This window comes from Lissotriton vulgaris, unplaced genomic scaffold (assembly GCF_964263255.1).
Source record: "Lissotriton vulgaris unplaced genomic scaffold, aLisVul1.2 SCAFFOLD_1348, whole genome shotgun sequence".
Classification (NCBI taxonomy): domain Eukaryota; kingdom Metazoa; phylum Chordata; class Amphibia; order Caudata; family Salamandridae; genus Lissotriton; species Lissotriton vulgaris.
The window spans coordinates 103,186-247,364 of record NW_028242968.1 but is presented as its reverse complement, the minus strand read 5'-3'; the positions used below and the strand labels follow the sequence as shown (position 1 = coordinate 247,364).

The window sequence follows — 144,179 nt, the reverse complement described above, 5'->3', positions numbered from 1 at the left end:
CCTAATATTTTCCTTCCTGTCTGTGGTTTTCTACTCGCCCACTCGCCCAACCGAATAGCCTAAATTATTTCAATTGTCAAGAAAGGGGGAAGATGTCCATTAGTGCTTAATTTAAGCTGGTGGTTGGATTCTGCCAACCCCAGGAAAGATCTTACAGTTCTGTTCTCTGGCGTGGGTGCTTTTACAATACTTTTTGTCAAATCCAAATTTGGGCTTACTCCTTCTCCTGAAATATTATGTCCAAATAATTCTCTGAGGTTACTCAAAATTTGCATTTCTCTTTCTTTATTACTAATCCAACTCTCAGTAACCGGTCCACAAACCTCCTGCAAGTGTTTATCATGTTCCTGTTAGTCCATGCTTCCTGTCTGCCTTTTTTTACTCGACTCCCCCTACCCAATAGCCTGAATTGTTTCAATTGTCAAGAAAGGGGTAATATGTCCATTATTGTTTAATTTAAGCTGGTGCGTATAGGATGGGGAGGAGGGGCATCAGCACTATCTTTTAGGAGACCAATGTAAGCTTCTGACCAAGCACTCACCTGAATACCAGGGGCCTCATTTATGAAAAGTGACGCATCGTTGCGTGAAAACAGCGTTGCGTCACTTTTCACTACACTCTCCCTGCGACACTAATGATGCGTCATATTTACAGTATGACTTATCATGTCGCAAGGAGTTACAGATACGTCAGTATTTCTGACGTATCTGCAAGTCCCATATTGTTAGTGCCTGCGTCAGTCTTACGCCTGCCATGAAGCAGGCGTAAGATTTTAACGCATTAGCGGACAAGAAATGGCGCCGTGAAATCTCACATCTTTGCGCAGGTATAATGTGGCACAGGGGTTTGCAAAGTGACGCATCTACCTAGATGCGTCACTTTGTAAATATGGCGCAACAAGGTGCATTTTTTACGTCTCTGGTGCGTCACAAAAATGCCGCACCGGGGGCGTAAAAGTGATGCACAGCCCCATAAATGAGGCCCCAGGAGTGTCTGCAGGGGCGATGCTGTATCTCCAATCCTTTCGGAACACCTCTCAGAATTGCTGATGTAACAGGAGGGCTGGCAGGTGTCCCGAAGGGGGAGGGGAATGGACAGAGAAAGAAACAAGAGAAGTTGACTCCGCACAGCTCCTTCACCTGGACCAGCCTTGGTTTGATTGGAACTTGTGGAAAGGTTAAATCCTAATTCCTATTAGGTAAACAAAAGAATTAAATAAATACAACTATTCTGACTCATTCGTATAATCTCTTTTTGCGAAAACTACACTTAAGAGTACACTTAAGAATAACTTATTTCTTTAAAACACGTACCCAAATAACTTTCTGTAGAGTGTAAGATCAGTCTTAGGGTTGCTTTTAGTCATAAAACACTGCGTAAAAAACTAGAACAGATTTAGCCCAAACACAACATAGAAAGAATTCTTGCATAATATATCATGTCATCAATTCTGGGGCTTACCGTTAATAGGATTTTCCTGTTGAAATATAATGTAACAACCCAGAAGGTGTTGATGCTTCACTCACTTTAGGATTAAACAGTGTCTAACAAAAATGAAGAAAGAATTACCGACTGGATTTTATCTCTGGTATCCGGAAGTATCCGGTCTTTCTGTCTTTACAACCTATGGGCCCGATTCACAGAATGAACTTAAGACTCAATCCTAAACTTACTACTATTTTGGCATTCACATAATGCACTTACTACTTTTGGCATTCACATAATGCACTTACTACTTTTGGTATTCACAGAAGTTAGGATTGTGTCTTAAGTTTGCCTTCAGACAAACTTAAGACAGACTTAAGACAAACTTAAGACAGACTTAAGACAGACTTAAGACAAAATCCTAACTTAAGTCTGTCTTAAGTCTGTCTTAAGTTTGTCTTAAGGCAAACTTAAGACAAAGTCCTAACTTCTGTGAATACCAAAAGTAGTAAGTTTAGGATTGAGTCTTAAGTTCATTCTGTGAATCGGGCCCAATGTCACTCAGCTGTTGTTGTAGAGTTGAACATGTTCAGAGAAAGTCTTGGCAGGGTTTGTTCACAAGTTGGAGCCGGCTCGGAGCTTTCACTTGAAGAATCCTAAGAAGAACCGCTGCACGCACGAAGGAGCACTCAGGATCGGTACAAAAAGCCAAGCGTCATGTGGAGAAGGGTGTGTTTATTTATATGGACAGCGAGGATCAAGGCATTGCCATGTTTCTGGAAATAGTATGCATAGCGTAATCTGAGCTGTTCTGTGTGCACGAAGACAATCAGCCTCCCGCTTTCAAGATGCGCAACATTGTTCCCATAAACAAAACCCCAGCAAAAAGAACGTGACGGTGACTCGATTCCCATAGGAGACCAAAACTGCATTGGTACATAACAAACATTGGTAACTCCAAGCCCCGAATGAAACCAAACCTAGCACATGCATAATAACAATTAATCAAAGAGCAGAGCAGTAACAGGGAAAAACAAGGAAACATGATTAAGGGCCATACCAAAAGGGTGACGACAGACCAGACAACCCTGGTTAGTGGCGGGACGATTCCTGACAACCGAGGCTTATTTTTGCTCATCAGACTTTGACTCATAACAAGAGAGTGAAAAATGCATGAGGGGGGAGAAGGAAGAAGAAAACAACGGAAAAAATTGACAAAGGGAGGATGCAGGAGCTCTCCAAGAGTGAGATAAAGGAGCAGAGAGTGTCCATTGATGGCTTAAAGAGCCACGAGGTGGAATCAGGACTACGCAGCCTTGGTATTTCGCACCACGACATTCAATACTCCGGCTGTGGGCTCTGAGCACTACTTTGGGCCCCCAACTTATTCTTTTACAAATTAAGGACTGAATGTTAAGTACAACACAGGACAGCAGAACCCTGGAGATACAGTGACTCAGTTCTTCTTGAACACCTGCACCTCACGTCTGCTGGGGGTGTGGGGCAGAAATGAGGGACATTATTAGGACAGTATTGAGGCGCCCACTGCTCCAGTGGTCACAATATAGGACTCTGTGGTACCAACAGTTCTTGCCTTTGCGTGGTCCTTGCTGCCAGGGATGGGGAACCGAAAAGCAGCCCTGGCAAAAATGTTCAAACCAGCCCGCTCCCTTGACCTCCTTGTCCGATCCCTCCATCCATTCATCCTTCCTTCCATCCATCCTTCCATCCATCCATCGCTCCCCCTCTCTCCTCCCTCTCTGATCACTTTCTCTCCAGCTCCCCCTTGTGGGAGTTGCTTGTTCCTTTCTCATATTAAATATATTATGAACTGAGTTTACTCTAACCTAAAACTGTGTTTACAGCATCCTCCATCTTGCACCGATGTGACTGTCTCAAGCTATTGACGTACAATGTATCAACTAGCATGCTCAAATTAACTGTGAGAAGGACTGAAATCCAATGTAATAGTACCATGAGAGAATGCCGGAATGTGTTTTGTAGTAAAATGTTTCTTCTCGCCCTTTCCCTGCTGATGCTTATCCTGAGAAACATGCACTTGTGTAGAATTGCATGAAAGTCTGTGGGCCTGATTTAGATCTCAGCGGACGGTTTACTCTGGCACAGCGGTGATGGATATCCCGTCCACTGAAATATAAATCCCATAGGATGTAACAGGATCTATATTTCGGTGGATGGGATATCCGCCACTGTTGTAATGGAGTAACCCATCCGCTGAGATCTAAATCAGCCCATTTGTCTAAAGTCCTATAAAAGGATCTGTGTTTAACTGCACCCAAAACTCCTGATTCCTCTCCGTTCGAAGGCGAATCTGTGCCGGATCTCACATAGAACTGTACTGAGTTCTTTCTACTTATGATTGGTATCCTTTGCCGCTGTTCAGATTTCATGTAATTGCCTAGTAATTATTCACATAACATGTCAATCTACAACCTTTGTCCGTCTTTCGTATAATAATGTTGCAGACTTGATTACTGAGCTTAATGATAATTGTATGTGTGATGGGTATAGTCGGGGAGCACCACAGTCCGTATCGGGGCTTCACTGCTCTCGGTGAAGCCATTGGCGTGTCTTGTGTATGATCATTTAGGATGAGCTTGCACACCGACACATCTGGTAGTAGAGGTGGTGGTTCTGAATGGATCTGACCAGAAATTAGCAAACTATTTGGCAAAACAACTGAGTACTGCACCTTCATTGTCCAGACTGCTTTCCCTAGATCTAATTTGACCCAGTCCCAACCCACCCTTGGTTCTGGAAGACGAGGTTGCTGAAGAAGAACAACATGAATATCAATAGGGATTGCAGCCGTGTAAAAAGTAAGTTTTGGAGCAGCACATGTTGGAAGTCTTGGAAGGCTTGTTGTGGCAGAATGCCATGGCCAGATTTTGAGAGTAAGTATTATGTGGGAGAAATAGTGACTGTGTTCTTGATGATGATCTTTGATTTTTTTAAATTGACAAAGGATTGTGGCCACCTCGAAATTCCTTCAAGATGGCTTGTTTCTTGGGTTGGATGCCCTGGACAAAACCCTCATAACATGCCAGTTCTGTATAATTACTAGAAAGACACATCACCACCATTGCAGGTCTGAATGTTCTACCTATCAGATGCAATATACTCAATGCTAGATACAGAATTTCATGGGATTCTGGTCAGACCGTCCTTGTGTTGATTCAGAAATATTTGCAGTTCCCTTTAGTGTGCCGGGTCTGAGCCATCTTTGCTCTGCTACTTTCATTACTAGATGACATGTTTGGAGCCTGGGGCATTCCAGCAGTATTAAAAATGGACAACAGATCACCATTCTGAGGAGATGAGTGCCTCGATCCATGGAATATGTTGTATTAAGGCATCAAAAAATTGCATCCCTCAGGCCACAAGCCAATGGCCTGAACTATTTATGTCGCTTATCAAGAAGGCTGTAAAGCAAGTCAAGATAGTCCACTAGTCATTCAGACAAACCTTTTATCAAGTGGTCAGAGACAGGGCATGGAGCTCCATGGAGAAGTCCCCAACAGAATAAATGTTCGGAAGAAAGAACCAGACTTACCTGCCTCAGGTGGAAAATGATCCCCCTGTGGAAGCATCACAGCATCTGACCGAGAAGCCGATGCTAAGATGTAGAAATTCATTGACAATAAACGTCATCGACCATTCACTTATGGCTCATGGGACTAGAACTGGCAAGACAGTGAGAGAAACGAGAACAGATGTGGTCGTGGAGTGCTTTGCATGCATTCTCTTACTCTAGCATTCTCTTTTCCTTCTCCTTTTTTCTTTTCTTTTTCCTCTCTGTGTTTTTTTTACTTGCCACACCTTCAACCCCAATGGCCTGAGTTTTTTCATTTGTCAAGCAAACCATATTTTTAGGTCAAGGGACATATTCCACTCTAAAGTTGAATTCTGTCAGCCCTGCGATCCATCGTTTAATGCGAGGCGATACATTCTCCACTTCCCTGCATGAAAAGATTTGGCATAACAGCAGATGATGTGATCTAATCTTAATATGTATGCCCCACAAGTAAAACTTAAAATAACGACATAGAAGAGGGAGTATTTGATGCCCAACTCTCGCTTAACCACTAGAGACGAGCCCCTCTGCCTTGGCACACCGCACCGTAGTCAGGGAAGAAAATGACTATGGCGTTATCCACTTCCACCTCCCCCAGCTTGCATAATTTCCTCAAGACAGTGACACGATCCCTGAGAGAGGCAGAAAAGAACGGGTCTAAGACCTGTCCCTAGCAGCAGACGGCTCTTTTGACATTCACTGGGCCCGCTTCACAACAAAGAATGGGGAGAGTGCACCTGCTGGCAGTAGATCAGGCAACCATGTCTCAATATCTGCCACTGAATCTGCCCCATCTCTTCCCTCGGGCAGACCCTGCACCCTCTTGTTGTTACACTGGGAGCATCCCTGTCCATCCTCTGCTATTCTTTCCAGTGACTTCACATGTGTCATTAGTTGCTGCACCTCAAACGCTGCACTCAGGATAATTGGGGGGATTTGGCCCATTTTTGCTCAATGTTGTGTACCTTGTCAGTCAGCTTGTGATGATCTGCGGGCTCCAGGGTGAAGTCGACTGTGATTTTATCTATGTGGTCCTCAAAGGAAGTGCACATTTGTTTGAGGGAGGTAGACGCCGCAACTACAAAGTCTAGTTTGGAGTCCAGGGTGTCCTCTGTCACCGGCCCTGCCGGACAGCGAACCCCAGCCCCTCAGTTCACCGACATGGAGGAGGGGCCAAATGTGAAGCCGTCCCATCTGCAAGCGGGACATCTTTGCGCTAGATGCCCAGGCACTCTGTATGACATGCAGTGCTTTGCAGTGTGGCTAGCCGGCCCCTCTCCTCCAGTCAGGTGTATGCTAGCCAGGAATCTTCATTCGGGCAGCACCTTTGGAAATCTCCGCACACCTAAGAGGGCAAGGAAAGGCAGCACCACCCAGACGCCTCCTCCGAGCTAACAGTGGCAACCAGATTTCATGTTCCCAAGTACTCCTGTGAATGAGGGCAGATCAGACAGTACGCCCAAGGGCCGTGCCTGAATAACCCTCTGCCCCTGGTATCTGCCACCACAAACGTCCAATATCAGCGATTAGAGCCAGTCAGTGGAGCTCCCCACCAGTCTTGTGTAGTGTCATTGATGATTTTGGTCCGTCACAGTGCAGGAATTGCTCAGGGCACAGTGTGCGCTACCCACAGGCATTAGGCCTGGACCCGAGTCGACCAACGGGCCTCCTACGTTCCCCAACCCACCTTCTCCTCACCTGGACATGGACACCAAGGATCAATCTGCGGGCGCTCTCATAAACTGTGACTCAGCCGGCAGGAGCCTCAGCCAGGATGGATTTCCCAATCCTGGGTACATCAGTCGCCACTAGGTCGGCTGCGAAACCTTCCAATGCAGGTGATGCAACAGGGTCCCCTTAGGCGTGAAGTTGCGGCGCTCCCACCACACAAGTTCAGCACAGCTCAGGAGCCTCACTCTCCACAGCGTCCGGCCAGCACAACATCATCCGGCCTGTGATGCAGAGAGGCGCAGGCCCCCATTGGCATTCTCCTTGGGGCACCAGAGTGTAGTAGTGGCGTGTTTTGATGTGCATGGGCGCTCTACCGATCATAGATCCAAGGGGTGTCACCCTGTCTTCTCACACAGGTCAGCAATATGTCTCCATCCTACCTGCCAGACTAGGCCACCAGGTAAGGGCGATCGCTGACACCTCAATGTCTACTGCCATGGCCCACAAACTAGCGCCCAATGTGGACCGCCTCCACCGTCAGGCTGCAGAAACTCCACAGCACCAGCACCTCCCACTCTGGGTCTCAGATGCAGGCACAGCAGGGTCTCCGGGCCCCGGCGACTGTCTGCTCTTCCAGGAATCGGCCACCATGGTGTTGCAGAGATGGCGCTATGAAAAGTGTTGTATCGCTGTTTTTTTCCCAGAGATGCACCAATTTTTATATATGAGGTCTTGGGTCTGCATTTCTGCTTCCCTCAGGACTCTGGCTGGGCATCCTTGCTGTTTGGGAGGTTGGGGGTCATTGACCTGTGCTGTACTTGGCCCTGGCTGCTCAGTTTTGCATTCCATGTCTTTTTTCTTCTTTTTCATTAGAGGTGGACTTCTAGGCTATTTGTGCCTCTAGAGGCTGAAAAGTGATGTTGGGCTGACTAATGTGAATTTGTTTCCAACTAATTGGCCTTTTGTCACTTTTATCTCACTAACGTCAAATGTTTTATTGCCTGCACGCTAGTGTAGTGACGTACTGTAAATATGTAGCTTACATGGCTGTGAATTTCGGCAATACTCAGCGGTAAAGAAATTGCTGCTAAGCAATGTTACATTTGTTTAGCCGCAATTCTTGTACATATACCCCCTAGTATCTTATGATATAGGAGCTAGTGGTACCACCTGGCTGTTTTTTTCCTAGCACAACAGCAGCTTAATGTCCCAATCAGCACAATATGTAGGAAAATTAACTAATTCCAGTATTATTTGCTCTTATCATTGCAGAATTTAAATATAAAATATAAGCAGACAGAATTTTTAAAACGTGTTTTAGAGCTGCCTCGATTGCTTTGAATGTTAATTAAAGTAAACAAAGACTAGAAAGCTGTGTTAAACACTTACTATTTTATACAAACCCCTTTTTAAGTATCTTGTCAGGTGCGTCTACAAAATCTTAAACAAGAACAAATTGCCTATGTTTTTCTCTGGAAAAGTGAGCACCCCCAATAAGAGCTTCTGTGGATGAGCCTAACATTACCTCCGCTGTCCTTCAGACCCGGCACCACTGATTCATCATCATTATGGCATCCTCTCAGTAGGAAATCTCTGGGTGGGTCGAATGTGATTGTTCTGTCTTCTGAATATATTGTGGCTACAATATTTTTCTTTCTCTGTTTTCTAAGTGGACCTTTTTTAGAGGGAGGTGGTCTACAAAGTATAGATGTCAACAAACCAAGTTCAGGCAGGAGAATCTACATTTGTAAAGCCAAAAATGTCTTTCTTTTTAGATGTCTCTATACATTCTGATAGACCTGATTCTGGTGAAAGACTCCTATTTTTTTAATACAAAAATGGCTTTAGCTGTCTACTGCCTAAAATTGCCTCAATTGTTTCAACAGACGTCAGTGGAGAAAATACATTCTCCTCATAATTTCAGAAAAAAACTCTCAGTTTGGCCTTTAAAAATGTTACATAAAAATATTTTCAGACAAAGGTGAGATTTTGAGAATAAAAATGCAGAAATATATTTTCCTCATTGAATTATAAGGAGGCTGAGACAATTTAAGGCGGGACACACCTACATTAAAGGCATTTTTGGCTTAAAGAATAAGGAGTCCCCCGTTTGAATTGGGTGTGTTGGCATGTATATGTCTTCTGCCTGAAATTGCCTCTGCTTAAATAGAAGTCAATGAAGAAAATGCATTCCCCCCAATTTTTTTCTCGAAGTCTCCCACTTCCCTGTGCTAAAATGTTTGGCTTATGTGTCAAAGGAAAAGGTCTCTGGTATCACAGAGAGGCAGACAGAGTCTTCTGCCTTAGTATTTTAAGAGGCAATTATGCCCTTTAACCCCTAAAGTAAAACCTAATATTGTCTCAACTCTCACAGTGTTGTTTGAGGGTACACCGCCAGATTAAATAGAAAGAATGCCCCACAGAAACAGGATCATTTGAAAAAAAGTCAGTTTTGGTGTAGCAGCCTTTCATCATTGTTTGCACATTGCATGGCCTATTATTCCCAGTCTGAAACAATAAAGTATACATTAGTAGTAGCCTTTGCCTACATTTTCATATATTTCATTAAATACATTTCCCCAATGTCATCACTTTGTAAAGAAACTCGCATTTATAAGGCCCTGTCCTTTGAGTGTGTCTGAAATACGTTCATGTATGTCAGTAACATCTATAGTTTTTCCAGGTGTGAATTATTTTTACTCTGGGAGGCTAAGATTCTGTCAATGTCCACCAGAGAGCGCTCCTCCCCTGCTGATGTAATTCACTGAGCACTTTGTATAGAAGGGTTTCCTCTTTTGGGTCAGCGGTGGCAAAGACAGCCTCTTCCCTGCAGACAGAGTCTTCATCTTCCCCTTGTGTCAAACTTTCTAGTTGACTTGGGTGACCAGGGGTCCTGCTTTCCAGAAAAGGTCGACTGTAAGTAAGAGAAGGCACATTTTTATGTTTTCCAAGGTAGTTTGAGCTAGCAGCTCTTAAAAGAAAGCAATTGGCACAAACAAGATTAGGTTTAAAATGTGCATTTCATTTATTCCCTCAGTTCCTCCTCTGTTTTTTGGGTTGTTATGCCAGCGTAAAATTGTAATTGTAATTGTCATTGTATTTATATAGTGCTTACTACTCAGACGAGGCGTTGCAGCGCTTTCGAATAAGTAGCATGCTACTCCGAACCCAAAAAGGATCACTGGTTAGCTAATTTAGGGAAATATGAAATTTATTGAGCGGTGGACATGTGAGTTTGTTAAATGGGTTGAAAAAGATAGTGGAAATATAGAAGAGGGAGGGGTTTTCATTTATGTAGCGTTTGATACCCCTGATGAGGCATCAAAGCACTTTTTGAGGAGTAGCATGCTACTGTAGAACCAAAACAGGATTAGTGGTGAATTAGTATAGGGAAATATGAAATTAATCTGAGCAGTGGAGATTTGCGCCTGTTAGTTGGATTGTAAAGGATAGTGAAGCAGGTAGGGTGGAAGAGTCAGCGGGAAGGGTTTGGAAATACTTGTTTGGGAGATCTAAATAGCAAAAGAGGTATGAGATAATGTAAGGGAGGGATAGAGGAAGAAACAGTCTAAAAAGGGTTATTTTGGGAAATCGTAGTAGTAAGGATATAATGAGAGAGGTATAGGGTGAGAAATAGGGTAGTGCATTGGAGACAGTAGTAGAGTGAGGTTTGACATGAGATGATGCTGAATTAGGGGTAAAGTAATAAATATAAAGATACATTAGTACATGACTGTATATATGTATAAGTAAGGTAATATATCTAGACTTAACTTACATATTTGTTTTTGCATATATGCAGCCCGTCCCGACGTTGTCTGGTAGCAATTAGGCTTCAGGGCCCCCGCCCACCCCGACGTTGTCCGTGGGTCCCCTGGAGCCTTCCTCCATATATTGCAGTATTATACCTCTATTTTTACTTTGTACGCTTTTGTAACCTGCACACGTAACTTTTTCCTCCTGTAATGCACCGTTTGGCTCACTTTTTTAATGCTCTGTTTGCTTCCTCTTGCTACCTGCACATGTCACTTTTTCCTCCTATACCTCTATGTTTACTTCCTATGCTTTTGTAACCTGGACACGTAACTTTTTCCTCCTGTAATGCACCGTTTGGCTCACTTTTGTAATGCTCCATTTGCTTCCTCTTGCTCATGATGTACGCTTTTGTAACCTGCACACGTAACTTTTTCCTCCTGTAATGCACCGTTTGGCTCACTTTTGTAATTCTCCGTTTGCTTCCTCTAGCTCACGATTTAAATTTTTGCTTCATTTTTCCACCGCTCCACCGCTCACCGCTCGTAAATAAATAAATAAATAACCTACCTCATCCGCCGCCCACCATTCCTCCCCGCCTGTCCGCCGCTCCTCACCGCCTGTCCGCCGCTCCTCACCGCCTGTCCGCCGCTCCTCACCGCTCCTCCCCGCGCCATGTCCGTCGGTCCTCCTCGCGCTCCTGGATGCCGCTCCTCCCCGCGCTCCTCATGTCGGGCACGCACGTCGCGGCTGGCGCTTCTTCCAAGGGACTACTTTTTTTCGGTAAATGTTTTAAATAACGTATTTTTATTAAGTTTATATAGCCTATGTCCATCTGGACACCCTGACGATTACAACAATGTATCGGGTGTGTGGATTAGCGCTGTGGTTCCCGAGTTTACCCGCCGCAAAGGTTCAAAGTTCTTCCTTTATAATAGTAGTATATATATATATATATATATATATATATGTATATATATATATATATATATATATATATCTCTGCCACTCCACTCCACAAGCAGGATGCAGGCGCTCTCTCCTCACAAAAAGAAACATGGTGCACAGACCCAGGTAAGTTTAAAAGTTTGTTGGTTTATTGAGCTGTTACTCGGTCGGCCATTACGCGTTTCGGTACTGACGTACCTTGATCACATGTCCATATATATATATATTTTTTGTGCAACAGACTGTACAGATTCAGAAGGGATGCATTAGCCCATTCAGGGTGCAAATCTGATAAAGTATAACTGCCTATATGTGTTAACAATGTGAAAAGTATAACGTGAGTGAGACAGAACACCCATATCACAATAGGCAGGGTATACCTGTGTTTGACGAAAATGAATCATGCATGCACTTTGGAAAAATTTATCTCATTGCTTACCTAATGTTTTTAAATTTGCACTGAGCACTTTATGTCATTAAAACGCCATGAAATGTTTACATTTTTGCGATATTTGCACATTACAAGATGGCTGCCAAGATTTGTATTCCGAAAATGGTAAACCGTCATTGATGTTCATGACGAGTCGGCTTTAAATGGCGTTTGGCATTGTAACACGGGTGAACACTGACGAAGCCTTTTGGCGAAACGCGTCTGTCGTGGGGGTAGGGGCTTGAATTAAATCATTTTGGAAATCGATGGTATGGTGTGCTGGTCTTCTGTCTAGCCTGACTGGAGTGGACTGTTTTGTGAACATATATATATATATATTCACTGAAAAAACCATAGGTTATAGACCATATATAGTTAGGAATTAGCATTTACAAAACCTTGAAAATTCACTGAAAAAACCATAGGTTATAGACCATATATAGTTAGGAATTCGCATTTACAAAACCTTATTTTACTCACACAAAACCATTGAAATTCCATATATAGTTAGTTGCACTAACTATATATCGCGCACCCGCAATCCACTGCTGATGATGTCACATATTACATCATTCATGACATGGTCAGTGACATCACTGATGACATTACTGATGACATCTCAAATGACATCACTGATGACATCTCAAATGACATCACTGATGACATCACTGATGACATCTCATTTGACATTACTGATCACATCATTGATGATACGATGAACCTCTTCAGACTCTAATATAACCTTAGATACAATCAGTGTAAACAGACACTCACAGACTGTCACTCATCCATGGAGTTACTCACACACCTAGTCTGTCATGCAAAGAATCAATCACACCTCCATTTCCTCAACTATACAGTTATACAAACTTTACTTATTCAAACATATACTAACACATATTTACTCTCTTATACAATCCCTGATACAAGTTCACAATGATCCATACAGCCACTCACACATTCACTGGCTCTTATGCACAGTTATTTATATATGTCAACTCTCACATGTACTGTGTTTTACATATGCACTTACTTTGACATGTAGCACTGAGATATCCATTCACTCACCAATACACTCATGCACACAGTCAACCGCCCATACAGCTGTTTCCACATGCACTTTTGAAACCATACATCTAGTGAATCAACTGCTCACACATCTATGCACAGAGTCATATACCTCCCAGCCACCCACACACACACTCAGTCTCCCATACAAATACTTGGGCAACCAATCAATAACCCATATAGTTACTCACATAGCTACTTATCAACACATGCAACAGTTTACAGAACAACAGACATAATGATGCACAAATTAAGACAGTTTAGTCACTAACCCATGCACTCAGTGAGACACATTTAATCACTCACTCATACAGTCAGTCATGCACCTACTAAATCCTTCATCCAGACACATATACATCCACTCATTCTTCAATATGTAAGACATATTTTAACTTTACAGAAACATACAGTCACTGGATGTTGTCATCAGTGATGTCATCAGTGATGTCATTTGAGATGTCATCAGTGATGTCATCAGTGATGTCACTGACCATGTCATGAATGATGTAATATGTGACATCATCAGCAGTGGATTGCGGGTGCGCGATATATAGTTAGTGCAACTAACTATATATGGAATTTCAATGGTTTTGTGTGAGTAAAATAAGGTTTTGTAAATGCGAATTCCTAACTATATATGGTCTATAACCTATGGTTTTTTCAGTGAATTTTCAAGGTTTTGTAAATGCTAATTCCTAACTATATATGGTCTATAACCTATGGTTTTTTCAGTGAATTTTCAAGGTTTTGTAAATGCTAATTCCTAACTATATATGGTCTATAACCTATGGTTTTTTCAGTGAATATATATATATATACATACATATATAAACATATATCATCTGTATATCTATATAAATACAAACATAAATGCATGCATACATATACTTATATGCATACAGATGCATGTTATTTACATGAAAGTTGAAAAAACACTAATAAAAGCAAAGCTAAAAAGCCACCTCATTACAAACAGAATGGCTTTAACTTAAACGAGGGCGAGATCTATTGCATTTTCAATGCTTGTTTACTTTGGTTCCATCAAGAAGCCATTCAGATGTGTCACACATTTGCCATAAATTCTGAATGTTAGCACTCTAGTTGCACATTAGATCACTGTAGTAAAGCTACTGCTCACCAGGGACGTCTGCTGCTGGTATTCAAAGTGCATGTTTCAGTCTGCATGTCAGAATTTTTTTAATGAAATAGAAGAGGATTTGAGAAGTCACTCAAAATGATCCCTAATTTTTCTTTCTGAAGCACTAATAATACTTTCTATGGCAAAACTAACCCCCTCATGTTGTTCCTTTTTAAATTGAGTGTTTTCAGACTTACCACTTCATTCCAATCAAGATGGCTTCTGGTGTGCCATACTTTTGTCATAAGTAAGACTGTTAGCGCTCTAGTTGTTCTTTAGAACACTCTGGGACATTCTGTCATTGGGCTATACTTGGGGTACATCTGGGTGATATTTGGGCTACATTTAGGCTCTTTTGTCTCTGGTGGCTGTTAGACCTGACATCATTGGCTTGAGTCTCTCCTCCATTTTTTCTGTTTGCCTCTACCGTTTTACGATGTTTTGCTGGTATATGCTTTGGGCGCCGTGTCACTGCTGATCAGTGCCATAGCGCAAGTGCTCCCTATGTTAAATTGATGTATCTATTGTATCCATGTTTGGCTTATTTGGTTTACTGTCAGTCCCTAGTCTAGTGCACCAGGAGTGCCGGGGCTTGTACATACAAATGCCGCTCGTGGGCTTGCAGCACGTGTTGTGCCACCCACAGGAGCGGCCTCGTAAAAGAATGTCTACGGGTCGGTCATTGCGAGACCCACGTGCAGTCTTGTACTGTCACGCAGGCTGCGCAAGTATACCTACTTGCCAGCCCCTCCAACCTTCCCTTAACTTCATGTTAGTCACCCCTATGGTAGGCCCGCGGGCAGGGTGCATTGTAAGTGTAAGGTAGGACACGCCTGACCAAGTTGGCATGTCCTGATAGTGAAGTACCGCCATCTTTATGCTTCACTATTGCGAGGTAGCCTGCTCTCCATTGCTTAGAATGGGCCGCCGGGATTATTAATGTTATGATCCTAGCTGGCTCGGAGAGCACGGTGCAATGTCGAGTTTGGTGTCCCTGAACTCGGGGTTTAATTACGCATCCGTTGGTGTGGATGGTTTTTGGACTCTGGGTTTGAAAATAGCACTTTTAGAAAGTGTCTATTTTCTTGTCTAACCATATCTGGTTTCTGCTGGTCTTGCGTGTGTGTGACAGGAGCTGGGTGGCTCCACAGGTCTGGATGAGTCAGTGTGGGATGAGTGGGACATTTACGTTGAGAGTAGGGGGAGAGTAGTTGTTGATAGCCTGCCTTGCCTGATACAATGCTGGCTCCACCTCCTGCTAAGCGACTGATGGCTCTGTGCCTGCCATGGCCGATCCTAGCCCCACCTCCTGCCAGGAGGCCGATAGCTCTGCTCCTGCCAGTGTCAATGCTGGCTCCACCTCCTGCTGGGCGTCTGAGGACCCAGCCCTGCTCAATGAATAGGCCAGGTGCTACTGCCTGGCTCCACCCACCACAGACCCAGGATGTTGGGAAATCCCTGGCATAGACAAAGGGATCAAAGACGAAAAGGGGTATAAGAGAAGGACCCCTGAACTAGGAAATCAGATCACTTCTGACAAGGAACCCTGTAACCAAGGACAAGAGGCCTGCTGATCTAAGGACTGCCTACCCCTTCTGCCAAGTGTGCTGTTGTTGGGGGAATCCTGCAGTGCTTCGTTATTTTTGCCAAGGAACCAGGAGAGAGGAACTGTGTGTGTACTCTCACGCTTGCTAAGAAAATCTCCAAGGACTGGAAGAGTGCCAGTCTCCTGCTGAAGTCACAGGGCTAAAAGACTTCATCTGCTAAAAGTGCTATTGGCTGGAAGTGTGAATCCAGCACCTCTGAAAGAACCAGCAATCACGACGACCGGACGCTGGGCCCGACCAACGCCAGCAGCACGCCAGTGAGTGGGAGTACGGCTCTAGCTCCAGAGGACCTCGTGTCTGCACCGCTGCTGATCGCATCACCTGTGTGCCCCTTCGACGCCGTGAGCGCTGCTCACTCTGTGCAACTGCATCATCGACGACGCCTGCTGAGGCCTGATCAACACCGAAGAAGCGACGCCGGATTGCTCGACGCCGTGGATCATCGTGTGCTTCGTTTTCCTAAGGTACTGTGTTGTTGGGGGGTCCGTGTGACTCCGGGCTCGACGTAGCGCTCCTCGCGGTCGACGCCGAACCTTTGGATTATCGTTGCCTTGACGTCGTGTAGCTCCCGTGTGGGTTACCCTGTTGCTAAGAACTGTGTTTCCAAGAAGAAGATTTGCTTGATACTAAAGACTTTTGTGCTAAAGAAGAAACTACCTTTGAACTATCCTTTTTCCTTCCCAAGGTATTTATTCCGATTGTGTACAGTTTTGTCGTTATTTGGTCTTGTGCTAAGCCTTATATAAAAATACTTATTTTTATAATACTACTGTGTCGTGTCCATTTGTAGTGTATTCACTGTATTACTGTATGTGGTCATAATTGCTTAACGCACAGCCTCTGAGATAAGCCTGTTCTGCTCTGCCAAGCTACCAAGGGGGTGAGCAGGGGTTATCGAAGGGTGTGATCCCCTTGCCCTGACTAGAAAAGGAGTGTCCCTATTTGTCAGAAGTACATACCTCTGCCAACTAGAGACAACCGGTTCTAACAGTGGCCATCTTGGGAGACTGTATGTCAGAATTTTTTAATGAAATTGAAGAGGGTTTGAGAAGTCACTCAAAATGTGCCCTAATTTTTCTTTCTGCAGCACTAATCATAATTCATATGGCAAAATATACCCCCTCATTTTGTTCCTTTTTAAATTAAATGTTTTAAGAGTTACCACTTTATTCCAATCAAGATGGCTTCAGGTGTGCCATACCTTTGTAATAAGTAGGACTGTTAGCGCTCTAGTTGTTCTTTAGAACACTCTGGGACATTCTGTCATTGGGCTATACTTGGGCTACATCTGGGTGATATTTGGGCTACATTTGGGCTCTTTTGTCTCTGGTGGCCATTTTGGGAGACTGCATGTCAGAATTCTTTAATGAAATAGAAGAGGATTTGAAAAGTCACTCAAAATGTGCCCTAATTTTTCTTTCTGCAGCACTAATAATACCTTCTATTGCATAATATACCCCCTCATTTTGTTCCTTTTTAAATTAAATGTTTTAAGAGTTACCACTTTATTCCCATCACGATGGCTCCAGGTGTGCTATACCTTTGTAATAAGTAGGACTGTTAACGCTCTAGTTGTTCTTTAGAACACTCTGGGACATTCTGTCATTGGGCTATACTTGGGCTACATCTGGGTGATATTTGGGCTACATTTGGGCTCTTTTGTCTCTGGTGGCCATTTTGGGAGACTGCATGTCAGAATGTTTTAATGAAATAGAAAAGGATTTGAGAAGTCACTCAAAATGTGCCCTAATTTTTCATTCTGCAGCACTAATCATACTTTCTATGGCAAAATATACCCCCTCATGTTGTTTCTTTTTAAATTAAATGTTTTAAGAGTTACCACTTTATTCCAATCAAGATGGCTTCAGGTGTGCCATACCTTTGTAATAAGTAGGACTGTTAGCGCTCTAGTTGTTCTTTAGAACACTCTAGGAGGCTGCAGTAGAACACAAAGGAATCAACTGACAGTCTCTGTCCTTGTTGGATGTACATGTTTTACTGAGAATGTCACACTTCATTTTCACATGACTGAGAAAGATAATGTGAATTTACAGAAAATATGCTTTCAGTTTAGCTTATAGATCCCCTTCCAAACCACTGTGGGAAAATCATGAGATATTAGTTTTCTTTCAAACAATATTCATGATATCACAGCAGAAGGTTTTTTCACATGGTAAAATCACCTTAGAACCCACCACAATTCCTAAAACGAGTATGATACCATCAACAAATGATTTATAATGTAACTAAAGTCCTAAAACCCTCTATTAACTACAATGCTTTTTAATGAGGTGCTATCATGTATATTGGTCCCAAGATCGCTGCCAACACTTCTTGGATGAAGTGCTGACAGCCAATCAGATCAGATGTGTGGTTAGGCTCCGCCCAGATATATATCTTTTTTTGAACCTAAATTACTCAAAATCCACTGGAGCACATATATTGAGACCTAGCAAAGGCACATCGGGCTAACAGTCCCTACAATTTTGCCAAGTTTCGTGCAAACCCATTCAGCCGTTCGAGCTAAAAGTGAGGCCAACCGCCCTCTGGAAATTAACATGGGAAAAATGTGTTTTGGGACCCCCCTTTTTTCTCGGCCCCCCCTTGATGAAACCCTCCCAAATTGTCAGGGGCTGCTCAGAAACAAAATGTTCCATTTTCCTGAAAATTTCAGCCAATTCCGTCCACAAACGCCAAAGTTATTAGACATAGAATTTTCAAAAATCCCATAGAGAAAAAATCCTAACTATATATATATATATATATATATATATATATATATATATATATATATATATATATATATATATATATATATATATATATATATATATATATATATATATATATATATATATATATATATATATATGTGTGAGTGTGTATATATATATATATATATATATATATATATATATATATATATATATATATATATATATATATATATATATCCATACTCAGTCACCTCCTCTCAGAAACAACGAGGGACTCAGCGGGCAGTATTCAGATAGGTTTATTCAGAATTCTTGTGGCATTTCGGGAATTCGTCCCTCAGCAGAAGCCTTTGCTCCCTGTGCTGGCGCCTGTTACAGTCCCTCTTTAAATGCGAAATACATCCTCCTCATTGGTGGAACAACAGAGGACTGCAAGTTCCAGCATCCCTCATTGTCGGATGTCAGAAGAGGCTGCCAGGACCCAGAAAAGTTTCTCTTGGGGCTGAATTTACTATCCCGCACTGCCCAACGCCTTCTGCAGCCTCCATTGTGGGCGTGTCCTGGAAGCGATGTGTCAATGCTCCGAGCTTCACCGTGAAGTCAAGGTCCCATCTAGGCCAGATGTTCGCCCTCCCATGGCCGCAGCGATCCAAGCACACCATCGATACCTCGATCCACCTCCGTTGTGCCACTAAGGTGCTTGGCTCGTTATGGCGGGTCACCTCAATTGCCCTTAAGCCTCACAAGAAATATATATATATTCCCCCCGATAGTCAAGCAATTGTAGATGAATAGCTATTATAAAATGCTGCGCATTTATGCAGTGACATATATACATGTTAAACATAGGAAAATATAAACATAAGTAATATGTACATTTGTTAAACAGAACTTATGAAAATATATATATTTATAAATAAGATCATTATACACATTTATACAAAGAAATACCTATATCTAGGTATACATATATAATCCAAATAACTGCCTATATACACAGGGATGTGCTGTATATTTATGTTTGAGTATGGCGGTTATGATGGGAAGAGCCGACTCTTGAGTAATCTTCTGAAGATAAGGTATTTTCTGTAGTTCTTATGATAGGGGTAATTAGTTCTATAGTTTGGCTGCTTGTATAGAAAAGGATGTGCCACCTATTGTGTTTTTTTTGTATGGTGGGATTTTGAGGCGAAGAGCCAATCTAGCGTGGAGGTTCCTTTGTTGAATGTTTTTGGTGATTTTATTCCTGATGAGGCGCGGCCCTGTTCCGTGTATCGCTTTGTGGGTGAATCAAAGCAGCTTGAATGTGGATCTTTTGGCAAAAAGGTAACCAATGTAGGGCCTTCAAGGGAAATGTGGGCTTGTGGCCTTATATGAAAGAATAGTCAGACAGCAGAGCTCTGAATCCGTTGTAGTCTTTTCACAGTTGTTAGAGATGATCTGTGGTAGAGGTAATTGATGTAAATCTAGTTTTGTGAGATCAAGAGAAATAGTAGCCTGGACCTTGTGTGGAAATCCCAGAAGAGGAAAAATGCATCGCAGAGTTTTTATAGTAATAAAACTGGACTTTGCTATTTTTTCCACTTGGGCATTCATTGATAGCTTGGAGTCCATGGTCATTCTGAGTTTCTTATTTCCTTCGATACTTTAGGCGGTGTTTCCAGATCGTCAGGCCAGATGGCGAGTTGGCCATCATTTTTCTAATCTCCACGTGGAAGTATTTCAGTTTTAGACGCATTCAATTTGAGATAGCTCAATGTCATCCACTGATCAATGGCTCTGAGGCAACTGAAAATTTGTGAGTTTCCAATTTCTTTGGGGCTTTGCAGTTTAAGGAGTATTTGTGTGTCACCTGCATAGTTGTAGCATGTGAGGCGAAATTAATTGATCAGTGCCGGTAATGACTTCATGTTTAAAAGCATGGATGAGATGATAGAGGCTTGAGGGACTGCTGCTTTTGTGAAGTACAGTTTGGATGAGAAAGGGGAGGTATGGGTGACATCAGCTCTTTTTAAAGGTAGGATGTGACCCAGTGAGAGCAGTCCCCTCTATACCAGCTTTGTAGTCTTGGTACCAGAGTGTCATGGTCAACCATGTCAAAGGCAGCTGAGAGGACCAAGAAAAGTAGTGCAGCAACCCGGATGCAGTCACGTGTGTTCTTAAGGTGATTCTAGATGGCAATGAGGGCAATTTCTGTACCTCTTCTTGGAGGGAATCCTATTTGGAAGTCTGAAAGTATGGACGTCATAGCTGCCAAGGTTTCAGATTGCTATGCGTGACACTTTCACAATTTCAGTGTAATTATGAGTGACATTTCAATGACTATGAGTGACACTTTCTCTCGAGCAAAATCAAGCAATGCAGATGAGGGAAACCCATAAATATCAGAAATGACAGCCATTTGAGCAATGAGAAACTCAAAGATCTTAAAACCGCTCCAAAACACCAGAAATGGAAGCACAATAACCAGAGATAGACTGTGTGACTGCAGTTCTCAGTAACGGGGTCAGGCAGGCACAGTAGCTGCTCAGAAGAGGATCTTATAGATCTGATCATTCATGACTGTGCAATAGCCTAAAAAGCAAAGTTTATAGCATAGCATATTCATAGTGCTTTCTGTAGCAGACTGGGACCCTATAGCACTATAACACAGTTGCCACTGTGCCAACCAGTACTGTATTATGTTTCTATCTGGTAAGGCACAAAACGTTTGCAGCGATTGCATTAAAATTGAGCAGCCCATATTATATTTTATTGTATATTAACAGCTTGGCTTTTGGACTCTGGCGCAGACAGAAATCACCACACATCATTCACACACATAGATAATATTCATTCTAACTGTGAAACAAGTTAACCCCTGGCATTTTGGAAGAATAACATGCCTCGGGTGTGTAAACTATCTGGAGTAATTGCACTGACCTAATACATAGCTGTCAAATTTTGAGACTGCATATGTGTGACATAGCCATATATTCAGTCTTCTGATGTGTAACATATAAATGTCTTGCCTGTAGCAGTTTTAGTGATGCATGTTAGAGAACCAAAAACTGAATCATCAGTTATGCCTATGCAATAAGATAGTTTCCACAAATTAGCCCATGTTATGGTATGAAAATTGCCTCAAAACTGCCCAATGTACCTAAAGTGCCTACACAAGATCACAAACCTGTTTTCATTTGCCAACAGGGTTATTTGGCAGATATATTTGGCATCATAATAAGCAATAAAATACATGTTTGGGAGCATGACTATAGTTTAATAAAGTTGAATGTTATGTCTAGTATACATTTCAGTTAAAACAAATGGTTTGTTAAGCCATAACAGTTAATCAATGACAATGCGTGGTAATCTCAGAGAGCAGCCACCAAAAAAACTCGTTATCCCTGTGCCACATTCATGAAAGCAACAATTGGTCCATCACCACGGATAAACTGTGCTAGGTTACAACATACGTATTTTAAAATGGTAATGATTAACATGGAAAACGAACTCTGAAAGTTTATTTTAAGAATACACGCGTTTGCCAGTTTCAAGAGAAAACTATTCAACGGTGGCGCTGTGCAGAAGGTTAATGATAGATCATCATGTATAGTGGCATTAGAAAAACTGTGTCAAGTGAACATTTAGCCAGCATAGCGAATTTCCCCCAATCCGGTTAATTTCTATCTGCTATCTCACTGATCTCCCAATCAGCGCCAGGAAACTCACGATGTCAGTGCGCTCTAGAAATATCCCCCTAACATAACATATCCCCCTAACATAACATGTTACATCAGCCCACCGGTCTGAGAAAACTGTTGTGCCGTAAATGTTGTGTGTGTCTGCGTGTCACTGACTGGCCACTCTATGTGCAAGTCTGTGTGTGGCTGCAAGTGTAGGTGTGACTCTTGTGTGCGTGGAACTTGTAGGAGGTCGGAAGGGAAGCCTAGCACAGATTTGCAAGTTTATTACCACAATAACTCTTCTTTTATGCCCCTCACTGACTCCAGGGCTAGGCAAACTCTTACTTGAAATTAATTCAGGGGAGGACAGCTTGAGAACAGCTGCATTTAATGATTTCACGCGACGCCGGCCTGCTCCCCACTCTCTGGTGTCTGGCCGACAGCATCAGGCTGCCTCGGACCCTGCCAGCTCTTCACAGAAGTAAGACTACAACTTGAACTTCACAACACATGACTACAACGTACAGTGGCGGCTGCCTGGCCATTTCTTACCTACTTATTCTATCTCTCTGTCTCAGTCCCACTGCCGGCGGTGAGCCGCACGGCCCCCCAGGTCTCCAGACTCTCCCTCAATAATCAGGAGGATTACGATGCTTGATGAGCGGACCCATTTGCTGAGACTGTAGTGACAGTCACAGTGAATCACTGCAGGTGACTTAATGGATCATGATGTTGCCGTTAGGATCTCCTCCCACCCAACCACTTAGGCGGCCGGGCGGTAAATATTAATATTACATTTTGTATGCGCAGGCTGAGGCAGCGAGGCTGTGAGAGTGAGCAACTGACGAGGCCCGCGCGCTCACTCTCAGATTCCCCCGCCGACTGTACTAACTTCCTGTTGGCGGCCGGACGACGTGACGCGGGAGTACCGCACATCCGGATTTAGGACCCGGCCCCCTGGTGACACGTCGGTGATCATCATTGGCAGCACTGTGGAGGCAGCCCGGCCCCTGCGGTGTCATCATGTGCCCGCATTCTGTTTGAGCTGCTTTCAGGGCAACAGGCAGCTCTCCTGGCAGACAAGTGCAACTCGATACATTTGTAGAGCCCGCCGCCGGCTCTCAGAGAGCTGCGTAGTCTGCTTCTTACTGTTTGGGACACAGGCGGCACCTCGAGCAGCAGAGAGCCACAGTGAGTGACGGGCACAGTGACAGGCGCCGTTGGCAAAATGCGTGACATTTCATTTCAGTGCGGTTATGCGGATCACCGCACTGAAATGCGTGGGCGTCACACGTGTTGCGTGACGCTTGGCAGGACTGCATACATAGGCCTCATTGTATTTCCATGTATATTTGATTGACTCTCTTTCCATACGAGACCCTTGCTACTTTATAAATATATACACACCTGCTTCATTATTATCTATGGGTTTCCTTTGTCTTACTGACACATGTATAACAAAGCTGTAAATAAACATAAAATCTCCGGTTTCAAAGATTGGAAAACAGAAGCCTCTGGTTTAATATTTTAAAAGGCAAATAATGCCCTTAAACCCAAATGCAAAACTCATTTTGGTCCAAACTGTTATTCGAGGATACGCAGCCGTATTAAATATAAAGAATATCCGACACGAACATGAAAATTAGAAATAAGTGTCCTTCAAATGCGGCAGTATTCTGCATTTTAATATATTTAATGAAATGCAAGCCGTCATAGGAGACTGCATTTCCGACAGCGGCCACCAGAGAGCGCTCCTCGTCTGGAGATGAAATCCACTGAACACATTGTCTGAAAATGAAAAGAGTTTCTTTCTCCTGGTCAGCGGTGGTAGAGACAGCACTAGCAGCAGATGCTGACATCACTTCCGGCCTCTCACTCCCTGTCCAGCCTGCTGCAGAGGAGGTAGGACGATTCGTCTGTGCAGTTATCTTCAATCCCCCCCCCTCTCACCCGCCCCAACCCCTCAACCACAAATCTGCACCTGCCCCACTCAAGCCCCAGGAGGAGGAGAGAGCCTGGAATTGCGTGATCAGGTTTTTGCTCAGGTAGGGGATTGTCAGCACCATTTGCCAATAGCCGGGCTGAGTTGGGCTCTTCTATTCGAGGACCTCTGGGGGTGCTTTCCTTCCGGCCCTGGGGATGTTTTGTGGTCATCATTGTGTGTTAAAGAGGGGATCTGTGTACTGCACTGCTTTTTACTGCACTATGAAGAATCTGTGCACACTATATCTTACTGCTTTGTGAGGAACTTGTGCACACTGTATCTTACTGCTTTGTGAGGAATCTGCTCTGCATTGCATCTTACAGCACTATGGGGAATCTATGTTCACTGCACTGTATCATACTGAATTGTGAGGAATCTGTGCACTGCATTGTATTATACTTCACTATGAGACATCTGTGCACACTGCACTGCATTTTACTGCACTTTGGGAAATATGCATGCTGCGCTGCATATTACTGAACTGTGAGAAATCTGTGTATGCTGCACTGCATTGTACTGCACTATGAGGAACCTGTTCACACTGCATCTTACTACACTGTGAGGGATCTGTGCACGCTGCACTGTATCCTACTGCACTATGAGGAATCTGTGCACTGCATCGTACTGCACTATGAGAAATCACTGCACACTGCTCTGCGTCTTAGTGCACTGTTAGGAATCTGCATCACTGCATTGCGTCTTACTGCACTGTAGGAAATCGCCCTGCCTTTTACTGCACTAGGAGAAATCTGTTCACGCTGCACTGCGTCTTACTGCACTATAAGAAATCTCTTCATGTTGCACTGCGCCTTACTGCACTATGAGAAATCTGTGCACACTGCAATGCCTCTTACTGCACTATGAGGAATCAGTGGAGTGTACTCCATATTACTGTACTATGAAAAATGGGTGCACTGCATCGTAATGCACTGTGAGGAATCTGTGCACTTCCTTCATCTTACTAAACGATACGGAATCTGTGCATGCTGCACCCCAGACTCCAGAGGCTTGAGCTGGGAGTTAGTTGTTTTTTTGTGTTGCTCTTACTATTTTATGTTGCTTAGTAAAATTTGCATCCTGCTTTTAAACTTTTGAAAATCGTGCGCTGCATTTACCTTTTTGCAAGCACCTACGGCTGCTGTGTTCTTGGTTGCTGCGGGGAGGGCTCCGAAGGACTGTTTGGTGGCCGGACGGGGGGATAGGTGGCATCTATCCCGGGACGGTCGGAGTGAAACCGCCATCTTGGGAGGTGCACAGGTCAGCGGCGCAGCAGTTTTTTCGCTGGTGCTTGAAATGATGGCACAGATGCCGGGCCGTCGCCAGTTGCCAGGACCCCTGCTCATTTGACGACCGCTCCCATCACGTATTTGCGTGAACAAGTCAAGTCAAGTCAAGTCAAAATTTATATAGCGCGCTATATACCCAGAGGGTCTCAGGGCGCTTGAGGAGGGGAAGGGAGATTATTTGTCAAATATCCGTGTTTTAAGCTGTTTTCTGAATGCTAGGTGGTTTTGGGTGAGTCGTAAGTGAATGGGAAGTGAATTCCAGGTTTTGGCCGCTAGGTAGGAGAAGGATTTACCTCCCATGGTGGTTTTGTTTATGCGAGGAACAGCGGCAAGGGCTTGGTTGGAAGAGCGAAGCTGGCGGGGGGGGTGGGGGTGTAGAAGGAAACTCGTGTGTTGAGGCATTCGGGACCAAGTTCGTAGAGTGCTTTGTGTGTGTGTGTGAGGAGGCGGAAAGTTATTCTCTTATTGATAGGGAGCCAGTGGAGGTCTTTCAGGTGATTGGAGATGTGGTCTTTACGCGGGATGTCAAGAATGAGTCTAGCTGATGCGTTCTGGATGCGTTGTAGTTTTTTCTGAAGTTTTGCGGTGGTTACGGCGTATAGGGTGTTTCCGTAGTCCAGGCGGCTTGTAACCAGTGCGTGGGTGACCGTTTTTCTGGTTTCAGTGGGGATCCAGCGAAATGTTTTTTTGAGCATGCGAAGAATGTTGAAGCAGGATGATGAAACGGCGTTGACTTGTCTGGTCATCGAGAGTGAGGAGTCTAGGATGACGCCCAGGTTCCGTGCATGGTCCGTCGGGATGGGCGCTTTTCCAAGGGCTGCTGGCCACCAAGAGTCGTCCCAGGCGGAGGGGGTGGTTCCTAAGATAAGGACTTCTGTTTTGTCTGAGTTCAGTTTCAGACGGCTGAGCTTCATCCACTCTGCTACTTCTTTCATTCCTTTATGTAGGTTGGTTTTGGCGGTGTTAGGGTCTTTGGTGAGTGAGAGGATCAGTTGGGTGTCGTCGGCGTAGGAGATGATGTTGAGGTTGTGTTGGCGGGCGATGGTCGCGAGGGGGCTCATGTATACGTTGAAGAGGGTAGGACTGAGAGAGGATCCTTGTGGGACGCCACAGATGATTTCAGAGGCCTCTGACTTGAATGGTGGGAGGCGGACTCTCTGAGTCCTTCCGGCGAGGAACGAGGTGATCCAGTCCAGTGCTTTTCCTTGGATTCCAATGTTTTTGAGGCGTTGTAGTAGGGTGCTATGACATACTGTGTCAAAGGCGGTGGAGAGGTCAAGGAGGATGAGGGCGACTGTGTCTCCATTGTCCAGCAGTGTTCGGATGTCGTCCGTTGCAGCAATGAGTGCGGTCTCAGTGCTGTGTTTGGCTCTGAAGCCGGATTGAGAGGAGTCAAGGACTTTATTGGTTTCGAGGAAGGCGGCGAGCTGGTTGTTGACTGCTTTCTCGATGATTTTGGCTGGGAATGGAAGGAGCGAGATGGGGCGGTAGTTTTTGAGTTCGGTGGGGTCAGCTGTGGGTTTTTTCAGAAGGGCGCTGAGTTCGGCGTGTTTCCAGCTTTCCGGGAAGGTGGCTGAGTTTAGGGAGGAGTTGATGACGTCTCGGAGGTAGGGTGCGATGATGGAGTCTGCCTTGTTGAAGATGTGGTGAGGGCATGGGTCTGTGGGGGATCCTGAGTGGATGGAGTTCATCAGGCGGATGGGGTCATCAGTGGAGATTGGGTTCCAGTTATTGAGGGTGTTCAGGGGTGGTGAAGGATCAGTAGAACGTTGAGTGGGTTGGTCTACAGGTAGGTTGTCGAAGCTGTTGTGGATGTCTGAGATTTTGTCGTGGAAGAAAGAAGCTAAGGAGTCGCAGAGGGTTTGAGATGGGGTGATCGTTCAACTACAGGATTGGATCCATCAATCCTTAGAAATCACTCTGCCACTCAAACAACTACCTAGCAGGAATAAAACGGCCAAATCACCCTGGTTCACCCAGGAACTTCGCATCCTAAAAAAGAGTTGCAAAAAACTCGAACGCGCATGGAGGAAAACCTGGTCAACAGCCTCCAAAAGTGAATACAGAGCCGCTATCAAGCTCTATAAGACCTCAATAAAAACTACTCAAGCCACCTTCTTCGAAGGAAAGATTGCTTCAGCGGCCAACTCCGCGAAGGAAACATACCGCATAGTATGGCTCCTTACAAAAATCCAGGACCCCCCCTCCCCTCCAGACCCTGAGGGTGCCAGATGCAATCTAATGGCCAATTTCTTCTCCGCAAAAATCGACAAAATACTTACTTCACTTCCCGTACCTTCCGTTCCTCTCCACACTACCTCACCTCCCCTTCATCCGGAGGCTCCTTACCTACGAGCCTTTGACCAGATCTCCACGGAGACGTTTTTAGATACCCTGCAAACTGTAAAAAGTGGCTCGCCTGCTGACCCTGCTCCCATCAGCAAGCTAAAACTGGTCGCCCCCATTGTAGCTCAACCTTTCACCAATCTCATAAATGCCTCCTTTAGGAAGGGCGCCGTCCCAGCCAATTGGAAAAAGGCTACTGTCAAAGCCCTCCTGAAAAAACCCCACCTTGACCCCACGGACCCCTCCAACTTCAGGCCCATTTCGCTCCTCCCAGGGATCAGCAAAGTGGCCGAACGAATAGCTAACCAGCAGCTATCCATATTTCTGGAGTCCAATCACTTACTACGCGACTCCCAGACCGGCTTCAGACCGGGGCAAGGCACCGACACCGCCCTACTAGCAGTTGTCGAAGAGGCGAGAGCCATCATAGACGCAGGAGGATCAGTGGCAGTGAACTCCTCGATCTAAGTGCCGCCTTCGACACGGTGGACCACGCCATCTTGGTCCACCGGCTAAGTCGAGTGGGAATCACCGACTCAGCCTTTGCTTGGATTAAATCCTTTCTTGAGGGTAGATCTTTTCAGGTGTCGGATGGTTTCTCCACGTCCAAAGCCCTGACCATGCAGTGTGGGGTCCCCCAGGGCTCCTCCCTTAGCCCCACACTTTTTAATGTTTATATGTCCCCCCTCGAAGACGTTATCACTCCCTTTGGCGTCAAGACAGTGATGTACGCTGACGACACTCAGCTGGTGGTGTCCATCAATCACTCAAACACTAGCCTAGAAAACCTCGCCAGATGTCTCGAAGGTATCTCACAATGGATGTCTGACTCAAGACTCAAGCTTAACGGCGATAAATCGGAGATCCTTTTCCTGGGCAACCAGAACAAATTACCTACAAATCTTTCCTGGCCACCTTGCATGGGTACCTACCCAACTCCTAAAACCGAGGTCAAAAGCCAGGTATCTGGCTCGACCAGGACCTTAATTTTAAAACCCAGGCCAGAAAAACCTCAGGGACCTGCTTCGGCTTAATCCGTATGGCCCGAAAGATCCTCCACCTGATCCCTTTCCAGTCCAGGAAGTTACTGATGCAGGGACTGGTTAACTCAAGGTTAGACTACGGTAACGTTTTGTACCTGGGAGCCCCTGCATCAGTCATTCAAAAACTACAGGTGGCCCAAAACGCTGCAGCTAGAGTCCTTACGGGAACCAAAGCACGGAGCTCGGCGAAATCAGCCCTCAAAAGCCTACACTGGCTCCCAGTGAAGGAGCGCATCACATTCAAGACGCTCTGCATATCGCACAAAATCTTGCATGATAAGGGCCCCCCAATACTCAGATCCCTGATGAAACCACACCAGTCTACCAAACATCTAAGATCTGATACACTCGCCCTGGCATCCATCCCTAGAATAAAAAAGGCAAGATCTGGCGGCCGCATGTTCGCCTACAACGCACCAAAGCTCTGGAACACCCTCCCACTAGCCATGAGGAGAGATCATAATCTACTCTCCTTCCGAAAACAATTGAAAACTTGGCTCTTCCCCTAAAACCTCCCTGTTTCTGGCCTCCACTTGGAAAAAACTAGGTCCTCTCAGCGCTGGGATGCCCAAGGGTAGCTATGCGCTCTATAAATCCACTTCCAAATTCCAAATTCCAAAATCGTTGGAGTTGGCAGTGGGGTTGATAAACTCTTTGACGATGTTGAATAATTCCTTGCTGTTATGGGCGTTGTTGTCTAGTCTGTCTTTGAATGAGGCTATCTTGGCTGGCCGTATCAGTTGGTGGTGAATGCGGATGGCGTTTTTGAAGGCGTCCTTGGTGCTGGTGTTTGGGTCTTTTTTCCAGTCCTTCTCAAGAGAGCGACAGAGTTTCTTGGATTTCTTAAGCTCATCGTTGAACCAGGGTGCGTTTCTGCTGCCAAGCTTGGTTTGACGTTTTTTCAAAGGTGCTAGGTTGTCGGCGCTGTTGGTTAGCCATTGTGTGAGGTTAATGGCTGCTTGGTTAGGGTTCGATGAGTAGGCAGGGGGGTATTGAAGCAGCGATGTGGAGATCTGATCAATGGTGATATTGTTCCATTTTCTTCTCAGAGTAGGTTGGGGGTGAATGTGGTTTGCGGTCTTTTTGTAGATAAAGTGAATGCTGCTGTGGTCTGTCCAATGGAGAGCTGTGGAGTGACTGAAGGAGATGTGCTTGCTGGAGGTGAAGATAGGGTCGAGAGTGTGTCCTGCGTAGTGGGTGGGGGTGTTAACTAGTTGTTTGAGTCCAAGGTTGGCGAGATTGTCCAGAAGGGTGGTGGTGTTGCTGTTGTTGCTCTTTTCCAGGTGAAAGTTGAGGTCTCCCAGAAGAATGTAGTCCTTGGAGGGGAGGGCGTGAGGGGTGATGAAGTCAGTGATGTCTTCGCAGAATTGTGCGCGGGATCTTGGGGGCCTGTAGAGGAGTGTGCCTCTGAGTGTGGTCTTGGGGTCGGTGTTGATCTGGAAGTGAAGGTGTTCGGCGCTGGTGAGGTTGGTGTCGGAGCTGGTTGAGATGTGGATGGAGTTCTTATGAACAATGGCGATGCCTCCTCCTGTTTGGTTGGTGCGGTCTTTTCGTATGATTTTGTAGCCTTCCGGGATGGCTATGGTGATGTCTGGAGCTGAAGAGGCGTTCATCCAAGTTTCTGTTAGGAAAGCGACGTCTGGAGAGATGGTGTCTAGTAGGTTCCGTAGGTCGATGGCGTGTTGGTGAACCGAGCGGGTGTTGAGAAGGATGCAATTTAGGTGGTTAGTGTCGGATCTCTGTTTGGTGGTTGTGGATGTGATGTGGGTCTTGATGCATGCGTGCTTGCAGGAGAGGCATGTGAAGGGTCCATGGGTGTGTCCAGGTGTGGCTAGGGCACAGGTAGGGAGTCTGCCAGGATTAAGTGCAAGGAGGGTGGATGAGTCGTATGTAATGCGGGTGGGCTGGGCATTGCGGGGACCAGGGGGTCTGGCGCTGGGCGCGGTCTTGGCGCAGACGGGCGTAGACGGGCTTACCTTTGGCGCACCTTCGGCGCGGCCGCTGCGCGTGGACGCTGCGCGTTGGGTCATCAGCCTTAAGTGGATAGTGGAGGGGGCGGAGCGTGGTGAAGGACTGGGTTCTGTAGGACCCAGCGGTGCCAGGGCACAACACCTGAAACCTTCGTGGGTAACCTGCTCCGGCGTACGAATCACAGAGACACGGGACACTTCCTTCGGCGTCAAAGATTCAAGGTTTATTTGCTGCAGGGAACACAGAGATCACGACAAGTACACAGCGTGCAACTTGGGGAGACTGCTTCAAATTGGTTCTGTGGATCGCTCCTTTTATACAGTTTTTACCCATAGGATAACATTGAACACAAAAGTTTACAACCCGGTTCCCACAATTATCCCTCAAAGGGGTCGCTTTGGTCACTTTGAAACACATGAGGTCCGGAACATAAGTGCGGAAACATTTGGCGGTTCCCAACTGTAAAATCCCATCTTCCCACCATTAGCAAATTCCAATCAGCAGTAAAACAGATCGAAATAGGAACAAGGACAGGTGTAGAGGAAGATGGAGACAGTGGGGAGATCGGAAAGGGTGTAAAAGGGGAGGTAACGGGAAACACGAGATGCAGGCATCAAAGGGACGTGCCTAATGGGATGCACGGCTGAGACAATAAGCCCGTGCGGCAAGATGAGCCTTGAGCGGCGCCATCTGCCTTACAGTAACATCCCCCTCGTCATAAAGACACTCACAAAGAACATGTGTCTTCCGCAAATATCTTGGGAGTCCCAGGGTCGCGAAGCGGACAGCGTCCGTTCGCTGGCTACTTGAGGGCAAGAGACAAAATGGATGCCGTATCTAAGATGGAACCCGTGGGTACAGCTGAAAAACCCACATAACAAACGAACGGTTTAAGTTAGCACAGCGAAACTGCGCACACTTACTAAACTCGTCATTTGCGGTTCATAGATACCAGACTCGACCATATTCGTGCGAGTCGAAAGCACCACTTACAATTGTCACGGAACCTCAGACGCTCCTTTTGCCCTCATGTAGGCAAGCACTAGACAGAATCATATTCAATATTCATCAGACCATCGAGATGTTGCTGTAGCATAGCTCTGTCCAAACGAGTCCCCTTGGTAACAGGTGGCTGTCTCATACACGTTGTAGCACAGAGGCCACATAAGGCAGGACCACACTGCACACAAAGGCAACACGTGAACAGGAACACTACCACAACTCCGATGATCATCAGAATTTTCCAACCCCAAGTCGACATCAGGCCCCAAAACCATCCTAGCAGCGTCCAATCCCCTACATCCACGTGTATGGATTCGGAGATCTTATGCAACCTCGAGATGGCTTGATAGACAGTTGGAGCATTATCTGGAATGAAAATGCAGCAGCTCGAATGGATCACCTTACATACCCCACCGCGATCTGCTAAGATGACATCTAAAACCATACGGTTTTGTAACGTCATAAGTCTCTCCGCCTGAAGTTCTGTGGTGATATTACCAAGGGCACTGGCAGTAATATTAGCTGTCGATTCTACCACTCGAGTCAACTGTCTCAGGTTCCTACTATTAACCATAGGTCCCCAAAACGGGAGGAAACCCTTGAAAAAGTCTCCTGCCTCTTGACCGGCAGTATCCTCTTCGCTAATTACGCCTCTCACAACTCTAGGCTTGTGGTAATCGGCGTCCACAGTGAACGTCGGCGGCAACAGATTTGCAATGAAACATGAGCCCATGAAGTCAGCGGGCAACCATGCATATGCACGATAATAACAGATAAAGTATGTACCCTTGGCAGCCAGAAACACAGGGGACGAGAACATTGGCAGAATGTAATTTTCGGTGCAAGCACTTGCTCCAAGTCGGGCTTGCGATCTTCGACCACGACCCATAAGACAAAAATTACCAGTGTGGGGTCCGACCCATATTGGAGGCGAGCTTTTAAGCTGCTTTTCGCTAGTGAACACACTATATTCGCCTCTACTTAGGACTCTATAGGCTTGTACCTCTTTTTCAGGAATAAGCGAGGTATCATAGATATCGCTATCTAAATCCTCTATGGCTATCGACAAAGGCTTCTGATACGAGGTAGGACCAGAGTAGGGGGATCGTGGTTCTCGAATGGGGTGGAAACCCAGTGCGCTTCGAAACATTGTTTGAAATGCTCGAGCTGACCCTTGGGAACTATACGGTAACACCAGATATGGAATTCCCTTATCCGTAGTATGTGGCATCAACCCACACACCCAACAATTAGTAGTATTAACCACTAACTGATGCTGATGGAGGAGCTGAATAAAGGAATTGTTGCAGAATTCTACACGTCTAGCCTGCTCGTGTTCCGGTAACATGTGAAAGGAATGGGGAGAAGCAGTAGAGGTAAGATTAGGGTAAGGAGTAGGAGTAGGTGTAGCAGGTAAGAAGTAAGACATCGTGTAATACACCCCACCCGCCAATAATGCAGAAGCAGTCAAAAACAATACAAACAGTTGGAATATAAAACATTTGGTACGACTGAGTTGCTGCAGCTTGAATCGATGAACATGAGCTCCCTCCAAATCATTCAGCTTCGAGAATGCCATTCCCTACGACCGTCCGCAACGTTTCTTGACGCACTTCGTTCTGTGCAGTAATAGTCAATCCCTAGGAGTTCCCAGGAACCGACGGCCTTTAACCTAGCGTCAAGACCTACCGTCCAGAAGGAAGTACGCGCGCGGCCCTACGGCCTTCAATGCACAATATGTATGTATGCAAAAACAAAGTCTCTCAACTGTGGAAGCAAAAAGATACAATAAAGGAAACTCAATATATGTGTACAAAAATCAATTGCAATAATACGAATGTTCAAAACTGATCACGGAAAACGGGGATAATGCAATCGTCAATTCAGCAAAGCAAAATATTTTATTTGTCCTTAGTGCGAGATCGCAAAGAGTATCGGTGTTTCCCAGGACGCGTCTGCTCGTCGAACAAAGGATCCGCTGAAGAGACAGCGTCCTGCTGATCAGTTGAGTGTTCTGGTCTTGAGTCTTTTGCTGACAATTGTTCAACAGTGTCTTTCTGCTGCGCTGAGGATTCTCCAACAGGCTGCGCGTCGCTGAAAGGTACAAACGCCGGCAATGTTTCTGTTTCTGTTGACGCAATGCCTTTCCTTACCCACGGGTCTGCCGGTAAAGGGATAGGGACTCGCTTCGTATGGGTGGCATGCACCCAATTTTTACGCCCCTCAAGACGAACGGCAGTCCTCGTGGCCAGGAGCACCTGGTAAGGTCCGGTGAACCTCGGGTCCAGATTATTCTTGCGTGAAAAGTTGCGTATCACCACCCAGTCTCCAGGCTGGAGCTGGTGGCCTGGACCCTCCGTCTGCGTCGGCAATGCGTCGTAAACCTGTTGGTGAATTAACCTCAGTTTAGCAGTCAAGTCATGTAAATAGTCAATCAACATTGGATACTCAAGATCAGAAAACATTCCTGGCCTAGGAACCCCCCACACATTCGCAGGACGGCCGAACACTATTTCGTAGGGACTAAGCCCTATTCGGGAGTGTACAGTCGCCCTAGTTGACAGTAATGCTAAGGGCAAAGCGTCAGGCCACGAAAGACCAGTCGTAGCCTGAATCTTCGCTAGCTTTAGTTTAAGGGTGCCGTTGTACCCTTCAACCAATCCAGCTGACTGGGGATGATTGGCGCTGTGGAATTTTTGATTTATTCCAAGGCCCTTACACACACTCTTCATTACACTTCCAACAAACTCACTTCCGTTATCTGACCACACGACTCTAGGCATTCCATACCGAGGAAAATATTCCTTCAGTAGGATTTTCGCAGTAGACAAAGCAGTATTGTCTTTGAGAGGATAGGCTTCGATCCATCGGGAGAATGCGCAAACCACAACTAAAACGTATTTCAGGTTATTGCATCGCTCCATATGGATGAAGTCCAATTGAATCACCTCAAAGGGATACGAAGGGGGAGCAAAACTGCCAGGAGGAGTTGGGGTTCCTTTGCCAGGATTGTACATCATACACACCATACAATTCTTCACCAATCGTTCAGCACATTTCGTAATTCCATCATTCTTCCACACAGGCGACAACAATTTACAAATGCCTTTCACGCTAATATGTGCTAACCCATGTGCCATTGTCACAACGGCCAGTACATACGCATCAGGCAACAACCATCTTTTCTGATCCGACAGGTCAATCCAACAACCATTCACATCCAACTTTCCCGTACTTTCTTTCCACTTCGCCTTTTCAGTCTCGGTGGCCTCATTCTGAATTTCTTTCACACTTGCAATGGTGTCTTCACACATACTCGATTCCGTAGGCCACCTAACCGAACTCGTCACATACATTCGAGTGCTAAGGTTCCGGGCAGTCTCCTTAGCAATCTCATCTGCAAACGCGTTGCCACGACCAACATCATCCGTCACCTTACGATGTGCACTACATTTAACAATCGCAACTTGCGTAGGCAAAGTCAATGCATCCAAAAGATCATTCACCAACTGGCCATGCTGAATCTTCGTACCGTGCGACGTCAAGAAACCTCTCTCTCTCCACAATCGTCCAAAACTATGCGCTACACCAAAAGCGTATTGGCTGTCGGTGTACACATTCACACGTTTACCTTTTGCTAACACACATGCTCTAGTGAGAGCAATCAGTTCCGCAGCTTGGGCAGAATTCTGATTCAATCTTGCAGTCTCAACAACAGTATTCAATGTTACAACTGCATAAGCAGTAGTCACATCACCATTCGGCAACTTAAAACATGACCCATCCACATACAGAGTGCCATCCGGATCTTCCAATGGGGTGTTTTTAAGGTCCACTCGACCTTTTGTTTCCTCTTCAGTCCTCAAGTAGCAGTCATGTTCTGCTACTTCATCTGACTCTGTGTTAATTGGTAACAAAGTTGCCGGATTTAAGACATTACAACGTTTTATCTGAATATGGCTTGCCAATAACGTCAACTCGTACCCAGACAACCTCGCACTCGTCAAGTGCTGAGTTTTCGTACGATTTAAAAGAGTATCGACTGCATGCGGAACCATCACCGTAAGCATATTATCCATGACCAATCCTGCTGATTGTCGAATGGAGACCGCAGCTGCCGCTGTTGCTCTCAGACAACTCGGCAAAGCTCTAGCTACTGGGTCTAAGGTCGAGGAAAAATATGCACATGGACGTTGCTTACCACCAAAAGGTTGCGTTAAGACACTCAAAGCACAACCTTCCCTCTCGTGAACATATAATGTAAACGGCTTACTGTAGTCAGGGGTACCTAACACAGGAGCCGAACACAATGAATCACGCAGTTCAGAAAAACTTTTCTGACATTCTTCCGTCCATGGTAAAGGAGTCGAAACATCCTTGCACGTAAGAGCCACCAATGGTTTCGCTAGCAATGAAAAATTAGGAATCCATTGCCTGCAGTACGACGTGATACCTAGAAAGGCACGTACATCTCTTTGGGTTTTTGGCACAGCCATTCGCGCAATCGCTGCAATTCTCTCTGGGGTCAATCTCCTTCCCTCCTTTGACAATAAGTGACCTAGATAGGTTACTTCTTGACAACAATATTGGAGTTTAGAAGGGGACACCTTATGATTTAGCTCACAGAGATGTTGCAGCAATGACACCGTAGCTATTTTACAAATGTCCTGAGTATCGGCAGCCACCAATAAGTCATCGACGTATTGGATCAAGGCCGCACCAACCGGCAACCGAAACGCATCCAGTTGACCCTTCAAGGCTTGACTGTAAATCGATGGACTTTCACAGTAGCCCTGAGGAGCGCGTTTGAACCGGAAGCTTCGTCCACCGAGAGAGAAACCGAAAAGGTCCCTGCTCTCTTCGGCAATCGGGATGCTGAAAAACGCATTTTTCAAGTCAATCACCGAAAACCACAATGCAGAAGCTGGAATCAGAGTCAGTAGCGCCGTGATGTCAGGCACAACAGGAAATTGAGGAACCACAATTTTATTCACCTCCCGTAAATCGATAACAAAACGATAAACAGGCGGTTTTGTAGGATCTGTGCGTTTAAGAATAGGCAGTACAGGGCTATTGCACACGTTTCCCCGAGTCTCTTCAATAACATCTTTCTCGATCAAATCATAGATGATCGCTAACAATGCTCGTTCACCATCAAGGGAGATACGATACTGGGGAATACGTGGCAAACGCACATTAGATTTCAACTGAACAACATAGGGCGAGATATCAAGTAGGCCCACGTCATTTGGACCTGTCGCCCACAAAGACGCAGGAAGAGAACTCAATTCCGGTGGGAGCTTATCGAGGGACAAATACATAGGAGAGACAACCCTCTCTCCTAACGTAAGCTTTACACCCGCAGGAGAACAATACAAAGTGGCGTACAAACGTTTAAGCAAATCCAGGCCCAAAAGATTCTCGCCACAACCCGTGGTTAAAATCAACGGAGCCTCTAGCTCACGTGGCCCAATTTGAAGGGGCAGAGGGCGTGAAACTGGATTGCTAACGGGGGCGCCAGAGAATCCAACGGAAACATTTGTTAAGCCAGACAAAGGTGCGCCAGGGAGTTTCGAATGCATGATAGAACTTTTCGCTGCACCAGTGTCCAACAGAAAAGGCTCAACGACGCCCGATGTAGCAACTGCGACGTAAGGCCCTCTCTGATCAACCGGAACTGATACCACTCCCTCTCCTTGTCTTTGGCTGTCCTAGTAATTACTGTCGTCAGTTCCCTGATCGACGTAATAATCGTCTACATTGTACTGCGCAGATCGTCCTTGCGATGATCCACGTTGATCGAAACAGTTATTAGAATTAGATGAGTTATCTGAGCGATCATTCTGAGCACCACGACCTCTACCACGTGACGCCTGTTGCGAACCACCACGACCTCCTTTAGATGAGTTACCACTATTACGTTCATTCAAAACAGGGCAGTTAAATTTAATGTGTCCCTCCTGTCTACAATAAGCACATTGATTGTACCCTAACGATGATCTTTGGGAGGAGGAATCATTACGCGGCTGTGACCGATTCGATTGCGACTGCGATCGATTCTGTTGTGAATTGTTCTGATTTGACCGCGGAGGATACGCTTGTTGCAACAACACTTTAGTTTTCAATTCTTTCGTCTTTTTGTCAGCACGGTCATTCTCTTCTTTCTCTCTATTCTCATAATATTGTGCCGTAGCCAATATCTGAGCTGAGGTGGAAACGGCCCATGCACTCTCCGAATTTCTCAATTTATTGCTCAAGTCGGGCAATAAATTACAAACAAATTTATCCACAAACAACCTTTGACCACCCTCAGTACCCATATCCTGACCACTATGGTCGATGAATGCTTCCTCAAACCTCGTAAAGAAGTCGGAAACACTCTCATCTTTCTTTTGCTTACAAGCTGACAATTTATCCCAGTTCACCTTCATAGCTGGCATAAGAGTTTTCATTAGCGTAATAATCCTTTGAGGAAGGTCAAGAATCAACTGGTCGGGTTTAGTAGCAGCTACTTGTCCGGCGTCTGCCGCCACAATAGCAGCCCAAGCACCACCTAATTCAGCCGGGTGATTTTCATGTCGAATCTTAGCCCATACCGGCTGCGGTACTACATTGCCAAACAACATATCGATATCGGCAAGATTCATTACCGTAGCATCTACAAGCTGTGATAATTCTTTGTAATACCCTGTAGGATTTTTGCGTGGGTCAGGCAAAGATTGCTTCACCTGTAACACTTCCGAGCGTTTCCATGGAAGATGTATCCATATTCTCTGGAAATGCGCCAATGTCGGAGGATGAGCATTAGGATCAGCTGGTACCCAAACCGGCGGAACTTCACGCATAGGATATTGGCCAGATTCGTCTGGTTGTTTTTCAATATCCTCAACAAACAATGCATGAGGTATCGGAGCGGGACGAAGAGATAGCAACCGCTCAATAGCACGGCGGACATTAGTATCCACTATCAGTCCATGTGAAAACTGGAGCTGAAGCTCAGACAGGGCGGTCAGCACCTCGTCAGGCGCATCGGCCGCTATCTGATCATGAAGGAACTTACACATTTCATCAAACACGTATCTCTGGGTTGGTATATTGAATTGACAAAACGTTTCGAGGACAACACGTGGTGGATTTCTCTGCGGATTTACCATCCAACCCATCGCCATATTATATAGCGCAACGCGTTCTCTGTTTCCAGGAAGCTGACTTCGTCTCTGAGGACCATCGAAACCAGCGGACCCATGAACAGGTCCGAGCGAATGAAAGAAGCTAGCCGCAAGAGGAGAATTGCGGCTACGGGTAGAGGGAGAAGAATAAGACACAGGGCTAACAAGAGAAGGAGTAGAAACAGTAGCGACAGCAGGGGTTAACAAAACAGGAGCAGTAGCGGGAGCAGGAGTATGAGGAAGCGGAGGAGCAGTAGGGATAGAAGCAGGCAAAGGAGCAGGAACAGTCGGAAGAACGGGTGCAGGTTGAGGAACAGGTGGAGGAGGAATAGGTGGAAGAACAGGTACGGCAGGGACCACAGGAGCTGCGGTACCCTGTACGTACGGAGGTGGCGACTTCATAAGATAGGACATTAAAGGATCCTCAACTACCTCTTCCTTCTTATCCGACTCCGTAGGCAAAGCAGGATAGCATTTATCTACGGTCATACGCTGTAGTCACTCAAACACTTCCTTATCCTTATCCTCCTTATCACGCTGGAACTGCTCAGCTTTCTTCACTATGGTAGCAACATTATCTCGCTGACTGCGTTTATTCTGTCTGATTTCTTTCTGTCGGGCTTCTTTGCGCCACAACCGAAAGGCATCAAACATGGCCGGCCTTGATTTTCGTTCGAACAACTTCATTTCTAGATTATCTAAGATTGACGCCTCGAAGCTACCGTGAGGTGGCCAACGAAGGTCGCCGTCCTTCTTCGTATATTTAATCCAATAATCATTAAAGGTAATTGGACCTAGTCCATGTTTACTATATAGTTCATAAGTGGGAGTTCCAACCGGAGGTATCGGACACGAGTCCTCCAGTCGGGAATCCGTACCACAAGGTCTGAAACAACTAAACAGAGTACTGCGACCAGGCATCTTGCACACTAGCCGAGTTTCACAAACTTCAAGGGTTACGGGATTTACCAAGTCCCAGCAAAGAACAAAACCCTCGGTTTTTTGGCGGCTGCAGTCGTCAAATAACACAACAAAGTACGCTAGCAAAGTGTCACCGACAAAAACACTCACACAGCGTTAACAACAAAAACACTCGCTAAAGTGTCAACAACCAAGAACTCTGGGAGCGACCCACAAATACTTAACTCAAAGATCGATGGCGTCACCAGGAAGGCCCGTCAATCGTCTCGCTATACCAAGGTCTACGCCAGGCGCCAAAACAGGTCTACAGTCAGGGCAGCAGTCCGTCGCAGCCGTCAGGAGGCGGGAATCTTCGCGGGAAAAGTCTTCGGGCCACTTATTTCGACAACAGGATCGATGAAGCGGAGTGCACCTTCCCTCGGAGATTTCACACGAAGTTCCTCACGATCGTCGGGCTTGGACCGGTACCACTGATGCAGCCCCACGTTGGGCGCCAACTGAAGGACTGGGTTCTGTAGGACCCAGCGGTGCCAGGGCACAACACCTGAAACCTTCGTGGGTAACCTGCTCCGGCGTACGAATCACAGAGACACGGGACACTTCCTTCGGCGTCAAAGATTCAAGGTTTATTTGCTGCAGGGAACACAGAGATCACGACAAGTACACAGCGTGCAACTTGGGGAGACTGCTTCAAATTGGTTCTGTGGATCGCTCCTTTTATACAGTTTTTACCCATAGGATAACATTGAACACAAAAGTTTACAACCCGGTTCCCACAATTATCCCTCAAAGGGGTCGCTTTGGTCACTTTGAAACACATGAGGTCCGGAACATAAGTGCGGAAACATTTGGCGGTTCCCAACTGTAAAATCCCATCTTCCCACCATTAGCAAATTCCAATCAGCAGTAAAACAGATCGAAATAGGAACAAGGACAGGTGTAGAGGAAGATGGAGACAGTGGGGAGATCGGAAAGGGTGTAAAAGGGGAGGTAACGGGAAACACGAGATGCAGGCATCAAAGGGACGTGCCTAATGGGATGCACGGCTGAGACAATAAGCCCGTGCGGCAAGATGAGCCTTGAGCGGCGCCATCTGCCTTACAGTAACATCCCCCTCGTCATAAAGACACTCACAAAGAACATGTGTCTTCCGCAAATATCTTGGGAGTCCCAGGGTCGCGAAGCGGACAGCGTCCGTTCGCTGGCTACTTGAGGGCAAGAGACAAAATGGATGCCGTATCTAAGATGGAACCCGTGGGTACAGCTGAAAAACCCACATAACAAACGAACGGTTTAAGTTAGCACAGCGAAACTGCGCACACTTACTAAACTCGTCATTTGCGGTTCATAGATACCAGACTCGACCATATTCGTGCGAGTCGAAAGCACCACTTACAATTGTCACGGAACCTCAGTGGGAGGGTCAGCAGCTGGGAGGCGGTAGCGGGGAGGAGGGGCGGAAATTAAGTGTTCCTCCCCAGCTTGGGCCCCTCAGGATGGCACTTTCAGTTGTAAGTGCTGTGTTTTTCATCTTCTATCCAAGGATGCGATCTCCCGTCCCATAGACTGTACTGACCTCAAGTTTTTTAACCTCAATTGCAGGTCACTTGTGAAACACCATGCTGAGGTCTTCGACCTCCTAATAGAGGAGGCTCCGGATGTTCTATTCCTGACAGTGACCTGGCTGACTCCGGACTCTGTGGCAGAGCCATGGCTGGCACTTCCCTCAGGCTATGGGATGTACGGCATTTGTAGAGGGGTTGGCAGAGGGGGCGGCATTGCAATTATTGCCAAGGATGTCTTCAACTGCTCCCTTAGCAAGGAGACTATTGCAGGGTGTGAAAGTGCATTGTTCAAAATCACCCTGAATTTCAATCTTACTGTGACCGGCCTTTTCATTTACCGTCCTCCGGGCCCCTCTAGTTCTTTCAGGGAAGATTTGTTGAATAAAGTCGCGCAACATGCGTGCAGGGCAGCTAATTTTACAGCTTTGGAGGACCTTAACCTCCATCTTGAGAATTCTGGGAAGGCAGAGATTTACAGCTTCCTGGCTGACCTAGAGGCCTATCAGTTGACCCAGCAGGTCCGGGCTGGTACGCATGTGGCCAGCCACCTGCTTGATCCCATATTCTCCATTTTAAGTTCCCTTACGGTCTTGCCGCCGGTCCCGCAGGCTTGGACCGACCATTTCTTGGTCTCATTCTCGCTGCGGCTGCTGGGGAAAGTTGACCTGATCTGTCCTGCTCCAGTCTTAAAATGCCCTTGGCAGAAGTTAGACATAGGCTTTCTTTCAGCATGGTTGTCTAGTCATAGGCCCCAGCTGCCACCAGATGTGTAGGCGGCAAACTCCTGCTTTAATGAGTGGGTAACTCTAGGCTTGGATAGTTGCATCCCGGCTAAACTGGGGGGTGGGTGGGGAAGCATAGGCCATCTAACCCCTGGTTTAATGACTCGCTAATCCCAGCCAGAAAGGGCTGCAAGCAACTTGAATGTGCTTGGAGACGGTTTGATGACGGGGCTGCAAAAAGTGACTATCGAGCAGCCATTAAACAGTACCACAAGCTCATTCGGCGAGCTTGTGCGGAGTATGTGGCTGATAAAATCCTGGCTAGTACCAATCCCGCCAAGACGATCTTCACCGTGCTGAAGGGCATAAAGAGTGGTGGCTCTACGGGGACCTCATCGATCTCCTCTAACCAGCAGTGTAATGAGCTGGCTCGGTACTGCTTGAAGATCAAATTGGGTTCGCCGGCCGACCCTCTGACACCTGCTCATTTCCGTCAGTTTCACACTTGCCTTTCCCCGCTGAATATTGCCCTGGTCAATCTTTCGTTGGCATCAGCCTCTGTACCGAGGGCGTGGAAACATGCTAAGGTCATCCCGTTGCTCAAAAAACCCTCTTTGGACCCTATGGAGTCAGGCAATTATCGCCACATTTTCCAACTGCCTTTCCTGCCGAAGCTAGTTGAATCGCACGTGAATTCCATTCTCGCTAAGTTTATTGAGCAGAATGCCATCCTTGATCCTTCTCAGCACTGTTTCCGAACCCTCCACAGCACTGAGTCTGCTCCGTTGGTAGTTATGGAGGCCATCCGGGCGAATTTGTATGACGGTGACTAAGCGACCCTTGTCCTTTTGGACCTAAGTGCCGCTTTTGATACCATCTCCCATGCAACTCTTCTAAAACGCCTTCAGGAAATAGGCATCCGGGATGCAGCTCTGTATTGGGTCTGGTCTTTTTAGGGGGGGAAGGTCATTTCAAGTTCTTGTGCCTCCTTTCCACTCTCAGGAGTTCGCTTTGCTTCAGGGGGTGTCGCAGAGCTCAGTGTTGAGCCCCTTACTGTTCAACAGCTACATCTGGCCTTTGGCCATGCTAGCGAAGGGAAGGGGCTTGTCACTGGTGTTGTATGCTGACGACATCCAGGTGGTGATCGCTTTCTCCCAAAATAGGTGCACCAATCTCGCCAAGTTAAAGAGGATCTCTCAGCAATTGCGGACTGGATGGCGTTAAACTGCCTGCAGCTGAACGCCAGTAAGTCAGAGATCTTACTGTTCGGGAAGGTTCAGGGGCTGTGGTCTGAGCAATATTGGCCGGATCGCCTGAAACCTGCCTCCCTCCACAAGGAGACTGTGAAAAACCTAGACGTGTGGTTTGACAGTGGCCTGGCGTTTGAAGCCCAATCGAAGGTAGTGGCCGGGGCGTGTTTCAGGCTTCTGCGAGGCCTTAAGCTGTTGTTGGGGTACTTTCCTCCAAAAGTACGCCAAACTATTGTCCAGGCTACAATTCTATCCAGACTGGATAATGGCAACTACCTCTATTTGGGTGCCAACAAGGCTAGTGTTAAGCGTCTACAGAGAGTACAGAATACAGCTGCCCTCATTCTGGTTGCTCCCCGAAATCTTGCTCAGTTTCTCATGTGCTTCGCAAACTTCATTGGTTGCCTGTCGAGAAGCGCATTCAATTCAAGCCGCTCTGTGTGGCGCATAGGATTCTGACGCTTCAGGCACCCTTGGGGCTGGCTGGTCTGTTAGAGTTCTACGTGCCGCGGTGTCCTTTGAGATCTGCCGACTCAGGGCAGGTCTCGAGAGCCAGAGTGGGTGGCCGCTCCTTTCGCAGTCTGGCTGTGCAACTTTGGAATGCGCTCCCTGTTTCAGAGTCATCCAGAACCATCTCGTGTTCCGGAAAGCCATAAAGACCTGGCTTTTCCCTGTGTAACCTGTCTTTTTTTCAGGTTCTTGCCTTGGAGTCTGTGGTTGCGCTGGGACGCCCCGTCGCTGGGGCAGCTACGCGCGTTACAAATCCGGCAACTAAATAAATAAATAAATAAATACATTTTACTATACTATAAGGGGGGATCACAGAGACAGTCTATTCACTGGTGTTAATTACACTATGCAGTATCTGTGGACACCTGCACTTGCTCACTCATTCATTCATCTGCTTTCTCATCCATTCAGAGCCATTGATCCATGAACTCAGTAATTCACAAATAATTCATCCATCCATTTACTCTCCCATTAATCATTCCATGTATTCAACCTTTCATCCATCCATTCATTCACCAATGTTTTCACGTCTTCGTTTGTCAATCTTATCACTTAAGTGCTCATTCATGCATCCATCAGCGTACTCACTCATCCATCAATTAAGTTACCCATTGGCCAATTCACACATGTACCCACTCATCCATCAAAACACTTGACTTTATCGATTCCTTATCATTCTCAGTGCATCGCTGTTAGACCTGGCATTTCTTGGCGTGATTACCCCTGACTTTTTGACTCTACCTCCTCTATTTCAGGTGCTGTGCTAGATTTTGTTTTGCCAGCTTAACACATAACACATGCTTTGGACACTTTGCCACTGCTAAACAGTGTCAAAGTGCAAGTGTTCCCTGTATAAAGTTGAATTGTAATTGGTTGTCCATGATTAGTATGTTTGCTTTTCTAGTAAAGTACCTAGTAAAGTGTGTTCCAGGGCTGGTAATGCAAATGCTTCTAGTGGGCGTGCAGCACTAATTTTGCCACCCACACAAGTAGCCTTAAAAAAGGGAACACAGGCCTTCCATTTCAGTGCCTGTGCCCAGTTTGTTAAACTGCCATGTTGTTCTCACAAGTGCACTCGCTTGCCAGACCTTAACCTTCCCTTTCTATGCACATCCGACACCCCTATGGTAGGTCCAGGTTACCCCCTGGGCTGGGTGCAGTGCATGTGAAAGGTAGGACATGTACTAAGGTGTGTACCATGTCCTGACAGTGAAATAATCTCCAATTCATTTTTTAGTGTTGAAAGGCCATCTTGCCCATAGGATAGAATAGGAAGGCTGTGCAATATGTTTTCCAGCCTATCTTCCCAAAGGCTTAAGATGGAGAGGTGAAGTTTAGTGTGCTTGAACTCACAATGCAATAACACATCTTCTTATGAAGGTGGTTTTTGCATTGTGTGTTCAGAAGCCACTCTTTTAGCTCTAACAATTCTGTGTGTCTATGCCTGGTTGCGGTTTGACTGTCTGGATTTGAAAGCAATAGGATTTGGAGAATGTCTTGAGGAGGTGAAACAGCAACAGGCTGACCTGCATCTGGAGTGGAGGGGGGGGAGTAGCCCCTAGAGGTGAAGAGGCCTGGGTTGCGGCTATAAAACAATTGTCCCATCTCCTGCTGAGTAATTGAGAATCAAGACCCCCACTATTCCAAGGAAGGTGTCACTGGCAGGGAGACACCCAGAACTGGCCCACTGAACACAAATACTTCAAAGCCATTGAGGGCTATAACTATGAGAGCTGAAGCCCCTGAACTTTGGAGAATGGCTTGATCAAAATTGAACAAGACTGGAGCTACTTCGTGGTCAAGACGAACCTTTGCCAAGGAAGAAACAACTGAAGAGACTGAAGGAAAGTACTGACCCTTGCTGTGTGTTCTAGGGCTGGCCTGCAGTTTGCTGTTTTAACCAAGGAAAGGCTGAAGGGACTCTGCTGTGTGAAGTGTCCCCCTGCTTGAAAGGACTTTGCTGTGTTGTGTCCTTAAGTAACTTATCCCCAAGGGCCCAAAGTGAGCTGGCTCCCTGTTGCAGAAACTTAGGAACACAAAAGTTTCGAGGAGAGTCTCAGTGGCTTGTTGCAGCCTGAGACCCTCGTAAGCAGTGCCCTGTGATCAGGGGCACCTGGAGTCCAAGCGAGGATCCGCAATGCTGTGAGCGTGTGTATTTTGCAGCCTGAACCTTTTGTGAGCATCGTCCAGTTATCGTGTGCACCGGAATCCAAGTGAGTCTCATCGATGCTGTGTGCATTTGCTTTGTGCAGTATGAGACCTTCGTGAGGATTGCCTTGTTATCGTGCACACCCGGAATCCAAGTGAGTCTCATCGACGCTGTGTGCGTGTGCTGTGTGCTGCGTGAGACCTTTGTGAGGATTGCCTTGCTATCATGCACAACCGGAGTCCAAGTGAGTCTCAGCGACCCTGTGTGCGTGTGCTTGGTGCAGCCTGAGACTTTCATGAGGATTGCCTTGTTAACGTGCACCCGGAGTTAATGTGAGTCTACGACACGGTGTGTGTCTGTTCTTCATGCAGCCTGAGACCTTCGTGAGGAGTGCACGGTGATCGTGCAACTGAAGCTCAAGGGAGTCTCAGCGACACTGTGTGCATGTGCCCTGAGTCAGCCTGAGCTCTTCGTAGCAGTAGTGGCCCGGACCTGCAGCCCCGGAGGAGCTGAGCCGCCGGACTGAGCCCACTGTTACCAATTCACAAAGATTGCATCAGAGGCCCAAGTCGCTGGACTAGGGGAGGAGCGAGAGTTTGCACCCCCCAGGTAACGTGTGTCGACTCCTGGGGCGGGTTGTGGGCTCGGAGGGAGACGCTCTCGGCCTCTGTATCATTCCGGCAGCGCGAGCCTCTGCTTCGGCTCGCATCGCAGCCCGTATTGCCAAGGGAGTGGCAGTACCAGGGCCAGAGTGAGGAGCTGCACTTTTTGTCACCTCATACCCGTGTTGGGGGCAGCTGTTGACCGAGGCTGACTGCGAGTCAGAAGGAGTGGTGGAAAGACCGCCTAAGGCACCGTGATCGGTGCTGGAGTGTATTACGCATTATCTTATTTCTGCATAACGGAGTACCTGATTGTCGTATTACACATTGCATCATTTCTGCATAACAGTGTACCTGATTAGTGTATTACGCATAGCATTATTCCTGCATAACGAACTACCTGATTAGTGTATGACACATGGCATTATTTCTATATAACTAACTACCTAACTGTCGTATGACAGATTGCATTATTTCTGCATAACGAACTACCTGATTAGTGTATTACGTATTGCCTTATTTCGGCATAACGATGTACCTGGTGGTTGTATTATGCATTGCATTATTTTTACATTGCAAAGTGCCTGATTGTTGCTTAACGCATTGCATTATTTTTACATTGCAAAGTGCCTGATTGTTGCGTTACGCATTGCATTATTGTTACATTGCAAAAGTGCCTGATTTTAGCATTACGAACTGCATAACATGGTATTAGGAATAATTACAGTGCAATGTTTAAAAGTGCTCATTAATATCGCCAGAACCTACGCCCTAACCACCAGCCAGGAGAAATATTACACATACTCATATGTTTGATTCATAGCGTAAGGTCTTAGCGTATATCTTTTCATATAAAATGTATACTAATTTTTATAAAAATCGTGTGGAGTCTATTTGTGGTGTCATCATTGGGTTGCTGTGAGTGTGGTTGCAAATACTTTACACATTTGCCTTGAAGATAAGCCTGGCTGCTCGTGCCAAGCTACCAAGGGGGTAGCGGGGGCTATCGCAGAAGGTGACCTTCCTTTTCCTGACGTGGAAACGTGGGTCCCTATTTGGCCTAAGGTACCTACCTCAGCCAACCAGGGATCCCGGGACTAACAATCGCCCTGGAGGTAAGATCCTCTGAGGAAATTCTGATACCAGGGTTTTTTTTCTTTGTTACCCTTCTCCCCTTCCTAGCACCACAGGATGAAATGGGGGTTAGTCAGAAGCATTGATGAGTGAGCAGATGAATGAATGAGTGAAAAAGTGAGAGCCTTACCAGTTTGCTAACTTGTGAAATATAAACAGCTGAGTGTGAGTAAAATTTAAGCACACGTTGTAATTCAGATTTCATCATGAACACACATTACACCCGGAATCATCCTTTCCAGCGGCTGCCACAAAGGGGCCCGTGGTTGTTTGATTTTAGCGTTGAGAAAGATAACACACATTATAATTAAACAGACAGAGGTCATTCATACTCTCTGCTTCCGGTCTCGCTCAGGGGAGCTGGTTAACGATCTAATCACCTGAGCCTCTTACGGACTCTCCGGTTTAGTCGATCTAGAATGGGGGCAGAGCTTTTGCAGTTATTACTGCTCAATCTTGGAACAACTTACCATTGTCCCTTCTTATGACAGAATCTGAAGTTTTATTTCAACGCAATTTAAATACCTGGCTGTTTACCAACCCTCTCATTGCTCAGCGATACTTACAACTGCCAACCGTCCAAAGCAACGGGACACCCCCATTGGCGGTAGCTGCGTGCTATACATGTTTCAAAATAAATACTACAGCAAATGCAAAAGACGAAAACAAGGGCTTCAGTCGAGCGTGGATCTTTAACAATTTGTCAATGGAAAGTCAGTGATAAGTATAGTGCACATGTACAGGGAGCATATTGGGAATCTGACCCGATTGCCTAATATGTTTCATCGGTTTATGTACAACTGATTGTTTCTGAATTTAGTTGATGTCACATCCTCTCGCACAGGCACCATGAACTCTGTGATGTGTTGCATATATTTAAATATATAAAAATGTACTCACTCTGCTAACTTGCCGAGCTCCCTTCTCCTATATAAATATTAATAAAAAGGATAAAAAAATCAACCATCAGTGAGTAAATTAAAGGAACAAATTCCCCTAAGCACAGAGCGGCCTCCAATAAACTAATAAACTCGCAAGGATGAATCGTTTTGAATTGAACCAACATTTCTAGACACAATCATAGGTCTTCCTCCTAAAGTCAACATTGAATTAAAATCGAGGACTGTGTGACACTCAACACCTGGACCATATCTTGTCATCATTAGGGACAGTAGATAACCACACACGCAGAACCTGATCCGGTGGTCGGCCCTTCTCCTACATCGCTCCTAAAGCATGGAATGACCTGCGGTTACGCATCAAAGCCTCCTCCTTGCGTGTTGAGTTCTGAAAGAAGCTGAAGACCTGGCTCTTAAATTAACCCACATTGCCATTGGCGATCTTTAGTCCTGTTTAGTTTACACCTGATGTATAACGATACGAATAGCTTTCCAGAAAACACTACATAATTCTGCTGTTTTCAGTTCCTCTGCATTTATAGAATATGGCCACACCGATCAGCAGACTGTAGCTCTATTTCCAATCTGTGAGCTAATCCTCAGTTGTGCGCTTGCTACCATTTGCACCAACAGAGGTTTGCAGTGCAAGTACAAATTACACTGACGAGGGTTCTGTTTGGACGATTTTCACCAGCTCTAACCTGCCACAAATCGGCTGTGGAAAAGCTCAAATGTGTTATTTGCACAGCTCTGTACCGGTATAACTTGGAAACTGTGCAATGTGCTTTGCGTACCGTTTGCGAAACCGTTCCAGCTCCCTTATGGGGTTCCGCAATGGTCCGCCCCTCAGCCGCACTCTGTTTAACCTTAATGTCACCACTCTGGCAAAACTGGTGCGGTCATTCGGGTTTTGGGTGTTTTCCTATGCGGTCAACACCCAAATCATTGGTTCGATATCTGACATGTTGTCAGTTGTAGAGAAATTCAAACTCTGTGTGACAGGTATTAGCATCTGGATGAAGAAGAACTGTCTGAAATTTAATGGAGCAAAGATGGAGATTTTGTTTTTTGGGGCACTGCATTCGGTGTGGCCTGAAATTTGGTGGCCAGAATTGTGTGGTCCTTTACGTACACCAGTTGCCTCCATGAAAAACCTTGGGGTCATTTTTGATAATACCTTCACCTTAAACACCCAGGCCAATAGGAACATGAGCTTTTTCAATATTAAAATCCTGTTTTTTTTTTCCATCTCATACCAGTTGAACTCTGAATAGTAGGGTTATCACGTTAATTTAAACATTAATAAGCCAATGCTTAACAAACTGCAGGTCCTGGTATTGGATTTACTTAACATCTAAACTAAACAGTCATGGAGGCATGCGTTCCCTGCACTGGCTCCCAGTTAGGAAGTGTGCGACTTTTGAAGCACTCTGAATGGTCCATTTGACACTTCACCTTCAGGGACCAATACCCCTCATGGCAGTATTTCATTGGTACTCCCCTAAGAGACAGCTTAGATCTTCCCCTCTTACGAAGGTGAACATTCTGAGATTCTCTGAAGCCAGGCTGGGCAGTCTCCTTCTCTTTAGCATTGGCAAATGTGGAACACATTGCCTACACACATTGCAAGCTTAACCTTTTATGTGGCTCTCCAGAAGCAACTTAAAACAAGCTTTTCTCTCTTCCATTAATGTAGCACAATGGTCTTTCTCAGCATTATTCTTCACCGGTGGTAGTGTTTAGACGCCGGATGTCAGTCTGGGCTGAACTCCTCTGATAGCGGATGTGTGTCTGGGCTGAACTCCTCTGATAGCGGATGTCTGTCTGGGCTGAACTCCGCTGATAGCGGATGTCTGTCTGGGCTGAACTCCTCTGATAGCGGATGTCTGTCTGGGCTGAACTCCTCTGATAGCGGATGTCTGTCTGGGCTGAACTCCTCTGATAGCGGATGTCTGTCTGGGCTGAACTCCGCTGATAGCGGATGTCTGTCTGGGCTGAACTCCTCTGATAGCGGATGTCTGTCTGGGCTGAACTCCTCTGATAGCGGATGTCTGTCTGGGCTGAACTCCTCTGATAGCGGATGTCAGTCTGGGCTGAACTCCTCTGATAGCTGACATCTGCTGGATCGACAGAGAGTTTCCAGAGAGGAGATTCCTACCAACCTCCATGTTAGACCTGGCTTCCTTGGCGTAGCAGCTCCATAACTATTTGCCTTCAATCCTCCTTGTTTGCTGACTTTGTTTTTGTTGACTTTAGAACTCTGCACACTTTGCCAGTGCTAAAATGCTTGTGCATGCTCTTTCCTTAATACATGATAGAATTGGTTATACCCAATTGGCTTTTTTAGGTTACTTGTAAGTCCCTATTTAAATTGTACTACATGTACCAGGGCCTAAAAATGTAATGCTACTAGTGGGCCTGCAGGATTGATTGTACCACCCGCTTCAGTAGCCCTTTCAAAGTGTTGTGTGACGGAACCACACATGCAATTACCACACTTGCAGTTTCAACGTGGTCTTATCCACGCAAGTCTTAACCACGCATGTGCCTTTACAACGCATGCCTTTACAACAAAAAATGCGTTGTTAAGGCATGTATGACAAAGACATATGTGTGGTTAAAACTTACGACCCCTGCCATTCGCCCTGCGTGGTAAACACATATGCGCGGTTAAGTCAATTGTGCTTGCGTTGTTCAGCCACACATGGCTGAGCCCGCGTTGTTCCAGCCATACCCTTGTTGTATAGGGCTCTGATTTATATTGTCCCGGGAAATCTAGAAAGATTGAAGGCCACATGGCTCATGGACTTGAGATAACCGGGGGATTCGGACAGAAAGGATACATTTCTGTATCCACGAGAGGTTGCCATTCAAGCAGGCTCTACACTAGTGCAATCAAGAGATACACCACCTTTATTAGACTGATAATTCGCTGAAAAAGATTAATAAAACTGAGCCTGATCTGAGCATGACATGGTGTGGTCAGACAGAAGATCTTTTCCACTTATAATAGTCCTCTAGATTGAAGAATCTCTGCAACCAAATTCACAAAGGCTTAAACACAATACTAAAGGTGACGCTAATTCCAAATTCTAAATTTTCGGGACTGGTGATAGGAGGTTGCTACAGTATTAAAATCCTGAATATTCTGGCATTTTGGATTGTCTGTAAGGATCTTGTGCCTGACAATGGTAGTCGAATATGGATTGCCGTATGCTTGTGGAAAAATTTGTATATGAGGTTAGAGGCAACCCTAGGAAACACAAGAAAATCTTGGGACCCTGGATAAATACAGAGAAAATACTGGAAGAGAAAAAGAAAGTGATATCAAAGCATGTCAGTAATCAGGAAATTGCTAGAGATGAGTCTTCAACGCCCCTTGCCCCAAATGATTACTCAGTGGAAAAATTATTTGATATTCCGTATGGTTAACTCATGGTAGCAAAATGAGAGATGGTCCAGAATGACTCGTGTCATCCAAATCTTGTGATTTCTCTGAATGCTTTTGTTTGGAGAACCGATGCTTCTATTATAATTATTTCCTAATTGTGTAAAAAATCATGAATCCTGCCCCGTAAACTTAGTGGAGAAGAAAGTTGATTTCTCACCTTGAAAGAAAGAGTTTGTTGAATTCCACAGATGTTTCTATGTGGAAAGTGCCCTCTGTGACCCCGACCTCTGGATGGAAAGAAGAGGGCGCTCCTTTGATTGTTGTTCCAGGTGCCTCTGCAACGGGGAAATCTTCAGTATAGTCTGGTAGGGAAATCTGCTCCTCCCTGCCTAGAGAAAAGGTTTGGTTGGCAAACTTTGTTCAGGGCTGATTGGGCCTCATCCAAAGAAGTAAATATGTTCACAAACCTAGTTACTTCTTTTACAAAAGGATCTCTGAATAGGAAGCCACCAGCTGAAGGACTCAGTGGCAAGATCACAAATACTGGGATTGATACATAAAAATATGGATCTAGAGTGTTCATCTGAAACGGATAATTGACGTTGTTCAAGAAACAAATGACTCTTTGAGTCTAGCCTACTAGATTGTGTGACTATTTGCGGTAGTAGAGGGTTGACTGGCTGAGTGCTGTGCCTAACAGAGAGTTAAAATCTCCACTGATAATCCATGGGAGGGGGGCTCAGCGGGCCAGTTGCACCATCAGTTCTGACAGGAATTGCGACTGGTCTGTATTCAATAAGTGGACACTTCCTAGTAATATTGCTGTGCAATCTAGGATCCCTTCCATGAACATATAGTGCCCCTCCGCTACAGTTTCAACGCAGTTGAAGAGGACATAGGGTCTAATCCACACAAGTGCCCCTTCACATAGCCAGAGTAGGTTGCACAAGAGTATTGGTCATGTTGCGTCACTTTAATCTATAGTCTTTCTCCTTACTGGTGTGGGTTTCCTGTAGGAAAGCAATGTATACCCCTCTACATTTGAGGCGTGCATGTCCACTTTTTAAGTAGAGACCATATCGCGGACTTTACCCATTATTAGTGATATTCAAGTCAGACCTTGGCCCGAGGCCTGCAGAGAGGGGTTAGTGTCCCTGTGTTAGTCCGCACTATTAAACGATGAGCAGACTCTGTCATAAGAAATACTTCCCAAATACTTCCCAGGTCGGCAGAGCAATGTCTGACCATCCAAACAAGTTAACTGGGTTATAGGATCCATGACATGTAGTGCAGCAGGGCCCTGGTGGCTCGTTTGTGTGAGTGTGGCCAATAGAGTTGTCCCTACTTTGCTATATGCGGAGGCGCCGTAGGGCGTATCAGTAGGAGGTATTTGCTAGGGATGAGAAACAGAAGGCTGTGAGTGGCTGTGAGCCAGGAGGGCAGGGAGATATCGCACCACAGCAGGGGCTGTCTTTAACGCATGCAATCCGTGGAGGTTTCATTGGCCTTAAATTAAGTGTTGAGCAGGTTCATGTGCTGTTGATGTTTGGATCATGCAGGTAGCGCTCAATTGGAGTGGTCCTGATTCTTTGTCTGTAGAAGCTCTGTCTGAGTCATCGGAAGAGTGTTGGGCTTCCGGATTTTGAAGTTGGGATGTAGTGATCATTACTGATAGTCTTTTGTGGTGCAGCTGTGCTGGAGAGGATGCCCCAGACCCCAATCTGGCACACATGGCCCTGTGGCGTGTGCCGCACCTGCGGCGGGCAGACTCTGAACTGGAATGCGCAGGGCTTCCCCAGTCTCCAGTGTGGCGTGTTGATGTGGTCTATCCTTTAGATAGGCTGACACCCCACTGGCAATGGGTCAAGAAAGTACCTCTATGTCAGGGTAGATCCAGGATATACGGCTGGCTCACACCCCATCTTGAGTGGGCAAGGGCAGGAGCGGCAGCCTCCGCTGTCTCCCTGCTGGTCCAGTTTTCCATTCCTCACTTTTCTTCAGGGGACTCAGGAGACCCTCAGTGCCCTTTGCACTGAGATGCATCGAAAGGGGAATAGTGGGCTTGCCCAACCTCCATCTAGTTTGCCTCTAGGGAAATCTGCAGAATCCATAGCAACACCAGGGCCCCCATCGAGTTGAATGTCGGGCCCTAAGGCAGTCAATGCTCTGCGGATGGTGAAGTATTATAGACCCTGAGCCGGAGCTCAGTTACAGCACGTCAGCCATTTTGCGTCACTTAGCAATGCCCCTCTAGCTGGTATCCTTTTGTTGCTAGCTGTATAATATTAAAGAAGACATTTACAGCAGTAAAAGCAGTGTTATGGCCATAAACTGATTTTTTACTGGACAATTTGAACTCTTGGTGCCATAAAATCTACAGTGATTACTTGGGTGGGTCCGTTGTCGCTTAAATGGAGTTATTGTTGCAAAGAGGGATTTGTAGATTGTTTATAACTGGAAACACAGTAGCAGGTACTCGAGCCCAATGAATTGCCAAGTGTCTGTTTGCCACCACTTTCCAATTGACTTGTTTTGTTTACGAATTATAATTGTAGAAAGAGCTATTGAGTCCTAAAGACTTCTGAGAACACCCATCCCTGAGGTTGGCAGTGAACATAGAACTCAATGTTATTTGAAACTCCACCTCTTTGTGCTTAAACACAATAAGCAGTAAACATGTTTGACTTTGTGTTTCTGCCCAAGGGAGTTCCAGCTCCTTTTCTTCATTTCTAGCAGTTCCTCTTAGGTTGCAGCTGAGACAGCGCTTGCACTGGTACTTGTAACTCATTTTTATAACTAACAGGGATTTGGAGCCTGCCCACTACTAACCATTCGTTTGCTTTGCGTGACTCTTATTTGCTGGCTTCTGATTGGTCAGCGCATTACAGTTTAACTTTGTCTTCCTTCATTTTTCCCTTGTGTGGAGCATGGACCAAGTACTGATTGCTTCTTTGTGATTAGAGCAAAAAGAACTATTGATGGTCAGAATGCAGAACAATGTCATACATTCATCCCAGTACAGATATCTGGGCCTAAATCCATCATTGTTTGGCTCCCCATGCCATTCCAGTTAGAACCCAGCCGTTTGCAAATCAGTCTTGACCTTGTACCCAAGGGAAACAGTCCAGCCCGAACTGCCAGGCCAGGTCCTCCCTGGACTGGAATCAAGCATCCTAGGACCGGTTTCGGTGTTTCACCCCTCAATAGCCAGGATAACCAGACTCCAGTGGCATGGAGAGCACGGTACCCACATCTGGGCATACCCGTCCCACTCGGGGTGACAAATGGAAAAAGAACAATTGATGGAAAGAATACAGAACAATGTCATAAATTCACCCCAGTAAAGAGATCTGGGCCTAAATACATCGCTTTTTTGCTCCCTATGCCGTTCCAGTTTGAACCCTTTATCATTGCTTCCTTTTCCATTGCTCGCGCTGGGACACTCTGCTGAGTAGCCGTGCGCGCTATTAATAAATACAACATAACATAACCCAAGCATATGCAAATCAGTCTTGACCCTGCGCCCAATGGGACAGTCCAGCCCGAACTGCCAGGCCAGGTCCTCCTTGGACTGGAAACAAGCATCCTAGGCCCGTTTCGGGGTTTCACCCCTCATAAGTCGTCTGTCCATCATTTGTGTGTCTTTTTCTTTTTGATTAGAGTCCTTGTGCTGCTCTTGATTGAGGTAGTATTTTTTTCTTCTTGTCCATTGTGATTGCTTCTTATTTTTGCAATTAATATGTTTTATTGTCTACCCTGTACTAGTGAAAAGCTATTTTTGCCTCTATTAAGTGTTAATTATTTTACTGATGCCATCACAGATCTCAAAGAATGCACTTTTATGGTAATTATTCATGTCACAAGTTCGCAGGCAAAGCAGGAGGGTGAATTATGCAACGTAGTAGAAGAAAGAGATAACGTGCCCTATCACAACATGTAATAAACTTTGTTACATTTATAACATAACATAGTGCCACAGTACATACGTTAAATGAAAATTTCAACCGAAACACATAGCATAACAATGCTGTAGCCTCCTGTCTCTTCAAGCGCCTTGTCACACACTTGCCAAAGCATTAAACACCTCAGTTGATACAATAATGTTAATGTTTCATAACTGTGCATTATTTTCACCAGCTGCTCTTGATCCAAAGTCACTGCAGGAACACTATTCCAACTCTAGAAAAGGAATGCTGTCAGCAGAACTGCAATCTGTCAAGCTGTGCATTGTAAAGTAGTATCTAAGCATTCACGCTTGACCTTTATGGCTATGGCTAAAACGTGGCTGCCACAAAGTCATGCAAGAGGCTGATCTATCTAGCTCCTCACAAGCTTTCCTCCCCATTGCTAGTGGCCTACTACACAGGTACTGCATGTGTCCAATGCCAGCAATCCAGCTGTTCCTCTTCTTGTGTTGAGGTGTTTCCTTGTTTTAATTTCATAACTAAACATGAAGTATGATCTGCTTGACCAAGCATGCGAATATCTATCTCTGAGTAAAGTGATTGTGTTTTTTTCCAGCTGCAGAACACCGCAGCCTTTCTCCTAAACACCTTGGGTGCCGTCATATGCCGGAGGGTCGACCAGTAAATGTTCTTGGCTGCCAGAAACTGGTAAGTTTGAAAGTTAAATCAGTATGCTACTGAGAATAACTGTTAATATCAAGGGAAAGTGAGGATCATGTCAATCAATCAATCAATCATATCATTTGTAAAGCGCACTACTCACCCGTGAGGGTCTCAAGGCGCTGGGGTGGGGAATGCTGCTACTGCTCGAAGAGCCAGGTCTTGAGGAGTTTTCTGAAGGTCAGCAGGTCTTCTGTCTGCCGTATGTTAGTTTGTCGCGCTTCCTCCTAAGTCTTAAGTGTACACAACAAGGTGTGGCGCCCTGGAAAACACATTAATTAGTAGGGCTACAATTATCCCTATAAGGATTTACCTCATTAGGTCCAGGGATTATCTTTATCTAATGCTCACCCACCGAGGAGGCGTCCTTCAGCATCGAGTTGTACTCCACATTGGGTGGGCTTTGAAGTATCTAAGTGCTGTTTAATTTCTAGGCTTGTAAACCAGTGTCTGATCTGAAGATATTGCAGTCTTTCGTTCTCTAGTACATTATATTCAATTTAAGCTGGTCAAATGGGATTATTCTTGCCCGAGACCTATATTTCTTTAGGATCCAGGTGTAAACCTGCTATCTGCTGGTGGATAAAGCACCCGCTCTTTTCTCAAGTTCTTCTCAACTTGACCATGTACTTGAGCTGTGCTGCCTGGAAGCAGGCCTTGAAAAAGCATAAACATTTTACTGGAACTGCAGGTCCTGTAACTTGAATAATCTACTTGACCTAACTGTAATGTACTCGACCGTAAACTGGTCTCAAATTGTGTGATTCTAGGCAAATATGTTATTTTACAAAGTGGCCTTTTTCATCAAGAGCACTGTCAAATATGCAAGTTCAGCATTTCTGCAGTGCAAAAAAACCTGCTTTACTTGCTTTAATAGACTCTCCATGTATAATAAGAATCTACTCAACATATAAAGTACACGTGCCTCCTGACTTGCAAGCATGTTTCTCAGTATATGTGCAAAAACTCACTTTTCATAAATATATTACTATGGAATGATGTGCTACTGCACTGTCATTTACAGACAAACACATTTTCTATTGAAAGGGCCACAAACGGTAACACTAATATGCAGTTTTACTGCTAAAACTATATAGTATATAAACTATAATGTTTGGCAATTGGCTTTCAGTAAAAATTATAATCAATTGCGCATTGTGGTATTGGGTTCTCCAGGTCTACATATTCCGCAAAACCCCCTACACCATAAAACGAATGTTGGCACGGAAACTGGAAAATGCAAAAGACAAAAGTTTATTAAGACCCATGGGGTGGTGGTACATTCCTACAGCACCCTTCGGTAATGCAAGAAGTATCACACCGAACATTGGTGCGAGACATCTTTTTTACAGTTTTACAGCAATAAAAGAGTAGGCGGAACACATTTGCTCAGTTTTAGGTACATATATGGTAATTTTTAGAACACAGCCAACTCATGGGAGGAGTTACAACACCACTGGTCAGTTTGGAGGGACATTCCTAAGTGATGACTGTCCACTAGTACAGAGGGTTTAACTGCGCATGCGCGTGCTTGACCAATACTAAAAATAGCCTGTTGCTGGGCAAATTCGAGTGGTCAATGATACAGAGAAAGGACAAAGGGTATGCTGGCCACGAGGCGACGCATTCATATAAAATGGCCGCCAGTGTGTTCAAAATGGCTTCCGAACACCATAGTCAAGTTAAGGGGAATGCGTGTAGCAAAGCTTAACGCTAACCCGATCACAGTCAAATTACGACAGCCGACCCTTTTAGCGTTCAGCTGAAGCTACCTCATAGTGGACATAATCAGAGTATTCATCCTCAATATCAATGGACATAATTTTCGCTACTTCTCTATGAATCATCTGTTCATTCTTGATAATAGCTCGTCTGGATGGGATACAAGCAGAAAGGCACATGGAACATAACATAGGGCCACATTGAATTCAAAGACATAGGAAAAATAATATCCCAATTATTACACACAAGATTGTCAACAACTTCCAACCCCAAGTACTAAGTAACGTCAAAAACCACCCCGAAAGTGTCCAAGTACCATTATCAGGATGTATCTCAGCCGCTATCTTGTGTAACTTAGATATTGCATCATATACAGAAGGTGAATTATGGGGGCGTCGCTTGGACGCCGATCGGGATGGCGGCGTGAGCTCGCAGCTCCGCGCGGAATCCCGCTAATTCTCCTGTTTTCTGCACCCTGGGCGACCCGAGGTCGACGCTCCTGCCCTCTGAAGTGTGAGGGGACAGCTGGGCACAGACGGGGAGTCGCTGGGGGACTGCTAGCCCCGAGGAGATCGAACTGGGTGACGGCCGAGGTGTTGCCGAGAGTGAGAAGAAAATGGCGGCGAGGAGGTCGGGAGGCCCCAGACTTCAGCTTTGGGCCGAGTTGTCGCCGGCTGGCAGGAGGTCCTGCACCCGATAGATCGGGACACCAGGGCCGGCGGTGTTGGATCCGGCGATCGGGGGATAGTGATTCACCCCGCTCAGACCTTGGGGACCCTCGCTGGCCGCCATCTCTACATCCTTCCTTCCCCCCTCGGGCTTCCGAAGGGATCGGCTGAACAGTGCTCGCCAAGCTGATCATTGATCCTGAGGGCATCGGAGGTGGCATTCGACCCTGCTCGGTGCCGGGGAGTTGGCACTGAACTACGAGTGCAGAGGCTGGACGGGCTCTTGGGCCTGTGGCGCAGTACCCTGGAATGGCGGCGGCGGGAGGGCTGGTGGCTGAGGAGCGCCCTGAGGGGGACCCAGCGACATCGACTCGGATGGGCGAGACTCCCTCGCCGGAGTTGGACCAGGAGCAGCGGCTGAACCGACGTCTGGACGCCATACTCGATGCGATCACCTCGACCAAGGAGGCGCTGCACCAAGACATTGCCCAAGTGGCCACGGGACTGGGGCTATTGCGAGCGGACCACGCGAAGCTGGCGGATAGGGTCAAGGACCATGATCAGCTGTTACTGGACCTGAAGCCATCGGTGGTGACCGCGGAACACAAGATCACGGACATATTGGCCCGGTTGGACTCGCTGGAACGACGGGCGGAGGATGCCGAAGGCCGCAATAGACGGAACAACGTGCGGGTCGTAGGCCTGCCGGAACGAATTGAGGGGGAGGATGCGGTGGCCTACATGGAGACCTGGTTCCGCACAGTGGTGGCGCCGGAGGGGCTTACTCCTTTCTTCACTCTGGAGCGAGCCCACCGGGTGCCTGCTCGCCCGCCAGGGATTGGCCGCCCCCCCGACCGATGGTGGTGCGGCTCCTCCACTATAAGGACCGGGATCTCCTCATCCAGCGGGCTAGGATGTCGGGCCCGTATGAGGTGGAAAACAGTAAGGTCACGATTTTCCCGGACTACACTCAGGCGGTCCAGGAGAACAGGGCATCGTTCCTAGCGGTGAAGAAAGAGCTCCGGGAGGAAGGCATCCAATATTCCTTGCTCTACCCGGCCAAGCTGCGGATCATACTAGATGGCACTACGCACTTTTTTCAGACTCCGGTCGAGGTTTGGCAGTGGCTGGAGTCGTATAGAGCGGGGACGGACAGATCACATAAAAGCAGGCGAGAACAGCCTAAGCCACCCCGGATCAGACAATCGCAGCGCATCCGGTCCCGCAACAGGCGCCAGCGGGAGAAACAGGAGGCTCAAATGGCGGCGGAGAAGAGGGATGCACTCGCAGCGACGGCGGCCATCACGGGGTCGCAACAGAACAGCGAACTAGCAGAAACGGACTCGGGAGGGGAAGGCAGCAGAACGGGAGAAGACCTCTCAGAAGCTGAAAGCTCGAAGGGGCCGGTGGTGACCCCCCAGACGTCTGATGGAATATTTTGCGGCTGAGACTGTATTGGGACTTGATCGAGACTTAAGGGTAGGGTGGTATCCTGTTGATGATGAGTGGGTAGCCGGGAAGGGGGACTGAGCGCATAGTAGGGGATGAAGGCGCGGGGCGCGGGCTCCGCTAGCTGGGGTCGGCGGTAACTCACCCCCCTTGGGCCCTTAAGGCCTGCTGTGGTGGAGACCACAGGGTAGGAGAGTGGGAAGTTGGTTCAAGGTTTGGATGGGGGCTGCCTTTGGGTTCGTGGGCTCTGTCCTGGGGAGCGGGGTTTGGGGTGTTTTTCAGTTCAGGGTGTGTTCGGGGTGGGGGGGCAACTGCATTGGGGGGATTATGAACCCTTGTTATCTGGATCGGACTGTTCGATATTGGTATGGGGACATTACCTAACTTGAAATGCCTGACGTGGAATGTCCGGGGGCTGCGAACTATGGTTAAACGTCACAAAGTACACGCATACCTGGTGCGCAGGGGGGTTAAGATTGCTATGCTGCAGGAAACTCATCTGACCAAAAAAGAGTGCGCTGCATTGCAAAAAAGATGGCGGGCCAGGTGTTCGGCACCACTTACTCAGCGTATGCCAGGGGGGTGCTGATCTGGGTGAGGGCGGGGATACCATTTCAAGTTCTGAATCAAGTGGTGGACCCTGATGGTCGGTTCGTGGCAGTGGAGGGGAGGTTGTATGGAAGGGACGTGGTTCTCTGCTGTGTGTATGCGCCGAACACTGATCAGGCTCAGTACTTTGATGGCCTCTCTGGGTCCTTGGCTTCTTTCCTGGCGGGCCCGATAGTGTTAGGGGGGGACTTCAATTCGATCACGGATGTGACCCTGGATAGGTCCCATCCCCCCCTGGTGGACTCCCCGGTGTGCAGGTTGGCCATGCACAGGAAGGATTGGCAGGACAGATGGGGGTTGCAGGATGTTTGGCGGGAGCAGCACAGGGACACTAGGGATTATTCCTTTTACTCTGCTCTTCACGATCTGCATGTCAGGATAGATTCGGTGCTTTGTGGTGGGTCCCTAGCCCCATTGATTTCCCATACGGAGTACCTGGCTAGGACCATCTCGGATCATAACCCCCTATTGGTACACATTCAGTGGCAGAGGGAGCGCTCAGCGATACCAACATGGCGGCTCCGACCGGAGACGCTGGAGGACTCAGTATTCAGCGACGCGGTCCAGCAAGGCATCGACCGCTATTTTGGCGAGAATGAGGGCACGGCTACGAGTAGGTCCACTGAATGGGATGCAATGAAAGTGGTGGTGAGAGGGGTGTGTCTGGGTAGGTTTTCGAATGCACGTACGACTGTGTTGAATGCACTCATGAAAGCGGATGAAACTTTGAGGGGTTTGGAGCGCCGCAGGCCGGCCAGGCCGGACTTACAGACACAGTTATTGGAGGCGAAGGAAGCGGTCGCCACCGAGACAGAACGGTTGAGGTGTTACGACTACAGGCAGTACGTCATCAGAGCGCATGCAGAACGGGATAAGGTGGGCACCCTCTTGGCCAGACTTGCTAACCCGGAGCTTAGGGGCTGCCCGATCCTTAGTATTAGCAACGCACGGGGGGAGATGGTGTATTCCCAAGCAGCGGTGTTGGAGTGTTTTCGGGTGTACTATCAGGAATTATATCAGAGTCAGTTGGGAGTGGAGGTCCAGGAGATAGCAGAGTACCTAGGGGAGAGGCAGCTTCCGGTCCTAGACGAAGAGGACGCGAAGGAACTGGGTGGCCCGATCACGCTCTCTGAAATACGGGTGGCCATTAAACACATGGCTCGTAATAAAACGCCCGGGGTGGACGGGTTGCCAATTGAATTTTATCAACAGTATGTCGACAGCCTGGCCCCCAGGCTTCTGGTGGTGTACACGGAAGCTTATGAGGCAGGGGGACTGCCTGGGTCAATGCGTGAGGCCTTGATTGTACCGCTCCTAAAGCCTGGAAGGGACGCAACGGATGTGAGATCCTATCGCCCGCTATCCATGCTGACGGTGGACTACAAGATCCTGAGCCGAATCCTAGCCACCAGACTGGCCCCACACATGACGGGCCTGGTGCACAGGGATCAGGCTGGTTTTATACCCACGAGGAGCACGGCGCTGAATATTCGCCGCCTGGTGGGAATAATGGACGCCATCTTGGGTGGGGACGGGGCTCCAGCGGTCCTGTCTGTGGACATCGAGAAGGCCTTTGATAGCTTAGAGTGGACTTTCCTGGATGGAGTGTTAGAGAGGTTTGGCATGGGAGAGGGGTTCCGCCGGTGGACGAGGGTTTTGTATGCCTCGGCGACGGCGAGGGTGCGCTTGGGCGGTCTGGTGTCTGCGGCATACCCGGTGGGTAGGGGCACGCGTCAGGGGTGCTCCCTATCCCCCCTATTGTTTGCTCTGGCGATGGAGCCTTTGGCGGTCCATGCGAGGTCGGGTGACAGGTACGCGGGGATAGCCAGCGGCGGGCAGCAGCATTATATATCATTGTATGCGGATGACCTGCTCCTGTACCTCGACGACACGGCGCGGGCCCTGGAAGGAGCGATGGACCTGCTATCGGAGTTTGGCCGGCTATCGGGCCTTAAGGTCAATTGGGCGAAGACCTGCGTGTTTCCGCTGAGAGCGGGATCCCCCAACCCTGGTCGCGATCTGGGGGTGGTCTGGGAGCCGTCTTGCTTCACCTATTTGGGAGTCCGCATCTATCACGCGACTGCGGACCTATTGGAGGGCAACATTGGTCGGTGCGTCCGGGCACTGAGGGGCAGCATGTCCTTCTGGTCGACCCTTCCGCTGACGGTCCTGGGTAGGATCGCTCTTTTGAAAATGGTGGCGCTCCCCCGCTTCCTGTACTACTTCCGGACGTTGCCTATCTGGATTCCTCAAGGGATCTTTAGAGACCTGAGGACAATGATTATTGGTTTCCTATGTAGAGTGGCGCTGAGTTACTGCTGCTTCGCCCCAAGATTGAAGGAGGTATGGCTGTGCCCGACTTTGAGCTTTATTATTTGGCGGCGCAGTTACAGGTCCTCACGCAGAACGTGGCCAGGGTGTTTAGGGGCCCGGAGGAGGACCGAGATCGGGGGATACAACGCCATGTGCTGTCCTATATTGTCATGCAGCAGAGACTTGAGTTACGAGGCCTCACTATGGAGGAACGAACACTCCGGCTGTGCTGGCAGAGGAGCCTTAGGAGAGCGAAGGCGACGCAACCTTATGCACCGGAGATCCCGATCGGTATGCTGACGGCACTGCCACATGGGGGAGATTGGTCACCATTGCTAGATTGGGAAGAGGCGGGCCTACAGGTAGTGGGTGACCTGTACGTCGATGGGGCTCTGGTACCGTTTGATGTGCTTCGGGAACAGTTCGGGCTGCCTGACGGGGGGTTCCTCCTGCACGCGGCGGTGGTGGCGGCGATCCAGAAGCACTGGAAAGGGGGGCTCATGCAACCGACCACGACTATGGCGTGCCAGTATGTGGTAATGGCGGCGGGCACGTTCAAGGCTGTAACATGCCTCCATAACAGGATGCTGAACGAGGGACTGGAACCGCTCCAGGGGCTCAAGGCTAAATGGGAAGAGAGTGTGGGCCGGCCCATCCCAGATACGGTGTGGGGCCACATCTTGCGGCGCATGTGGAAAGGCACGAGAAATGCGCGCTTCCAGCAAGTGCATTTCTATGTGCTCCATAGGGCCTACTTAACCCCCGAAAAAATACAGCGGTACTTCCGGGTGCCGGACGCCCGGTGTCCGCGGTGTTCGTCTCCAGGAGCGGACATGGATCATTTGTTCTGGGGTGCTCGCACTTGGAGGCCTACTGGGTGGAGGTGGGGGACCTCCTAAACGATGTAACTGACAGGGAGGTGGATTTCGACATGGCAGCATGCTTGTTGCTCTGGTTCCCGCATACCAAACACACCAAGGTGACAAGCAAATTTATTGATCTGGGTCTGATACTGGCGCAAAGAGAAATATCGTTGCATTGGAAGTCCAGGGGTGGGCCGTCACTGCGTAGGTGGAAGAATGAATTGCTGCGGTGGTCTGAATGCGAGAGTGTGCTCCGGATGAAGCAGGCTGTTAAGATTGGAAATGAGAAGGCTTTGGATGCAGCGCGTGCGTGGGAGTTGGTGGTGCAGGCTTTGCGTGATTCTTTGGTGGAGGATGAGGACTGAGGGACTTAGGCCAGCGGACACTGCGGGGCGAACACAAACAGAATGGTAACTTACACTGTAGTGGACCCAACCAACGCGTAGGGACGAGGCAAACACCTTTAGCAGTTGCCAGGGTGGGGGGGTATGGGGGGGTAGTTTAGTGGGAGTTTTGGGTGGGCCGGATGCCAAGTAGCTGGTCGTCTGCTAGGGCGCCTTGAGATCAGTAGGACGGTGGGGTACTATGCGGATCGAGAGATGGCTGGGGGGAGCGGCCAGGCATGATAGGCTCTACAGCGCCCGGGGCAGGTCCCGACATGGACAGTACCACTGATTACACAACTGGAATGGCTGACGGAAGCAATGTTGAGGGTGGGGGGGTAAAAGCAGATACGTAAAACGACATATCAACCATGGTCCCTATGGGACGAGCACCGTGATGTTTTCCTACTGAGTGGAGTATTATGCCGCCCGGCCTCCGGGATGCGGGCTGAATGGGTGTGTACGATATACGTTTTACTATTGACCGGGGGGATGTCACGAGTGGACTGGTTGACTATTTGTATCCTGTGGTTTCTAATTTTGCAATAAAAACAAATTAAAAAAAAAAAAAAAAATACAGAAGGTGAATTATCTGGCACGTATACACAGCAACTACTTCCGATAATGCGACATGCACCCCCACGGTCAGCTAATACTACATCTAGAACCATTCGGTTCTGGAGCGTCACAATTCTAGTAATCTGAAGTTCCTCAGTCAAATTTCCTAAAGCAAAACTGTCTCATTAGCAACAGCTTCTACAACACGTGTCAATCGTCTTATTTTTCGGCTGTTCAAAGCAGCCCCAACAAATGAGAAGAGGCCTTAATTAAAATCAACATACTGTTGCAGAGAAGTGTCAGTTTGATCTACGTCATCGAGAGCTAATGCTCTCTTCACTCTATTCAGTATAAAATCATGGTACAGGATGAAATCATTATGGTACATAGGTGGGGCAATAAACACCGGGGGTAATACAAAATATATATAACATGTTCCTAACCATCCTATAGGCAGACGGTGATAACCTTTATTTCTACATATAAAGTACTTGTTTCGTGAAGCCACAAAGGTGATACCATTCGGAGTGTCAAAGGTGAGAGAAGTGTTACATTCACTTCTTCCTACCGGGATTGTACCTTTATTTCGGACACACAAGTCGGCTTTTGTATCAATAACAGTAATTACATGTAGATTAGACATATTTACATTTCGTTGATTACTATAGATTTGTGGCGAGGATACATTGTCGGGCCGATATTCTTCCCATTCAAATTTAGTTCCTTCAGCTTGTGGATAACCATCTCGATCATTAAAACAGACCTTGTTGAGTCGGAAAAGTAGTCCACCTTTTGTCGGCCATCGCAAAGTAAATAAAAGAGTATACCAAGCATTGCAAGAACCATTATGGGAAAAAGGAAGTGGGATAAGCGGAGTGCCCCCTTTCTTTTGATGTCCAGGCAACATCCCACATACCCAACAGTTCGAAGTGTTCGTCATGTTATGAGTGTGATGCAGAATCTGGATGAAGCTATTGTTCAGATAAGTCTGTCTGTGCCATTCTTCGTGATAAGGCAGAGTAAAATGAAAATGTTCAGATGGAATTGGGGTAGTTGGCAATAAGTGTTCTCTTGCCGGCACCAGGAGTTCTACTACCGAAGCTATCACAGCTATCACCACAATTGTCATAACAAAGAGTACTGCACCAAGAATTTTCTTATTTCGCATTGTAGAAGATGCCATAGTTCAAAGTTCAGAATGTCTCAAAAAATAACTAAAATATAAAAATATGAGTGCTGAGCTCCGAGGTAGCCGTTGGTTTCTTCTCCGAGATTCAAGACAGGTGTCGCTACACTTGGCAGAACAGATCCCCCCCCTTGATATTCCTGGCTTCCGTTTCACAAACCTGGAGCAGTAACTCAACCAGTCTCGCACAAAACAACTGCTTTTCTTGGTCGTAAATTGTATCTTTCTTTTCCAAAAACGGTGTGGTCTGGGAAGGCTCCCTCCGATTCAGTAGACGCAACAGCTGGGCTCTTCTCCTCGTCCAAGATGTCTCGATAATCAGACAACACAGTTGGATTCACAAAATCCGGAGAGACACGACAACAGTGAGTGGAATGCACCCACCGTTTCTTATTCGTAACTCGCACAGCCGTGCGAGTTGCCAATAGCACCTGCTCGGGTCCACGCCACCTCGGCTCCAAGCTGCTTGTTCTCTCAAAGGACTTGACCATCACAAAGTCACCAGGACGAAGATTGTGAGCCTCTCCAATGGAATTGTCGGGGATCGCTTCTCGAACCTGTTGATGAATGGAAAGTAAATCATTTGTTAATCGTGCCAAATAATCGTTCATCATTATACAAGGCACATCATGCAACAATCGAGGCTTAGGAACTCCCCATATATTCATAGGCCTTCCAAACACCACTTCATAGGGTGTGAGGCCAGTTCGGGAATGGGGCACTGATCTGATAGATAGCAATGCCAGAGGCAGAGCATCCGGCCATTTGAAAGACGTGGATGCCACGATCTTTGCTAGCTTTAATTTCAGAGTAGCATTATACCTTTCCACAAGACCTGCTGACTGCGGGTGGAATACAGCATGGAATTTCTGCTGAATTCCCAATCCCTTCATCACACATTCCACAATTTTCCCGGCAAAATGAGGACCATTATCACTCCACAAAAATTTACAAACACCATAGCGTGGGAAGTACTCCTTGAGCAAAACCTTAGCTGTTGTCAGAGCTGTATTATCCTTCGTGGGGAAGGCCTCAATCCATTTACTGAAGGCACACACCTCCACTAAAACATACTTAATGTTATTGCAACCCTCAAGCTGAATGTAATCCATTTGTAGCACTTCAAATGGTGCAGTAGGTGGAACAAACCCTCCTTTCGGAGTATACGTCCCTTTAGCAGGATTATGTTTCAAGCATATCAGACAGGTCTGCACTACTCTTTTGGCCGTATTGGCAATCTCAGGATGCTCCCAGACTCGCGTAAGCAATCTAGTAATTGCGAGAGCTGCAACATGTGCCAATCCATGTGTCATTTGGACCATTGTCTGCAAGTAAGCTGCAGGCAATTTCCATCTCTCCATATCTTTGCTTCTCCAACAACCCTCATCGTCCAACACTCCCTCCGTTGCCCAGGTTGCGAGTTCTGCTTCAGACGCTGATTTCTGAATGTCAAGTATCTCCTCTCTAGCATCATGCCATCGCTCAGCCTGCGATTTCACTACATACATTGGCGAAGCATTTCGTAACATAGCAGTTTCCCTCGCTATGCAATCTGCAAAGGCGTTTCCTTGTCCTACTTTGTCTGTCACTTTCTTATGTGCACTGCATTTGATTATCGCCACTTTCTTTGGACAAAGTAGCGCATTCAGAAGGTCACGCACTAGCTCTCCGTGCATGATGTGCACTCCGTGTGAAGTCAGAAACCCTCGCTCTCTCCAGAGTAGGCCAAAATCATGCGCTACTCCAAAGGCGTACCGACTATCAGTGTAAATGTTCACACACAAGCCAGCACTCAATTCACATGCTCTTGTTAAGGCTATCAGTTCCGCTGCCTGGGCCGATTTCTGTGGTATTCGTGCTGCTTCTACCACTGTCTTTAGTGTCATGATCGCATATGCTGCGGAAGTTGTACCATCTGGCAGCCTTAAACACGATCCATAAACCCACAGTTCCCCATCCACATCTAAAAGTGGCGTATCCTGTAAGTCAACACGACCCTTTGTTTGTTCTTCAGTCAGGAAAACACAATCATGGTGTTCTTCCTCCTGGCCCTCAGCAAATAAAGTAGCAGGGTTCAGGGTAGCACATCTCTTTAGTGTGATGTGTGGTGCCAACAGTGTGAGCTCATATCCTGTTAAACGTGCACTTGTGAGATACTGGGTCTTTGTTTGATTTAACAGAGCATCTACCGCATGGGGAACTAACACCAGCAATTTATGTGACAAAACTATTCCCTCACTCTGCCGTATGGCCACTGCTGTTGCTGCAACTGCTCGAAAACACCCAGGTAATCCTCGTGCTACGGGGTCAAGTATTGCCGAGAAATACGCGCAGGGTCTCTGTTTATCCCCGTGTGTCTGCACTAGGACTGACAATGCACACCCATCCTTCTCGTGTACATACAATGTGAAAATCTTCGTGTAATCTGGTGTACCTAACACTGGTGCAGAACAAAGGGCTTGTCTCAATTGCTCAAACGCATTCTGGCATTCATCTGTCCATTCAAGAGGCATTGGTGTAGTTTTGGACAATAATGCTAACAAAGGTTTTATAATGTGTGAAAACCCCATTATCCACTGCCTACAAAAAGACGTTAGGCCTATAAAAGCACGCACATCTCTCTGAGTGCGGGGGACTGGTGTATCTAAAATCGCTTGAATTCGATCAGATGTTAATGCACGCCCCTCCTCAGACAAAAGATGACCGAGATAGGTCACCTTTGGTCTACAATATTAAAGTTTTTTCCTAGATACCTTGTGATTATTCTGAGCAAGATAGGAGAGCAAAGCAAGAGTACTATCCTCACACTGTTCTTGCATATCTGCTGCAAGTAGAATGTCATCGACATACTGAATGAGAGCCACTCCAAGCTGCAAACCAAAAGAATCGAGCTGTCTTTTTAAAGCCTGGCTATAAATGCTAGGACTTTCTGTATAACCTTGAGGAACTCGACAAAATCTACACGATTTATTATTTAAAGTGAAACCAAATAGATATCTGCTATCGGGATGGATGGGAATGGAAAAGAAGGCATTTTTGAGGTCAATCACAGTGAATGTGGTAGCAGTGGGCGGAATCAGAGTAAGGTGGTAATATCAGACACCACCGGGTACTGGGGCACTACAATCTTATTAATTTCCCTCAAATCAATAATAAATCGATAGACTTTGTCATCAGTATCTTTCTTTAAGATCGGAAGAATAGGGCTATTACAGACATTATAGGGAACTTCTTCCACAACACCTGCAATAATCAAATCGTGTACAATATGAGTTAAGGCAACTTCACCTTCCCTGGAAATTCTGCACTGTGGTACACGAGGCAGAGGCACTCCCTCCTTGACAGTTATTCGAATTGGGGGGATAAGCATCTGTCCCACATCCGTGTCTGAAGTGGCCCATAGCGTTTGTGGGAGAGAGGCCAGTGCTTCAATTTCTTGCATAGTACACAATCTGTCTACATCTGGGTAATTGTCATTCAAAATAACCCGCACTCCTTCAGGAGTGCAGCGTATTGTTGCTCGGAAGTATTTGAGCAAATCTATTCCCATAATATTGTGTATTTGGTGACAATAAAAACGGGCACGGACCAAAGAATCTGTCAATGTAAAATGTAAGGGGTTGTGACAATGGGCTAAGAGAGGGTGTTCCATCGAACCCTATGGATGTAATCGTTTCACCAGACAGGGGAGCCCTTGGAACCAAGTTTTTAGACAGAGCACTACCAGTAGCTCCTGTATCAACCAGGAACTGATCAGTAGAACCCAAAACGCCCGCTGAGACATATGGACCTCTTTGATCTACTGGTACTTCAACCGGTTCCACACCCCATCCTACGCAATCCTATGCATGCACATAGTCCTGAGACTCCACATTCTCACCTTCCGATATCTGATACTGATTCCGTCGATCAAAAGCATTATCATCAGCCCGACCACGACCCCTCGCTTCAAACCTGCCGCGATCACTTGCTCCACCCCTCGCTCCTGAATAACTATTCCGTGTCCTTCCACCTCCTCGACCACGCTGATTACGTTGTTCACGAAGCACCGGACAATCTGAGGCCCAATGTCCAAACTCTTTACAATATGCACATTGATCCTCAGCAATGTCGGTACGGCCGGAAGACGTACCGTACGAACCACGTCTACCTCTATCATTCCCTCTCGGCTGTGTAGCATAAACCTGAGCCAACATCACTTTCGTCTTCAATTCCTTCGCTTTCTTATCAGTACTTTCTTTAGCCTCTATTTCCTGTCGTTCATAATACTGAGCCATAGTCAGTAAAGAAGCAGGGGTCGCCGTGGTCCAAGAACTTTCACTAGTCTTTAATCGTTTTGCAATCTCCGGTAGGAGATTCGCTACATACTTGTCAACGAACAAATGCCTACCCGTATCATCTGTTAATAATTGCCCACTATAGTCATGAAATGCTTCTTCAAAACGTGAGAAGAAGTCAGACACCGACTCATCCGCTTTCTGTTTGCAAGATGCTAGCATAGTCCAATCAATCTTTTTAGGGGGGACAAGCGTTTTTAATTTATTCAAAATAGCTGTCAGGAGATCTAGAATTAATTGACATGGCTTACCTGCAGGCTCCCTGTCTAAATCAGCTTGGGATAAAGCTTTCCAATCCGCCCCCAGGACCGCTACATCATCAAACTTACGAATTGCCCTCCACATATCAGGGGGCAATATTAACCCTAAGAAAAGGTCAATATCAACTAACGTCATAACACACGAAGAAATAGCCCTTTAACTCCTTCATAGAAAGCTGCCGGATTCTTACGGGGGTCAGGCAAAGCATTTTTCAGTGCCATAACATCTGCTCTATTCCAAGGTGTATAAACCCAATTATATACGAAATAACCCTTTGCATCCCCGGACAATTTATCATCACATGTACCTTGCCCTTTAGGAGGGACATACAAAGGTGCAGCTTCACGCATAGGCATAACATGAATCGTAGAACTCTTATCTGCTCCAAAGATAGAACACTCTTTGGATTGCTCCGTCGATCCCGCCGCAGGCGTCTCTGATGCTTTCCTAGCTTCCCGTAATCTTGACGCCTCATCCTGTAGTTGGATCAACCGTTGGAAAAACCCATCCGCGTCTGCAATAACAAATAGACCTTTACGCATATTCTCACGACTAACTGATATATCCTTAGGCTCTAGATCAGTTGAATTTTTCCTGAATTGTTCTACAACTTCATCTCCAAACTGACTCAAAAATACAACCGTTCTCGTTCAGACCACCTACTCATTTGGTCATTAATCTCTGACATAGTTATTTTGTTCAAGTTAAGTTTACGGGCAAAACTACGTAGTTCCGCGGCTTCACTGGCACTTAACCTCACACGACTACCCCCTTGATCATCTCCATCCGAAACCTCATCTGGGGCCGTAGGTAGAACATATGGAGGCGGGCAACGATCTAATAATGAAAAATCATCAACTTCATTAGTAAGGACAGGATAAAGAGGACGTCGAATAGGGAATTGACCATTCGTTTGCAAATTACGTTCCCGTGCCTCCCTCTCTTTCTTTTCCTGCAACTCTTTCTCCTCCAGCTGTAAAGCCTTATCCCGAGCAGCCTTCCGTTGCTCTTTGTCTGCCAAGGCTATTTCACGCTTCATTCGTTCACGCACCGCTTTCTCTCACATACGTACACAATCAAACATGTCTTGTCTAGACCTACGCTGAAACAAACATTGCTCCACATACTGAACCTTTCGTAAATCAAACGACCCATGTAGTGGCCATTGCAATTCGGGATCAGTTTTTGTGTACTTATGCCACAATGTACTATATAGAATAGGGGGAATACCAAATTTTATATACATTTCGCGATTAGGGGGTCCCCTTTGCGGGAGCCGGCTGAGATTCATTTAATCGATAATTGGTACCTTTTCCAAGACAACACATTCCTCGGAGTGTGCTTAAAACGGGCATGTCAAAATATCACGGAAACGCGATATCACAAAAATGACACTTAATATACTTCACACAAGATGTGCCGTTCAAACAAAAACATCTCCGCACGCCCGCCTATGTGAAGTGCACTGCACATATAATTCAAATCATAGAACCAAACGTTAGCTAACTCAAAACATATTCAAAAAGCCACAGTAAGCGTCCGTAGACTATCTTACCAATCACAAGCTTACCAAATTCTCAGATATCCAGATTCCAACTGGCAAGTTCTTTAATCGAATCAGCCAAACCCGCACTGTACGACAACTCGAACGATCAGGATCTCAGTCGAGGACCGGCGCCACTTCGAAGGTCAGATCAGAAGGAAAGGAAGAAAACACCGTGGGTGCCAAGACTCGGGTCACTCAGTGGCAGCGTACGCGTCCATGGCGAGTTTCCAATCCTTCGTCACGACCTCTCTTTCGGGCATCCGAGTCGCCGATGAGTCCCTTCGTGGTCGCCAATTTGTGGTATTGGGTTCTCCAGGCCTACATATTCTGCAAAACCCCCTACACCATAAAACGAATGTTGGCACGGAAACTGGAAAATGCAAAAGACAAGTTTATTAAGACCCCATGGGGTGGTGGTACATTCCTACAGCACCCTTTGGTAATGCAAGGAGTATCACACCGAACGTCGGTGCGAGACATCTTTTATACAGTTTTACAGCAATAAAAGAGTAGGCGGAACACATTTGCTCAGTTTTAGGTACATAAATGGTCATTTTTGGAACACAGCCAACTCATGGGAGGAGTTACAACACCACTGGTCAGTTTGGAGGGACATTCCTAAGTGATGACTGTCCACTAGTACAGAGGGTTTAACTGCACATGCGCGTGCTTGACCAATACTAAAAATAGCCTGTTGCTGGGCAAATTCGAGTGGTCAATGATACAGAGAAAGGACAAAGGGTATGCTGGCCACGAGGCGACGCATTCATATAAAATGGCCGCCAGTGTGTTCAAAATGGCTTCCGAACACCATAGTCAAGTTAAGGGGAATGCGTGTAGCAAAGCTTAACGCTAACCCGATCACCGTCAAATTACGACAGCATCACCAAGTAAAGTGTTCTGATTTGTTTTCATCCTATTAAAATCTTGTTTTTCATCACAGCATTACAAAAAATGTATTGAAATGCTTGTACAGTTCACTCATTAGAAGGTCAAATGTTGTTTTAGAAAAAAAACTGACATCCTACAGCCTTTCATTTCACACACATAGTACAGCACAATTTTAGGCAGTTCACTGCACAAAATCCTATGCTTATCTTTCTCTGATTTGAAAGTTAGTAAGCCCTAAAAGTAGCTCACCCTGATAAAATCCAACTCGCCTGCTGGTAGTATTGAGTAATGTTTGAATCCCCAGCCCATCTTTCTTTGCTGGAAGGGATAGGACTTTTGCTCCCAGAGGAGGTTTCTTCCCAGCATATATAAAGTTTGAGATTTCTTTTTGAAGAAGCTCAAGTTTACTAGGAAGGAATAGTAGTGGCTTGAAATGTTTTGTTTGTGTGGTGATCTTAGCAGCAGTTTCTCAGCATAGCCACAAGAGTTTGTGAGAGTGCCAAATGTGTAAATCACTTGCTTTTCATGCAGTCATATCTTTTACTTGCAGCAGAATGTGTTTTTTCTGTTTTGGGACAATTTGGATTCCCAGACATTGTGTTGTTTTTGGGGGCCAATCTATGGGGAATTGTGTTTGCAATATGTGTTGTTATTCTGGGGTAGTTGAGTGTTGACAGACCAAGGATCTTAGATTGTTAGGTCTAGCCTGAGACAGCACACACGCTGTTGCTTTTGAAGCATTTTGTTTACTTACAGAAGTTTAGAACCCACCCATGGTGTACTATTGGTTAGCTTCATCGTCACCCTTATGCCCTTGCTTCTCTTTGATCAGCTTTGATCAGCACCTGCTGGCTTTACTTCCACTTCATGTGTTTGTCCCTCCCCTGGAGCATGACCCAAGTACTGTTTCCATGCCCAGTGTATGTCCTTCCTTTGCTCGCTTTCGGACTACAGACGTTCTTTTTTTACTTCCTTTTATTATTGCTTGCCTCATCCCTCTCACATTGGGTGCTTGCTGTGAGAAAGTGAGTTGGTTGAAGGGGATGTGATCTCTTCTCAAGCAACAGTCCTTTTCAGAGTGACGCACAAAAGTCACTAAATTAACCTGTGCTTAACCGTCTGAGAGCTTGGCACAAAGGCATTCAGGATTAACTTAGTGGCAATGTGTAAAGTATTTATGCAGCACTTAAACAACAATTAAAGTGAAACACAACAAAGGAAAAACCCACACCAATTGAGGAGAATAGAGAAAAATGTAATAAATTATTTGCAACCAAAGCAGAAAAAAATCCAAAGCCGTAGAGCCGGAAATATGCAGTTCAAAAGATTTAATGTAGGTTAATGCCTAAAAGCACTGCACGTGGGTATCTGGTCGCTTGAACCCAGGTGAGGTGAAAGTCACGCATTCAAGCAGACTGCAATGGAGTGCATGCCCGAAACAGGGACCAGGGTAGTCTAGCAGAAATAGTTACTTTCTCAGATTCTGACACATAGAGTTCAGTTTGTGTTAGAGGAGGCCGCGAGGAGCAGGGAGAGTGGCGCAGATGGTTTCGCTGTAGAGAGAAGAGCAGGCTGGGCATCACAGACGGCCGGCGCTGTATCACTAAGTTCATGTTGGGCTTCATATACCATTATTGCTTGAGCTTAGCATTGGTGGTCACCGCAGGCTGATGATGTTGGGTTGCAAAGTGCAGATCTCACGTTGCTGATGGTTGCTGTAGCGAGAAGACTCAGGATCACTGAAGATTTGTGTTGATTGTCCATGCATTCACAAAGAGTGTGAATCATTAGGATTTTTCCTTTTCTTCCTGAATGAGCTTATTTGATGCCATTCTAAGGGTCCAGGGCCTGGGAGGCACCTCTTGGGGATCTGGAACTAACTCCAGGAGAGGCCAGCAGGGATCACGCAGGCCCAGTTGCTGGTCCATGCACATCCAGGTCATCTGGGCACTTCAAGTGAGGCCTCTGCAGCTTGTTATGTCCTTGTAGCTCAGAAAAGGTCAGTCAGCTGATCATTGGTATCATTTTCATTTTTCAATCTTTATTTCGACCATCTGGTCATAAAAGATACACATTACAAATACAATCACATAAAACTCAGTCATAAATGGATAAAACATCAGTACATAAGCAAGACATGAAAGCAGTTTAAGAGAAGTGGAGCATTTCTAGATTCTGCCCAGCATTTTTTAAAAAACGATTACGGGTATACCAAACGTTAGTAAAAAATTTGGAAAGAGCAAAAACAGTTGGGCCGGATACATCGGATTTTAAAATCCTATACATAGGAGCGTATTCCCTGCCACCCAAATTCTTAATCAAGGGAAGGAGCCAGTATTTTCTGGCCACCTTGTAGGCTGGGCAGAAAAAGATCACATGCAAGTAATTTTCCTCTTTGTCATCACAAAGAGGACAGTGCTTTGTAGAGGGGGCCGGTGCCCAAGAACTTGTGAAGGCCCGAAAGGGCAATGTACCGTATCTCCATTGAAGGAATAACTTCCTGGCGAGTGTGGGATATATGGGGTCCAATGCCTTCTCAAATCTATAGAGATCCTTGCTTTGCAGGAACACAGATGATAGGGACCCCTCTGTCTGGGTCGCTAGTACCCTTGCTCTTTTGTGTTCATGATACAAGTTCGCCAGGGATCTCTTGGAGATACTTGCTGCTACTTTTGCCGGCTCAGACCACAATTCAGGGAGCCCCAGCTCTGTGCAAATAGCTTGGATGTTTTGGACCCAGGGAATGCTAAGCGCCTTGGGGTGGTTTAGTATCTCGACCAATTCCTCCCTATAATCGGCGAGATCGTTGCTGCTCCATAGCCTACGCCAAAAGGCAATGGGTCTCAGGCTTATCTCATCAGCAAGTGGCCGTAACCCTAGATCGAGCCTCAAGGGGAGGAGTGGAGTGCTGGGGGGAAGTGCGGCTATCTGTCTAATGAACTTGTTTTCTGTTAGTGACAGATTCCGGCATGGCATGTGGCCCCACAGTTCAGCCCCGTACATGGTCTCCCCCCTGGCCTGAGCCTTATATATCTGGATTAAAGCCCCCAATGGGCGGTAGGACGAGCCGGTCATCATCCGGGAAATACCCCCGGTAGTTTGTATTAATTTAAGGTTGGCCCTACTCTGGTGGGGTCCCCAGGTCATGGCTTCGTTGAGCGTCACACCAAGGTATTCAAAGGTGGCTACTCTCTCCAGCCGCACAGCTCCCAGTTGTGGATTCGGGCGCTGTTTCAGGCTCGGGTTCAAAACCATGAATTTAGGTTTTGTGGCATTGATTTCTAGCCCTCTATCCATGCAGAAGGCCACAAAGGCATCAAGTATCCTTTGTATGCCCATGGGTGTTTTAGATAGCAACAGTGTGTCATCCGCAAACATAATTGCGGGCACCCTGTTGCCATTTAATTTGGGGGCGTCAGTATAGTCGGTGGCATTGAGATGGGCTATTACCCCGTTGACGAAGAGGCAGAACAGGGTCGGCGCCAGCACACAGCCCTGCCTTACCCCTCTGCCAACGGGGAATCTATCAGTCAATTCCCCCGACCTCCCGCACCTCACACGGGCGTAGTTATTGTGGTGCAGCCTCTGCAAGGTCAGTAGGATATCTGGGGGCACACCCATCTCTGCCAAAACACTCCAGAGTTTCCCCCTGGGCACCAGGTCGAAGGCGGCCCGTAGGTCCACAAAAATTGTGTACAAACTGCCACCCTCGAACTTCGCTGTCCTCCAGAAGATCAGATTCAGTCTGAAAACCTGGTCCACTGTGGATACCCCCTTCCTGAATCCTGCCTGATAGGGACTAAGGGCGCCCACCTCCTCCATCCAGTCCTGAAGCCTGTTCAGCAGAACCCTGCCGAACAGCTTCTGTGCTACATCAATCAGGCTAATCGGTCTGTAGTTGGCTGGGAGGAGGGGGGATCCCTTTTTAAAGATAGGGACCACCTCAGCCCCCAGCCAAGTACTAGGGATTTCCATCCCGCCGAGGACACTATTAAAAAGAGCAGCAAGGTAAGGCGCCCAAATAGTGGGTTCCTGTTTAAACAGGTCTCCCGGTAGCCCATCCAGTCCCGGCGCCTTGCCCGAAGCCAGACCTGAGATAGCAGCAGTAACCTCACCTAATGTTATTGGGTCCCCTCGGGAGGCCGGCCTCTCCACTTCAATGGGAGCAGGGAGTTCTCCAGGCTCAGAGCTGTATAGGGACTGAAAATGGGCCTGCCACACTCCGGGAGCTATATTGGGCTCTACTGCCGAATGTAGACTCCCTGATCCCCCATTCACGGTCCTCCAGAACAGACGTTGATCTTGGATCGCTAGGGCCTTGGTGAGTTCTTCCCACTGACTCTCCTCCCATTCTACTTTATCCTGAACAAGAAGCTTCTTGTAGGCTTGCCTGCTATGTTTAAGACGTTCCCCTCCTGTGCCCTCCCTAATTACTCCAAGAATATATATTATAAAGGGAGTTTTAAGCTTGACAAAGGGGTTGTTTTGCCAAATCGAATTGGCACCCCTTTAAAACATGTCTTAGAACTGCAATGACAGGCTTGAGAGATGTTTTTAGTGGGCTACTGTAGTGGGTGGCACCAGTGCTTAATTTACAGTCCCTTGGAAAAAATAGTACCACTTTACTGGGGACATATAAGTAAATTAGATGTGCTAATTGGGTGTAAACCTATTTTAACATGTTTTATGGAGTGAGCTTAAGCACTTTGGCACTGTTTAGCAGTAGTAAATTGCACAGAGCCCTAAGGCAAAAAATTTCAGCAAAATAGGAGGGATGGCAGCATAAAGTTTAGGGATGGCCATGCTGAGAGGGCCAAGTCGATCTCTTGCTTTGTCCCCCTGCCCCTCCTGCGTTGTGTTCTTTGCCTCTTCCTCGCATGTTGTGTTGCTTGTCCTGTCCTCCCAATTCACCTTATGCATTGTGTTGCTTGCCCTGCCCAAATTCGCGTTGCTGTTTGCTCTATTGTTGTTGTTTGCCCTGTTATTGTCGCTTGCCTCATCGTTTATGCTTGCCCCGCTGTGTGCTTTCCAATCCCATTGTGCTTTGGGTTTCTTATCCTGTAATTGCTGCCTACATCCATGGTTGCTGCTTGCCCCGTCATTGTTGCTTGCCCCGTTGTTGTGCTTGCCCCGTTGTTGTAACTTTCTTGACCTGTCATTGTTGCTTGCCATGTTGTTGTTGTTTGACCTGCCCTCCTGCATTGTGTTGCTTGCTCTGTCCTCCCACCCCATCTTTTTATTGAGTTTATATCACAATGCAGTGCAAAAACAGACTTTTCTCGTTAGATGACCATAATATTCCATTGTCAGTAACAAAAGTCAATTGTACCTCTACCCAACATTTATTAACTGTTACCCCCCTCCTTCCTCCTCTCTATGAGTCACAACTGTGCATAATCCTGGTGCTAATGGCGGTGCCTCTTGTTCAGTTAGCACTAGTCAAGGGTGTAAATCACGAACAAACCCAAATGCCTCACCTGTTTCAGGATATAGAGGGTGCAGACGCACCTCAGGGCACTCTGTGAGGGTTTAATAACTGCCTAGGACTTGCAGGTGTGGGTGAGGCACTAAGCGAGGGCTGCAAGGAGCCATTGTCATGTAATTCCCACTAATACATAGGATCTGCACTTTTGTTGGACAACATACATTTTGGGTGAGGTGCCTAGACTGATTCCGAGCACCCCGCAGGATATGTTGGCCTGGAGACCAACTAACTCACAGTGCCACCATAAGCTCTCCCTAATCCTATCAGGGAGTGAATGGTTTCTGGCAACCACTGAACATGACAACCCTGACCCCTCAGAGATCATGGAAACGGACCAGAATCTTTTGCTCACTCACTCGTGCTCTTTTGCCCTCAGAGAAAAATACAGAGAATACACACTGGTACATTTTCAATATATTTATTGAACCAACGTTATTCTCGTATAAGATTCATGTGCTGGGATAATCAGTAGAAAAACCAAAGGAAATGATGGATGGAGCATTGACAATACAAGCACTCACCCCCAGTCAACTGATCTGGGTTTAAACCATCACCGTTCTTTAGTCCACTCTGCCACCCCAGTTCAGACATGGCCATGTGCCTCATGGGAACAGTCCAGCCCTCTCTGGACCGGAAACAAGCTACCGGTTTCTGGCATTTCAGCCGTCTTCAGCCCGGCTTGCTTGAATCCAGTGAGCAAGGGACTCGCGTCTGAGCATACCCTGCCAACTTATGGCGAACAAAGAAAAACCAAAGGAAATGATGGCGGAGCGTTGACAATACAAGCACTCACCCCCAGTCAACTGATCTGGGTTTAATCCATCACTGTTCTTTAGCCCACTCTGCCACCCCAGTTCAGACATGGCCATATGCAAATCAGTCTGACCTTGTGCCTCATGGGAACAGTCCAGCCCGAACTGCCAAGCCATGCCTTCCCTGGACCGGAAACAAGCTACCGAGGACCGGTTTCTGGCATTTCAGCCGTCTTCAGCCTGGCTTGCTTGAATCCAGTGGCAAAGTGAGCAAGGGACTCACGTCTGAGCATACCCTGCCAACCTATGGCGAACAAAGAAAAACCAAAGAATAATCAGTAGACAGAAGCTTATTTAAGTGTTTAAGTGATTACAAGCATCCAAAAAGTAAATAGCAGATATAGTTCTACCTTGGTGCCAAAACGGTGTGTATATGCAGGCATATAAACTAAGTAGTAATCAGGTGTTCTCCTACTATGCAAACCCTACTCTGTGTTTACCTAGAGTGTGTGTAGGTGTGAAGCTAGGAATCACCCCAAGTGATGTTCCACCCCCATTACCTGGAGGAAGAGAATGTGGGTAACCCATCTTGGTCACAACTGGACACCACTCACGAAGATATCAGACCACTGAGTAGTGAAGTCTCAGCATGGAAGGACCCTCGGTGTCTGCTGAAGTGCTTCATCTGCTAATCCTATTAGATGCTGATTAATTATAATAAAAAGCATCCTTGCGATGTAAATATAGATTAGCAGTGTTATGGATATGTAGATACCCCTGTCGCCCCGTTGATGAAGATTGAACGACATTTGTACATTCATGCATAAAGACCTTGTACTTGGAGGCATTGTGATAATGTTATGCATAGCCAGGTTTTTTAAACAGAAGTAATTTCAGAGAAACTAACCCAACATTGTCACGCACACGAATATGTGCAAAATAAGCAGAAATAACACTGTGAAAAATAGAACAATGTAAGAAATGAGCAGCTTGCTACATGGGCCTAACCCAGGCACACAACACCATGTTCTGGATCCCTTAAGCTGTCTACCAGAAATTCCCAGGCTCTGGCCATATCAAGAGAACCAACCTTTCGTCTAGCCTCTCTCAGTAGTACTCTCTCCCCCTCCATCTCTCAAGTCCTCTCTTCCATGCGGTTACTGGGGCTCCCCCAGGGGCCTTCCAGTGCCTTGTAATTTCCCTTTTTGCCAAAAGAAAAGCTAAGTCTTGAAACCTGCTGGTGATCGCAGACAATGACACGGGGAGCAGGAAAATACATTTTCCATGATTAAGTCAACAACTTTAGTTATCTCCTCCCAGTTACTGTTCAATGATAAGCATATTTAAAATTTCATCTCCCACCTCCCCGCACCACGGGCAGGCTGCATTTACTGTGTGGAAGTATTTATTAATGTGCCCTGCGGTAAGATACTCCCTATGCATTATGAAAAAGTTAATCAATTTGAATCAGGCGTTTCTAGCTATCTTGGGGATTCTCTCAAGTATGGTTGCCCTGTTTCCATCGAATATTACTCATTACTACGCGAGTAATTACATCGTGTGGCATTACAACCCGGTCGTTACAACGACCTCATTGTTACCACGCAATGCCATTACTACGCAAGTCATTACATCGACTTGCAATAGATGGCGTGCTGACATTACAAATATATACTTTACTATTCCAAGTCCAGTCTATGCAACAGTAGGGAAGGAGTTGGAATAGTAAACCATACTATTCCTAATGTTAGCGCGCCATCTACTGCAAGTTGGTGTAATGACTTGCATAGTAATGGCATTGCGTGCTAACAACGCGGTAGTTGTAATGACCGTGTTGTAATGACATCGGAGTGTTATCACCGTGAAGCAAAGGTCATTTCCCGTCTCCATCTGTTATGGGGACTCCTCGATCTGCTTCTCATCATGCCTGCAGGGTTTCTAGTGAATGAGCATGTCCCCTCGCATTTCTCTATACAGGCAAATGACCGCTTTAAAAATGCCCCTGGATAGGCTAATGTTTTGGCAGACTTTGTGGTTTCTAGGTTCCGACGACGCCTGCCATCCAGTAATAGCAGAAGGCTGCCGTCAGTGCTCTATGGAGCAAAAAGTGACCCCAGGGAAGATTAAATTCTGAACGGAAGTCTCCCTCTTTGTTCAGATCACAACCTTCAGTGCTTCCGCCTCTACCTATTACTCCATCCCCCTCCACTGTCTGCAGTGGAGTAAAACTTTCAGCATGGCCATGGGCAGGTTGAGTGAGTATGGTGCTTGGCTGCGTTTCTTCTGGAGACAGCTGTTCCAGCAACATCGCAGTACACGGAACTCTCTTGTGTCATCTATTGCAGTTTGGCCTGTCTTCAATAACACCCCAGTCAGCATGCCAAGTTTTGGGACAAAAGGCCCCACTATCTGGCCTTGAGCCAGTCTGCCTGTGAGCTATTACATGATCTGTTGGAGCTGCCCTGCCAAATAGTAAGTCTCAAAGTCCGTGACTGCCAGCCCCCGTCGTCGTCGGATGTTTTAGCATGGGTAATGGTACCCTCTTCCAGTCTGCCTCCCAAATAAAGGCAGAGATCAGGAAATCTAACTAACTCAGTGAATCATGCACTAGGTATCTAAATGGGAAGCGTTGCAAAGAAGTTCAGCAGTGTAAGAAGCTCCACCGTCTTTAACAGTGCTACTCTTTCCGCTATCGATAAGGGCAGCGCCTTCCAGAAATTTATATGGATCACAATGACCTAGTGGCTACCCCCACATTCCCTTAAATCTTTTGGGTGGTGTAAAATCCTAACCCTCAGACAAGACAGGCAACGAGGTTCCCACTGCAGGTTCCCCAGTTTTGCCGGTGGGTTTTGGCCTCCCGCAATCAGGAGTAATCTGGATTTTTGCGAATTGACTTTTAGGCCTATGAGGACGCTGAACTCCTCCATTATTAACTAGCTCCCGCCAAATCGTCTCCTGTATTGCAAAGGAAGATCAACATATCATCCACTTACAGCGCCATATGATGGTGATGTGCCCCTATTCGTATACCCCAATATCAACTCCCAGTTTTGGGTAGCCTGGCCTGGCATTCCGTAGTTAGTTTGAACAGCAATGGAGACAGAGGGCATCCCTGTCTCGTCTCTCTCTCCATGCTGTACCGCTCCAGTATTGTCCGGCCCATGTGGACTGTAGCCAGCAACCTAACCAATGACAGGAAGCCTCTCCCCAATTGCATGTGCTATATTACCCAACCCTTCCTATTTCGCCCCAGAATAAATCCTGCCTGTTTGGGGTGTATCAGTTTAGTCATATATGGGAGAAGCCTGTATGCTAAAATTCTTCTCAATATCTTGAGATCCAGATTGAGTAATGACAATGGCTGATAAGCCCTGCAGTCATATGGTGGTATACCAGGCTTTAGGAGTGGTCCTACCAGGGCCTCTCGCGTTGAGCTGGGGAGAGAGCCTGTTGTTCTGGCTGCAGTGTAAATTTCCACAGATTTGGGGGCCAATTCTTCAATGTAGGTGGCGTAAAACTCCTTAAGTTTTTTCCCTTGCCTGTCAATTAATTGCTGCTTTTACTTCCTGTAAGGTGATATCATTGTCTAGCATCTCTGCTTCCTCAGGTCTGTGGTTCGGGAAGGGCAGTGGTGTAAGAAAGTGTCGGATCAACCCTTCATTGTGCCTTGCGGCGCTCCTCTTGAGGCCAGCATACTAACTAAAGAAATGCTGAATGACCTTCTGAGCCCTTCCACGTCTTCAACTTCGACTATAACAGAGCCTCTCTTGTTGGGTTAGCTAGCCAAGCTAGTAAGGATCCAGTGCTGTCCATCGTGGGTCGCGCTCGCTCCATGATGTAATCTGATCATTGCAGCCTTTCGAACTGGGCTGCCACTCTCTCTTTAGTATATATTTAGTTCTGCTATATTTCTGTGTGCCCCGGTCTTTGTTTTTCTATGTCCTTCGATTCCTGTTCTACCAACTTTACCTCCATTAACATAGTGTTCCTGACTCCCATCGACGCTGCTAAACACTGACCACCTAATCACTGTCTTGAACGCATCCCACTCCAGCTGAGGGGAAGATGCCGTGCCAGTATTGTCTGCGAAATATTCTACTACCTCCTCCTTAATCTCCTCTCGTTACACCTGGTCTTCTAGGGATTCCGGTTTTAGCCGCCTGGTAGGAATGCGTGGACAGGGCCGCTCCCAAATCAACTGTAAGAAGACTGGGTTTTGGCCCGACAGTGTACAGGACAATTATTCTATGTTGGGCACCAGGCTATAGATGTTGGGGTGCATGAAATGTGTCTAGCGGTATACCAGTTTGTGTAGTCCTGAAAAGAAGGTATGATCTCGGGCCTATGGATGTATGCGTCTCCACTTATTTCTATTAACCCCCATCTTGCCTGCCAGTCTGCGAAGGTGCGGGCTATCAAGTGTGCCGGTGATTCCCTTAGTGAGGGGTGTGAGCAGCCTAAGTAAGGGACTGGCACGCAATTAGTCTCCTCCTAGAATCGGCGAGCCGATCAGATATGGGGCCAAAGGTTGTGATAGGCCTTTCAGAAGAGCGTTTTGCTCTACGTTGGGAGCATACACATTTATTATAGCCACATTTCGCCCGTCCAGTTGCCAGTCACCACTACATACCTACCCTCTGGGTTTATGCAATCCCTTTTGTGCTGAAAGGGACCACCTACTTGGATCCAAACCAGTGTACCTCTGGTATATTCTGAATAGGTTGCACAATAAGCCTGACCCCTCCATTTGCTCTGTAGTGCTACTTCCTCCTTAGCTACCAAGTTAGTCTCTTGCAAGAGAGCAATGTGGGTACCTCGCCTGTTCAAAAAAGAGAATATTTTATAATGGTTGGACATTATGTACATCACTCTAATATTGCAGGAGAGGACCTTGTAAGTCCAAAGGGTATCCAATTTTAGGTCGAGCCTGGGCAGCGCATGCGCTGCTCCGTGAGGCATGCTGTAGTGGAGTATGGAGGCGTAGCTTCCCCTACTCGCCCGCCCATATTTTTTATTTGCTCATGTCCTTGGTAAATGCTGGCTTCTGGTTCATTAATAGGCTCAGTAGTCAGACTTAGTACTGCCTTGTCTTCATTTGTAACCTCCTATGGCGACATCCCGTGTTGTTGCCTGGTAGGCTTTAATTACAGCCTCCAAGCACTATTTTGCTAAATGCTTTAAATGCTTTTCACCTGCCTGCAAACAGGCAGGACGCGCTCTCTTGTGAGGTACATTTACTTTTTTCCATCAAACACCACGCCACAGTGGCGGCCGGCGCCCCTTTGGTTTGTTCGGTGCTGCATGTTTTTTTTCCCTATTTTTTACGTTTTGTTTATAATAGCGCCCCATGCAGCACTTTTACGTTAATGGTGGCCGTTTGCAAACAGCCCCTTCCCCCTTGAATCGGCAACTAAGGGGCTGCAAATGAAACGGAGATCTTGCCATACCCTCCGATAGCACTGCCTTTATTCATGGAGTAAACACAGCGGCCATTATTCATTCGTTTCAAAAGTTCAGTCTTTCATAGCGGGCCTGGATTTCAGATCAATCAAGCCCAGCCGGCCGGGCTGCCTCTGAATAAGTGCTCCACCGTCCACATTGTTTGCCTCAGTGCCATCTTCACTGATTAACATAAATAAAGGGAACAGTCCGACGTGTCTCTGCGATATGTGGACCTAGGCTGTGCATTACCGGTTGTTTTCCGGTACAGGTACCACTCCAGGTGACAGACAGCAAAAAGAACAATCGATGGACATAATGCTGAACAATGCCATATATTCACCCCAGTACAGAGATCTGGGCCTAAATCCATCGTTTTTTTGCTAACCATGCCTTTCCAGTATGGACCCAGCCATATGCAAATCAGTCTTTACCCTGCGCCCATTTGTAACAGTGCAGCCCGAACTGCCAGGCCAGGTCCTCCCAGGCAGACTCTGATGCGGCCGGGGTACAGGTACCACCCCAGGTGACAGTAGCCCTAGGCAGACTCTGATGTGGCGGGCAGTGCCTTTGTTTTAAATGTGCTTGCCATGGTCATCAGCAGACACGTGTGGGGCCTCTGTCCACGACCCCTCTCAGGGCGCTCTATTCAGTGGGGGGTCATTGAGCAGGATGTTGTATCCAGTAGCACCCTGCTGCGTCTGGAGCAATGCTGACAGGCCACACATCACCCTCTCAACAGGCTGCAGTCAAACTACGGCTGAGCGTTCCTCGGTACGAGTGAGATATGAAAAGGAGGTAAGCTCTGCTGTTGCAGGGGCTTGAGAAATCGTTTTTCACCATAAGACTGTTGTAAATAAAGGTAGCTTAGTCCTTGTAGTTACTTGAAAGTACTTTATTCAAGTAAGATGGTACGTTAAGAATAAGATAGGGAAACCCCACCAGGAGCAGCCTCCTGCCGCTCAGCCCTTCATCCAACTGACCGTCTTACACACTCAACATTCCAACAAGCTCCCACACCAACATTCTAGGATGAGCAGCAGGAATAAATATAACAAAGACACAGTTCATTTTGTTCATTTTGTTTAAAAAGGCAAAGGAGCTGTCACTAAACTTCTGCAGAAAAAACAAATCTGGTCTCCGAAACAAGCAGGCTCTAGTACAAAGTACCTGGACTTCTATTTTTCCATGTCAAGTACTGCTATGAAAACACCTCAGGGGTCAGCGACCTTAAGTGTGTGTCACATCCTGGCAGCTCCGTTTAATGCTAGAGCTACTACTGCAGAACCGTGCTCTGCGGAAATTTCTGTGAGCTAGAGTGAGACAGTGAAATTACATTGCAGAGACCGCTCCAGCTGAAGGCAAAATATCACATACTCTACACGGAGCTGAGCTCTCTGCCACAGGATGAATTAGCAGACGCAGGAGGAGATGTGGCTAAACACAGGTGCCAGCTTTGGAACTGAGGAACCAGGTTTGACTCCCAGCATCAGCTCAACATTCTGTGATTCTAGGCAAATTACTTAATTTCCCATATCCTTAAAAAAACACAAAAAAAGAAAGAAACCTGGTTCAAGTGTAAAGCACTCCAATGCCCTTGGCCCGAGTATGCGCGGTATCAAAACTACAAAAAACAAACAAAACACAGACTTCTCTACAGTAGACTTCTGCAGCAGAGGCTGATAGTATCGACACACCACTGAAACAAAGCAGCCTTGCACACTCATACAGCAGAGCCACTTTGCACAGAGTACTATAGGCAGGGCCACCGGAATTGTGCAGCTGTGGCAATTTTTGCATACTTGTAGATTTGCCACATAATCCATCATCCGCCGAATAATCTGCCGATTTTAACAAAAAAAATGTTATGTCTAGGTCAAACGGTTTAAAAGTTAGTTAAAACACGTGACATGTTTTAGCACAGTGGAAGGTCCTTTGCAAAGGTTGATTGGTCATCTTTCTGTAGTTTTCTGCTATATTCGGGTGTTTAAGTGGTACTAATGAAGTGCAACTAATACTCAGACCATTTTAACAAACTTTAAAATTACAATGAATGAAGTAAAACTATTACAGAATGCGCTGCATAATTCTGCATTACCCCTGCCGCATAATTTGACTCTCCCCTGTCGCATAATTCCAGTGGCCCTGACTGTAGGAGAGACAGACCGTACACAGACAATGCTAGAAAACAGTATCAGCTAGAGACAGCTCTTGGTCACAGTATCCAATAGAGCCAGGCTCTACATTTACCTGTCGAAGCCCAAGTGATTTGGCAGAGACACACATCAGAGAGACCGCTCTGGTACAGAATAGTGTAGAAGAGATAAACACAAGAGAAACATCTATGGTGGAGACCTGCCTTGACAAAAGGACTCTAGAGAGACTGCACAGAAACACAGCGCCATAATAAAGGCAGACTAGAGCCAACTCCCTCGGACTAAAAATCCAAGACACCCTACAAAAACCTCTCGGTCAGAGTACTACACACAGACTGTTCAGCTACATTTCTGGCCATCAGCGTGTTACAAAGACAGGCCAGGATGGGTCTTATGTTTTTTAAGTTTCTCTCTGTACAGGCACAAGCCGGCGGATTTTCACATGTTTACTGCTGCCTGAATTTTTCCCTCCTACAGCAAGTAGTGTGGTCCCTGTGGGTGGGAGACATACAGGGTTTGGCGACAGGGTCTCCAGAGTTTGAGTGCCGCTTGTGCACACTTCAGTAGAGTCCTTCCAGCACTCTGCCACTTGCTGAGAGGCTGGCTGTATGATTTAAATGGATTAAATGTGTTGTTGAATATCATGATTCTCAAAAACCATGCATATTTTGTAACTGTCCACCACCAACATCAGATGTTAGTTATAAAAATCGAAAAATTGTCTGCATAAAAAACTAGATTAGATTACTGAAGATTTTTCAGTGAGGGTGGCAGATGCTGAATCTCCACTCTTTGCAGCTACTTGTAGATAATTTCTAGATCACTCTCACTTCACAAAAGGTTGTAGTTTTAGACAAGTAAGTCATTATTTGAACATAACTGCATTTTATACTCACAGTAAAGTGTCACTCAAAGTGTCACACATAATACTTGACATGTCACACATAAATACACTGAAAAAGGTGAAATGCCACACAAAAGTGCAGTGAAAGCTTGGCCACTATGCCTTGCATAACATTTTCATGTACAAAATGGAAACTGTGGTGCACATAAAGGGGTAATGCTCCATTCCGAAAAAGATATTCCATAACCTTGAAAACCGCATTAACCTGAATTACGACTCCAGGAACGAATGAGTTGTTGAACAACCCAATACTTGCATTCACCATAGTAACCCCCAATTTGTAAACCACAAGTCTTTATTGCAGAACATGCAATTTAAGGAATTTTAAAGGAAAGAAGACGACATAGCAGATATTAAAAATGTATTTGATGTACAAAGTGGTGCAATAGAGCTTTGTACATTAGCATAGCAATTATAATTAGCATAACACAACTTTCGTCGGGGCGAAAACATTCTCTGAATCATAGCTCTTTTTTAACAATTAAACGTAAAACCGTAAGCTCTTTTTGTGTTTGGTTCACATATGTTTTTTTTTTCTTCTAATTTTGTCCTCATACGCCATTAAATCTTAACCGAGCCAGCTTAATTTTGTCTGCTGGAACCAGCGCAAGAGCTCTCATTTAATGGTTTGCACTTTACACAGAACATCTTGTGATTTGTCTGTTCTTTAGTTCTATCTGTGGGCCCCAGAACTGACCTGAGGGATGAAGTAATTCCATGTAGAGGCATCATCATTGGACAAACATACCCCTGATCAAAAAATAAATAAATCATCCATCCATCCATTCTATGCCTGGAGTCCAAAAGGCCCTCTTCTTATTGCTTTCATTACGTGTGGCTATATCCATTTTCATTACATATTTTAGAGCGTTATGCCAATCTAAATAGATCGGAGGGGTACATTTAATCCAACATTTACAATTTTCTCTGTGCGCTAATAGGATGAGATAAAAACACAACTTATTGGTATCGAATGACAGCAGATTATAGTTCGGGAAGATGCCAAAGAATATTAAGAAAATGCTCACCTGAATATCGAACCCAAATATATCTTCCATACCTTTTATTACCAGACACCAAAATTGCTGTAAACTAGGGCAGCTTACGAACATATGCTCATCGTCAGCTTTATCCTTCCGGCATTTTGGACAGCATGGAATCATACCTTTTGCAAACTTTGATAGTTTAAGAGGAGACCAATATACACTGTGAAGAGAAAAAAGATGGTTCCTCCTTAAATTGGCAGCTTGGACTGTAGAATATAGTAAGTCAAAAGATACTTGCAATATATTTTCTATACTTGCGCCAGGCAAGCACTCGCCCCACAGTTGTACTCGCAGGATGAAGTCCCCGTCTGCCAATTCTATCAGGAGCAGGAAAAATTTGAGACTTCTTTCTTGTTCTGTAGTGTAGATCTTAAAGCGTTCTCAAACTCATTTGTGGCACTAGCTGCAATACCAACCTCTTGGGACCAGCTTTTATCTGTAAATATTTGAATTTCGCTAGTCAATTATCCGTTATAGACTTTAGGTCTTCCCAGGATAGCAGAGTTCCCTCTGGAATAAGTTGTTCCCAGCGGTTTACACCAGCTAATTTTAACGAGATTGCTAATGAGTCTTTAGTCCACTCAGGTGAGCCAGGTGTGTCCCATATAGGCGCCTTAGCGCTGTAATAGCTAATTTTTAAAAGCTTTCTGATTTTGCTCCAAATAGTCGCTAGGTCCCTTAAAGTTATTAATCAGACTTTCTTGAAGTAACGAGGATCTCCAAATGTATAAAGATATGCATATTCCGCTCCTTTTGGGTCCTGCAGCATTTCTCTATACATTATTCCTATATATGAAAGATTGGGCTCATCCAACAGCACCTTGGCTGCTAAGGGGTTTTCCCGCTGGATTTTCAGATTTACCATTGTTCATGACAAGGTCAACTCGTCATAAGCACAGGGCAGGTAAAACCCATGCCGAGTTGACCTTGTCATGAGCATGGAAGTGGTTAAGAAGACCCATGCTTAAATAATTATATCCGGTGCGTTTACACCACCCTTACTTTTCCTTCCCCGAAGTTTCTTCCAGGAAATTTTAGTCCCTTTAGAGGCCCACATGAATGAGTTAATTTTTGACTGAATTTTCCTCAAGCTTTCTTCTTTGAAGACTAACGTTATATTTTGAAAAATAAAAATCAATTTGAGTTAGAGCATCATTTTTACTAAATTAACTCTACCTATTAACGTTAAGGGTACATATGTCCAACTTTTTAGTGAGTCAGCAATTTCTTTCTCTATTTTTCGTAGATTTGTATTGGGAATATCATTGATGTCTTGGGTGATTTTTATACCTAAATATCTCATTGCTTTCTTTGGTTGAAGAGAACAGACTGTGTAGTCCAAGGCCATACATTCCATTTTTGATTGGTTTATCTCATATCCTGAGATATTACCAAACTTCTCGGCTAAGCTGTATATAATAGGAATAGTTTTCTCGAAATCTGATGTATATACCATGATATCATCGGCATATAGCGAGACCCTTTTCACCCAATTTCCAAATCTAAGCGGCAAAATATGGTTGTGTCTCCTTATACTTTTTGCAAAGGACTCTATGTATAAATTAAACAATAGTGGTGAAAGGGGACACCCCTGCCTTGTGCCTCTTTGAACTTGTATTACAGAAGAAATATTACCATTGATCAAAATTCTAACTACTGGGGCATGATAGATGGCTGAAATAACCCTACAACATTTTTACCCCAAGTTTGATTTCTCTAATACTTTAATCAAGTAGATCCAATTGATCCGATCAAACGCCTTGGTGGCATCCAGTGTGATAAGGGCCAACGGTATCTTGTAAACTGTTGTAAGATCGATAGCGCCAGTCAAATTACAGGTTAGATCTTGATTACCTCTTCCTCCCACAAAGCCCTTTTGGTCCTGATGTAACAAACCACTCATAATACTATTCAGTCTCTTTGCTAAAACCTTAACAAAGATCTTATAGTCAAGGTTAAGCAGAGAGACTGGTCTAAACAAATCACACTGGTTCGCTGGCTTAGTTGGCTTTAAAATCAAAACCAGCGTGGCCTCATTCCATGAGGGAGGCATATTCCCACCCTTACCAAAAATATAGGAGAACAACTTTTCCATTATTGGAATCAGAACTTCAACCAGAGATTTATAAAGCTCAGCCGGAAAGCCATCTGGCCCTGGCGCCTTGCCTTTCTTACACGACACTATTGCCTTCCTGATCTCAGCCTGGGATATTGATTTACTCAGGTTTTCATTCTTGGGTCCTAGTTCAAAGAATCAGGTTCTGTAGAGACTCATGCACGTAGATTGAATCATCATGGCAGAAATCATCTTTTGTGACAATTATCCAATATTCAAAATGTATGACTAATTCAGGCACATGAGGAGGACCAAAGGGTGTGAGGTAGGGGGTTCACAAAATGCAAATAAAAACCTGAAATCCATTAGATTGTGATGGCTCGCAAATGTTCTGCATTGCTTTTCTTCTCTGAAAACATACAGAACAGATTCTGGAAAAAGCCACTAGTGTGTTTCTTGTGCAGGAAATGAGAACATCCATATTTGTGGGACTCACGCACGCTGTTTATGTGCATTGTGACCCTGTTTCTCTGCCGTTGATTTCTTTCAGTTTGAGTCAGCGGTCCCAGTTTTAAAGGAGGCTCCTAGCACCCCCTGTCGAAGGTGCACAAATGGATGCACAATTGCAGAGTTTATTCTTGTGTGCTTCCCAGTCTACTCAACAACTCCCAACAACTTTCCAGAAACCTGAAAACACAAAAAACATACAGAAACACCCTTCTTTGTAACTGATAGGCCTTGGGCACTCCACCCATATTGTTGGTTGGTGTGTATCTTTCACCACTGGCTGCATGCAAGCATTTAGCTTGCCAGTGTGCTGGGGTCATTGAACTCTGAAAGCAGCTATATGCTGTCTGTAACCTCACGCCACAGGGTTGAAAGATTGTCACTTTAGGATGCAGGCAGGCAGCAGCACCCTATTGACCAAGCACAGTTTCCAGCTATACATTGCATTTCACAAATGCGTGCTTATCTTTTGCTAGGATTCCTATGCACGGTTGTAAGTGCATGCAGAGTTTTTGTCTGCAAGCTCAGCTTTCAAAATAAACTCTAGCAAGTCATACATTTCACACAAATGTGGGGAGCAAAGTTAGTGAAATTTTCCATCAAACTTTGCTACGGTTGATTATTGTTGTATAAAATAACCTTTAGTATTTATATTTATATTACTATTACTGCATTCACCTCGTCCTAGCTTTAGTGCATACACCTTTGTTTTGACAGTTCCAGTTATTTTTAGGAAACATATTTTACTGCAGTCAGAACAACAACTTGCCTTTAAAACACAGTCCCTACCCTAGTGCGACGTAATCACACATTTCTTTACCTCGCAAGTCGTTGCACCGACTTGCCTTACGGGAAGGGTTGTTCGAATGGTGTTGAAAAATTCCCCTACTGTTGCATAGACAGGAGTTAGAATACTAATGTATTCTATTCCGAAGTGCAGCAACCCCTAAGGCAAATCATTGTAATGACTTGGCCGGTAAAGTAACGCGTGGTAACATCACAGTCTGGTTAGGGAAGGCATTGTAAAGGCATGCAGGGGTTTCATCATACAACCGTTGTTTACCTATTGCTCGAAGCTCTGTGTTTTCTTTTTCTTATTTAGGTTTTGCCTGCTCCATGCTTATGCTATGCTTGTTTGGTTTGTCCTCTGCCCTTCTCCTAATCTCCCCGTGACTGCACTCATTTTAGGCATTCTTGTTGGATGCATGTTTTTTTTCCTCTGTCTTCCGCACTTTACCTAATCTCCCCATGTTATAGTCCTCCCAGTAAATGCACAATATGTTGCCTTTCTCAATAAACTAGTCATTACACTTTTACAGAGTTTCAGTAGCTTATATTACACAACGGCTCACCAAGGTAACACTTACATCAACAAAAAAAGTGTTAATACTTACCTAGGCGAAACCTATTGCATTTACCAATGCTTGTTTTAATCCCTGTAGGATGTCTTGGGGAGTAATTCCACCGGACAGTCTGGAGGGTTTTGTACTATCCCTGCAGAGCGTCTCCTGCTTCTTCGGGGATTAGCCCTCCTATGTCTGGGTCTTTTTTACATGTTTTTCCCATAGTAGTGGGGGTGAAGGCAACCCACTGGTGTCAGCAGTTGGAGGTATATTGTGGTCACCACTCACCTTCGATAGGGGGCTACGCAGGGTAAGCGTGCGTAGCGGCCTAGAGTCTGTAGTCCATCGGGCCTGATCGTTGAGTACGCCCTTAAATACCACTTGCAGCCTGACCGCAGCTCCTCTCAACTCACTAGGAAAAATTCAACGGTAGCTGTCATTGGAAGGGGGTGCTTGGTGTCATTGTTGTGGCTCTTGTGAGTCTGCCTCTAAAGACCCCGTGGTTAGAGCAGTAGATCACACTGTCACAGTGTCGCACTTACTTGCTGCATTGGGTGTAGGGACCTTTATCACCCCCAACCCGCAAAGGTATGACTCTGCCTCCTGACATCCTGTTATGTGGCTCCTATATTACTTCATCCAGGGCTCAGCTACACCCCCTCTCCTCCCACATTTCTTATCAGGCCCAGTCTGTTCCCACCTCGGGTCCACTCTGCAGCCCACCTGCCAATCCGCCGTTGGTGGCTTTAAGTCAGTATGGGCCCCACAGGCTAATATTAGCAATGTTGATGTGGTGGGCTATACCGGGTTGCTCCGCACAAGTATTGAAGTGCTCTATATCCAAGGACAGCCAGTTAGTGGTGTTCATCGATGCAGCAGAGCATCCTATGGGGGCCCCTATGGGGGCTGGAGCACCTCTCGCCGCCCTGCGGTGACAGATCGCGCATTCGGTCCCAATTCATTGCTCACCCCATTCTGTCTTTGTGCTAGGCCGCAGGGATCAGGTAAGTCTTACTGCGGCCTGTTCGGCCAGTCGATGCAGGGAGCTGTTATGGCCGATCTCTCATAGAGGTGACGGACTCTCGTCTCGAGGGGGGGGGTCTTTATTGGTAGACAGCGCTGTGGTAAATCAAAGGAGGGAGGGGTCTCTCGTGCAATGCCTCACCACTGATCGCAGTCCAGGACACTCCCGTCACTTTCACCTGTGGAGGAGGTCGCACTGTAGCTCTCCGCATACCAACCGCAGCGCTTGTCTGCAGTGCCAGGCACCTCCGTAAATAACTTCACTGCCTTCTCTTCTTGAAGCCTTGAGCAATCCAACAATATTAGAACTCCATGGAGTGAATCTCTATTTCAGGTTTCCTCATATAACAGACGTACCCTGAAAAAGGTCCTTAGCTGGCAATACCCTGAGTATTTGGGACCCACAAACTGTTCATTACTGACCCCATTTCTCCTGCAAGTGTTCAAATCTGAGCTCAAAAAGGGCCTCTTGACTAACTTCTATGTTTGATCCTTTTTTTTAAGAACAAACCCTCGAGATCCTCCTTTTTCTACCTTCTGCCTTTTTCTCTTCTCACTTTTTTATTTTCTGCAGTCTGATTATGTTCTCTTCCAAGGATGCACTTTCCATTACATATATTGCGTGACTGATCAGAATTTAGATTTTCTTAAGTGTTCAGTGTTGATAACTCTAAATTTTATGAGACACAAAGGTGAGTATTATGCATTACTTTTCTTGGTTTCTCTATACAGCAGCCAAGTTATATGACAAGAGTGGAGAATCACGACGCGCGCACTTAGGACCCGGCCTCTCTGGACCCCGCCCTGCTCCTGGTCTCTGGTGATTGGTCGGGCGGACGGCCCAATCGGCGTCCGACCGACCCATTTCCACTCTGGCGATATCGCGTGACCCGAGGGTTAGGGGTGGAGACTTTGGGCCTATTTAGGGTCAACTCCTTGTGTCTGGGGTCTCTGTTCCCGCTATCACTCCTGGCTTCCTGGCTGCCCGCCGGTTCCTGGCCATCCTCGAGACCCAGGCCGGCTTTACGAAATTCTCGAAGCAGAAGGACTGAGCATCGTTCGTGTAGCCAGGTAAGGGGTCGAGTGCCTCGGGGGGCCTCGTGGGCAGCCGTGAGTCACGGTGGGTGCAGGGAAGGGATTGGAGTGTCGCTGCCTTGCGGGGCTTACGGCTGTGTGCAAGGGTCTTCGTGGTGTGGGCTCCTGCCGGGCGGCGTGAACGGTGCTTAGGAGTGTGGGAGCAGGGAACTCAGGGCGCGTTAGGTGCTAGAGCGAAGGCAGTGCGAAGCGCGCAATAGTTAGCATGGCGCCAAAAAAGGGTGGACAAAAGCGAAAGGACTCTGAACCTGATCATGAAATTGCTGCTAAAAAAGTTGAGCAAGGAGACCCCCGACAGCGGGGATGAGAGTGATTCTTCCCGGGGGGAGCAGCCAGAAGTAGTAGAGCGGCCGCGCAGGGGGGATGCGACCGAAGGCTGCTTTTCCGCCATTGAAGAAGAAGGCCAAGGCGCAGCCAAAAAGGAAAGGGACGAAGAGTAGGCCTAGCCCTGCTGGGGGGAAACAGGACGAGGGATCAGTAGGTCCCTCCTTCTGATCCTGAACCGGGTGTGGTCACACCAGTAGACCCAGTGGGGTCAGTCTTGTCCGAGATTAGGGAGGCGCTGAGGGCGTTGGCTCCGGGGGGGCGCAGTACCATTAGTCACGGTCCCTACGGCACCACTCCCACCGCAGCCGGTGGCCGCAGTGGCAGCCGCTGGCGACCCGTTGGATAGCTTGCTGGCGTCAGTTTCCACTCTAGTGGGCCAATTATCAGCCCCAGAAAGGGTATTAGAGAGAGGGAGCGCTGGGGCGGCAGCACCGTGGGTGCCCCGCAGGTCACAGAACAGGGCGCATTGCAAGATGTTCAGAGGCTGTTGGCGCTGTTGGTCGAGTCGCGCAAAGCGTTGCCCAGCGTAGCGATTGGAGCACAGCCCCAAACAACAGCGATAGCCGTGCCACCAACAGGAGGTAAGCCTGGTGACACCACGCTAAGGAGCAGCGAGGTGGGAACTAGTCAAGGGAACGTGTTGTCTCAGTCAGGGATGTTGGCTACGCATGTGAGCACGGAAATGCGAGGGAAGATTTGGAGAGGTGCCTACGTAGATATATTCTCCCTTATCAGGCCGAAGAGGCGAGAGGAGGATTACAAAGACAGGGATGGGAAAGATCACTCCTTCCGAGATCGGAGACCTAGGATAGAGGAGACTATAACCAACTGGTTGTTCGGCTTTCACGTCTATGTTACGGTGTTGTTGGAAAAAAGGCCAGAGTTGGCGATTCCGCTGGTGTTTTATACTAATAAGATTGTTAAGGCGCATGCCACTCAAGGCGGCTCTGCCTGGCTGACATACGATAGGGAGTTTCGCTGGGCGAAGGAAGAAAACCCCTCCATTTGTTGGGATCAGGTTGAGGTCAATGCTTGGTTAGAGAGCGTAAGCAATAGGGAACACCCGGCTAGGCAGCCCTTTCGGACTTCCCAGGGAGGGCCGGGCGAGAAGAAAGGTACATGCTGGTCATTCAATGGTAAGGGGTGCACATGGCCCCCTGGGCAGTGCAAGTTCAAGCATGCCTACGCTTACTGCGGTCACCAGTCCCATCCTGAATCTAAATGCAATAAGAAAGCCGAAGAACGGGGGCAACGCCCCTAAGGATATCAAGCCTCCCCAAGTCTAATCTGCCTACTCCTGTCGACATTGAGAAACTAATCTTTTGGCTGGGTAGGTATCCGGATAGGGCAGCTGCCAGGATGTTGTTTGAAGTATTTTCCAGCGGTTTTCGTATACCAGCATCGCATGTCCCTTCTATGACTCAATGTAGGAACCAAGTTTCAGCAAGAACCCATCCCGCAGTAGTGGCCACAAAGGTAGAGAAAGAGCGGGCTTTAGGCCGAGTAGCTGGCCCGTTCCCGGACCCTCCCTGGGAGAACTTTGTCTGCTCCCCTTTAGGAGTGGTCCCCAAAAAAGAGCCGGGTCAGTTCAGGATGATCCATAACTTATCCGCACCAAAAGGTGCATCGGTAAACGATGCCATCGACCCGGCGGAGTGCTCAGTGAAGTACTCATCCTTTGATGCCGCTATTCAGAAAGTGAGGGAGCTAGGCCGAGGGGCGTTGCTGGCAAAAACCGATATTGAGTCAGCGTTCCGCTTGTTACCGGTACACCCTGAGGATTACCATTTGTTAGGCTTTCAGGTCCAACAGCAATTTTACTACGACAGATGTATGCCTATGGGTTGTGCGGTCTCCTGCAAATACTTTGAGACCTTTAGCTCCATGCTGCAATGGGTGTTTTCGCAAAAGTCAGGATGTACGGATGTGGTGCATTACTTAGACGATTTCATGGTAATGGGCCCCGCATCGTCGGATGCCTGCGCATTGGCCCTAAGCCAGCTGGTGGCGATGTTAAAGGAATTTGGGGTGCCGATGGCACCGAGCAAGACAGTCGGCCCTGACACGTGCATGTCCTACCTGGGCATTGAAATTGACACAGTGGCGGGTGAATGTAGGTTGCCAATGGATAAGGTAAAGGCTTTTTCCCTAGCCATTGAGGTAGCATTGGCGTGTAAAAAGGTGGCATTGCACCAGTTACAAGTGCTTGTGGGGCAGTTGAACTTTGCTTTGCGGATCATTCCCATGGGACGCCCTTTCTCGAGGTCTATAGCCAGAGCGATGGTGGGTCTTACCCAGAAGCATCACCGGGTGAGGTTAAAAGCAGGGGTGAAGGAGGACCTCAAGGTGTGGCGGGATTTCCTGGCAGATTTCAACGGGCGGGTAGTGTGGCCCGCGCCACCGGTGTCCAGTAAGGAGTTAGGATTATACACTGATTCAGCTGGTAGTGTTGGTTTTGGGGCAATCCTGGGCCCTGCCTGGTGTGGGGCGGTCTGGCCAGCGGAGTGGCACTTAGCAGGCTTGACTAAGAACTTAGCCTTTTTAGAGCTCTTTCCCATCTGGGTGGCAGTTACGGTGTGGGCAGAGCGCTTCAGGGACAGGGTCGTGACCTTCTGGTCGGATAACATGGCAGTGGTTCAGGTTATCAATCGGCAAGGGGCGACTTGCCCACACGTGCTGAGGTTGCTGAAGTTGTTGGTGTTGGCATGCTTGAAATTGAATTTGACTTTTAAAGCTGCACATATACCTGGTGTGGATAATCATGCTGCTGACGCTTTGTCTCGTTCCAAGTTGCAGGACTTCCGAAGGTTCCACCCGCAGGCGGAAGAGCGCATGACGACGTTCCCTACGTCACTGTGGAAAATTGGAGCCCCGCTTTAGCGGGGCTGGTAGGTGCTGCTCTGAGTGATCGCACCAAACGCGCATATCAGTCGCAGTTTAATGTTTACAAAGCATTTGTTGAAAAGTCGGGTGGGGAGAGGGTCTTCTCAACTGAAACGATGTACGCCTTTTTACAGGTTCTGCGGGATCAGGGCAAAACAGTGTCCTACGCTAGGACTTCCCTGGCGGCGATAGGCTTCTTTGCTAAATTGGCGGGGGAGCGGGACCCTGGGGCTTCATTCTTGATCAGGAAGGCCTTAGCGGGATGGGCCCGATTAGACGGGACACAGCGGGACTGTCGTAGGCCATTGGATCTCCCGACCTTGATTGATATTTTGGGGGTACTGCCTGTTATTTGCTTGTCTCCATTCGAGGGAATCATGCTGGGGGCGGCCTTCTGCCTGGCCTTTTACGGGGCCTTCCGCCTGGGTGAGATTGTGGGGGCTCCCAGAGTAGATCACGGGGGGGGCCTGCAGCTCAAGGATATCTCCATCTCCCCGGGGGGCCTAGTGGTGCGGTTGAGACGGTCCAAAACAGACCAAACAGGGAAGGGGGCCAACATCCATTTGCGGCCTGCCCCAGGGATAGCTGCCTGCCCCGTATCCCGTATGCAGGCGTATCTAGCCCGACGCCCTGCAGGGGGAGGATCGGCTCTTTTCGTCCACGAAAACGGGGATTGCCTGTCTCAATACCAATTTAAGGCAGTCTTTGGGTTGGCCCTGGGGAACCTGGGATTGGGAGCAGCCGGCTATTCTTCTCATTCCTTTAGGATTGGCGCCGCAACTTTAGCGGCTGGGGCGGATCTGCCTCCCACCATGGTGAAAGGTGTAGGTTGCTGGACCTCTGATTGTTACAAACGATATGTAAGGCCTGAATTATTGTGATGCATATGTGTGCAGTGTCTAACGGTTCCATCTCTCTCCTTTTTGATTAGTATGCCCGCTTCCGTGGTATGGGTAATCGGGCACTCTTTCATGCGTCGCGCGGTGGTGCGCTTGCAACGAAGAGAGGTGATGAAACCGGCCGCATTGGGCGAGACCGAATTCGTATGGCATGGCGTTGGAGGGATGCGGATGCGACACTTGAGGCGGATCGTCGAGGGGCTCAGGGCACGAGAGCATAAATCGCCGGATTGGATTATCCTGCATTTGGGAGGCAACGACATGGTCGACAGGGGGCGCTTGGCTGTCAAGGAAGCCCTACTAGCAGAGTTTGCCTGGCTGGGACATGTGTTCCCATCAACGAAACTAGTCTGGTCTGGCATGATATCGCGCAGGGCATGGGGCCCAGGAGTGCGTCCAAGATCTTTGAATTTCTCGGTGAGGCGATTGAACGGCGAACTAGCAAGGTTGTGCTCAGTGAAGGGCCGCTTGCGCTACCTCCAGCACCGGATGATTTCCGGAGAAGCAATGTACCACCAGGATGGGGTGCATTTGTCGGATTATGGAACTGATACGTTTATCCAAGAACTCTGGTAATTTATTCTGAACGCAGGTGGGGAGGGTGTCAGACCTGTGGGCCTTGGCCACCCTTGTGGCGGAGAAGAGACCTGCGATCAGTAAATAGTGGCTAAACAAGATGGATGGGAGCCCGCGTGCCGGGCTCTATTGGCCAGCTCTGAGGGGGGATATGGCAAGCTCTCCACTGGGAGGAAGTGACCACCGGCTGGGAAGGCTAGGGCGACAGATTTCAAGCCTCCCGGGCGACTCCGGGCAGCCTGGTGGTCGAGAGGTGGGCCCCGGTAATGGCGGACAAGGATAGAAGGGCGGGACCCACCACTCTAAGGGGCAGGTGCACGGCACTTGGCGTAGGATACCCAGTTGCGAGATGCGAACCAGATGGTGCTCCTCCCTTAGGGTTGGGAAGGTGATGGAGCTGATATGCTCATGGAGCTGATATGCTCACCGAGCTGATATGCTCATAAATGTAGTTATGTTTTTGATATGCATGTTATTGCTTGTCATGTTTATACAATGTGTGAATAAACATGGCCTTTTCAACCCCACCTGAATCTCTGGTGATTTCAAATGTGGGGTCTTGCATGTCTAGGGTTGTTAGGCGGCGGGGGCATATCTGGAGGGTACGGGTCCTATGACAAGCGTGGAGAATCACGACGCGCGCACTTAGGACCCGGCCTCTCCGGACCCCGCCCTGCTCCTGGTCTCTGGTGATTGGTCGGGCGGACGGCCCAATCGGCATCCGACCGACCCATTTCCACTCTGGCGATATTGCGTGACCCGAGGGTTAGGGGGTGGAGACTTTGGGCCTATTTAGGGTCAACTCCCTGTGTCTAGGGTCTCTGTTCCGGCTATCACTCCTGGATTCCTGACTGCCCGCCGGTTCCTGGCCATCCTCGAGACCCAGGCCGGCTTTCCGAAATTTCCACCCACCCGTCCCTTAGATTAATGGTTTGAGGGGCGTTCTGCGGAGAAGAGACCTGCGATCAGTAAATAGTGGCTAAACAAGATGGATGGGAGCACGCGTGCCGGGCTCTATTGGCCAGCTCTGAGGGGGGATATGGCAAGCTCTCCACTGGGAGGAAGTGACCACCGGCTGGGGAGGCTAGGGCGACAGATTTTGAGCCTCCCGGGCGACTCCGGGCAGCCTGGTGGTGGAGAGGTGGGCCCCGGTAATGGCGGACAAGGATAGAAGGGCGGGACCCACCACTCTAAGGGGCAGGTGCCCGGCACTTGGCGTAGGATACCCAGTTGCGAGATGCGAACCAGATGGTGTTCCTCCCTTAGAGTTGGGAAGGTGATGGAGCTGATATGCTCATGGGGCTGATATGCTCACCGAGCTGATATGCTCATAAATGTAGGTATGTTATAACTTGTGATTTTGATATGCCTGTTATTGCTTGTCATGTTTATACAATGCGTAAATAAACATGGCCTTTTTAACCCCACCTGAATCTGTGGTGATTTCAAATGTGGGGTCTTGCATGTCTACGGTTGTTGGGCGGCGGGGGCATATCTGTAGGGTACGGGTCCTATGTAGTAACAAAAACACTGCAGTTCCCAGAACCCATTGGAATTCATAGCTGCAGAAGATTAAACCAGGTGAGCTGTTATGGCACACTACCTCTGCACATCTTCTGTTTATACCTCAAAAGCATCTTCCTACTCTTTTTGTACCTCGCAAGCACCTACATGTGCATCTGCTCCATTTGTAACTCATACAAACCTAACTGCAACTCCGGTTTGTAGCTCCTAAGCTTCTACCTGTGCGTCTCCTCTGTACCTCATACACACCTACCTGTGCACCTCTGTTGATACCTCATATTCACCTACCTGTGCACCTCCCCCTTTTGTACCTCATACACACCTACATCTGCACCTCCTCTGCTTGTACCTCATACGCACCTACCGGTGCACCACTTCTGTTTGTACCTCATAAGCACCTACATGTGCACATCTGTTTGTACCTCATAAGTACTTGCCTCTGCACCTCCGGTTTTTACCTCATAAGTGCGTGCCTATGTACCTCCTCTGTTTATACCTTATAACTACCTGCCTATGCACCTCCTCTGTTTATACCTCATAAGCCACCACTACCTGTGCACCTCCTCTGTTTGTATCTCCCAGATGAACTTCTGAAAATGAAGCTTGTGATCCCTGTACTGCCAATCATGGAGTTGCTTCCTGTGTTTTGGCTAACAGTGAGCCCTGTAGATTGAGGCTGCAGATATTGGGGAGTGATGGGAAAGTGATGGAAAGGAAATGTAGGAAACCTAGATTTAAGAAATGTCCAAAGGCAGACAATGGACACCTTCTCCCGCTTTGCCAAAGGCCCATCCGCCCACAAAATATCCTTCTCGGCACCAGACAGAGAAGAATAAGTCAAATACCTTTGAAAGGAAAAACAAGCATAGCCAACATGTCTCGCCTTTTGGACCTTATAAGCGTTTAGCCATGCAGCACATTATTCTGAGTGCTGTACCTCCAGGTATTGAATATCCATACATTTACTACACCCTGGGTCATGTAGTCTGATTCAGAAATACAAATAGAGCCAACAATAGAAAGCCCAAAAATGTGATTGGGATTGCAGGCCTACCCTTGGACTGTTTTCTCCATATAAGTGAGAATGCCTTCATTCATTAACTGTAGCAGTTCTGCAGCCAGGGTGTTTTCCCACACAATCATAGATTTGCTGTATTTGCCAAATAAACCATCATCTGCAGATTTTGACAATAACTGTTTTGTTTATAGCGCAAACCTATAGCGCAAACCTAGTGTTTGTGCACAGTGGAAGGTCCTTCACAAAAGGTTTACTGGTCACCTTTCCTTTGCTTGTTAATCTTCTTGGGTGTTAAACTGGTACTAATTAGGTGAAAGCTTTACCCAGAAAGTGTTAAAATGCTAACTTTATTATAAATCCATATGTGCAGGGAAACAGGAAAATGGTTGCTCATGGAATGATTTTGCATCTGTTGTGGATTGACACTCAGTTTTTCAGTTCATGACGTCCCTTACCTGATGAAGTGCACTTATGCCATAAATGGTGGTGTTATTTAGTAGGCTGCTCCCACCTTTACCTTGCAGCATGGCCTCGGCATCTTCCAGGTCGCCATTGAAGCGAACGGTCTGGGACTTACTATGGAGAACAGGAGGGGGCGGGAACAAAATTAATAAAGACAACAGGAGGGAGCGGGAAGAAAGTTAACATGGCCAATGGGAGGCGGGCACTAACAAAGTTAACGCGGACAACAGGACGGAAACAAACAATGCGGACAACGGGAGGCAGCGGGAAGAATGTTAACGTGGACAATGGGAGGAGGCGGTAATAAAGGCAACACAAACTATGGCGGGAGGGGGGGCAGAAACAAAGGCAACACGGATGGCCTCTATAATAGTAGCTGAGCTCAGAACAGGAAAGCGTAGGCAAAAGAAAAAGTAGTGCGCGGGTACTATATATTGCCTATTTCTAATGGATCCATGTTGCAGGGCCAGTCACCAGGGTGGGAACAAACAGCCACCAGGCGTGACAAATGTACTCTATTTGCCAAGGAGAACTATGTAATTTATAAGGGAAGCCCAAGCAACTAATTAAAAGATGTAGGTGTGTGATGTGTGTGTTCAAACTCCACAGAACGATTACAGCATGCCTCACAGACCAGCAAATGCATGCTGCCTCTTGGCCAAACCTATTAAGCAACAGTTTAATATGAACACATCTGTTGGCTGTAGGGATCTGTCAAGTCAGTTATATGTTGTGATGGATTCAATCTATTAAGAGCTAAATGACTGATACTGCTGTTGGTTGTGTGCCTCGCCTACACTCATAATGCAAAGGTAGGTATTCCAATTAACAATTTGTTCTGGAAGGAGCTGCAGATTAAAGTGCAACAGGATCTGAACTTTATCTGCTTTAGGAAGCACCAAAGAATCTCTTGTTTATGTAAAGTGTCAGAGACAGAGGTAGGCTGTGTATGCTGCTTTAGTCTCAGGGAGATGGACAGATATTATGGCAATAGCAAATCCACCTCCAGTCACGATAATGTTCCAATCTTCAAGGTTTGAAGAAACAAGAAATGCTTGAGCCACCCCCAGGGGGTTGGAAAAGTTCCAAAGATAGCTTAACGAATAGTAAGGTTAAGAAAGGAGTTGGCACTTCAACTGATCTAATGTGAACAGGAAAGGACTGTGAAGAGAAGTGTAAATGGAATTACCTTTGTTATATAGTTCCTGAAGAGTTAACCTTTTTATACACTTCCCCAAACTTAAGTAAGAGCATAATGTCCTGATCCCGCTCTGTGTCCACAATCTGTTCTTGCTAAAATGAAATATTATCCATGTGCATCTACCACAAGCTGGACCTGTAGCACATTGGTGCTCAGTGAGCGCCCTTTCTTTACTGGTAAATCGTCACCTTTTCTCAAGGAAAGATGTGACGTGTTCAAAAGAGTTTTTAGTTCAAAATCTGTGTATGGTGAAATATCTGTGTATGGTGAAATATCGCTTCAGATGGTAAAGAAGAGATTACTTTTTCATCTAGATAAAAAATACTTTTCCATTTAGAAATTTTCAATCTCTTTACATCCAACAGGAAACAAACCTTGAATGCACAAAATCAGTGCAGTGGTCAACAGGAACCTGAACATAAACTGATCCCGGAAGAAGCAGTCCAGGGCAACTCAGTGGATGTAAGAATCTAAGCTGTGCACCTCCCCGCCACAAGACTAAGAAATGACCTCTAGAAAATTAAGGAAACAGCAATAACATACCAGCACCTATATAAACAGGTGTCCAATGCCAGCACTGATCGTGTGATCCATATGATGTGGTTTCAACAGAGCTTTGCTTTCTAAAATGATAACAGACCACCATTCAGTGCTCTGAGTGTATTGCAAGCTCTTTCTGGCCAAACCACAGTGACCAGCAAGAGAATGTCACAACAGAGTGGAAATAAAAAAAATGAAGGGTAAAGGAAAGATAAGTTATGCTATCTACAATACAGAGTACTGTTCCGGTTTGCATCAACCAGGAGGAGAAAGCATTGTAAACCCGCAAGTGAGCAAAACTATGATCCTATCTAAAGATGCAATCACCCAAAAAAGAAGCTGTATGCATATTATGCGTGCAATAAGTATTTAGTGACCATCTTACTTTATTGGTAAATCAGAAATCAAAGGTGCAAAATACCACACACGTACAGGGAGTATGATAATAGCACAAGTAGTTTATCAGCCATGTTTCCCCTTCAGAAACCACAGTCAGGGGATGTAGAAAAATATATGCCTGACCCAGAGACACCTACCAAGAGAGAAATATCCTACACACGCAGCAAGAGCTTTACTTTCGCATCAGACCTAAAGTACCTTACAGGAGGAAAAAAAATCAAATGCCCTGAATGTTGGAAAAGCTTTGTTCAGTTATCAACGTTACAAAGGCATCATCAAATACACAGAGTAAAATCATACAAGTGCAGTGAATGTGTCAAGAGCTTTAGTCGATTATCACAGCTACAAAGACATCAGCGAACACACACAGGGGAAAAGCCATTCAGGTGCAGTGAATGTCTGAAGAGCTTTGGCCAGTTATCAACCCTAAAAACACATCAGCGAATACACACAGGGGAAAAACCGTACCATTGCAGTGAATGTGTGAAGAGCTTTAGTCAATTATCTCAGCTCCAAAGCCATCATCTAACCCACACAGGGGAAAAGCCATTCAAATGCAGTGAATGTGGAAGTAGCTTTAGAAGTTTATCAAACCTACAAAAACATCAGCGAACACACACAAGTGAAACACCATTCAAGTGCAGTGAATGTGTGAAGAGCTTTAGGCTATTATCACACCTACAAGGACATCAGCGAGTGCACGCAGGGGAAGAGCCATTTAAGTGCAGTAAATGTGGAAGTAGTTTTAGTCACTCAACACACCTAAAACGCCATATGCGGACGCACACAAAGGATAAAGTATTCAAGTGCATTGAATGTGTGAAGAGCTTTAGTCGCTTATCACAACTACAAGGACATATGCGAACACATACAGGAGAAAGACCATTCAGGTGTAGTGAATGTTTGAAGAGCTTTAGTCAATTATCAAACCTACAAGGACATCAGCGAACACACACTGGGGAAAAATTATTCAAATGTAGCGAATGTGGGAAAAGCTATAGTTCTTTACCAAGCCTAAAACAACATCAGCGAATGCACACAGGGGAAAACCTATACCATTGCAGTGAATGTGTGAAGAGCTTTATTAATTCATCACACCTAAAAGAGCATCAGCGAACACACACTGGGGAAAAACCATTCAGTTGCAGTGAATGTGTGAAGAGCTTTAGTTTTTCATCAAGCCTAAAACGACATCAGCTTACACACACTGGAGAAAAGCCATATCATTGCAGTGAATGCACAAGTAGTTTTAGTCATTCCTCAGCTTTAAAGAAACATCAGAGAACACACACTGGAGAAAAACCATTCAAATGTAGCGAATGTGTGAAGCGCTTTAGTTCTTTATCAAGTTTAAAACAACATCAGCGAACACACACTGGGGAAAATCCATACCATTGCAGTGAATGCACAAGCAGTTTTAATTGTTTCTCAACATTAAGGAACCATCAAAGAATACACACAGGAGAAAAACCATTCAAATGTAGCAAATGTGTGAAGAGTTGGAGTCAGTTATCAGGGCTACAAAGGCATCAGCGAACACACACAGGGGAAACCATGCCATTGCAGTGAATGGGGGAGTAGTTTTATTGACTCTTCAGCATTAAGGAAACACACACCCTCTCTGAACAAACATAGAATTAAGGATAGAAATGCAGGACATTTGGCAGGAATTAAGTACATCAACAATAATACTGACCCATCTGTGGACATACAAAGGAGCAACAAAAATGCAGTTGCTGTGAGATGAAGGAATTACCGAAAATGATAAACTGACAATTATGTGGAATATTCATGTGCCAGATGATAGAAAACCAGACTAGTCAGAATAAAGAAAAGCAGAGATATTTGAAGGATTATAAAAGTGTCTGTAATAAATTGGATTATTGGCTGTAGAGGGTGAACACCCTGTTCTTATAATAATCACAGTCCTTGTCAGGGTGAACCACAAATTTCACTTATCAAAGCTGGGTAGGCAGATAGGCTAAGCTTGGGGTATTGTATAAAGTATTCATATAGCACTCTAATAGTGATAAAGTGAAGACAAGAAGAATAAGAATCCCAAACCAATTTAGAAAATAGAAGATATTTTATTAAATAAACATGTACCAAGATAACAAAAATCCAATTAGTAGAATCAATTTTATGAGTTTTTACAGTTTTAGTAAAACATATCACCAAAAGGCGCAAAGCGCCAATTGTGGATATCTGATTGCACCGAACCAGGACAAAGCCCCAGGTTCAGGCTGACTGTGATAATGTATGGGCCAAATCAATGACCAGGTTCACCCCATTGGAAGTTTTACCTTGTGACTTTGGCGTGAAAACAGTTCAGCGCGGCTCCGCAGGGCTCTGTGTAATCCTGTCATGATGATTTGGACCTTTGGACCTGATGAAGCCACCGCTCAGGAGCTGTGCGGTGCAGTAATGCAAGACTGTGTCCCCCTGGTCTGGTGAACCGCTTATTGGGAATTGTGAGGTACTCCTATGTAAGGATCTGCATTTGGCCTGGTAGAGCCGAAGATTGGGAGTGCACAGTGCTGTGATGCAAGTCTCTGTATTGCTGTACATCTGGTTCGGTAATTCTGCTGTTCAGGAGCTGGATGATGCTGTGTTGCGAGGCCCTGTGTCATCATGCGATGGGTTCGTTAAAGCCTTCAGTTGAGCATTGAGGAGTACACTATGATTCCAGCCTAGGGTCCAGGACCTGGAGGACAACAGTTGGTGTCAGGACTCAGTCCCACAGAGGCCAGCAGAGTATAATCTGGGACTAGTGGAGGTGTTGTTTCTTTTCTACTTTTTCTAATTGATCCTTTTCCGATGAGTCTGAACAGTCTGAAAAAGATCAAATCCCATCTAATGTAAAAACCTTCTGAAAGTGGCATTGTCAACATAGTAGGTTAAAATCTAACTTTACTTTTAAAGAGGATTTTAAATTGCAATTTACATGAGTGGAAGAAGTATTTCTCTAGCTGTTCTCAAGCTGAAGTTATCACTTATTAAATATAATAAGGTAACCCACTATTAATATAGAGAAGGTTAGCCTTGCCACAGTAAAAAAACAACTTTAGGGGGCTTTTCAATTGCACACATGGAGAACATAAGTACACATGTTCTGTTTGTTAAATACCATGCTCCCTGCCTAAGAAACTTTAGTTCCTACCTTAGGGGTGACTTATAAAAATTGATGAGGAAGGGTTAAGTCGCAAAAGGTGTATTTGCTAGGTTGAAATGGCAGTTTATACCTGCACTGCAGGCTGCAGTGTCAGGCCTGAGGCATGTTTACAGGGCTACTTTAGTGAGTGGCACAATGAGAGCTGCAGCCCACTAGTGTGTATTTAATTTGTAGGCGCTATAGACCCTGGGTATATGTAGTACCATTTACTATGGACTGGTAAGTCATTTAAATGTGACAATTAGATGTATACCAAATTTAGCATGTTGGGAAGTGAGAACACAAGCACTACATCACTGTTTTGCATGTGTAACGTGCACTGAGTCCTCAAGATACCAAAATGGGTTCTGCAAAAATCTGGGGGATGCCTTGCAAAAGATGGTTATTTCCAACAGTGTCTTTTCCCAACAATTGTTCATTTCTCTAGACATTGCAGGATGAACACGAAAACCAATAAACACATTGTCAGTTTAGCACTGAGCAATGGACTCCCTCATGCAACATCTACCTGAGTAGTACAGAAAGAGGTCCAAAGCTGTCATGCAGGAGAGGCTAACATAGCAAATACGTGCCTGAATTCAGCCCTGGACGCAGCAGACTTGCCAGCAGGCAGATGTGCACTTGCACTACTTTGAGAAGACATGCATGGTTGCGAGTGTTGGGCTTTAAGCCAGAGATTCAAGACTCCATAATCAAAATGCCTTTTACAGGAGACACCCTGTTCTAACAAGAAGTCGATGAGTCCTTGCAACAATTTAAAAAGGACAACAAAATGGCCAATGCTATAGGATCTCTACAGTTCAAAGGCTTGTTCAGAAGAGAAGGTAAGCACAGCCTGACGGACCACAGGCAGAGCACCTTTCATACCTGGGCATTTACAACAGCAGTCACAAGGCATTTCCCATCAAGCCAGGCAACAGTCCATGTAGCAACTGTGGCAACACCCTGACAGGTAACCCCTTCACATGAAGGGAAGGGGAAGAAAACAAACTCCAGAGGGGGAGGATCAACAATCCAGTGACTTGCCCAACAACAACCCAGACCCCCACATAGCATCAGTGGGAGGCAGATTAGAACTTTTTTGAAGGGAGTGAGAACAAATAACATCAGACAACTGGATTTTAAATGTGATATGTCACAGATACTGCATAGAACTAACCAAAGAATCACCCCAAAAAACCCTGAGGAAAAAAGATTTAGAAAGGAGGAAATAATACAATTAGGAAAGGAGGTGAAAAAATCATACATAAGAGCACTATCGAAAGAGTACCACCAAGGGAAAGAAACGAGGAAAACTACTCACCTTCCTTCCTATTTCCAAAACAGGACCTAACTCTGAGGCAATCCTAGACCTCCGATTCGTAAACAAATTCATTTTTACTCAACATTTCAAGACGGCAACACTCCAAGGAGTGATCCCACTTCTAAAACAAGGAGACGGCATGGCCACTAGACCTCAACGACGCCTACCTACACATCCATATGAATTGGGGACACAAGAAGTGCCTCAGATTTGTACTTGACAGAGTACACTACCGGTTCACAGCACTACCATTCAACCTAAAGTTAGCACCACATGCCTTTACAAAGTGCCTCGCTGCAGTCGCAGCTTACCTAAGAAGGAAATGAATATATGAATACCCATTCCTTGATGACTGGCTAGTAAAGGCAAAATCAAACAGATATGTCAAAGAGACATTCAAGCAGTAATCACATTTTTAGAATGATTGGATTTCTCCATAAACCACAAGGAATTGTTGCCACAATTGGAACAGGAAAAGGTGATCCTAGGAGCAAACGTAAATTCAAGGAGAGCACAAGCAGTCCCAAAGAGGATAAAGACAATGGCAGAACATGTTCACCTACACCAAAAGGGGTAGTCTCTGACAGTAAGAACAGTCATGAAACTAATGGGCATGATGGCATCATGCATACCACTCGTAACACATGTGAAACTGCACATTATACCTTTCCAAGAATGGATCTGCAACAAATGGTCTCAAGCCACCAGCAGTTTGGAGGATCCAGTGGTTGTCCCAGCAAGGATTCAAAAGGAGATATAATGGTGGAAATCGAGACAAATAACCTTAAGAAGACCATTCAAGACACAACTCAATAGTGACCAAAAGTTGCACACACAGGGAACCTGAAAGCACGGGACTAATGGAATGAATCTATTGGCGACACTCTGGAAGGCGATTGAGCTGGTGATGTAGGAGTGTACGAAGACAGATCAGTTATGTGCATGGACCAGGTGTGAGATCCTGAACTTCTTGGTGGTGTATTTCTAGGTATTTGCAGAGAAGGTGGTTTCCAGTTGTGCCTGCTCAATCAGTGACATTGAAGGGGGCTTTGACAAAAGCCCAAAGTTCTATGACCAGATTGTATTGGATCTTCAAATGGTATTATTGGGGTGATTGAGCGGTATGGCAAGTGTGCAGGGTCCAGAGACAGACTTGTTTCTTCCCTATATCTCTTTCACATCGTTGAGTGCCTCCCACAGGTGAAGACATTATTACTTGAGAAGCTGAAGAATATATAGATTGTATTGTTGATGGTGATATGGGCCAGACAGTAGAGACGCTAGAGGTAGGCAATTTTCAACTCTTTGATGTTGATAGTATCACTGTAGAGGGTGAGTGGTGGTCTTCCAACATTGACAGTGGTCTCATTGACAGGGATTGATGACACTTCAATGTTAACAGTGTTCTCTCTGATGCGGATGGTGACTTAGCTGGTATATGACTTTGAACCAATGGTGATCCTTGCGCTCTCTTTCTCTATTTCAACAACAATGTATAGCGTTGTCTGAATGTTGAATGCAGTTCGTGTTGAAAAGGCAAACCCTCTCTGAACAGCGAACAGTGCAGCCCTGTTGGACTTGATGTCTCTTGGTGATCTTGACTTCGATCTATGGTGACGTTGAGAGTAATGTTGTTTTTCTTTATTTCTTTTCTCTTTTGACCTACTTCTGTGACGTTGGAGAGAGAATGTGAAGTACAGTGCGAAGCTGATCTAATTAATTTTTTTCTTTCTCTCTTCCTCATCCATTAGACCTTCTAACATGCCTCTCAGTCATAGTCCTTCTCTGTCCTTTGGTTTTCATTGTGATATTTTTTTACAGTTAACACATTTCTGGACAGAATGAGAGGTAAGCAAGCAAGTTGCATCCACTTTAGTTACAGCCATCTTCCTTCCACATCAATGCCACTTTGAAAAAACATAAGGGAATATGATTGGGAAACACGTTAGAATCTGTTTAAAGCTTAGAAAATTGAATTCCTGGCTGGAAATTATCTGGTTTAAAATGTAAAATAGCTCCAGAGATGTGCTGAGATCCTTCTCTTACAAGCCTTAACAAGCATTTACAATGCAACGGTTTCGCCTTTGCAAAAGTTAGAGCTATTGGCATTGTAAATGACAACATTTTTATTTATGTGTTGGTTTTGAAAACAGATAAATAAATGGCATTGTCATTTACAATGCCAATAGCTTAATCTCTCGCAAATGCCACACACACCCACAGAGAGCCCCCCCACACAGAGCCCCCCCCACCCACAGAGCCCCCCACACACACAAAGCCCCCCCACACACACAAAGCCCCCCCACACACTCACACAGAGCCCCCCACACACCCACACAGAGCCCCCCCACACACAGAGCCACACTCACACACAGAGCCACACACACAAACACACACACACACACATAGCCTGTAAGATCTGGAGAGCTAACACTGTTGCCTACGGTGAGATAGCCTGTATGAGCAGAAAGGACAGAGCTGTTAGCGCTGGTGGAAGCCTGTAAGAGTCGGTGTGCTTTGACTGCTGTATGATCTGGAGGGCTAGTGTTTGTTCTCCACAGTGAGAGAGCCTGTAAGAGCAGAGACGGTAGCTCTGCTGTCTGTAGTGAGACCTGTAGGCTACAGGTATTGATAAGCGCTGGTGGGGTTTACAGGCTGTAGCGCCACATCCCCAACCACCTTATGCAGCGAAAAGATGCCGCTTGTTCCAGCTGCGCCGAATCCCGCCAGGCGGCTGGGGGAGAAAGCGCGCTCGATTTAATTACTGCTTGGCGCTGCGACAAATTGGTTGCAGGAACATTACCCCCGCACAGACGGCAAACTGTTCAGGCTCAAGGCAAAGCCTGTAATTCTCGGCTGCCTCTTGACTGGCACTGGCGGCCTGTCCGTCAGCGCAGCGCGGGGACGCGAGATCAGGTTCTCAGGCAGTAATGGAAGGTGCAGCCGGCCATGAAATTGGGCTTTGGCCCGACGGGATCCGAGAGGCAGGGGCATTGTAGAGTACCACCGTCAAATGCTGACTCGCTCCTCCTTTCTACGATTTCTTGGGTAGGCATTACTTAAGAAACGCGTTAGGTAAGAATTGTTAAGGCTGGTAAATTACAGAACTAAATGAATCTGTTTACTCACTCTACAAACAAGAAGCACATACACACGGACAGCGGGAGGGGGGACGGGCTTGTTATGTATGTATTTTATCTTGTACTATAGGGCTCACGGACAGCGGGAGGGGGGCGGGTTAACGGGCACACGGCGGACAGCGGGAGGGGGCGGGTTAACGGGCACACGGGCAGCGGGAGGGGGGGCGGACACACGGACAGCGGGAGGGTGGTCAGGAAACAGCCAGCGGGACAGGGACAAGGTGAACAATGAACACAAACATCGGTGTAAAAAAAAAAAAAAGTACACGCCCACAGTGGCCACGTCTTCATGACGTTGCGGAGAGGGAAAGAATCGGCGGAACGCCCACCAATCGCCTCGGGAAATGACGGACAGTTTTCTCTTCCAATGGTTAGCCTCCATTTATGGAGCTAGACAATGGAAGAGAGAGGCGGAACGAAGGCCACACTGTTCTAACATTAGATTTCGCCTGCGCCGAAAAGCTGCGCGGTGCGCAGCTTTCGACGAGGCGAAACCTAAAAGGTAATTTAAAACTTCAGTAATAAATATTGAAGTAATCAAAATAATTGTATTTACATTAGTGGTACACTTAACACCAACATCATAACAAAAGCACGTGCATCAAAGATTTTGACAAATGGAAGCAGGGACTCATACCAATTTAGAGTCAGTCAGTCAGTCAATCACTTTTATTCGATTTTTAAAAAATCATAAAAAGACACAGGATACATTTCAAAGATAACGCACAAAAAAAAACAATCACAGGAAATATTTACGCAATATATATACATAATAAGTCATAAATCATATCATCAAAGTGATAGTTTGTAAAGTGACATGTGCATAAACAATCAATGTATACAATCAAAAAGGTTAAAAGAGACAGTTAAAACATTTTAAAACATCGATATATCTATTGTCTATTAAGGTTACACTTAGGAAATTTCGTTTATAATCAATCCATTATTACCTTTGCTGCGCTTCTTATTAATGCGCACTCCTGCTACTAAAAAGTTAGCAATGTGAAAAGTGACGTGTGCATTGTGCAAAAGTTGCAGGAATAAGAGTGCAGGCCTAACTTGTAAGAAACGAGCCTCTCTAAGGATGGGAACAAGATATTTTCTTCTGATTTTGTCATAGTGATCACAGAACATAATAAAATGTAAAGTGTCCTGGGATGAAAAGTTATCACAATCACAAGGTTTGTTATAATCAGGAGTTTCCCATCTGTAGTATGTGCCCAATAAAAAATGTATTAAATTCAAACGAAATCCAATTAAAAGAAAGCGATGGAATGGATTATTTACAAATACCAGGTAAGGTTCTGGGCCTGGGACAGTTTTAAGTGCAAAGTTCCTTCTCACTGTCATTTTCTTTAGTTCAATTTCCTCTTGCTCTGTTATAAAAAGGTTTATCAGTGATTCCTTAATTGTTTTAACATCCTCCTTCCGACATGCTCTCGGGGGAATTGAAAAGGTCGATACGTCCCACATGGGCTAGCATATTTTTCACATACATCATCCATGGGATCTTAAGTACTCCATCCATACTTAGACAATCTTCCAAAATGTTGTGATTTAAAGAAATCTCTTAGTTTAGCCAGGTTTTTAACCAGGAAATGACAGGGGCAGATTTTATAACGTCTGAGACATACCCAACCCCCAACTCTGAATGAATAGTAAAAGTGGGGGTAGACTGAGGAACAGTAAGTAATGATCTTAAAAACCTGTTCTCTGCCCTTTGGATAAGGACAGGACTTGTGTATCCCCAGATTGAAGCCCCGCAGGTGGCGATCGCAATACTCTTACATATATACTTTGAGGATCGCGTTCGTCGGTCTTGACCCCAATTTCCTTGCAAAGTTCAAAATGGCTCCTGCCGATCTACTCACTGCGTTTGATTTGGCCTTATGTTGAGCACCCCAAGTGCCTTTATCATCAAATAGGACACCCAAATAGGTGAAAGAAGGAACCCTCTGTACCTCCTTTCCCGTGCAAACCAGGGTTATGGGTTTTCTCCTTTTACCATTGAGTCCCATGATCATGACGTGAGATTTTTGGTATTTATTTTTAAATCTAGAGAGGTCATGAAATCCCCAAAAGAGGCCAATAATTTGTTAAGGGCAACACCTGTTCTCGCCAAGAGGACCGCATCGTCCGCGTACAGGAGGACCGGGATATTAGTCTCTCCTGCACGTGGAACGTCGGCTCCCAGGGCAGAAAGCACCGGCTCAAGTGTGTTTATATACAGTGTAAAGAGGAGAGGGGCAAGGATACATCCTTGCCTTACTCCTCTCTCTGAGCTAAAAGGTTTGGTGCATCTGCCATCCCTAGTAACTCTAACCGATGCCTCCAGACCCTGATGCAAATCGGCCAAAAAGCCTACTAGTGATTTTTCAATACCTATGTCCACTGCCTTGACCTGTTAACCAGGTCAAAGGCTGAGGAGAGATCCATAAATGCCATATATAAGGCCCCTTTTTTAACTACAGTGTATTTGCTAGTTATCAAGTATAAGTTGAGGCACTGATCCAATGTACTTCTTTTGGCCCTGAAACCGTATTGGGCATTAGATAGAATTCCCCTGCCCTCCAGCCAAGATGCTAATCTCCCCAAAATGACTCTGCCCAGGATTTTAACAGCAGAGTCGATTAGGGAGATAGGTCTGTAGCAGGCAGGGTCACTCTTTAGGCCTTTTTTAAAAATGGGTACGATGATAGATGTAGCCCAAGACTGTGGGCGGCATTGAACACGTTTGTCAGAATCTTTGCCCAAAATTTAGGTGCTGCTTTGTACAGATCAGCCGGGACCCCATCAGGTCCCGGGGCCTTATTTTTGGATGTCTCATTTATTGCATCTTCAATTTCGTCTGGTTGAAAGACCTCAATTAGATCAGCATTAAGGTGAGCCGACTTATCCTGTGATTGATTAGTTGGGGTATGTCTATAGATGTTACCAAAGTGGGATAACCACAGGTCATCGGGTATGACACACTCTACTGAGTGACTATCTGCTCCTGAGAAGTATGAATGGTTAATAACTTCCCAGAATTTGGAGCTATCCCGAAGGACCTCTGGTGATTGAAGGTCCAACCATGCCTGTTCCTTAATATCCTTCTTCCTTTTACAAATGGCCTGTTTGTACTCCTTCCTTAATTGTGATATAGCAGATTTATTTCTTGGTGACTCTTTTAGTGCATTTAACAGGGCAGAATGAGCCCTTGAACAATTAGAGTCAAACCACTGTCTAACATTCTGTCCCCCCTTTTTGTTTTCAGGGTTAAATCATTATTGACTTGATGGCATAATCTGTTGAAGGCCTGTACAATGGTGGTATTGGCCGAGAGGGGGTCTAGGCAAATACCAACTTCCTTTTCTACTTTTGTTAGAACTTCTTGTAAGTAGCTAATTGGTCTTACATTAGACCATTTTAACCTTCTCCCCTTATCTTTAGATGTTAAATGTATTGCTGTTTGTACACCTGATTCTTTAGAATCTTTAAAATCGATCAATCCATCTTGTGAAACCTCTAGTACCACGGGTTTGTGGTCGCTAAAAATAGAGTCCACAACTATATAGCTTAAAATAGAGTTCAAAATAAAGGACGAAATGAAAATAAAATCTATGATTGTACCTGTGTCTTTCCCTTTCCCTTTCCCTTTGTATGTTGATTGTCTTGGTCCTAGCGGGCAACAGCTAGATTCATATAAATTATGGGTGGCCAAAAATTTCTCCAAACCCTCCCCTCCTTTTGTGTGTTCAAAATGCGTTGGGAGTGCGTGGGATGGGATTTGTAATTTTCCAAAAATTCATCAAGTAACATCAAAACTTGGTTATTACTAACAAATTCAGGAGAGTTATAAAAGTTGATCAACAGAATAGTGAGCAAATTTGACATTGATAATTCTACAACCAAGAAGTGTGGGGAGCAAGTCTGTAGCTGTTTGGCTTTTCCTTTCAAGTTAAGTGAAATAAAGGTGGATAAGCCACCTTTTGCTCTACCCGAAACACTTGGCGTAGCCAAAATATTAAAATGCATGAATCCATCTAGTTCAAATTTATTATCAGTGTCCCATGTTTCCTGTAGTGTAATGATATCAAAAGATGTGATAAAACTCAACCAATTTTCATCCTTAGCCTTGGATCTTAGTCCTGCAATGTTCCAACTAAGGATCCTACAGGTCTTCCCATTTAGCACATAAGGGGTCTGATTAGTGACATTTGTCTTCTCTAGTCAAACCAGATTTTCTGTTGGCAAAAGTGGGGAATAACGATTAGACAAAGGGACACCTTCTATATGTTCATTATTCAGTTGCGATGGCGTTGTCGTGGGTCGTGAGACATGCTGATTGATGGGTGCTGAGGGCCTAGCCTTAGATTGCATTACAAAAACACATGGTCCCAAGGTTGGGCTATATTTTCCCCCAACTGGCTTTTGTGTGGGTAAATTAGCTTTTTGGGCCCTCCTTGGTGGATAAAAGTAGCCCAAAGGTAGTGGTCTGATTTCATTGTTAATTGTGGGTGATCCATCCCATAATAATTTATCAGCCACTCCTTTATCTGAGAAGTTAACGACTATGCAATCTCCCATAATATTCTTATTTCCATGTCCAACCCACCCCACCCTTCTGGCCATAATGATATAGGGGGTAATGTCTAGTTCACCACTCGAATATTGCTTGCACCATCCTTTAGATTTATCTAAGAGATCTCTAGTAGACTCTCTCTCATTATGGGGCAGAGGTGGAACTCCGCATATCACTGCTACATACGGAGCTCCTTGGGGAGGTAAATGCAGTCTAGCAGTACTAGTTGGGCTGTGGTTAGGCAAGCTATTATGACATGTCAGAGTGTTTCCATGTGTGGTGGACTGAGTGGTAACACCACAACTGGGCACACTAGGTGTGGGTGGCAAATGAGTTGGTGGGACCACTATATGTTGAGATTGTACATTGGATGGAATAGTTTTAACTGTAGTGCATTCCATTAACTCCACAGTATTGGTAACATTAGACTTAGACTTAGTAATATCATTTGACAGCTGCTCTTTAGCCCAAAAGTCATTTATAAATGTGTCGATTCTCTCACACCTCTTTAACAGTCCTGCCAGACAACTATTTTGGCAGTCCACAATATCTTTGCCAATTTCTTCCAATATTGGCTCGAGGCGAGCAGTAACCAAGTCTTCCAATTTGTCCCCCATTATTAAACAAATGTCTTTAACAAGGTCCTGATGATTGGGAATTGGGACACCTTTCTTTCCATTTTTCTTAACTTTCTTTCTGGGACTATTAGGAGACGTTGTCCGACCCAACTCCCCATTCTCAGTATGTTGCTCTAGTAAGTTTATTATATCAGGATTGTTGGCTGGCAACTCCTCAGCCGGTGGGATCACCACTGTGGGATGTTGAGAAGGTTCAGTGTGGGTGGAGTTAGAAGCTTTACCCAATTCCAGTTCTTTCTCAGCATTAGCGATTTTTTGATTAATGGCTCCTACCGCCGATGTAAGGTAGGAGATTATAGTATCCGCCTTACGGGGAACTTTAGCGTCTTTAGCCCCCTGTCCCTCGGGACCCAAGAATTTTCGCTTACCCATTTGTCGTGCCAAGGGAGGTGGCCCGGCCTCTTCTGGCCCCTGACGGCCACAGACGGCCCCGCCCTTGTCCCGGGCTTCTCCCGGTCGCTCCCGCGCGCGACTCGCGGGGCGAGAGGGGTGTCAGTCTTTTACTAGCGCCTCCGGGCGCTCCTGGTGCGTCACGGGCGCGCTGCCGCCCCAGAGGCTGCTGGGGAGTGTGGTCCGGTCCGTCCGGTCTGCCTCCCGGTGTCTCGCTAGGCAAACACTGCCGCCGTTTCCCTCATGGCTCCGCCCGATGGCGTGGTAGGGAAAATTTAAGCCTCCTGGTGTTCCCCCTGGGCTCGCGGGGGTCAGCCTTTTACTAGAGCCTCCGGGCGCTCCTGGCGCGTCACAGGCGCGCTGCCGCCCCAGAGGCTGCTGGGGAGTGTGGTCCGGTCCGTCCGGTCTGCCTCCCGGTGTCTCGCTAGGCAAACACTGCCGCCGTAGAGTCAATTTATGGTATTTATATAACTTTACAAGCGCGCTCACCACTGCCCCATGGATCAGAAGCATACAAATGCATGCATTTTACACGCAAAGGCAATCTTACCCAATTCAGATTGTCACTCCAAGGAATATACATGCCATTGTCAATAAAAAGATCAGTTTTCCCCAAAATCTATTACAAGAATTTGCAATGCAATAGGTCTTGCACTACGCGAGTTTAAGCTATTGGCATTGTAAATGACAATGCCTTTTATTTACATTTAAAAAACAAAATATAAATAAAAGGCATTGTCATTTACAATGCCAATATGTAAAACTCACGTAAATACGAGACCTATTGCATTGCAAATGCTTGTTAATAACAGCGATGTGACATCCAAGTCGGGTCCAGAAAAAATGTGTACAATGTGTAAAAGCAGTACTGAAAAGTACTAATTAAAACAAACATACCTTCAGTGCTGAGAATACAGAGATAAAAACTACCCCCAAGCCAACCCAGAGAGAGAAACTTTGAGTATTGGAATTGTAAATGTGTCTTTTTAAAGATAGGGAACTGAATAAAGTGGAAAATATCAATAGATTTTGCAAACTAGTACCTCGTACTTCAAAACAGTGGAAGGTGCCCCAATGACGTGGTAAGGAAAACATTAAAAAGATGCATTTTTGAAGCAGAGCGCGGCCTTGAGAAAAACTAGGATTAAACGGTATGCGACGCTAGAGGAAACAATGTGAGAAATTGATTTTCTGGAAGTATTCGCTGGTGCTTTAATTTGGAATTGAGAATGGCTCTAAGCGAGGTGTGTTTATGTGTTGTTTTCCTGTGTACAGCGTTGGCCCCACTTTTCTGTCATTTGGACGTTCTCCTCAGACTCTGGCCTAATGCGCTAGTTCACCTCAGGGGTTGGTGTGTTCAGCATGCAGGGGGGGGACTGATCCCTCTGGCATTAACTCTCACATCATTCCCGCTATCGCCCCACTTATGCCCCACTTATGCCCTCGCCTCCTTAAGTGCTACTACCTCATACAACACATGAAGCGCACGAGTGCCTGGGCCGGAAGAAAACAGTGAGGAATTTGTAATTCGCAAAGGGATGCGATTCAAAAAGGACAAATGTGAGGGACTTGAAGGGACTTGAAGAGTGGTAACTTGTATGCGAAATGTGAAATAGGTAGCGTAAGAACGATATGTGTGCGTGGGGAGAGATGGCAGGATTTCAACACAGGCCACAATCTCTAGGAAGAGGCAAACTAAGCTCAGCAGTATAATGTAGCTCCTGTAGTGATCTGTGTATCACGTGCAGGTAATTGATCCATATTGAACAAAAAGTCGGTGACGTGATTGGTTTCAGGGCAGCATGCCCTGGAGGCTGAGTCCATTTATTCCCGGTGCATTACTGCGTATTTGCATTCAAACATTGAAAATGTTGTCAGGGACACAGCTATGGCCATTCCCTGCTGTCCTTTCTCAATGGAGTCTACTTTGAGACAGGAGAGCGCCGAGTGGCACGCAGGAAGGTCATTGAGAATAGTGACAAGCCCGGTGGCGTCAGTGACACCTTGGAGGTGCGGGGAAACACAAGTTACTGAGATAAACCGACAGTTGAGATTGTGACAGTTCCTGAGATACTAGGCCAGGTAGTCCCTTAGAGAAGGACTACGTTATAAGAAGCGGACATGTTTGAGGTAAGTGGAAGAAAAAAAGTTCAAGAGCAAGTCCTGCGAAGACTCGGGTGTGAGGTCAGGGGAGCTCCAGGTATTCCGAAAGTCCAGGTATTAGGGAAGACAGGCAGGAAACTTCGGAGGCACCTGCAATGTGCCCCAAACTCCACCACCCTCAATGTTTGGCACAGTGCCCTAGGCCCTCATGCAAGCAAGCTGCATGCCCCAGCCATCAGCTGGGTAATAAACTCCAGTCGTAATTGGCATGCAGAGGGCCCATCAGACTCCTGGGACCAGGTGCCACTACCCTCGCTGCACTACAGACAGCTGGGGTCCTGATGATCACCCTACACCCCCAACCCCCATCCTCCGGGCACACATAAAAAAACCTTAGGTAATGTTAAGTTGGTGATGTCCAACTGGCGCTCCTCTGACTGCCAGTGAGGGGTGCGCTTTCCCCTCCTGAATCAGATAAGCTGCCAATGTGTGTGCGGGGGGGAGGGCGTGTATTTAGGAGGCTACAGGTACACGTGTAACGCAACCGCCTCCCCCAGCGACAGTGGTATGCATGATAGCACAGCCTGAGGAGGCTGTGCAGGCCGCAGGTAAGGCGTGCTGTGGGGGCTGTGTAACTACAAGACCCCACAGCCAGCTGCCTCCCTTTCACCAGTGATCCGGAAAACAAGTTAATGTGCAGGATTAAAGTCAATATTTCCAGTATGGTGTCCTGCAGTGTATTAATGTTCAGTATGTGTTTTCATACTCATTACAGTTGTTCCTTCTTTGATTACTAGATGGCTAGTCCACAACAAATAAATGTAACTTTTTGTCACCCCGAGCATGCTCCAAGAAACAACAAAACACGAAGAATGACCGTTGTGTTGTGTTATGTGTGTGAGGGAAAGAGTGCAGGGGCACGGCGGACTTGTCCGTCTCGAATTTTAGCCAGGATTCAGTGTATTGAGGGAAGAAGTGACTCTTGCATGGTAGTGCAGGTGTTGCTGCCGCTGATAACGGAAGGCAGAGGACAACAGTTAAAGGACGGTTAGAACTGACTCTGGAGCATCCCTGAGGGCCCTCCACTCAAACAGATGGGGCACGGCCATAATCCGCCGATCGTATCGCGAGAATCCCGGCAGGGCTGACAGGCCTCCGAAGTGACTCTTGTTTGGTTCCTTTTGATATCCACATATGAAAAGCAGAAGGAAGCCCTGAGGAAATAGGTTGAGTTTGCGAAACCAACGAACGCCGTGCCCGATGTGCATTAGACAAAAACAGCCCTCAGCTGCCGGGCACACACTGCACGGAGCCGAGCTGTGCACTGCAGGAACACACCACTAAACCGTCTCAAATATCGTCTGGAAATGACCACAGACAATGAACAAGAAGCACGGGCACACGGACAGCGGGGGGGGGGGCGGGAACGGACAGCGGGAGGGGGGCGGGAAGGCAAGGAAAAACAATCACTCACCTGGACTTCCTCCGTCGGCGCGTCGGCCGCGGAATGAATGGCCAAACCCAACCTGGACGACAAAAAAAAAAAAATAAACCCCGCTAACAGCCGCATGACGTTGCGGAGGGAAGAAATCGTGGGAACGCCCACGAATCTGGTCCGGCCATGACAGACAGATCTCTGTTCCAATGGCTAGCCTCCGGTGACCAAGCCACATACTGTTCTCATTAGATTTCGCCTGCGCGAAAGGCTTCTTGCGCAGCTTTCGACAGGCGAAACCTAAAAACGAACTTGGTCAATAAGGCAGCTGCCAGTACAGAGTATTTTGAGAAGGTTATTAAAGGGACAGGCTCACTCTGTACATGTATGCAGCAAATCAGTTCGATGAATATGGATTAAAACGTTTTATCAGAACATTCTGAAAAAATTAAGCCTCTGATAGGCTTCCATCACACAGATATCTGTATAAGATTTATGGACAGAATATTTTCTTCAGATGCTATTTAATGCCATGAAAGAACTATATCAAAAGGAGTTCTGGGATTTGCACACGCTGTGGGGAATCATTTGATAGTTCATGACTATCAATAAAGATCCTACCCTCCAGAAGCGTATTTTCTGCCAACTGAGGAGATAGTAAAAACACCCATAAACTCAACGCACTCTGACTGAAGTAGGAAGCCTGTTATGGCCATCTACAAAAATACACCTGACTTTTAGACAGTAACCCTGCAAGAACAATCAAATTTCAACCATCAGCACTCGAGAACTTTAGCAGCGGATTATGGTGCTGGGACTTTTTTTCCAGTCATTTCATATTATTTCATGTCAGAGTCCAGGGAACCGTTTCCAAAAGCACAAGAACCTAAAGTAGAAAATTTTGGACTCTTAAGGTCAATGCTTGCAGTGCACATTTATCCCTAAAGTCCTGAACGCACGAGAAATGATGTTCAATTCCATCTTCACATGCATCTGTAAATGCACCCACAGTAATGGCCTTTGCCCAGAGGTGTCCAACATCAAGACTAATCTTTGTGAGATTTGCTGGTTCACCACTGACTATGTAAATGATTCCAAGTTAGATTGATTTTATGTAAATGCATCAACCAAATCCTTAACAGTCGCAGGTCAAAATTAGTTCATGGTGGAGAAATTCTTGATAGGAGAAATAGCTATTGAAAAGTTTTGGTTTAAATAGATTTTTGAAGGCTTGACGAATAGGTAAATATTGAGCTTTGAGCAGTCAATAATTGCAACCCTTAGGAGCTAAATTCGAAAGTTAACAACCTTTTTTATGTATCTGGAACCTTTGCACTGCAAGAACAATTCTGGATTCAGAGGAGATGGGACACAAATTATACTGGGTCTTGTCTATGCTAGAAAATGAAGTAAAAGACATTTCGGCAGGTGAATGCATTGATATTAATAAAAGGATACGTACGTTGCCTCATGAGCACAGAGTTAATAAATAAGAGGCAGTTGAGACTTCTTCAGACCACAAAAAAAACTTTGGACGGCAGTATTCTGTATCATCTGAAAATGACTCGTTGGTTTCTGGAACCACCAAGCACAGAGCATTCTCAAAGGCCAGAGTCACACAAAAAGCAGTTCAGCAATAAAATACATACATCATAACAAAGAAACAGAAATGTCCTCATTAGACAAAGGTGGTAATAACCAATGCATTCCACTCGGATAATGTTATCCAAGTACCGAGTTCTACTAGCTCGTCCTACCATCGACCACCATCACCACTACCCAGCGAGTGAGAAACCGCAAACTTACTTATCTTCCACACACTCATTCTTATACATAACTACACATAAACCTTTTGGAGGATTAAATTCCTTTTACTTGAATGAATGAATGAATGAATGAATGAATGAATGAATAAAATGTATTTGTGGTTAATCAAAACCATTAAAATAAGACAGTGATGGATAAGATTGCTTTATACAAAGCCGGTCGCACAAGTAGTAGCTAATGGCCACATTTCCCCAAGGTTCCAATTGGGCAGGGGGACCAGACAGGGCTGCCCCTTGTCGCCCCTGCTCTTAATGCGCTGGTGCTTGAGCCCCTGGCGATTCAGATTAGGGCTACGCCCTTATTTCAAGGGATTAAATGGGAAGAGGGGTGGGAGGACAAAATCTCCCTGTATGCCGACGACATGCTAATTTACATGACTGCACCTGACGACAGAATCCCAGCCCTGCTGGGCCTCTGTAACGCACACGGGAACTCGTCGGGCTATGCCCTGAACTGATCGAAATCAGTAATATACACACTGAAAGGCCCGGCACCGAGGTTGCAGGCTGACTGTCCCCTGGCTACGACAACGACCTCCTTCAAATACCTAGGTATTGTCATCACGAATAATGAAGAGGACTTCTTTGCCAACAACTTAAAACCACCTATTGATCGCCTACGGGCGGACGTTAAACACTGGGCGGCCCTGCCGCTGACCCTACTGGGAAGGGCAGCCTTATACAAAATGATGGCACTCCCGAGGCTCCTATATGTCTTAGAAAACACCCCACATCTAGTACCACCACGATACTTCAAACAAATAGTAGCGCTGGTCTCTGCCTTGCTCTGGGATACTGGCCTGGCACGCATAGCATACGACAAATTGGTTAAAAGCTGGTATGAGGGAGGGATAGCACTCCCTAACATTCAGCTATATTACTGGGCGGCCCAGCTTAAGGTAGTTAATCAGTGGATCCACACCCCGAAAGAGGACCCAGTTTACCGGGCAGATTGGTCACAGCTTGGGACGGATTGTATGCTGTCAGTACTGTACAATAAATCGCAACTTAAAAGTCTAATCGGTCCAACACGACACACGGCGGCCCTATGGCACATAGCGCAGGCACGTCTGGGCTGGGCAGGAAGAATTACCAAAATGACACCATTGTGGGACACGAAAGCATTGGGAAACCTCAGAGGGTGTAAGGGCTTTGCGCGATGGGACTCCATAGGAATTTCCACGGTGGGAGACCTCTGGGACAAAGACACGGTCATACCATTTCCACACCTGCAACAGCAATATAACCTCGGACCCACGGAAACATTCAGATACATACAAATTAGACACGCATTACTCCGGGCGATTCCTGCGGGCACTACTCTGCCGGAATCCTCACCATTAGAAGATAGACTACTAACGGAGTTCATGAACCAAAGCGCAACCTCACTTACATATAAAAAACTGATCAATAATCTGAAGGACCCCACACTGAAACTTAAAGAAAAATGGGAGGGAGAAATAGGTGAGGCGGATGAATCTGAATGGAATGAGGCGTTAGCCTCCCCAAGAGAGGTTGGGATCTCAACTAAGTTCAGATTGGTACAACTCAAAATTCTGCACCGCATCTACTATACCAGGACGCTACTTCACAAAATACAGAGAGCGCCACATCCCTTTTGCTTGAGAGGCTGCGGGGAGGAGGGGACACTATTTCATACACTATGGGAATGCCCTCAGATACGAGAATTCTGGAGGCAGATTCAGCGCACGATCTCCCAGACACTCAAAACCTCCGTGCTGCCTGAACCGCGCAAATGCCTTTTGAACATATGGGACCCCAATGACCTGGGTAGATATGAACTAATTTGGGCAACACTGGCCATGACCGTGGCCAAGCGAGATATCGCACAGAAGTGGGGCGCTTCAGAATTACCCACCGCGAGCAGGTGGGCTAAAAACATGGACATCCTGATGGTTACGGAAAGGGCGGAATATGTCCTGCGAGCGGCGCCCCGCAAATGGAACAAGGTGTGGGCGGCGTGGAATGTATATAGGGGAGAGATCTGTGACCCTTTGCCAGAGGGGGACGACCTGGAATCCGAAGGGGAGGATGAGTAAATGATAGGAACGGGAGTATTAACCTCAGAGGACCAAAAACATACCGGTCTTTGAGCTAACCTGGCTAAGTAGCAACGAGAGAACCAAGGACTTTGCTGATTGGGACGATGGGTGAGATCGCACTGGTAATGATGACACATGTTGGGGAGTGGGGGGGGGGTGGTGTTTGTTTATTTTAACGTATAAAAGTAATGTTCAGGTTGCATACTATATAACGTGGGGAAAAAGTAACGAAGTACAATGATTGCGAACAGACCAAGCATAAACGTATTTAAGGATTTTCGAAGGTTTAATACATCGCAGACTATGCTATTTGTCCTGAAGAAATGTCACCTAAGCCGAGATATGTACACAATGTAACCACAACCACATGACTGTAAGAAACTAAATGCATATTATACCTTCATGTTAATAAAGTTTAAAAAAAATAAAAATAAGACAGTGAATTACAAAGGGAACATTATTGTTAAGTTAAAAGAAACTTAAAAGAAACATTATTAAAAATGTAAAGTTCATTAGACCATTTGTGCACGACTGTTAATGTTGAACTGGTCTTGGTCTTAAGGACTGGGTGGTCTGGATGGTCTGGATGATGTGAAAGTTCATAATCGGGGCCAATAGTCTAGCTATGAGAGTCCATCAGTTTCCGGCGTGTCTGCTGGATAAATTTACTGAACATAGCCATGTCTTTAACTGTTTCCATTGTGAACAGCCTCTTTTATGGATCTAATCCCGTTTTTAAGTAGAGTTGGCTTTAGGTAAAGGTTACGCTCTGAGGACAACGTCGGGCAGCAAAATAAGATGTGCGCAAAGCTCTCATGTTTGTATTTACATAGCCGGCACTCCGAATGCTTTATCCAGGATGACCTCGAGGGGTAGAGGTCTTTAAGGGGGAGAGGGTATAATCTGAGTGCTAAGATCCTGTTTAACGCCTGTTTCCCCACCGCTTGGGTAAGGTGGAGTTTGGAATTCCGTTCTGTATGAGGTAGTTTTAAAAACTCAAGAAAGCCCCTTGAAACCAAAGAAGGCAGGTCCGAGTTGCGCGAGCAGAGGCGAACCTGTTTTTTTATTGCGCTTTTAATAGCAGCGTACTTGATTAACTCAAGGATCCCAGTTTTCCATTGCGAGCTGCAGATCTTCTTTGGCGGCGCGAAGGCTATTTGACCACGGGTTATCAGGTTCAAGAAAAATACTTCTTATGGAAAATTTCAGAGTATTCTTTCTTGCCGCGGTGCTCATTAAGGCCCACTCTTCGTATTTTTGTTGGATCAAATCAAACTCTAGTCGCACTAAGTTGTTTCTGGTGCAAGCTGGAAGATGGAATAACTTTTTATATGCTGAGCAGTGGATTTTTTCTAGTGAACTTGATAATTTACCAGGGAAGGCCTGTTGTGCGTAATTCAGTGAAGGTATTATCTTCGCCCTTAGTACTCTTCGAATTGCCGTTGTTGTAGGGCTATGTAAGGTGGCATGCAGTTTGCCGAGGGCGTATGTAATGCTTTTCCCTTTTGCCCTTATTTTGTCCAGGTGTACTCATGGGCGCCCTGTCTCGCTAAGCCAAACTCCAAAGTAATTGTAATTTTGTGTGCAGTCCAAAGATAAATTTCCTATCCTCCATTTTGTCCGTTTTTTTTTCGGGTAGGGCCCAAAGATTATTATTTTAGATTTTGATGGATTTACAGTCAGTTTATTCTTGACATTGTAAGTATCCAGGGACGTTAGTCCCTTTTGTAGTCCGGTTTTAGTATGGTCTAGGAGCACCAAGTCATCAGCATATTGTAATAGTTGTATCTTCGTATGGCCGATCTGTGGAGTTGCTAATGATGCTCCAAGTAGAGCTTTGCCCTGGTCTGCGGTATATAAATTGAACAGCATCGGAGCTAACACGCAGCCTTGCTTCAATCCACGGTTTGTGTCAATTTTCTCCGAGGCTGCCATATTTGATAACTTGATTCTAACCCAGGTGTTTGAATAGAGTGATTGAATGGCTTTTAATAAGGGGGGATCGATGTTCCAACTTTCCAGTTTCTGCCAGAGAATCGAACGGTCGACGCAATCAAAGGCCGCCGTGTAGTCGATGAAACAGGCAAAGATCGGGAGGGTGTTTCGTGCCACAGCCCTCTGTGAGAGTTATGAGAGCACTATGATGTTGTCCACTGTTGAGGCTCCTGGTCTGAATCTGTTTGATAAAAGGGTAGGAGGCCCTCCTTGCTAACCCACTTTGAGAGGTCCAGTAGTAGGGTGCTTGCATAGGCCTTTCCTTCGATGTCAAGCAGGGCGATCATGCGGTAGTTTTGTGGGTTAGATTTCAGCCCTTTCTTATAAACGTTCCCCGTCAATCGACATTCAGCATATAGCCCTGTCAGCTTGTCAGTCCAGAAGTCTATATTATGCCTGAATAGAGACCCTGGCAGGCCGTGGAGTCCTGGCGCCCCATTGGGTCAAATTTTTTTTAGGATTGTTTTAACTGTCTTTTTGTCTGATAGAGTCGGCTGCTTCACATTTGTTTGTGTAATTATTAGAATTGGTTAAATGAATCACATTACCCGGGTGTTTGTTTAATGGAGTTGTGCCACCTTCCTCATTATACAATGTTTTCACGTGTATACAATGTTTTCACGTGTAGTCCTTTTACTTGTGTATAGACACAAACCAGTTTTGAACTTGGCACTTTATATTTAGGGAAATGGGATTTGTATGACCATGGATGGCAAATCAAATGTGAGTAAGGGATTATTAATGGAAGTCATAAAGCTGTAGTTGTGTGAAAACCAGGCCTAGGACAGAACTTATCTTCAGAAGATTGAGGGATCATTAATGAAGGTCACTGACTCACACACTTTGATGACCTGGTCTAGGACAAAGCCTCTCTTCACAAGAGGGAGGGATCATTAATGGAAGTCACTGACCCACACACTGTGTGATAACCTGGCCTAGGACACTGGTTCTCGTCAGAAGAGTGAGGGATTTTTAATGAAAGTCACTGACTCACACACTTTGATACCCTGGTCTAGGACAAAGCTTCTCTTCAGAAGAGGGAGGGATCATTAATGAAATTCACTGACCCACACATTGTGTGATTGCCAGGCCGAGCATAATGCAAACAAAATCCATTTACATGATTTTGCCTAGAACAGGAGGCAGTGCAGGGGCTGAGTCTCGATACTGTGACGTCTGTCAGTAGGCAATCTGTTTAGATTAAATTAGAAGGATCCAGTCTCAATAGCGAGACTGGTCTTAGAAGGAGCCCACTTTGGATGATTGTAGGATTGACAATATGTTCTTTGCTTGAGATCATACTTGCTCTCAAAGCCCCTATAAGAACATACAGTGATAATATTCTAGCCAAGGCAATCTATACTCCACCAGAGTAATGAAGATGACCTGCTGGAAATGTCATTTTCTGCATGGCCACCCCCAAACATGTTATCTTCCTCCTTCCATTTTTGCTGAATTTGTTTGTGTTGGCTTTGGGAACTTTACCACTGCTAACCAATGCTAAAGTGCATGTGCTCTCTCCCTAACGTGCTCTGGTACTGGTACTACTGGTGGGCCTGCAGCACTGCAACCACTTCAGTAGCCCTTTAAAGCATGACTCAAGCCTGCCATTTGAATTAAACGCAACACATCTCTGACTCTGTGACTTAGAACCTATGCATCACCTACAGTCCTCCAGATAGACGACAACACATTGCCTTCTCCGCTCCCATTTGCTGCTGCTTAACACAAATGCTTTACTTCATGAAGGTACTGTTCCAGCAGGGCCTGCATTGCTTCTGTATCAGACCCACACTTCATCTGGTCAGGTTGGCTTTTCAGATTAGACCCGGTCCAGCAAGACCTTATAGCCCGGTTGGCGCTTTATGACTCTAAGCACTATAATTAAAGATATTCTTTAAAAATTCATAATACTGGAACAACTTATTGGATTTTTGTCATTCTGATCTTTGTTGTACATTAGATTAAGCTCTATCCTTCTAACCTGGTATGGATTATTTGTGTGTGGGGGTTTCACTATTTTACTTTATGAAGCAGTTCACAAATACTTTACACATTATCCTCTTAAGTTAAGCCTAAATTCTCTGTGTCAATCTACCAGAGGGTGAGCATAGGTTAATTAAGGATGGGTATCTGTCTTATTCTAACTAGGATTGTGGTCCCTACGTAGACATGGTTTATACCTCTGCGGAGTTGAAGCCCAATTTCTAACAGGACCTGTTTTATCTGTTGTCATTTTTGACACACGTAAAAGAGAATTTTTTCTCTGACAGCTACTAATTCCCTAGCCCAATGGTACCTTAACTTTAAATTCATAAGCCACTCCATTAGACTTAAAAGGTATCCTGTACTGGTCCAAGATATGTAAAAAAGTATTCTGTACTGATGTATATTTTTGTTACCCGACAGACCCTGCTAAGCTTCTGGGGTGAAAGGTGACTTAATTTGTTTGGCATTCTTTGCTGTCAGTGAGTGCAATTGATTGGTAAAAGGGTCTGATATATCTCACAGTTTATTCTGCTAGAATATGTGGCTGCTTCTCCTTTGCCCTTTGGCTGGATTTGAAGGACATCAAGGTACACAATTCCTGCCCACTTAGAGGAGACGAGGCCGCCTAGCTTACATGTGTACTTAATATCAGCACAGATAGCCAGCTGCGCATGACACTGCTCATGTGCCCTTGGTGAGGGTTGATTTCAGAGACTTAAAGGTCCAGAATTCCTTTCGGATGATAGAAGGCAGGGCTACCCAGGTAGCACCACGTAGGAGCTTATAATCAATACAGATAACCTGGGACGCATTCAAACACTTACCTGGGTCAAGAGCGGGACCGTCTGCATGTGTCAGAGCCCTGAGGATGGTGGGCTGAGCTCACTATATTTGCTTCTTACCCCAGAAATGGACTGGCCCATTACACACCCAGGAATAGGGAAAAAACACCAGCAGCAGTAACAGCACTGTTTATCCCCGTACATGCTCATGACGGAACGGTTCCGTCATGAGCGTCGGTTGGCCTGTGCTTATGACGGAACAGATCCGCCATGGTTCCATAGACCCAATGGAACGTTCAGCACAGCGCAATAATTTGCGCCGCGCTGAAGGGGTTAAAGAGGTATGTTCATTAATAAAATGCAGTGAAATTCAGAAATATGTCTGTATCAGACAGTCTTTATGTCTGTAAGATTTTTGTCCTGGATTGGAACAGAAAGGATCGGTTTTGAGTTAATAGGCAGTGGATTGTCCAACATTAGTGGTGCTAGAGAAAGGAGTTTCTCAATGGTGAAAATACTTTCCCCTTGGAATTACATATTTTCTATGAAAGGTGAGCTATACACCTCTCCTGCAAGGAAATCATTATTTTCTGCTGCACCTTCCAGTGGGTGAATTTCTTCTTATTTGTCTGTGATTTCATCGGATTATTTAAAGAAAGGATTGTTTAAAAACGTAAACTTTTCATAAACCCGTATGATGTGGCTGTTTCCACTGAAATCACATGTACAATGAGATAAACCATACTGTGCTCTAGAAAATACACATTAGTGTTCTAAAGTCAACATTTTGCAACGTTCAGCTCCAGCCACTACACTCCTAATCACTGTACACATACTTCAAATGCAGTAACCTCAAACTAGGCATGGACCCCTTATGTTATTTTCTGTTTCTGAAATTAACTTTTGTAGGCATTGTTTCTAGAAAATTACCTTGCTTTCATCCTCTCCCCCATATTAAATTCTCCCAGCAATTTCGTGTCAAGAAGAAATGTTCTCTTAGTTTAGTCTCTGGATGTCTCCAAGGTTAAGATTTGTGATTCTATTTCATGTTGAAAAGCACAGAGCTCCTAAATACATGCCAGCCTGTGGATTCAAACCTCTTTGTTGATTTAAAAATACATCAATTACACTCGTGAAAAAGAGATTGCAGTTTACGATCCATACAATAATTCTACTGTCGATTTTTCTTTACAAAATGTAAATCAGAACAAAAAGGAATTGAAAACTTCCCCTCTGTCAGGTTAGCCCATGGTGGGATGTTTCAAGACTTTCACATTTCGGTAATGTCTGGAGGCGGCTTTGACCCCTCTCTCTGGCAAAAATGTTCTACTAGGCGACTGAGCAAAGCGTCCGAATTTACCCTAGAGCAGACATTTTTTGCCAGCAGAGCCCAGGAATCTATTCACAAAGTGCTGGCATGCCTCAATCAGATGTAAGCGCAATATAAACAAACCAAACATAACATATGTGCAAGCATGAGTCCTACTTGCGGAGATGGACAGGCTTCCAAATGAATAGTGAAGGGGCTCCTCTGGTCCCTTACCTGGCTCAAGCATTCTAGGGTGTAGGGCTGACGTATGGACTGAATCCGCAGTGAGTCGAGTATGGGCTGATGGGTCGTGGGTGGGCGGTTAATTTTGCACCATGGAAAACATTTCCCGGACACTACACGCCACCAAGTGGTATTGTTGTTTAAGCAGTGAGTTTACGTGATTTGCAGGTGTTTGAAACAGCTCAAACAATACATTTTCCCCAGAACAGACATTTTTTTCAGCAGATACAGCGCATGCATTTTTGTGGGAGGGGTGCATTTGTGTCGGAGGGTGGTGGGAGGGCAGAAGCAACTACGGGCATCAAGCACCCTTTAAAAAAATGTTAGCTAAACAACAGATAAACAAAGTAAGGGTAAGGAGAACCTGGTTGGCTGGTGCTCCTTAGCCTTGACCGGAAGGGTGGTATCGGCTGCTAAAGCGACGGAGGAAGACGCCAATAGGTCTTACAGACATCCCATGAGCACTGATACTCGACCTAAAAAAGATTAATATGTGGACAACTGTTGGCTGCAGGGATATGTCAGATAAATAATTGGTTGTCACAGTCTCAATAATGAGGACTAAATAACTGGTATCATTGAATGTTAAATTATGAATCAATGTTTGTTTGCCTTATCTCTGCACATAGTGTAAATGTTGGGCATTAAAATGAACCTCTCGCTGTTTTAGAACAAGAGCTCTGGAAGGAGCTGCAGGTTGAAATGCAACAAGGTCTGAGCTTTTACTACTTTAGGAAGAACTAAAGAATCTCCTATGTATGTAAAGTGTGGTGGCAAAACTAGGACTTGCAAGTTGCTCTAGTTTGAGGGAAATGGATAAATGTTACAGTAATAAAGAAATCCACCTCAACACACTATAATGTTCCAATCTTTCAGGTTAGAAGAAACCGGAAATGCTTAAACCAATCCTGAGGGATGGCTGGTTGAAAAAGTAAAAACAATTACTTAACATGCAGCAAAGTAAATCCGGGGGTTGACACTTGAGCTGATCCAATGTGAACAGGAAAGCATTGAAGTATGTGAATACAGTTACCTTTGTTATAAACTTCCGGTGGAGTTAACTTTGTTATACACTTCTTGGAACTGAAGAAACAGCAGTATGTCCTGATCCCTGGTTTTTCACAATCTGTTCATGTGTAAATGAAATCGTGTCCATGCACATTTACCTTAAGCTGTACCTGTAGCATGTGAGTGCTCTGTGCTCACCTTTTCAATACTAAGTTACTCTGTGAACATTGATAAATCACCTCCTTTTCTGAAGTAAGATGTGACGTGTTCAACAGAATGTTTGCTTAAATATCTGTGTATGGTAAAATAATCCTTGCTAAGTTTCAAAGATGATAAAGGGAGATGCTGTTTAAAACCAGTTAAATATTATGTAATCACATTCTGTTATATTTGCATTTCACAATTTTGAATCTCTTTACATCCAACAGAAAACCAGCCTTGAATGCATGAAATGGTTATGCGTAACAACAGTGGTGCTGTATGTCTGCAAAACAAATGGTCAGAAATAATAAACTCCAGTATTCAGAAAAACATCAGTGCAGTTAGAAACAGAGGATCCTGCACATAAATGGACTGATCCGGGAAGAAGCTGCGAAGGACAATTTAGTGAATATAAGAGTCTAAGCTGCGAAACTTCACGCCACAAGATTAAGAAATGACCTCTGGGAAATGAAGGCAACAATACTGACAAACCACTTCTTGAATAAACATGCAATCAAGACCAGCTTTGATCATGGAATCAGTATGATGTGGTTACCACAGTGCTCTGGTATCTAAAATGATAATAGACCATCATTCAGTGCTCTAGGTGATTTGTAAATTCTTCCTGGCCAAACCACAGTAACCAGAGAAAATCACAACAGAGTGAGACAAACAGCTGAAGGATAAAGGAAAGATGAGCTCTGCCGTCTAAATTAGAGAGGACAGTTCCCATATGCACTGACCAGAAGGAGGATAAATCTTTACCCACAAGCGTAGAAAATTGTTATCCAATCGTAAGACACATTTTTTCGCATGGAAGCTCGACGCATATTATGAGTGTGACAAGTATTTAGTGACCATTGTACTTTACTTTTAAATTGGAAATCAAATGTCTTAAATAGCAACACATACAGGAAATGTAAAAATCATACAAGTGCTTTATCGGCTATGTTGGCCCTTCAGGAAACACACTCATGGGATGTAGACAAATATATGCCTGACTCAGAGATACTAACCAAGAAAGAAGAATCATATACATGCGGTGAGAGCGTTAATTTCTCATCCATAGTTAATTGTCAGCAGCAAACGCACACAGGAGAAAAGCCATTCAGATGCAGTGAATGTGTAAAGAGCTTTAATCAATTACCAGACCTGCAAAGGCATCAGCGAACACACACTGGGGAAAAACCATACGATTGCTGTGAATGTCTGAAAAGCTTTAGGCTGTTATCAACCCTAAAAAGACATCAGGGGACTCACACGGGAGAAAAAACATTTAGATGCAGTGAATGTGTGAAGAGCTTTAGTCAGTTGTCAGATCTCCAAAGACATCAGCGAACGCACACAAAGGAAAAGCCATACCACTGCAATAAATGTTTGAAGAGCTACAGTAGGTTATCACACCTCCAAAGACATTATCAAACACACACAGGAGAACAACCATACAATTGCAGTGAATGTGTGAAGAGCTTTAGTTGTTTATCACACCTCCAAAGACATCATCGAACACACACTGGGGAAAAACCATACCATTGCAATGAATGTGTGAAAAGCTTTAGTTGTTTATCATACCTCCACATCCACCAGAGAACACACACAGGGGAAAAACCATATAGTTGCAGTGTATGTGAAAAGAGCTTTGGTCGGTTGTCAATCCTACAAACACATCAGCAGACACACACAGGGGAAAAACCATATTATTGCAGTGAATGTGAAAAGCGGTTTAGTCGGCTATCAATCCTACGAAGACATCAGCGAACACACACAGGAGAAAACCCATTCAAATGCAGTGAATGTGTGATGAGCTTTAACCTGTTATCAACACTAAAGAGACATCAGTACACACACAGAGGGGAAAAACTATTCAGGTGCAGTGAATGTGTGAAGAGCTTTATTCAGTTATCAGATCTCCAAAGACATCAGCGAACGCACACTGGAGAAAAGCCATACATTTGCAGTGAATGTTTGAAGAGATTTAGTCGGTTATCACACCTCCAAAGACATCACCGAACACACACTGGGGAAAAGCCATTCGGATGCAGTAAATCTGTGAAGAGCTTTAGTCCATTACCAGACCTGACAAGACAACAGCAAGCACTCACAGAGGAAAAGCCATACCATTGCAATGAATGTGACAAGAGGTTTCGTCAGTTATCAAACCTACAACTACATCAGCGAACACACACAGGGGAAAAGCCATTTCATTGCATTGAATGTGTGAAGAGCTTTAGTCAGTTATCAAGCCTACAAAGACATCAGCAAACAAACACACACAAGTGTAAAGCCATTCCATTCCATTGAATGTGTGAAGAGCTTTTTTGTTCTTCACACCTCAAGTACATCAGCAAACACACACACACAGGGGAAAACCATACCATTGCAATGAATGTGCAAAGAGCTTTAGTCAGTTATCAATCCTAAGAAAACATCAGCAATAACACACAGGGGAAAGGCCATACCATTGCTGGAAATGTGTGCAGAGCATTAGTCAGTTATCACACCTCCAAGTACATCAGCAAACACACACCTGTTTAAAACCATACAATTGCAGTGAATGTGTGAAGGGCTTTCGTTACTTATTAGATCTCCTAAGACATCAGCGGATACAAACACAGGGAAAAATCATACAATACAGTGAGTGCGAAGAGCTTTAGCTAGTTATCACAACTCCTTAGACAGCATTCATACACCTGGGAAAAAAACATTCAAGTGCAGTGAATAAGAGAAGAGCTTTAGTGGATTACCAAGCCTACATAGCCATCAGCAAATTACAGAAGATGATACAATGACAAGTGTGTAGGACATTCAAACGCCAAATGATGGAAAGTAGAGGATAGGACCCTCAGCTAATGAGTAAAGAAGTAACACACACATATTTGCAGTCCTTTCTCAATGTTTGTTCCTTTCATTACTCTGGATATAAGAAAAATAAATGAAATTGCAGATTACTCTTTAAGAATTTTGCAGAGCGTCAACCAAAAGAAAAGAAATTGTGTTATTCTCTGGTAATGTAGTGTTATAAAGAAAAGCAACCAAGCACAACCGTTCATGCTGTCTGTAAAAGCAACACTATGAACAATGCTTGGACTCATAAGGGTATTTTAGCTAACTCAGGATTAGTGATAAACCCTAGAAACCCAACAGACTCTAACCAATTTAACCAGCATACACTAAGGAATATTCATAGCTGATTGTGGTATTTAGGTACATATACAACATTGATGATTCTGTGACAGCAGCCAAAGAACAGGGTCCATAAGCATGAGAATTTAAAGTAGAACATTGTGAGCAGGACTCTCAGGGTTAATGCTTGCAGTGCATGACACTTACCTCCCACGGTGATACTCCTTTCCATCATCAAATGCATCTTCATATCCACCCATCATAGTGAGTGGCTCTTACCCAGTGGCATTCAACAGCTGAAGCCATGGGAGATTGGACAGCTCACCATTGACCATATAAATAATTGTTAGTTTAATTGCATGCAAATATATTTCATGAGTTTCTTATTTGGAGAAAATCATTCAACCAAAACCTGACTAGTGCAATGATAGAATCAGTGCATGATGGCAAAAGTATTGCTAGGAGAAAAAGATGTTGAAAAGTTTAGTTTGTTAATAAGTTTCTTAATTCTTGACGGTTAAGTAAAGAATATATGTAGAGCAGTAAAGAATTCCAGCTCCTAGAATCCAGAACTATTGACTCCTTGCTATTCATTTCTGAAACCTTGGAACTGGAAAATAAATCTGGATTCAGAAGAAAAGGAACACAAATGATATTCAGGTTTGTGCTTACAAGCAAAAAGGAATCCTTATTTTGGAAACTCTGCTGGTGAATGCAAGGACTTAACAAGCATGTGCAATACAATAGATATTGCATTTGCGAGAGTTTGAGCTGTTGCCATTTTAAATGACAATGCCTTTTATTTATGTGTTTGAAAACCTGCAAGCAGTGTGTAAACACCCACTTTGTACTTATAATCATTGCTTACGAGAAGTAAGGTTGTTAGCAACTGCACCTCTTTTACTGCCAGCCTTACTTCTCATAAGCAAGGACTAGAAGTACAAAGTGCTTGTTAAAGCAACACATGCTTCAAATTATCCTTATTATACAAAGCTAAAATATTTCAGTAATTTATTAAGCACATCAAGAACACAATGAATATGGGCATGAGAAGTACAGATTGTGGGAGTTTTCACCGCAGGTCGAGGAACATCCAATAAAAAAAAGTAAAAATCCCTTAAACACCTTCTCATTCTGTTCCACAATTTTCTAATTTTGAAACAGGTCACATACCTAAATTATTCAGATGTGTATTTGCGGAAATTAAACTGTCGCGTTTCACACAAAAATTGATAAGCTTACTACATCAAACTAAGTAGCATACTCTAAATGACAAGACAGAATAACCGTTGCGTGTTTAAAAAGCAACAAAATTGATTATATGGTTAAAAAAGCTACATTGTGCCATGTATAATTATCAGCTTAGCTCTTACTAGGGAAACTTTCAAACAAACAACAATACACTGTGTTTTTGCCCAAATGCTACACTGTCTCAGACATACTGTTGCGAGAGGCTGTAGGTGGATAATTAGCTCCAGTGTGTTGGCAGTTGATTATGTATCTGACAGTCACACAGTTGTTGAAAAACACATTATATAATGCTTAAACTTCACAGAATTGTGCATCTCTCTTTAAAATGTAGAAGGCGCAATGCTGCCCTGGTTTATATATCTTTTTGTAAACACTGCCATTCCACAAACAAGAACTTCCTTAACCTGCTGAAAACACTGCTTATAAGTGTGTGTGTACGAGTGAGAGAGAGTGTGTGTGAAAGAGAGATACTGTGGGGGAGACTGTGTGTGGGAGTGTGAGAGAGAGAAAGATGGCCCCAGCATCAACCATGAGGGAGTGAATGCACCAAAAGCTGTTGTACAAATAACGTACTCATAGGCCATCCCTCTTTAACATAATATAGCCTTACCATTAACTGAAGAAGGAGCCATTATCGGATCAGTAGACTAGGCGAGGGGTGCAGCACCTGGGAGGTATGTGCAGGTTGGCACATGTCTGGCCCTGAGCAGTTTAAAAGCGATAGAAGAGTCACAGACCTCGACACATTTACGTCTGTAAGCCTCTGTCTACATTTGTGGGCTTCCTGAATTAACCAAATTAATTTAAACCATTTACACAAACAACCCAATCCACAGCCCCAAGAGCTAGCTTTCCCGACTGTATACACTGCTTAAAGGACCAGAAAACCTCCGGTCCAAAAGAGCATCCCAGATCCTTTGCGCTTAGAGAAGTAGATAAGAGGAGTGAGGTGTCCGCAGAGGGACTTCTCAAGCAATGGACTACCGGCGCTGAACAAGAGACATTCACCCGTCACCAAGCTCCTAGAGGTGCCCTTAGAAAGTGTGAAGGGGAGAAAGCACAATGCAACAGGATAGGTGAGAGGCAGCTGATGAGAATACAGACCGACAAAAAGCTGCACTTCTTTATATTGATGTATAGCTGATGGTGTTTCCTGCTAATGCATTGCATGTGGCATTCTCATGTACCTGCCTGTTTTGTTGCTGTGGCAGTTTGTGTGTGGAAGTAGTGGGGGATGCACATGAAACGAAGCGCTTCTCACTGCACTGCTCTCGTTTCGTAAGTTCTAAATGGCACTTATTTCCCGCAGACCTGTGTCCTCTTGAGCAGCACTCCTAAGCCAAGATACATGAAACAGAAATGCTTCTGTGTGGGAGGATTGTCTGAAAAGAAGGATATGCTTCACCAAACACAGGAATGCAAAACTCAAGTTTCCGAGGCACACACAGGCAGCTCATCCAGTCCAGTGCATGTTTTTTGTTTGCATTCTGGTGCCTCACCCTGTATCTTCGTGTGCCCCTGGAGTGTTTATGGACTTGTAGGAGTATCAGCGCCTCCCATGTGTTCGGCGGAGCTTCGGCTCAGAATCACCTAATGTTTTTATTTTTTATTTTCCTAAAAATGTGCGCCACGCAGAAACACATGATCACCTACACTGTAAGGAAACTGTAGTTGGTCGGTGCTGCTGGACTGAAAACTGAAGTGAAGAATCAGGAGCATCAACCAATAAACCCAGAAAACAAGAACGACGCAGTAGTCAACAATGACCAGCAACAGACAGGATATCGCTCCGTAGAGTGATTACTACAGGTCTTGCAGACAGCGCGCAGGTTCGAACTAAAAAGGATGTACTGCTTCGTGAGCAAAGAGTGAACGTATGTGATGCAGCTGGGACTTGGGCTTGATTTTGAGTTTGGTGGACCGGGTTTCTCCGTCATAAAGGTGATAGCTATCCCGTCTGCTATATTACAAGTCCATTATATCCTATGGCACGTTTAATGTGAAGTGACTCCATCAAATTTCTCAGACCACAAATAAGATATACTGTAGCAGTCTGAATCATCTGAAATTACTTTTGTTTTGCTGGAGCTGCCGAATACACATTGTTCTCATAACCCAGCTTTCCATAGATGAAGGAGTTCTCCGACAAAATATGAATGTGAGAAGAAAGAAAGGGAAACATTTTCAATAAATAGCCAAAAATGGTAAAAAACTAAGGCATTCCACAGAATACATTTTAACACATTGTTGAGTCCCCGCTGCTGACCATTACCCCCTAGTAGTGGTAGTTTGGGACAAGGTCTCTTTCAGAATTTGGAAATGTAACTGTTACTTGCTGTTAAATACCACAATGAGTACAGCACATTTATGCTGCACAGTTCTGTCTGTCCTAGCATGTTTTGCATTGATGGTTTTGTGAACCAAGGAGAGTCGGGCATCTCAGCACCTGTGACTAAAGAGAGACCACTTCAGATGAATAATTCTATTTGATGCTTCTTTACATATAGTATTATCCCCAGGTGCCAGTGGAGATCAGGAATCATTAAGCCTATCACATTGCTGGCACAGGGGTACTGGCATTGCATCAGTGCCAAATTTGGCCTTACCAAAGCACCCCGACACAAGGACATCAGTTCCTTTTTTTCTACTCCTTTGGCAAAAATCCAGAGCACACAGACTGGTCGTGGGCACACAAACAAGGGATTTGGATCACCACCACCCACCCAGTGGAGTGTCCCTGAATGTCAGAGCCTACAACCTCAGCTGGCGTTATCTTTCTGGTCTCTCCAGGTGGACTTGTTTGCCTTTTCAGAAAATACTCAATGCCAGCAGTTCTTCGTAGTTCAGTATCCATTCAGGTGAGCCTTGTGGGCCGGACATGTTTCAGTTGAGTTGGAACTTTCAACCGCACTACACATTTGCCTTTATTCCTTTATTTCTGGGTAAGATAAACCAAGACCAGTCCCAAGCCATTTTCATCACCCCAGATTGGGTGAGAGGAGGGTGGTATGAAGACCTTCAGAGCTTCGGCATATGTCCGCTTCTCAATCTGCCACGCAAACTAGACCTTCTCTCTCATTCAGAGGGAATGGTGCTGCATCCCAATCTCTGTGTCCTTCTTCATGCATGAAGTTTGAGTGGGGACATCTGAACACCTAGCAACTGCCACCGGAGGTGGTAGACATCATCTTGTCATCATGTTGACCCACCACCAAGTCCATCAGAAGACAAGGTTACTTAGCTGTGTAACACTCTTTCTGGGATATACTATATACTCTAACTACTTGCAGATTCATCATTGACCTGCCCACCCCCCATTTGATAGATGTTTTAAATGGAGAGTTAAGAAGATCCCACATTTATGTTGGTACTGCACCACTCTATCGATGTCAGTCAATCTGCTGGTATTGAAGCTGAGAAAATAGATGAAAACTTCTGTGCCACATGTATTTGGTGACCTCCTCAGACCCCACTTCCAGACCTGATGTGAACCAGCACCTCCTACCGACAATGTGAGAGATTAATATTTAAAAAAGCTAAAGTGAGAATCTGTAAATATGTAATAACTTTCCTCCTAAAATCATGTCACTCAAGACTTCTGTAATAATTGAATAAAAGTATGAAACAATCGAAAACTAGAGAGGAAGTGACTAAGAATGTGAGTTTTAGATCATAAATCATTGCCATTATCCTAGCAATTCATATATTAAAGGAAGATGCTGGTACATATTGCTGCAAATTTCATTTAACAATTGTCTGCTTATTGTTGAATATTTAATCAAATGTATAATCATTTTTAGACATTATATTTTTGGTGCAACAGTTCCTTGCTTCCTGACTACTGTTTATGAATTGATTAGCTAATGTTAATATGCATTTTTGTACTATTGATGTAACAATTTCATGGAATATACATTAATGTACATTAACTCTAAAATAAATATTGATCATTCATTCACTCAAGTTCTCTTAACTCTTCTGTAATTTTCCTATTTATGGAGGGAGAATCCTGAAATGTGTGTCTGTGGCAGAGGTTCTCACCCTGTGGTCCGGTGACCCATGGGAGTCTGTGAAGCCTACTCACGGGGTCCGTGACAGCTTAGAAAATGTAATAACCTTAACAGATTATTAAAGTGTATGCAAGAAAAGATACAAAATGTACAACTGAAGTTTTTTTTCCAATGTTCTGTAAAAGTGAAGGAGTTTGAAATTGGAGGCTGAAAGTTAAGTTTCTATCATCAGATTGATTCACAGGAGCAGTGCAAGTGCATGAAACAGAATATAATATGGACGATGAGTGGCTTCAATTGAATTAGAAAAGCTTCAACCTTCCGATTAAAATTAAATGTTAAAATGTTGATTTCTTTTTTATACTTGTTTGTAAATTAAATACAATTTCATAATTTCTGTATTTGATGAATACTTGATTCTATATTTTTTGTGCATTGATTTGTGGTTTAAATCAAAAAAGCTTAGGCCGGGGTCCTCGGCTTCCACTAATGACTTAGTGTAGGTCCCCAGAGTCCAATAATGAAGCATAGGTCCATCGAAGTCAAAAGGCTAAGAACTACTGGTCTAGGGTCTTCTTCATGAAGGAGGTGTCAAAAGCCTGATATAACATTGTTGAGTCAGTCAAAGCTTAAAGTAGAGGGCACAGACTCCTAGCCAGAGGATTTCAGTCATCGTATCTTTTGATCGCCACTTGATTGCAGTAGGTGTACTAGATCAGGTCCCCTCCTCCCATGTTCAGATTGACCACTAGCTGGGTGAGTTCATGTCACATTTCAAAATCAAGGTTTCATGATGTAAAGAATACAGTCAAGACAATCATGTAAGCATTAAGAATGGGGGTGGAGGCAACATCAACTCCTTGTGTATAAAGTATGGACGTACTTCTTGAATTCCGACCCGGGCCAGAAAGAACAAGCTTGTTTGTCAGATAGGCCGGAGTGGGGGCGTGACAGAGCGGTCCAACATGACAGACGCACTGTAGACGAGCTCCGGAGGCCCACCAAAAAGTCCTCCCATTATCCTGCCCCATCAGCGCTGATTTCGCTCCAATCCTGCCCGCACTGCGCCTACCTGTGCCCGGCGTTCTGTGTGGGCGCCTGGTGGTCGAATTGCCGAAGGTGGGACTGACTTGCGGAGCTGCTCCCAGACCAGGGCCTGCCACTCGAGCTCTTGCCGCGCTACACCCCGCCTCCTCCAGCCTCTGGTGGTGATATTGTGTGTGCGCCAGCTGCCAGGTGGGTGGGGGCTCTAGAGGAAGACTCGTGTGAAGCGGGCGGCGCGCCTCCGCACCAACATTGTAGGGAGAGCTCTGTTTGGTGATTACGTCACCCAGCAGGCCTTTGTGGGTATGGGCTGGGGGCGTGCGTTTAGATACTCCTCGCTGCTGGTCATAGCTGCCTCGTCTGGTGGATTAGAAGGTGGCGGAAGCTCATACTTGCTGCCACCAGGCCGCTAATGGACTCCTACGGTGCTCGCTTTGAGCCGAGTCGTGGTCGTGAGGCCGGGCTGGATGCCCGCTGAAAGCGATGCCGCCGCTGGGCCTAGATGTCGAGGATCGCCGTAGCCTGAGCCTATTCGGCATGCTTCATCGGCGTGGACCCTCCCAAGGTTAGTATTGGGGCCCCACTCGTCCTGCCTCTGTCTCGGGGGCTCCGGGCTGCATATTAGATGGACTGTACTACTTACCCAGTTCCGACAGGCTGGATCGGCTCAGACAGCATCTAGGCACAGGTTTTTCCTGGTGGTAGTGGATCATGCCACCAGGTACCCAGAAGCTATACCCCTTAGGACCACTACAGCACCTGTGGTGGCAAGAGCCCTCTTGGGAGTTTTCTCAAGGGTGGGTTTCCCTAAGGAGGTTGTATCAGACAGGTGCAAACTTTATACCTAGTTACTTAACTGCAATGTGGAAGGAGTGTGGAGTGAACTACAAGTTCACCACACCCTATCATCCACAGTGCAATGGTCTAGTTGAAAGATTTAACACAACCTTAAAGGGTATGATGAAGGGTCTCCCAGAAAAGCTCAGGTCGAGATGGATATCCTGCTACCCTGCCTTTTGTTTGTATACAGGGAGGTTTCGCAGATGGGGGTTGACTACAGCCCTTATGAACTTCTGTTTGGGCACCCGGTAAGACAACCACTTTGTCTGGTGAAGGAGGGATGGGAGTTACCTCTCAAACCTGCAAACAGGATATTGTGGACTATGTACTTTGCCTCTGCTCCAGGATGGCAGAGTACATGAAAAAGGCAACCAAAAACCTTGAGGCAAGCCAGAAATTACAGAAAGCCCGGCATGGCCAAAAGGCTGTACTGACTGTTTACCATCCAGGAGCGAAAGTGTGGGTGTTAGAGCCTGTGGCCCCAGCAGTTCTTCAAGACAAGTGGAGTGGACCCCCCACTATTGTTGAACAGAAGGGAGAGGTCACCTATTTGGTAGGTCTTGGAACTCCCAGGAGCCCCCTTAGGGTGCTTCATGTCAACAGACTGAAACCATATGTTGACAGGGCAGACATGGGCTTGCTCATGCCTCCTGATGAAGGACAGGAGGAAGAGAGTGACCCTCTCCCAGACCTGCTCTCTGATGATGGATCAGTAGACGGTGTGGCCTTGGCAGGCAGCC

The 144,179-nt window shown here is 45.8% G+C and overlaps 2 protein-coding genes across 3 annotated transcripts; both read left to right on the top strand.

The window, feature by feature from the left end:
* Positions 1-24,020: 24,020 nt before the first annotated feature.
* LOC147668770 (uncharacterized) lies at positions 24,021-141,503 on the top strand. 2 transcript variants are annotated; one of them, XM_086948444.1, is made up of 3 exons: positions 24,021-24,062; positions 56,483-56,574; positions 133,399-141,503. In XM_086948444.1, the coding sequence occupies exon 3, from the start codon at positions 134,120-134,122 to the stop codon at positions 135,470-135,472; it is 1,353 nt and encodes a 450-aa protein (XP_086804570.1). In that variant the 5' UTR covers positions 24,021-24,062; positions 56,483-56,574; positions 133,399-134,119; the 3' UTR covers positions 135,473-141,503. The 2 variants fall into 2 exon arrangements, with proteins under 2 accessions (XP_086804570.1, XP_086804571.1); XM_086948445.1 differs by lacking the exon at positions 24,021-24,062 and adding an exon at positions 104,437-104,533 and having other exon boundaries at positions 56,538-56,574; positions 133,399-136,975.
* LOC147668771 (uncharacterized) lies at positions 104,527-106,871 on the top strand. The gene has a single exon (XM_086948443.1). It carries the CDS (start codon positions 105,080-105,082, stop codon positions 106,577-106,579), a length of 1,500 nt encoding a protein of 499 aa, XP_086804569.1. The 5' UTR covers positions 104,527-105,079; the 3' UTR covers positions 106,580-106,871.
* Positions 141,504-144,179: the final 2,676 nt, after the last annotated feature.

What these genes read in the sequence shown, in the direction of transcription:
- LOC147668771 (XM_086948443.1), top strand. Translation starts at nt 105,080, where the DNA reads ATGTTTCCCCTTCAGAAACCACAGTCAGGGGATGTAGAAAAATATATG.
- LOC147668770 (XM_086948444.1), top strand. Translation starts at nt 134,120, where the DNA reads ATGTTGGCCCTTCAGGAAACACACTCATGGGATGTAGACAAATATATG.